Source organism: Nuphar pumila, chromosome 1, assembly GCF_984573655.1.
Source record: "Nuphar pumila chromosome 1, dmNupPumi1.hap1.1, whole genome shotgun sequence".
NCBI lineage: Eukaryota > Viridiplantae > Streptophyta > Magnoliopsida > Nymphaeales > Nymphaeaceae > Nuphar > Nuphar pumila.
The window spans coordinates 172,589,895-172,734,073 of record NC_143249.1 but is presented as its reverse complement, the minus strand read 5'-3'; the positions used below and the strand labels follow the sequence as shown (position 1 = coordinate 172,734,073).

The 144,179-nt window shown below is 37.9% G+C and overlaps 4 protein-coding genes and 1 pseudogene across 7 annotated transcripts; 2 read left to right on the top strand and 3 right to left on the bottom strand.

Annotated features, from left to right (window-relative positions):
• Positions 1 to 642: 642 nt before the first annotated feature.
• LOC149851295 (U4 spliceosomal RNA) lies at positions 643 to 772 on the top strand (annotated as a pseudogene).
• Positions 773 to 27,533: 26,761 nt separating this feature from the next.
• LOC149851294 (protein THALLO-like) lies at positions 27,534 to 51,568 on the top strand. 3 transcript variants are annotated; one of them, XM_089999878.1, is made up of 17 exons: positions 27,534 to 27,787; positions 28,477 to 28,524; positions 28,707 to 28,750; positions 28,927 to 28,987; positions 29,171 to 29,316; positions 29,458 to 29,747; positions 35,431 to 35,518; positions 35,665 to 35,844; positions 35,998 to 36,168; positions 36,246 to 36,317; positions 36,429 to 36,565; positions 36,668 to 36,803; positions 37,370 to 37,572; positions 37,673 to 37,736; positions 38,106 to 38,174; positions 38,262 to 38,405; positions 51,457 to 51,568. In XM_089999878.1, the coding sequence occupies exons 1-16, from the start codon at positions 27,676 to 27,678 to the stop codon at positions 38,391 to 38,393; spliced, it is 1,953 nt and encodes a 650-aa protein (XP_089856004.1). In that variant the 5' UTR covers positions 27,534 to 27,675; the 3' UTR covers positions 38,394 to 38,405; positions 51,457 to 51,568. The 3 variants fall into 3 exon arrangements, with proteins under 3 accessions (XP_089856004.1, XP_089855994.1, XP_089855988.1); XM_089999868.1 differs by lacking the exon at positions 51,457 to 51,568 and having other exon boundaries at positions 38,262 to 38,686; XM_089999862.1 differs by lacking the exons at positions 38,106 to 38,174; positions 38,262 to 38,405; positions 51,457 to 51,568 and having other exon boundaries at positions 37,673 to 38,063.
• On the bottom strand, positions 39,118 to 54,812 carry LOC149851293 (glucose-1-phosphate adenylyltransferase large subunit 3, chloroplastic/amyloplastic-like). The gene is made up of 15 exons (XM_089999891.1): positions 54,443 to 54,812; positions 53,156 to 53,269; positions 52,397 to 52,570; positions 51,656 to 51,748; positions 49,513 to 49,596; positions 49,351 to 49,406; positions 47,845 to 47,938; positions 47,603 to 47,715; positions 45,788 to 45,860; positions 43,262 to 43,342; positions 41,001 to 41,087; positions 40,515 to 40,619; positions 40,181 to 40,287; positions 40,041 to 40,101; positions 39,118 to 39,367 (listed from the first exon to the last, which is right to left on the bottom strand). Exons 1-15 carry the CDS (start codon positions 54,644 to 54,646, stop codon positions 39,266 to 39,268), a joined length of 1,548 nt encoding a protein of 515 aa, XP_089856017.1. The 5' UTR covers positions 54,647 to 54,812; the 3' UTR covers positions 39,118 to 39,265.
• A 2,376-nt stretch (positions 54,813 to 57,188) lies between these two features.
• LOC149851292 (putative GPI-anchored protein At3g06035) lies at positions 57,189 to 77,687 on the bottom strand. The gene is made up of 2 exons (XM_089999854.1): positions 77,414 to 77,687; positions 57,189 to 57,787 (listed from the first exon to the last, which is right to left on the bottom strand). The coding sequence occupies exons 1-2, from the start codon at positions 77,487 to 77,489 to the stop codon at positions 57,273 to 57,275; spliced, it is 591 nt and encodes a 196-aa protein (XP_089855980.1). The 5' UTR covers positions 77,490 to 77,687; the 3' UTR covers positions 57,189 to 57,272.
• Positions 77,688 to 119,272: 41,585 nt separating this feature from the next.
• LOC149851291 (non-structural protein) lies at positions 119,273 to 136,836 on the bottom strand. Of its 2 annotated transcripts, none has more exons than XM_089999837.1 (7): positions 136,635 to 136,836; positions 120,912 to 120,969; positions 120,508 to 120,825; positions 120,366 to 120,414; positions 120,172 to 120,266; positions 119,930 to 120,051; positions 119,273 to 119,598 (listed from the first exon to the last, which is right to left on the bottom strand). In XM_089999837.1, exons 1-7 carry the CDS (start codon positions 136,814 to 136,816, stop codon positions 119,538 to 119,540), a joined length of 885 nt encoding a protein of 294 aa, XP_089855963.1. In that variant the 5' UTR covers positions 136,817 to 136,836; the 3' UTR covers positions 119,273 to 119,537. The 2 variants fall into 2 exon arrangements, 1 of the variants encoding a protein (XP_089855963.1); XR_016430879.1 differs by having other exon boundaries at positions 119,460 to 119,598; positions 120,185 to 120,266.
• Between the last annotated feature and the right edge of the window lie 7,343 nt (positions 136,837 to 144,179).

Here is a 144,179-nt window from a genome sequence, read left to right as displayed (position 1 = left end):
ATTGCATGACATGCTCACACATGCATACTTCTCTTTCATGAAACCCTTTTTTAGGTCTCTCTCTCTCTCTCTTGTCTTTGTTAGCATGTACTAACACCTTTGTTTCCGCATGAGTTCTTTGTGATAGAGGCATGTGGCATGATAAACCATGATGGGGCTCCCTTTTCGCCATCTACATGATTCTTCATTGATCACTTAGGGATGCATAACGGTCCAACAAAAAGGGAGGCACATATGATAGAGAATGTATCATTCACATATGCATTAGATGAAGAGAGTTACCTATAATAATATGAAAATAAATTTTATTTTTCAGCTTTGAAAACGGTTCCCCTCTCATTTAATATTTGGTGTTCAAGAATAATGGAAAGAGACATACCGCGTTTAACTCTTCATTATAACTGTTGGATCTTAAGAGATCCAACGGTTGTGATTAAGGAGTTGGTGCTCTATCAATACTATTTTGTATATTACACACAATATTCTCTGTACTTTGAAACCAAAAGGGAATGTTGGACTTTCTCTACAATCTACATCACCATGAGTTAAAAAAGATAAAAAGGGTAATTTCCTAATATCTACCTTATTTGTTAAAAATATGTGATTACCCTTATTAAAAGACATATCAACCTTCTTAAATGTATCTTTGCAGTTAGGGCAACGATGCAGATAGTGAGGTAAAACCAAGGCGCATCAATTGCTGGTTGAAAACCTTCTTAAATGTTATGAACTTACCTCGACTTACCCTTACATTTTAGTAACTTACAAGTGAATGAAACAGATCAGACTTGGATTCAAAATGGATTTACCCATATTTTAGTTTTGCATAAGATTTGGTCAAATGTGAATCAAATCCATAATAAATATATTTACGGCAACATGACCCAATTCTCACATGAAAATTAATAGGTATAAGTATTCTTTAGTGGGTCCCATTTTAAGATCTGATTTTCTAAATGAATCCAAACCTTCATTTCGAGACTTGATTATAACATAAGCCTAAACTCGAGCCAATATATAAAACTCGAACCCACAACTAGATTTAACCCATATGTGGGTGTGGATCCCCAAAGTTTGAAAATCCAAAAAAGATGGGTTTTATCTAGAAAAAGTGTTTGAATTCAAAAATCGGATCTGAATATGAGAGGAGAGTTTTGGGGTCTGCTCTTCAAGGTACGCACATTTTCTCCTCTGTTGAAAAGGGATCAACTGTATTAAGAGCTCGAAATCTTCAACAATGGGATTTCAGCTTGCGAGTGGTCATACATCATACATGGATCCTAAAAGAAAACAAGTTTGATCGTGTGAGCCACCACCGAGGCTCAAAAAAAAAAAATGAAACACAAACAAATATACGAAAGTTAAAAAAAATCATGCTTTAAAATAATAAAATTAATAAAATAAAACGCTGAGATCAAATATCACCTCGGACTTAAGTATCACTTTCCTATGATGGTGCCGAGCGCAGTGGAACTCGAACACGGCTAGACATGAGCTCCAAAAAAAGTTGAGTGAGATAAAGGATCTGGGTACTATAGGTAAGATAGGTTTAGCTAGGCTAGATTTACTTAAGAAAGGCTAGGGTGCTAGGCTTTAGAAGGCTATGATGAGTAAGAATTTCTTATGGGTAAGTGCAATTCTATATCTCAAGTGCCAAATGTTAAATTGGGGAGATCAAAACTCTATTTATAGATTTTTTGACGGATACCAATAGGGTTCCTACATTTTTGGGATATGGGGATCTAGATCCATCCAAAAGTGAGATGGCAAGATTTGATTCGTTGATGATTAGAGAGTCTCTTTTCATTTGGTTAAAGGTTTCCTAGCCTAGGATTTAGGAAAGAGATAAGTAGATGGCTAATTTGGGATTCTAGGAATGAGAGTTAAGTTTATTGAATCTTATCTCATGAGTTTGTGAGATAGAGATAGAATTTCAGAGGCTCATCTCTAAATGGCATGCATTTTTTCACCCAATGGGCCGCTACCAATACACACTTCTAACGACAATCCACGTGTCATCAGGAAAATGGTGACTAGAATATTGAAGACACTGTCATTAGTAGAATATTGAAGACACATGTCTATTTAGGTTACCTGTTAATGACACTTCAAGGGTCTGTTAATGATAATCCATGTGTCGTTAGGGGCAATTAAATTGTTTTGATGATAACTTTCGTTTTCAATGCTAGATTACCCTAATTTTAGCTTGTTTTAAAAAGCTAAGATCCTCTAATTTAATTCATATTTTGGGAAAAACCTTAAGAATGTCATTTTAAGGCTAAAAATAAAGTTGCAGTTAGTAACTTTAGTACGAGTCAAAAACATTGGATTTTGGTTATACAAAATGTCTCGATCAAAATTGGGGTATCCACATATGCCCTTCTTTGTTGTTGAGTGTGTGAAGCTCAGTTGACAACAAAAAAAGTAGACACACTAGTTTTGAAAAGAGAAAAATATTATCTTTGACATTATATTTTTAAAGAAATCTTGTAAAAAGATGAAGACATTGATGGCTGACATTGTGGGTTGTTGCTAAAGGCATGTACGTAGCTCAACATGAGAGCCTTTTTTTTTATGTCTGTCTATATATGTAAAGAAGTATTATTAAACGATGATGAATTGATGAAAGAGCTGGTACCTTCTTTCACATGAGGCTTTTTCCATGAACTTGGTCAATGTGAGTGAGAAGTCTTTTTTAGTAAGGTCAGACAAAAGATAAAACAAACACCTTGTCGCATAAGATCGCATAAAAGATGACTGACAAGTTGACAAAAGATAAATACTACTTTTAAAAGACAAGCTTTTGGGCAAAAACATTGAGATAAGACAAACATCTGAATTGACATTATTATGTCCAAATACGCTTCTAAAGATCATAAATAATGAAATGGTTTATGCGGTCATTAAAAGGGTTTCAAATTGCTTCATCAATATGTGAGACAACCTATAGACTTAATGCCCATCTATCTACAAGATGACCTTAAGATAGGACTGGGTAGGTTTCCTAATGGATTAGTCAGATTCTTGCAAGAAAGCAGGTTAATAAGATGCAAAAGAGAATGCATGCAATTTTTTTTAATGAATGAATGATTTTGTTTTTAGACACTGACACTAGTTTTTTTTTTTAATTCTTGTGTAGAAGAGGAAGCATGCAAAGTACCACGACAAGCTCAAGTTCACTGTCAAGGATTTGAGATTCACTGAGGAGTTGAGCATCTTGTCAAAGGTATTGTTGGTGTTCCATTAAGAGAATCTAGAGTCACTTAGTTTTCAGATTGGGACAATAAGGGCTCTCTTTATGAGGAAGAACTCCACTACCCATGAGGAGTGGCATTGACCAGCCAGAGATCTCATCTTTAACCAAGGGCACCGAGACTTGAGGACTTGTTGAGCAGACAATGAGTATGGATGGTGAAGATGATTATGCATATAGCGAGTCGAGAGAGAGAGAGAGAGAGAGAGAGAGAGAGAGAGAGAGAGAGAGAGAGAGAGAGAGAGAGAGAGGACCCCTAGTCGTGCCTTCTTCTCCTTCTTCTTCTTTTCTTTGGACTGTACAAAAGATGATACTCTTACGATTTTAATGATAAAGATAATGTACATTTATAACTTTTGATATAAAATGCAATGTTTTTGGGCTATCTCCCTATCTTGTAAATGCATGACAAATGAATGTTTGTGATTGTGAGCATAAGAATACATGAGGAATGGGTGAGCAATACTTTTTTTCTCAGGGAAAGAATGACATTTCTTGTAAACTTGTTTGACTCTGGGATATATAATAATAATAATAATAATAATAATAATTTATATTTAAAACACTTTTTCATAAACTTGTGACTTGTGTGTGCATATTTATGCCCCTAATTGCCTTAATTCAATGAGCTTTCACTCGAATGCGATTTCAAAATTTGACCGCTTCAACCTTCATTTTAGTGTTATCCTAAAATAAGAAGGATTGGCTCGGCATTTATCATCACCTTTCTTATTGATTCTTAATATGGATAAAGAGACAACTAGTCATAGAAACTCAAAATTAAATATATGTAGTACGAGACTGCCATATTTGACTTTGCAGAGATTACTCTATATGCCACCGAATAGGAAAATTACCTTAGAGATTTTTCATGCCCCTGTGAAAGAAAATATTGGAGATAAGTCCAGGTTCACCCTAAATCAGTTCACCATTCAGATCTTTCCCCAACCAATAACCTCCCCATTTTCTCTTTTTAGATAAGCAAAATTTCCACTCTGTCATGTGTAACACTTTCTGGCACTTTCTATTTTTCTTTATGTATGTGATCGCTTTGGCTCTTTTATTTTTTAAAACCATTACCATTTGAACCTATGAGTGTGTGATAACTTTACAAGGATACCAAGCTTAGGGGTATGACAAGTTTTTTTCTCACTTTGAATACACATTTGTTTTATATACTTGGCCAATTTTTAGCTTATTTACCTCTCACTTGGTTTGGCTACTAGCTGAGGTCCACTTAAGGTTGGAGATTGCGATCGCCTGGGACTGACCTAAGAAAATTGAGAGGCAAGGCCAAGCAGAAGATGACTTAAGCCTAATATTAGTCTTATAGAGTTGGTTATTTAAGAAAGTCCTATATGATCTTATATCCAGAACTCAAAATATCTATTTATAAATTTTCACAATTATCTTCTATAAATCCCTAAGATGAAATGATTTGGGCAACTTTGGTTTATCGCCTGTCTTTTATCCTTAGGATAACCTTTCCATCAGGATTTTGGGTTTTCACGATTTTATTTCTAATCCTTCTTCCTAAAAGGCACATTTATATAAGATATGAAGGGATATTTTTGCAAAGTGTTTTAGAGTAGATCCAATCTAGCAATAAAACTTTTTTAAGTATATGGCGTTGATTGGACTAGGCAATTCAACTTCTTTGGAATTATTTAACTGATATGAATTCCCAGATAAGGCTTGTTTAACAACATATGGTCCTTCCTAATTTAGGCACCATTTTCCCAAGGGGTGAGACCCCGTATGATGAATGAACTTCATGACCATATCGTTGATTTGAAATAATCGCTCAATCACGTGCTTTGCATAGTATCACCCAATCCTTCTTTTGTATTCTTCTTTATGCTTAGCTTCTAGAAGCCTTTTCTCATCTAAATGATCCAGCTAAACCATTACAACCTGATAGTCGACCTCTTCTGAACTTTCTTTCTTCCTCACATTAGAGGCTGACTTTTCTAATTTCTAACTAAGAGTTATGTTTAATCCTACCCCTACTCCATTTTGATAATGGTAGCAAGATTTGCCAGTCTATTTGAAAAATGATTATTGTCTTTTCTAATATAAGAGAATTCACAAGAATCAAAATTTTTTATTAACTCCAAAACCAAGTCCACGTAGGAAGCTGATCTTTTTGCTTGGTCTTCCATGCCCTAGTGACTTGCCTAATTACCAATATTGAATCACCTTGGGCATGGACTTTCTTGGCTCTTGCTTCAATTAGAGTTTTTAACCCTTGGATCAAGGTTTTGTACTTCTCTATGTTATTGATATATATATATATATATATATATATATATATATATAAAGTCTAACCTGATAGCACAAGGGATCTTTTCACCTCTGGAAGTGATGATAACAAATATGATTATGGATCGATTAATATCCTTAGAACCATCAAAATACAAATGTCAAATTTCTTCATGCTCATCTTTTGTTGCCAAGATATTTTCATCAGGAAAGTCATCATTAACTTTGGTTTTCTTGTCTATAGGTAGGTCGACTAAATAATCGGCTATAACTTTCCCCTTAATCAAATTTTGGGCGACATATTTCAGATCAAATTCCATAAGTACGACTTTTCATCTTGTAATGCTTCCAGTCAAGAGGAAAAGAAAATCTTGAAGCCATCTTGCCATCGCCCGTGGTGTACCTAATCATCACATGTACCCATAGAATGGGTTAGTTTCACAAAAACTAGTAGGTGCACAAGAGAGACTACAGAAAACTGAATTAAGAGCATTTAATTCAGCATGCTAAGCAGTTTAAAGTAGGTAAGTAGTTCAAAACAAGCATTACATCTGTCAAATGCAACATGATGATTCATTTGATCGTAAGTTGTGAACTACCACACAACTAGCAAGTCTTATGACCCATCAATCAGTGTGAACAAACTTATGTTTCGATATTACTGGCCTACGGATACGTGTAGATAAATAGTAGAAACAACTGAGACTAGTTCGAACGTCTGTTATTCTATGTATTTTCAATAACTCGAATAACTAGTTGAGTCTGCTCCTAAGGGGACAACTTTAGCCGAGAGAGGATTCCCTAAAGGCAAGTACTTGGCAACAAATGCATCCAATTTCTGCAGAAGTCCATGGGATCTGCCACCTAGAATAACGTCTGGTAGTCCCTTCCCTTAACTCCAATGACTGGGGAGGCGAAATCTTTGCCCGTGGGGTGGTTATTAACAACATGTCCATTGAAGTGTGTACCGCTCTATCCTCTCCCTTGACAAACTACAAGAAGCGACTGAGTGTGTAAGAGGTAAATTTACTTACGACTCATTCTATATGCTTTGATTTTTTTACCAAATGAGCATCTTACCTGTGAAGGCGATCCCATTTTTATGTGTTAAAAGCATTGTGCATTTAACACAGTTCGAAGTCGCACGACCGTCTCATTTGATCATCACAGTACTAGCGTGTAGTGCACGACTACAAGTACTCTAGGATGATAGGGGTATAGTTCCTCAATAGGAGCCTCAACAAAAGTGTTTCACAAAGATGTAATGTTTCTCAAACTTTACTTTTGACATTATTTATCTTTTGAAACAGCCAATAGCTTGTGCCAACATTTGGCATGCGATTTTCTAGAATCTCATCTGCTATCGTGGTATCTACATGCCTCACATGACTCGATACTGACCTTGATGAATAAGATACGGGTTTTTCAACATAACCTCTGCTAAGAAGTTCGCTCAAGCTCCAATTCGGGGTTACCCGAGATATGTCAAATGGACGAACAGAACCAGCCAAGCACATCCTTCCAAATACTTTAATTTGGGCAGTCTTTGATGCTTTTGCGCAGATCTCTAAATTCTCAAGTCTACTTTACAGGACTGCTCACTCGAAAAGCCAGGATCCCTACTAGGGATCCCTCTCTTTAGACGAGGATGTATCGTTAAGCTCCCGACTCAACTCTTGTCGCAAGAGAAAGAGTGGTAAATGTCTCTTGAATTCTCCATGAGGATGCCTTTTATAGAACACGCAATGAGCAAAAACTTGAGCGTCATCTGCAATGACAAGGCAATAATGAAACATTTACAAAAGTAGGAGCATGGGCGCAAAGTGCGACAACAAAGTAAAGACATGACAGAAAGTAAAGGACAAGGATCGCGAAACCGCGTCCTTGAGTTAAATGCATATTCGTATAAATATATATATATATATATATATATATATATATATATATATATAATTGTCCTTTTTAGTTAATTGAACTCAATTCAATTGTCCAAGTCCTCTGTGCAATCTTCCCCTACTTTGGGGAGTTGCGAGCTTGTTGGCGTCTGTGGATGTAAGCGATTAACGGGTCGGGTTGCGGGGCACGAGCATGATTCATCGTACGAGCTGCAAAAGCAAACAACGAGGAGGCAGGGGGTTGCACCCCTGCCTGTCGACGGTTCAGACAGAGACAGAGGTTGCACCCCTGCCTTCCGAAAAATTGGACAGAGGCAGGAGCTGCACCCCTGCCTTCCGAAAATGAGAGTAGGCAGGGGTTGTGCCCCTGCCTGACAAGGTGGAAGAGAGGAAGTGGTAAAGCCCCTACCTAAAAAAAACAAGGGAGGCAGGGGGCTTCACCCCTGCCTGCCGAAATTAGCGAAGGCAGGGGTGACGCCCCTGCCTACTAAAAGAGAAGGCGCAGGGAGGGGCCTCAGCCCCTCCCTCGCCAAACTGAGGGTGCAGGGAGGGGCTCAGCCCCTTCCCTGCAAAATGAGTGCACAGGGAGGAGCTTGGCCCCATCTCTGCCAAAGGGTACACAAGCAAGGGGCTCAACCCCTCCCTTGCATACAGAGGGTACAGGGAGGGGGCTCTGCCCCTTCCCTGTCGCTGGAAGGTGCAGAGAGGGTCACAACCCCTCCCCTGAACAACGAGGGTGCATGGAGGGGGCTCTATCCCTCCTCTGCCAGAAAAAGCAAGTAGGGAGGGGCTCGACTCCCCTCTTTTGCCGTAAAAGGGTATAGGTAGGAGGCTGGCCCCCTCCCCTGCAAAAGATGGTGCAGGAAGGGGGTTCGACCCCTCCCTTGGCCGTAGGGAGCACAGGGATGGCTAGGCCCCTCCCCTGCCAAAAGGAGAAGCAAGAAGGGGGCTTGACCCCTCCCCCGCCAAATACGGCACGTAGGGAGGGACTCGACCCCTCCCTTATAAACAGAGTCATCGGGAGGGGTCTGGGCCCCTCTCTCACAAAACAGATCGCAGGAAGGGGGCTCTTTTCTTCCCTTGCGATTGAGGGAGGCAGGGAGATGGCTCAGCCCCTCCCTGCGCAAACGGAGAAGTGAGGGAGAGAGAGGCGAAAGGAAAAAAAGAAGAAGAAGAGAAAAAAAAAGAGGTGGCGCGTACCTGGAGAAAGGGTGGCCTACGCCAATTCCGTCAACAAGAGAAGATGATAGAGGTGAGGCATGGTGACCTGAGGGTTGTCGGATGGGAGGTCGCCGGTGGCGGTGGGTCTCCGACGAGCAGAAATGAGAGAGACAGAGTCAGGGATGAGAGGGTGAGAGAACGAGAGGGGGTCGGGGGGAGAGAGAGAACGAGAGAGCAAAGGGGAAAGGGGGGTTTCTATTTGAAACCCCTACCTCGCTGTCTTTAGAAGGCACGAGGGAGGCAGTGACCTCAGGTTGGGTCCGGGTTCCGAATCCAAGTTTTTTTTTGGGTTTTACATCCTACCCTCTTTAAAATAATTTCGTCCACGAAATTTTTATTGCATTTATTGATCAAAATACAAGTCAGGGTACTTTTCTTTGATATCTGACTCAAGCTCCCATGTATAATCATTTATTCTATGGTGTTGCCAACGTACTTTTATAGGAGAAATCATTTTTTATCTAAGCACTTGGTCTCGATAATCAACGATTGCCACAGGTCTTTTCTCGAACGTCAAGTCTTTTTAGATGTTCACATCATTGTAATGAATAATGTGCGATGGGTCGTGAACGTATCTTCTCAATATAGATACGTGGAAGACGTTGCGGATCTGAGCATACTGAGGAGGCAGCGCAACACGGTAAGCCGCCTCATCGATTCGATCAAAGATCTCAAATGGTCTGACGAATCGGGGAATCAGCTTTCCCTTCTTCTCGAACCGAAAAACACTCTTTGTAGGAGATACCTTAACAAAAACCATATCTCCCGTTGAGAAAATGAGCTCTCAGCACAGACGATCAGCGTAACACTTCTGCCGACTTTGTGTCGAACGCAGATGTTCCCTGATCATCTGCACTTGCTGAGTATAGTGTTGTAACACTATTGGTGAATCCTGTGTCTGTTCCCCAACCTCGTCTCAGTAGACAAGTGATCTGCAAGGTTTCCCGTACAAGGCCTCATACGAGGCCATTCTGATGCTAGCATGATAACTGTTATTGTACGCAAATTCTGTCAAACCGGTATGAGAGTCCCATTCTTCCTTCCAGTCCATCATGCAAGCTTGCAGCATGTCCTTCAAAGTATGAATCGTGCGTTCAGATTGTCCGTCTGTTTGAGGGTAGAAGGCAGTGCTGAATTCAGTTTCATGCCTAAGGCCAACTCAACTGCCCCAAAAACCTGAAGGTGAACCTCGGGTCACGATCGGAGATGATTGACACAAGAACACCGTGCAATCTCACAATCTCTCAAACATAGAGGTCCTCCAAGCTGCCCAGAGACTGACTGAGGTGGATAGGGAGGAAATGTGCCAATTTAGTGAGTCAATCCATAATCACCCAAATCGCATCGTGTTTCCTTTGCGTCCTTGGCAAACCGACGATGAAGTCTATTGTGATGACCTCCAACTTTCATTGTGGAATCTCCATATGCAAGAACAAGTATTTTAGGCTTTTGTGATCTGTAAAAGGCTTTTGTGATCTATAAAAGCCTCGAAACACTCCTCGTACAAATAGTGTCACCATATCTTCAATGCGAAGACCACCGCTGCTAACTTCAAATCATGAGTCAGATAATTCTTCTTATGAATTTTAAATTGGTGTGATGCATAGGCGATCACTCTATCATTCTGTATTAGGACATAACCCAAGCATGTCCCAAAAGCGTCGCTATAGATCATGAAGTCGCCTTGACCCAAAGGTAAGGCCAGAATAGGAGCAATCGTAAGACATTCCATCAACATTTGAAAACTACTTTAACACTTGCCATCCTACATGAACTTAGCTTCTTTCTTTAGGAGCTTTGTCATGGGTAGAGAGATCTTAGAAAAGTCCTGAATAAATCTTCAATAATACCCAGCTAATCTAAGAAAACTCTTGATGTCACGACCATTCCTCGACTGCTGCCAACTGAGTATAGCCTCCACCTTCGCTGGATCCATGGACACACCTTCCTTGGAGATGACATGCCCTAAAAACATGATCTCTTTGAGCCAAAACTCGCACTTGGAGTACTTAACAAACAAGCGCTCCTTTCGCAAGGTTTCGAGAATAACTCTCAAATATTCCCGATGTTGCTCTCAACTATCTGAATACACCAGGATGTCATCGATGAACACAATCATGAAGGTGTTCAAAAAGGGTTTGAACACCCTGTTCATGAGGTCCATAAAGGTTGCAGATGCGTTAGTGAGTCTAAAGGGCATGACCATAAATTCGTAATGCTCGTATCTGGTCTGAAAGGCCGTCTTGGAGATATCTTCTTTAATTCTGAGTTGATGGTACTTAGATCTAAGGTCGATATTTGAAAAGATCTTGGCCCTTTGTAACTGGTCGAACAAGTCCTCGATGCGTGGCAATGGGTACTTATTCTTTATTGTTGCCTGGTTGAGCATCCGATAGTTGATGTACAACTGTAATGATCCATCCTTCTTTTTCACAAACAAGACAGGAGCTCCCAAGGGCGAGATGCTAGGGTGAATGAATCCCTGATCCATCAACTCCTGCAACTGCTTCTTGAGCTCTTTGAGCTCTACTGGCACCATCTGATATGGAGCCTTTGTAATTGGCGCAGTACCCGACAATAACTCGATGTTGAACTGCACCTCACGAGGCAGAGGAAGTCCTGGCAGCTCCTCTGGGAAGACGTCTAGAAAATTTTGAACCACCTCCAAGTCTCTGATCGAGACTCGCATCGGCTCGAACTGAATGACACTGACCAAGAAGGCAGTGCATCCCTTCCTCAGGTAGTTCTACGCCTTTAGTGATAAAATTAACTTGCTCGCCCGAACAGGTTTCATGATCTTGAATTTCACCTTGGGTATTCCTGGTGGAGATAAGACAATCCTGCTATCTTGGCATGATACTTGTGCAGTCAATCCATGCCTAGGATGATGTCAAATTTCGTCATATCTAACAAGATAGCACAAGCCGGTAAATGTCGATCTGCCAAGACTACGTCCAACTCTAGTACATAGGTTGCACAAATTATGTTTTTATCAATTGGGTTATACACTTCAAGGGTATTATGCAAGGGTTTTACAGGTATGTGCAAAAACTCGGCAAAATTTATCAAAATAAAAGAGTGCGTGGCACCACAATCAAAAAGCACAAAGGCCGCTTGATTAGCGACAAAAATAGTACCTTGCACTAGGTCGCCCTTGGTCAACTGCTCGACCTTGGTGGTGTAGACGTACCCTGGCGCCTTTTGCTGACCGCTCGACTGCGATTGCAGCGACGGATGTTGCTGTTGCGGTGGTCGAGGGAGTAGAGGTGCTCTGTTGTTCTGCCTTAGGTCATTAGTCACCTTTTTGCGACATTCACGAAGGTAGTGGCCCATCTTGCCACAATATAGGCATCCGCCTGTCTCGAGCGGGCACGCCTGTGAGATCATCGGCATCTGGGGCATACATTGCCAGCCTGTTGCCTGGCTGGAGGGTTGCCCTGAGGCCGTTGACGCTTCAAAAAAGGAAATTGTTTCTTTCCTCCTTCAATCTTTATGAGAAAGAATGACCATTTGCCTGGGCCATCGGATGGTGTCTTTGGCTCACCACCCACAACAGGTGGCTTCCTGCTCTAAGTACTCTTAGAGTACTCCTAGACTTCACTCAGGCGGGTAGCGGCAACAACTGCCGCAGAGAAGGTCAAGGGCATACTAGTTAGGACTTGATACATGAGCCCCTCCTTCAACTTCCGAATAAACTTTCCTGCCCGCTCGCAATCATCCGCGAATAGGTTGGAGTAGTAGAGTTCTAAACTCTAGAATTTGGTGATGTAATCTGTCAAACTCGAATTGCCTTGGTTGAGCTCCAAGAACTTTACCTTCTTCTTCTCCCTTGCATGAGGAGGGAAGTAGTTATCCAAGAAAGTTTTTCTAAATGCTTCACACGAAATTGGTGAAATTCTCGAAAACTGCACACCCCGGGCCATGTCCCACCAGCTGAGGGCATTGTGCTATATCCTCAAGGACTTGTATAACATTTTCTTGTTGTCGGGGACTGACAAGACCTCAAACACTCGTTCCACCTCCTTTACCCAGTTTTCGGCCATATCTGGTTCAGGCTTACCGGCGAAGGTTGGGGTGTCAAGCTTTAAAAAATTTTCATACGTTACTGTGGTATGCTGACTCGGTTCAGGAAAGGGCGCTTGATCCCTTTGAGAATGAACCTGGTCTCGTATAGCCTCTGTCAGGGTACTTAGGGAATCTATCATGAAACCCCGCTGATCTGACCATTCATTAGCAGAATCATTGTTCGAGTTTCTTACCATCCTTAAAGTAAACAGTGGATACCTAAGATCAAAAATTTTAGAAAGCTTAAGATAGAAGCCAAAAACATATGTACTATTCATGCGTAACATGAGTAGTTTATAAAAACTCAACAATGTTGGTACATAAGCAGAACGTGTCAAGCCACTTAGCTTAACAGTGCAAAATACAACTACAAAGCAAAAGAAATTGTATACTCACAATGTGATATGGATGCTCAATGGTCAAGAATCCTTGCTAACCTTAGCTCTAATACCAATCTATAATGCCCCAAAAATTCAAACTTGTGAACCTTTCAGAAAACAGGCAAGAGACTAGAAAAATCTCTTTCCTTTTAGAGTTTGTTTATGAAATCAACGTAAAACTATTCTTTTGTTAAATTTAGAAAGACAAGCTGACAACTTTGGGCACGTTAGCTAAAAGAACCAAAACTCACTACACATGATACTTGTAAAACACTTGAAAAAGCTACTTTCATTTAAAGAAGTTTCCAAATAATACAAAATTCAGATATCCAAAGAAAAATCTCTGTCAAAACCCAAAAACGTCCAGGATGCAAGCTAAGAGCAGGAAAAGAAAATCTTGAAGCCATCTTGTCATTGCGCCATCACCCGTGGTGTACCTAATCATCACTTGTACCTATAGAATTGGTTAGTTTCGCAAAAAACTAGTAGGTGCACAAGCGAGACTGCAGGAAATTGAATTAAGAGCATTTAATTCAGCATACTAAGCAGTTTAAAGCAGGTAAGCAGTTCAAAACAAATAAGCATTGCAACTGTCAAACGCAACATGATGATTCATTTGATCATAAACTATGAACTACCATGCAACTAGCAAGTCTTATGACCCATCAATCAGTGTGAACAGACTTATGTTTCGATATTACTGGCCTGCGAGTACGTGTTGACAAATCGTAGAAACAACTGAGACTAGTTTGGGTATCTGTCATTCTATGTGTTTTCAATAACCCGAATAGCTAGTTGAGTCTGCTCCAAAGGGGCCGACTTTAGCCGAGAGAGGATTCTCCAAAGGCAGGTACTTGACAACAAATGCATTCAACTTCTACAGAAGTTCATGAGATATACCACCTAGGATAATGTCTGGTAGTCCCTTCCCCTAACTCCAATGACTGGGGAGGCCGGATCCTTGCCCGTGGGGTGGTTATTAACAACCTGTCCATTGGAGTGTGTACCACTCTATCCTCTCCCTTAACAGACTACAAGAAGCGAATGAGTGCATCAGAGGTAAATTTACTAATGACTATTCGATGTCGCACGACCGTCTCATCCGATCATCGCAATACTAGCGTGTAGTGCATGACTACAAGTACTCTAGGATGAAAGGGGTATAGTTCCTCAATAGAAGCCTCAACAAAAGTGTTTTACAAAGATATAATGTTTCTCAAACTTTATTTTTGACATTATTTATCTTTTGAAACAGCCAACAGCTTGTGCCAATATTTGGCATACTATTTTCTAGAACCTCATCCGCTATCATGGTATATGCATGCCTCACATGACTCGATATTGACCTCGATGAATGGGATACGGGTTTCTCAACAGAACCTCTGCTAAGAAGTTCGCTCAAGTCCCAATTCAGGGTTACCCGAGATATGTTGAATAGACGAACAGAACCAGTCAATCAGATCCTTCCAAATACTTCGATTTGGGCAGCCTTTGATGCTTTTGCGCAGCTCCTTAAATTCTCAAGTTTACTTTGCAGGACTACTCTCTCAAAAAGCCAGGATCCCTACTAGGGATCCCTTACCTTAGACGATGATGTATCGTTAAGCTCTTGACTCAACTCTTATCGCAAGAGGAAGAGTGATAAATGCCTCTTGCATCCTCTATGAGGATGTCTTTTATAGAACATGCAATGAGTGAAAACTTGAGTATCATCTGCAATGACAAGGCAATAACGAAACATTTACAAAAGCAGGAGCCTGGGCGCAAAGCGCAATGATAAAGTAAAGACATGACAAAAAGTAAAGGACAAGGATCGTGAAACCGCATCCTTGAGTTAAATGTGTACTCATATATATATATATATATATATATATATATATATATATATATATATATATATATATATATATATATATATATATATATATATATTTAATTGTCCTTTTTAGTTAATTGAACTCAATTCAATTGTCCAAGTCCTTCGTGTAATCTTCCCCTACCTTGGAGAGTTGCGAGCTTGTTGGTGTCTGCAGATATAAGCGATTAACGGGTCAGGTTGCAGGGCGTGAGCGAGATCCGTCATATGAGCTGCAAAAGCAAGACATCAACATGTTATCTCAATTATAAAGGAAGAGACGACAGAGGCGTTGCCGTTGTCTTGAAGTGAAAGAAGCAGAGGCATCGTGCCTCTGAGAGCCTGCTGAACGCGAAAGAAGCAAAGGCAGAGGCCGCGAGCCTCTGCTGTCAGCAAACAACGGGGAGGCAGAGGGTTGCACGTTTTCCTGTCGATGGTTCAGGCAGAGGTAGGGGTTGCGCTTTTGTCTTCCGAAAAATCGAATAGAGGCAGGAGTTGCGCCCCTGCCTTCCAAAAATGAGAGTAGGCAGGGTTTATGCCCCTGCCTGACAAGGTGGAAGAGAGGCAGGGGTAAAGCCTCTGCCCAACAAAAACAAGGAGACAGGGGACTTCACCTCTGCCTGTCGAAGGAGAAAGGAGACAGGGGCGAGGCCCCTGCCTGTCGATAAAAAAAAGGGGGGGGGGGGTAGGGGGCTTCACCCCTGCCTGCCAAAATTAGCGAAAGTAGGGGCAACGCCCTTGCCTACTAGAAGGAGGAGGCTCAGCCCCTCTCTCACCAAACTGAGGGTGCAGGGAGGGGCTCGACCCCTCCTCTGCAAAATGAGTGCACAGGGAGGGGCTTGGCTCCATCCTTACCAAAGGGTACGCAGGGAAGGGGCTCAGTCCCTCCCTTGCATACAGGGAGGGGGCTTCCCCATCGCTGGAAGGTGAAAGGAGGGTCGCAACCCCGCCCCTGAACAACGAGGGTGCAGGGGGGTGGCTCGACCCCTCCCCTACAGGAAAAAAGGGAGCAAGGAGGGGCTCGACCCCCCTCCCTTGCCGTAAAAGGGTGCAGGGAGGAGGTTGGGCCCCTCCCCTGCTAAAGATAGTGCAGGGAGGGGGTTTGATCCCTCCCTTGGTCGTAGGGAGCACAGGGAAAGCTCGACCCCTCCCCTGCCAAAAAGAGACGCAGGGAGGGGGTTCGACCCCTCCCCTGCAAACAGAGGCATAGCGAGGGGGTTGAGCTCCTCCCTCACAAAACACATCGCAGCATCGCAGGGAGGGGGCTCTGCCCCTCCCTTGTGATTGAGGGAGGTAGAGAGGTGGCTCAGCCTCTCTCTGTGCAAACAAAAAAGTGAGGGAGAGAGAGAGAGAGAGACAGAAGGAAAAGGAGAAGAAGAAGAGAAAAAAAAGAGGTGGTGCATACCTGGAAAGGGGGTGGTCTACACCGATTCCGTCAATAAGAGAAGACAGTAGAGGTGAGGGGTGGTGACTTGAGGGCTGCCAGATGGGAGATCACCGGTGGCGGTCGGTTGTCGGGGGGTCTTCAGCGAGCAGAAATGAGAGAGACAGAGTCGGGGATGCGAGGGTGAGAGAGCGAGAGAGAATGGGAGAGCAGAGGGGAAAGGGGGTTTCTATTTGAAACCCCTCCTTTGCCTCACTGTCTTTAGAAGGTGTGAGGGAGGCAGTGGCCTCAGGTTGGGTCCGGGTCCGAATCCAAGTTTTTTTTTTAGTTTTACAAAAACAATTGAATTTGGTTTTTTACTTAACATATGAATTAAAGTAGAGAATTTTAGCTTCTAACAAATCAAAAATTACCTCAAAAGGATATTTAGATAGAAAGTTATAGCCAAAACAAGTTAACTTATTGAGCCTATTTTAGTTAGTTTCTTGACGACAATCAGAGAATGTTGTTAGAAAAATGTTGATGACAATGGGATTGTCATTAGCATTTTTTGTCCTATATAGTTTCATCAGCTCTTGCTACTGATGAGACTCGTTGTTTGGCGTCAACACCATTTGTCAACAATATTGTTTGTCGTAAGCATTTTCTCATCAATTTTAAAAAACATGTCATCGACCTGATCTTATCCCTGTGCTACTTTCAAACTCGGATCAAAGTATTCAGAGTTTCAAACTTTTTAACAAAATTTAACCCTTATATCTAAGGCAACATTCTTTGGATGGATCATAACCTTCCGTTCGAAATACTAGCCAATAGGAGCCCTTCATCTCGATTTTCTGCGGATTCAAAATTACACATCCTCGATATTTAGAAAACGTATTTGAATCTGCCAGAAAAACTACAAATAAGAGACCACCTCCCTATTCTAGTATATGAATATTAAGTTCCTTATCTCACCCTTTTTCCAGAGCCCACGCATAGTCGAAGTGTTGTATGTGTTCCATTGTGCTTATCATCAATGTAGGAAAGGGCTACATAAGCCTGAGGTTAGATTCATTTTCTCTACAAATTTTATTTTATTTATTTTATTATAAAAGTATAGATTTTCTAATAAATATAATATTTGTCATGTTTTGTGCTTTTTCAAGCATTGGTGGTGCTCCACACTATCAACCTCACCTTTTTTTAGGATCTATGTGTGAGATACATCTATTCGCAAGTTGAAGCCCCAAAAATGAAGATTTTAAACTCCTAGTGTGCTTGATCCTTGCTCAATGGAAGAGGAAAGATGCATCACTTTTGCATAACAGACCCCACAACTCTCAAATTCAGATCTGGCTTTTGGACCATTTTTTTTAAAAAATTATGAAATCCCTTCTTTATGTTTTAAAAAATTTGAGATCCACATAATAGGGATCATTCATCTAGACTCTGAAATTGATATTTTCAGAAATCAGCATTGTGAGGTTAGTATTTTATTTATTGTATTTGTTTTTCATATGTTGGATCCACCCCAAATCCAAAAATCATGTTTTTTGTTTTTTGTCATGTTTGACCTTGTCTTGTTGATAGAGTTGTATCTCCCTATCCTTAGGTCATTTTTTCATATTCTAGAGATCGTTGAAAAAAAAACATTCTGATATACCATTCTCATCTTTATCATGAGTTTGGATTCTGAATCTAAGGTCTCCAAAAATGTGTGGAAATAGAGAAAATAGTCTTTTTTCTTATTATTTTTTGCAAAGCGATTTATGTTTCTAGGGTCGTATCTCAATGTTCTGACATCAAATAATTTTTTTTTATAGTCGTTGAAAAGGTGAGATACAAACCTTCAAGTTTCCTATTTTGTGTCAGAACTGGAAACCTCTCTAAGGTCCTCTTTTGTGCATTCCAAAATAAGAACAAAAAACTATATTATAGACTATAACAACCTAGTTGTCTGTCTTTCTATGGTCGTTTCTCTCTGACTGCTCATCAGATTAGGGTGGTCTTCATGGCATTGGAAATTTGATGACTCAATATTGCTCTATTTGTTTTATTGTATTTTCAGATTTTTAATGCATGTGGCCAAAAAATAGTGTAGAATAGACAGAATAGGGGTTGTCGTGCATGTTTTCCCATATTTTAGAACCATTTTCAGGATTGTATTTTAGCACCCGTTTGTCATTTTCTAATGAATCAAGTGTCATTGGAAAGGTCCTTCTGTCTAGTTTCTCACAAGGATGTTATGTCGTATAAGTGTAGTGTATGTGGTAAGATTGACCATAAAAGGTGAAAGCACAAATAACAATATATTTATTTACTTATGCTTTACAAATTATGTATTTGTTAAGAGTTGTTTAATGAATTATTTCTTGGTATTTATCTATTTTTTAAATAAACAGCTCCAATGTCGTATGTAATCTATTTGTTAAGAGTCGTTTAAAATATTGCTACTTTATATTTATCGATTATTTTTTAATGAACTGCTCCAATATCTTATTTGTTAAGTTGTTTGTTTTTTTTATAGGGTGGTTTGGCTTCAATTGTTACACCCATTGGAGGTCCCATTGTACACATAATTGAACTTTATAATATTGTAAAATATTGAATGTAAATTTAAGCAAATTATCAAAGATTGTATGTAAATTTGATAAAATTGTCCAAGTTTATATGTAAACCCTAGTAAAATTGTTCTATAAAGGCACTTTAAATATTCATTTTAATTTTAATGTTATGTATATTTTGTATGTTTAATTTCATATCGCAGAAGATACGTAAGTGTATCATTTTAATGCTAGCATGAACATTCGTAAAAATATGGCATATTCATACATTGTATTCATTCTATTCATTAAAAAATGAATATGCTTGTGCATTGCATTCATTTCATCTCATACAATTGCATTTATTCTATTCATTCGAAAACTAAACTTGCTCATACATTGCATTCATTTTATTTATTAAAAAATTGAACATGTTCATACATTACATTCATTCAAAAATAAATTTGCTCATACAATTATTCATTTATTAAAAAATAAACATTCTCACACATTCATTCATTCAAAACTGAAAGTGCTCATATATTGCATTCATTTAATTTATTTAAGAATAAACATACTTATACAATCATTTATTCATTCAAAACTGAACTTGCTCATACATTGTATTCATTAAAAAAATGAACTTGCTCATACATTGCATTTATTTTATTTTTTCAAAAATAAACTTCCTCGTACAATTGTTTATTTATTCAAAATGAAACTTGCTTATACATTGCATTCATTTCATTCTTTCAAAAAATGAATATGCTTATACAATCATTCATTTATTCAAAATCGAACATGCTCATACATTATATTTATTTCATTCATTAAAAAAAAATCTACTCATTCATTGCATTCATTCCATTCGTTCAAAATTGAATATGCTCATACAATCATTCATTTATTCAAAACTGAACATGCTCATATATTACAATTATTTATTTATTCAAAACTGAACCAACATCTTCTTCAGCAACCAATGACATCTTATTCTACTTTACAAGCAATTAATTATTGCCACTAAATAACATTGATTATACATCATCATCATCTTTCAAAACATCTATTTGTTTGTTTATGTTTAAAGAACACTTATACCAGAGGATCAATAACTCTTTTGTATAACTAGTTTTATGAGACATCAAAGTCATAAATTCATTAAAGCCACTTTTTTTAGACCAATATAAATATCAAATTTGTGTGATAGGTATGGTAGAGTACTTTAACCCTCTCAAAGGCCATCATTAACTATCACAAAAACAAGGCCAAAAAAATTTGGCCATAGAACATGAACGATGTTGTATAATACAAGATACACAACATATAATCACATAAATACTTACACACAAATGATTTAATCAAAGAAAAAAATGGAATAGACTATTGAGCATGCAAAGATAACTCAAAAACCATCCAATTCTTTTACAAAATAACTAATTGATGCCAATGTTTCAAAAAAACAATTGATTCAAGTTGTTAAAAAAAATAACAGGTTTAGACTTTAAAGATGTGGTTACCAAAAAAAATCATCATCGATGATTTTTCTTCAATGAAGTGTTGCAGATAAATCACTACCTATAATTTACCAAAAATAGTCGCCAAAAATTGTTGCCGAGGGAATGCATGTTGGGGACCATAAAATGCCTTAGTTTATGTAAAAATGTCCTTGTGTTGCAACAATTGATCTTTTATACAATAAAGGTCACATTTAATGCTTGTATAAAAATCCGCTAATAAGAAGGAAATTCACATTGTATTTATCTCTAATATTTGAGATGTAGCGAAAAATCTATAAATTACTCAGGAATACACATATGAAGAGCATATTATTTGTGAAGTTAGTACCTAATTTATGTACTTCCTTTATGAGTGTGAACTTCACATAAATTCACAACATGTTATTTTTGTAGATCTCTCATATTTACGAATCTCTTTGAGGATTAGTTACAAAGGTTTTATACAAAGTTTGTACTATATATATAACCATATATGTGAACTTTCTATAGTTGAAACTTCACATATATAGTACTAAGTTCTAATAACTGAATATGTAAACTTCTTTTAACTGAAGCCTATCGTAACTTCACAAATATTGTACAAAATTCACATATATAGAATGAAGTTCACATAATTGATTCTGCAAACTTTTTGTAACTGAAACCTGTCGAAACTTCATAAATATTGCACATGAGATTCATAGATTTATTGAAGACTTAAATGCAAACCTCTCTATATTTTTTGTGAATGTCCCTACTAAAATTAAATGTGATGCTTTAATATTTAAAAAGTGAAGGTTTGCATTTTAGGGTTTTTTTTTTGCCTTTAAAAAGCAACAATAAGCATATCGTTAATGGCTCAAACAACAAGGAAAGAAGGCCATGATTGAGGTAAAAAAGATTTGGGGGGGGGGGGATAAGATGTGGGGATGCTAAAGTGGTGGATGATGTTGATGGTTCTTAGCCAAAGGAGAAGGCCCTGATTGTGAAGAGTACAAAAGAGGATGCTGAGGAGGTGGAAGATGATCCCTTGGTAGAGCAAGTGCATGCTCCGAGTCAGATTGCATAGGATATAGATTTGCCTCAATCATTTGTTTGAAAGAAGAGAGGGTCTGTAGAAAAAAACAATAATCTGACTGACATTAAAAAGCCAAAGATTGAACCTCCTAATATTGAGCATTTCCTTATTTCATCAATTAATGACCTTGTGCGATGTAGTTTATCAAACTCAAGTAAAGCGCTTCAGAATTTAGAATGCACATCTTTCAATTGCACAAAGAGTCCATGCATGAACAAATATATGCCAACTAGTGGGTATGTGCAACATTCCAACCCTTCGCCTCTGTGAACACCAAAACCTGAACCAGTTGATGATGATTTTCATAAAGTTTGTATGAAAATTCCTGTTGCGATGATGCAACCTCCAAGTGCATCATTATATACTATGAATATTTGTAACATGTTCATTTTTTAATGAATTAAATGAATATATGTATGAGTAGTTTTATTTTCAAATGGCTGAAATGAATACATATGTATTTGCAGGTTGTCCAAGTTTTTAATGAATAAATAAAATAAATGATTGTATGAACAAATTTATTTTTTAATGAATGAAATAAATAAATGATTGTAAGAGCATGTTCATTTTTTAATGAATGAAATGAATATATGTATGAGTATATTTATTTGTGAATGAATAGAATAAAGTTATAAGAAAAAGTTATTTTCATGTGAATTTCGTAAGTTTTTAAAGGTTTTAGTTACACAAAGTTCGCAGATTTGGTTGTGCAAGCTTTACACTATGTATGTGAAGTTTCAACTACAAAGGAAATCACATATATGATTATGCAAACTTTGAACTATATATGTGAATTTAGTGAAATATTTGTGAAGTTTTTACAGGTTTCAGTTACTGAAAGTTCACATATATGGTTATGAAAACTTCATACTATGTACGTGAATTTTGTGAAATATTTGTGACATTTTGAGGTTTCAGTTTAACATGAAATTTGCAAATATAGTTACGTGAACTTTGTGAGATTCATAAAAAAAGGCATGTAAATCTATCTTTTAGTGAAAGGGTGCGATAATCGAGGAGTGTAGTGATATATCACACAAACTTCAAAAGATCCACTATGCGAAGGTTAAAATACTCCTTTTGAAGCTATTTGCGATTTTGGACATCAGGCGGATTTAAAAAAAAAAGTAGAGTTTTTTGAAAAACACAACATTTTATGTTGTACAATCATTTTCCATAGAATAAACATACTCGTGCAATGAGTATGGACGAAAATGGGGTTATGCATTCTACACTTTTTGTGATTCCCTGCCCTTCCATGGAGGCTCATGCAAGTTAACGGAGGAGATGTTACGTGGGATTTTAAAAGTTGAAAATGAAAGATAAAAAGGGAAAGGACAAAGGAGATGGGAGAAATAGGGGAAGATTTGATGATTTTTCAAAAAAAAATTGAATGAAAATATGAACTATCACACTGGGAACTAACCTCAGATATGATTGTGGTTAACAACATAATAAATGATGTGTTTGAAATATCAAAATTTTGGGTATAAATCTGAATTATACAAAAAAAACAAGGTATGTTTTCGTCAATAAACTTTTTTTTTTACTTTTATATGTACAAAATTTAGTTTTGGATTATATAATTATCTCTCTTGATTTGAATTGAAGGTCATTTTTTTTTGCCTCGACTGTGAAGATGGCCCGTTGACCTAGTATGAAAAAAAAACATAATTTAATTTTGATTTCTATTTTTATAGTTAGCTTTGTCATTGAGCTACTATCATTATAAGCATTTTCATTCTCAACTAATAAAACATTGCAAGCCAAAAGGGGTTTTACATAGTGGAAGGGGCCTTGGATGCTATTCAGGTGGGTCATGGTTCCAATCCCACTGCCATCAGCCCCTTGCATATAAAAAAGGTCTAGAGCATTCTGCCTTTGGGGGCAAAGGGGTGTGCCACAATTTTACAGAGCGAAGAAAGCGATTTACAATAAGCATAGCCAACGCTACTAGGTTTCTGATCTCATCTTGGAGGTGGTTTTCCCTTTATGAAAAAAAACTAATAAAATATTATAAATACTATATTGATAAGTAACTATAATTATCCCCTTTTTACTCTAAAAAACAGCCTCTTGAGGAGAGATGTGTGAGCCTCTAAAGCATGAATTAAAGGGATGCATCAAGAAAGGACCGAAAGGGTTGCAACGGTAAAGAAGGACCATTGTGCCACACTGGCCTATTGAAGAAATAGGCCTGTGATAAAGGCATATATCCTTTTAACACCTCCAATAACACTTAGATAGAAAAGAGGGGTAGCCAAGTATGTTTATTAAGAAGAAAAAGGCTCTACAGTGATCGAATCCTGCCCCCATTGAAAATGCAGTTGATAAAAAAAAAATTATGTTTATTAAGACTAGCCATGCACAAGATTCAAAAGAAAAGAATTGTAGAGGCTTTGAAGAAAATGAAATCAAGAAGGGCAGTTGGCCCAGATGGTATACCTATCGAGGCTTGAAAATGCTTGGGTGAGAAAGGTTTAGAATGGTTGAAAAATCTTTTTAGCAAGATTTGGCGGACAAATAAGATGCCTAATGAGTGAAGGAAGAGTATTTTGGTGCCTCTATATAAGAATAAGGGTGATATACAAGATTGCACAAACTATCGTGGTATAAAACTCATGAGTCATACTATGAAACTTTGGGAGAGGGTGATTGAGTATAGGTTGAGAAAGGTTGTCATGATATCGAAGAATCAATTTGGTTTTATGCTTGTAAGATCAACTATGGAAACTATACATCTTCTTAGACAACTTATTGAAAGATATAGAGAGAGGAACAAATATTTATATATGGTTTTTATTGATTTGGAGAAGGCATACGATAGAATACCTAGGGATGTTCTCTGGTGGACAATGATGAAGAACAATGTTTCTCTCAAGTACATTAGTATAATTAAAGACATGTACGAAGGAGTAGTAACCAATGTCCGCACTTGTGGAGGGGTGACAACCAATTTTCCTATAACGGTTGGGTTACATCATGGATCTGCATTAAGCCCTTTCCTATTTGCTATAGTGATGGATGAACTTACGAGATCAACTCAAGAAAATGTGTCGTGGTGTATGTTGTTTGTGAATGATATTGTTTTGATTGATGAGTCTAGAGCTGAGGTTAATGCTAAGTTAGAATTATGAAGACAGACATTGGAAGCAAGAGGTTTTAAGTTGAGTAAGAGTAAAACAAAATATATAGAATGTCGGTTTAGTAAACAACGAAGCAGTGATGAGAGTGTAGTGAAGCATGATGAACAATAAATATTGGTGGATGACTGTTTTAAATATTTGGGATCTATCATTCAAAAGTATGGAGAAATTGATAGAGATGTAAATCATAGGATAAAGGTTGGGTGGATGAAACAGAAAAGTGCAATTGGAGTGTTGTGCGATCGTAGAATGCCATTACAGTTGAAGGGAAAGTTTTATAGGATGACAATTAGGCCCGCTTTACTATATGGTACAATATGTTGGTCTGCCAAGAGACATCATATTCAAAAAATGAATGTAGCTGAGATGCGTATGCTTAGATGGATGTATGAAAATACAATAAAAGATAAGATTCAAAACGAGGAGATACGTAAGAAGGTAGGCATTGCATCCATTGAAAATAAGATAAGAGAGAATCGTTTATGGTGGTTTAGACATATTCGGCGAAGGCCTAATGATGCTCCAGTTAAAAGGATGAAGAAATGAGAAAATATATTAGTTAAAAGAGGTCGGGGTAGGCCTAAGAAGACTTGGATGAAGATGATAGGAAAGGATATGAATGCTTTGAATCTCACCGAGGACATGTCATTGGATAGAAATGATTGGAGGAGAAGGATTCATGTGGAAGACCCGGAATGATTTTCTTTTTTGGTTCATATCGCCGACCCCAATTGTTTTGGGATGAAGGCGTAGTTGTTGTTGTAAGACTAGCCATGGTTTAGTAAATTTGTTTGGTTAAAGGAGCTAGGTGTTTGAAACTTATTTTCTTAAACTGGGCACTATTTATAAAGTTTCAAAATTTAAATAGATGTTTGTAATTAGTTGAAGGAAGCTAAAAAAGTTGTTCGAAACGCGAGGGCTAAGGTATATAAGGAGGTTTATGACAAGTTGGATACCAAAGAAGGCGAGAAGGATATTTATAGGCTTGCAAAGATGAGAGATAGGAAATCGAAGGATTTGGGTATGGTTAGATGTATCAAAGATGAAACGCAAAGGGTTTTAGTCAAAGATGAGGAGATTAAGGAGAGATGGAAAGATTATTTTGATAAGCTATTTATTGATAGTCATGCTCAAGATCTTGGAGACTTCTCCATTCCTTTTCATGAGATAAATCATGACTTCATGCGCAAGATTCAAAAGAAAGAAATTGCAGAGGCTTTGAAGAAAATGAAGTCAAGAAGGGCAGTTGGCCCAGATGGTATACCTATCGAGGCTTGGAAATGCTTGGGAGAGAAAGGTTTAGAATGGTTGACAAATCTTTTTAACTTGATTTGGCGAACAAATAAGATGCCTAATGAGTGGAGGAAGAGTACTTTGGTGCCTTTATATAAGAATAAGGGTGATATACAAGATTGCACAAAGTATTGTGGTATAAAACTCATGAGTCATACTATGAAACTTTGGGAGAGGGTGATTGAGTCTAGGTTGAGGAAGGTTGTCATGATATCGGAGAATCAATTTGGTTTTATGCCTGGAAGATCAACTATGGAAGCTATACATCTTCTTAGACAACTTATTGAAAGATATAGAGAGAGGAACAAAGATTTGCATATGGTTTTTATTGATTTAGAGAAGGCATACGATAGAGTACCTAGGGACGTTCTCTGATGGACAATGATGAAGAAAGGTGTTTCTCTCAAGTACATTAGTATAATTAAAGATATGTATGAAGGAGTAGTAACCAATGTCCGCACTTGTGGAGGGGTGACAACCAATTTTCCGATAACGGTTGGGTTACATCAAGGATCTGCTTTAAGCCCTTTCCTATTTGCGATAGTGATGGATGAGCTTACGAGATCAATTCAAGAAAATGTACCGTGGTGTATGTTGTTTGCTGATGATATTGTTTTGATTGATGAGTCTAGAGCTGGGGTTAATGCTAAGTTAGAATTATGGAGACAGACATTGGAAGCTAGAGGTTTTAAGTTGAGTAAGAGTAAGACTAAATATATGGAATGTCGGTTTAGTAAGCAACGAAGTAGTGATGGGAGTGTAGTGAAGCTTGGTGAGCAAGATATACCGGTGAATGATTATTTCAAATATTTGGGATCTATCATTCAAAAGTATGGAGAAATTGATGGAGATGTAAATCATAGGATAAAGGTTGGGTGGATGAAATGGAAAAGTGCTACTGGAGTGCTGTGCGATCGTAGAATGCCATTGCGGTTGAAGGGAAAGTTTTATAGGACGACTATTAGACCCGCTTTACTATATGGTACGGAATGTTGGGCTGCCAAGAGACATCATATTCAAAAAATGAGTGTAGCTGAGATGCGGATGCTTAGATGGATGTGTGAAAATACAATAAAAGATAAGATTCGGAACGAAGAGATACGTAAGAAGGTAGGTGTTGCACCCATTGAGAATAAGATGCGAGAGAATCGTTTACGGTGGTTTGGACATATTCGGCGAAGGCCTAATGATGCTCCAGTTAGAAGGTTGGAGAAATGGGAAAATATATTAGTTAAAAGAGGTAGGGGTAGGCCTAGGAAGACTTGGATGGAGATGATAGGAAAGGATATGAATGCTTTGAACCTCACCGAGGACATGGCGTTGGATAGAAATGATTGGAGGAAAAGGATTCATGTGGAAGACCCAAAATGAATTTCTTTTTTGGTTCATATCGCTGACCCCAATTGTTTTGGGATGAAGGCGTAGTTGTAGTTGTTGTTGTTGTTTGTAATTAGTTGAAAAGTTAGATAAATGTTAAAACTTAGTTGTTTCTTATCGTTTGGCAAAGTTCAACTGTTTTTTTTTGGCAAACTTTCCTTCTCTAAAGCAAGCTCGCGGGACGGTCTAGGATGCAAACGGATGAGACTCGGGTCAAATGCCTCCATACCCTTCAACCCTAAACCGATTCGTATCATAATATAGTCTCTCATGATAGCCTCACTCGGAGCTGTCCATTGTTCGTGCCTCGTCTAGAGTGATTTACCGGCTCCCTGTATTATTGGCATCCCTTGCTTTCATCCATCCTGAATTCGGTTTCTGAAAAATCAGAGTGGTTGCTGTTACTTTTTGTTTTTTGTAGGTAATTATCAGAGAGGGAAGGATGGGTAAGAGAGGGAAGAAGCCGAAGAAGAGCATGGGAAAGAAGGGAGACACCAATCTTAAGAGAGTTGAAAGCTTTGGAGAGGATGATATGGATGATGAAATCGATGCCTGTAGGTTCTCTTTTCTTTCCATATTGAATGTTGGGTGAAGACCTTTTGCTTGCTTACCTGTCTTTACTGCTACCGTTCTTCCCATGGATGTCAACCCATCTAAAATTTTCAGATTGGAGCTTTTTTGGGTTTCTAGCATGTCAAGTATAGATGTTTTTGTACGTACTAACATGACAGCTGAATTCTATATCGCGAACGACTAGCTTGCTTTTTCATATATGAAGTTGTTAAACTATTCTTTTTCTGTTGAGGCTAAATAATTCGATATGCAAATGCCTGTGCTCGATTTTTATAATGTGGGGTTTAGCCAAAACAAGCAATTATTGTTCCTCAACTTGTTTGCTTCATTTGGAAAATAGTGCCCAATAAATCATATCCTCCTTCGTGGTGGCGATTAGTGCATTTTTTTTTAGTTTCTTTGAAAGGCAGAAGTAGGGATTGAGTGTCTGAGCAAAGTTACACAAACTTACCAATGGGGGCTCCGCTTGTTTGGTAGGCGGTGCACATCACCATGTGTTGGGAAGTTGCAAGTTCAAAACCCAATGGTATGTTGTGTAACTGGTGGGGGTCTGCCTAACCCCAGCTTGCCTATCAAAAAAAAAAGTTACACAAACTTGGTGCATGCTTGTGTGCACATTCGCTATGATGTGGTTACGCTAATAGAAAGCTAATTGTGTGTGAATTTACAGTTCATAAGCAGCGTGACATGATTCCTCTCGATGTTGATGGTGATGCTGGTACGTCCACATGTTCAAATTTCTCTTTGTTATTCCGTGGGCTCATTTGTTGTTCATTCAATACTTACCACCAAATTGGTTCAGCCTCCGACCTATTCTTTTTCTTTTTAGAATAAGGACGTATGAGAAACCGATAAATTTTGTAAATTGAGTTTTTTCTGTGAATCTTTTTTTGGTGACAGGTGCTTCGGATGAAGATCTTGAGCAACCAGTCTTTGATGTGGAGGTCAGCACTCAGCAGTCATTTCTTATTCTCTTAGCACAATCTTTTCTTAAGTAAATTTTCTAAAAATTCTTCACTTATCTCACTCAACTCCAGTCAAATGAAGAACCAGCGTCAGAATTCATCAGTTTCTGTCAAATACATTCAATGAGGGAGCTAATTTTTTTTCCTTTGTGCAGGTTGATGATGATGATGAAGAGGAGGACGACGATTCTGAACTCTCTGGCCTTGCAGCCAAAAGTATGGGAAAACATACTCTGCTTTATCCTATGCTTTTGGTGAACAATCTCTACAAATGTTTTATGAACAAGGACTCTACCTTTTTTTTGCCTATTCCTTTTCAGTTACTTGTTAGATTCTTTTCATGTATTTTAATGCCAGGGAAATCTATATTATGCTTATGTCAATTGAATTTTCCTATAGTTGTAAGGCAGAAGAAATATTTACGTGAAAAGATGGGAGGAGTTGAGGATGAGATGGATGATGAAGAAGATGAAGTGGATGAAGAAAAGGATGCTGGGTGGGGTCAAAGTAAGCACATGTACTATAGTGCTGACAATATTCATGAGGTAGTGCATTTCTTTGGTAATTGTGTGATGATACTTGGTCCTTATCTCTAAATTGGTGCTACATTAGATGTAAATTTTGATTATTCCTCAAACTTATGAATCGTGTTTCTGTTTCCTTATTATTGTTTAAACATCTAAAAGAATCAATCAAGCGATGATGAGTCAGCCATGGAAGAAGAAGCAGAGGTGATAAAGTTGCAGAAAGAAAGAGCAAAATCACTTCAGATGGAAGACTTTGGCCTTGATGACGATGAACACGAGATGCATGTGAGCTTTTCTGCTGGTGAACCAAAGACAGCATTGGGTCAAGGAAAAATGTCAAAGGAACTGGTTGGTATGGTTGAAGCTACTGAAGATGGCACTGAGATTTATAAGGTGAAAAAAAATATTAATTCGTTATCAAAAGAGGAGCAGATGGAAGTCGTATATAGGTGAGAGATTTTCTTATGATCAGTGTAGATCCCGCACCAACAGTTAACACTTCTTTTCTTTTTTCAGTCATACTAATTCTTCTACCTTATTATCTTTTCTTTGTTGTTAAGTTCTCTTTATTCACTTCCAGTAAGCTTGAATTGGTGTTCTGTCTTTGGTCTGTTCTCATGCAAATTTGGAATAGGGATTACCGTCCCCAACAAGTCAGGTGTGTGTTTATCTTTCGAGGCATCAAACAAGTAGTCTGTCACTTAGAGTTGAGGAAAGTCCAGAATATATACAACAACAACAACAACAACAACAACAACAACAACAACAACTACGCCTTCATCCCAAAACAATTGGGGTCGGCGATATGAACCAACAAGGAAAATCATTCTGGGTCTTCTACATGAATCCTTCTCCTCCAATCATTTCTATCCAATGCCATGTCCTCGGTGAGGTTCAAAGCCTTCATATCCTTTCCTATCATCTCCATCCAGTCTTCCTAGGCCTACCCCGACCTCTTTTAACTAATATATTTTCCCATTTCTCCATTCTTCTAACTGGGGCATCATTAGGCCTTCGCCGAATATGTCCAAACCACCGTAAACGATTCTCTCTCATCTTATTTTCAATGGGTGCAACGCCTACCTTTTTACATATCTCCTTGTTCTGAATCTTATCTTTTATTGTATTTCCACACATCCATCTAAGCATACGCATCTCAGCTACACTCATTTTTTGAATATGATGTCTCTTGGCAGCCCAACATTCTGTACCATATAGTAAAACAGGCCTAATAGTCGTCCTATAAAACTTTCCCTTCAACCGCAATGACATTCTACGATCGCACAACACCCCAGCTGCACTTTTCCATTTCATCCACCCAACCATTATCCTATGATTTACATCTCCATCAATTTCTCCATACTTTTGAATGATAGATCCCAAATATTTGAAACAATCATCCACCAGTATTTCTTGCTCACCAAGCTTCACTACACTCCCATCACTACTTCGTTGCTTACTAAACCGACATTCCATATATTCTGTCTTACTCATACTCAACTTAAAACCTCTTGCTTCCAATGTCTGTCTCCATAATTCTAGCTTAGCATTAACCCCAACTCTAGACTCATCAATCAAAACAATATCATCATCCAACAACATACACCACGACACATTTTCTTGAATTGATCTCGTAAGCTCATCCATCACTATAACAAATAGGAAAGGGCTTAAAGCAGATCCTAGATGCAACCCAACCGTTATAGGAAAATTGGTTGTCACCCCTCCACAAGTGCGGACATTGGTTACTACTCCTTCATACATATCCTTAATTATACTAATGTACTTGAGAGAAACACCTTTCTTTATCATTGTCCACCAGAGAACGTTCCTAGGTACTCTATCGTATGCCTTTTCCAAATCAATAAAAACCATATGCAAATCTTTGTTCCTCTCTCTATTTCTCTCAATAAGTTGTCTAAGAAGATGTATAGCTTCCATAGTTGATCTTTCAGGCATAAAACCAAATTGATTCTCCGATATCATGACAACCTTCCTCAACCTAGACTCAATCACCCTCTCCCAAAGTTTCATAGTATGACTCTTGAGTTTTATACTACGATAGTTTGTGCAATCTTGTATATCACCCTTATTCTTATATAGAGGCACCAAAATACTTTTCCTTCACTCATTAGGCATCTTATTTGTCCGCCAAATCCTGTTAAAAAGATTTGTCAACCATTCTAAACCTTTCTCTCCCAAACATTTCCAAGCCTCGATAGGTATACATCTGGGCCAACTGCCCTTCTTGATTTCATTTTCTTCAAAGCCTCTGCAATTTCTTTCTTTTGAATCTTGCGCATGAAGTCATGATTCATCTCATGAAAAGAAATGGACAAGTCTCCAAGATCCTGAGCATGACTTCCATTAAATAGCTTATCAAAATAATCTTTCTATCTCTCCTTAATCTCCTCATCTTTGACTAAAACCCTTTGTGTTTAATCTTTGATACATCTAATCATACCCAGATCCCTCGATTTCCTATCTCTCATCTTTGCAAGCCTATAAATATCCTTCTCGCCCTCTTTGGTATCCAACTTGTCATAAACCTCCTTATATACCTTATCCCTCGCGTTTCGAACTACTTTTTTTATCTTCCTTCTTTGCTATCATATACTTCTCCAAATTCTCATTATCACGACTCTTACTTAGATTTCTATAACAGTCTCTTTTAACCTTAATAGCTAATTTGACATCCTCGTTCCACCATGATGTATCCTTACCTAGCGGTGCACCGCCTTTAGACTCACCCAATACCTCCTTAGCCACCTTTCTCATGCCACCCGCTATCTTATTCAACATTGATTCTAAATCCTCCTCGAGACACCAATCAACTTCCTTAACTATCTGCTCTACAAACATTCTTTGTTTAGCTCCTTTTAGTGCCCACTACTTAATTCTAGGATCTATCCTATGTCTATCTCTTTTGCGGCATTGTCTAATTCTAAGATTTAAAATTAAGACTCTATGTTGTGTAGCTACACTTTCTCCCGGTATAACCTTACAATCGATGCAACAACCACTATCTCTCTTTCTAAGTAGGAAAAAATCTATCTGACTCGTATTAACCCCACTTTTAAATGTTACTAGGTGAGACTCCCTCTTCCTAAACCAAGTGTTTGCTAAGATCATATCATAGGACAAACCAAAATCTAAAATCCTTTCTCCACTTTCGTTTCTTTCTCCTATACCATAGCCTCCATGGATACTCTTAAATCCATCCCTACTAATGCCTACATGTCCATTAAGGTCACCGCCGATGAAAAGCTTTTCACCATAAGATATCCCTTGTACTACTTCATCTAAATCTTCCCAAAATTGACGCTTAATGGAATCATCTAAACCTACTTGAGGTGCATAAACACTAATAATATTAATAATATTAATAATATCCATACCTAATACTAATTTAATAAGTAAAATCCTATCACCCTTCCTACGGACCTCAACTACATTATCTATTAACTCACGACTCATAACAATCCCTACTCCATTCCTATTTCTATTTATTCCTGTATACCAAATCTTATATCCCCGAGGTTCTATCACTTTTGCCTTCTCACCTACCCATTTGGTCTCTTGTAGACATAAAATATCAATCTTTCTCCTACACATAACATTTACTAACTCTACCAACTTACCAGTTAAAGACCCTATGTTCCAAATGGCTAACCTAATTTTATGGTCTTGGACAAACTTCTTTACCCCCACCCGTCCAACAAAGTGAGGGAACCCTTGCCTATTTGACACCACACCCGGGCGCCGGTGTGATGCGTTGCTTCCGGGTGATGACCTAGCAACCCTTGCCTATTTATCACTGCCTCCGGGCCTATAGAGTACAGCGCGTCGCTCAGTAGGGAACGCCCCAACGAAATTCTCATATTGGTTCATATACATAGGGTATGACTAAGTTTTTATGCTGGCTGTCACTGGCCTACCGCAACCCTCCTCCAGAATATATATATATATATATATATAATGCGCTCGTTCTGCCCCATTTTCTCATTCTTCCCCGTTAGGCCCCTTCAAAAATTGTAGTTTTGGTATCTTTTCTCACATCTAACACCATAGATGTGATCTATAGGTTTTGTTTAGTGGGGACCGGCTTTTGGATCTTCTGGTGATCCAAAATCAATGGCTATGAAGGCATACATTTTTCCCGGCTCATAAAAATACATTTTTTCATCGAAAAAACATGATCCAAGAGTCAGGTTCTCACTAAATCGAGCATGCTAAACACATCTAACGGTTTAGATCTATCATAAAACACTTCAAACTATGGGGCCTAACGTGGCAGAATGAGAAAAGAGGGCCTAATATGTTCAATTCTCTCTCTCTCTCTCTATATATATATATATATGTATATATATAGGTGGACTATGTGCATTTTTTCCATCTTAGAATACTTTTTATTTTTACTACACATCTTGTTTAAGTGAATGCAAATAATCTAAACATATGAAAAAAATGCTGCTATAATAAATGAGCACTCCACCAATATAATTCCCACGGATACCATGTCACTGGTATTTATACTTATCCTGTAAGCAATGGCGACTCTTATTTCTTACTGTTTCATATGGCCTCAGAACTAAGGGTGATGCTTTATATTGTAAATTTTCAATTGTCTATATGTTTTTTTTTTCTCCTTTTCCCACTAATTTGCATATGCATCCCAAAATTTCCTGGTTTGCCATGGTTGTTCTGTTCTTGAACCAAACTGATAAGGGTAAGGTTTCTCCAGCTGATGTAAGTGTTCTGCTTCATCAATCAATGCTGTTGTAGATACCACAAGCTCAATCAAATCATTGTTGTATTCCTCATTAGCTCAGTCTACGTTAGGCTGCATATCTCTTGGCATCTGCTTCTCTTTTATCCATTTTGGTCAACTCAATCATAAAGTCTCTTTGAATGAGTTTTTGTATAAACCCTGTGCAAGTTATGAGTCAATCTTGATGGCTAAAACTAGCATAGTAGGAAATGGACCATCATAGTTTTACTTATATGTGCACATCATGCACACATTTAATGTTGTTCCAATGATCATATTAAGCTATTCAGTGATTGAATTTATTAACCATCAATATTTGTGGGGTTTGTGGAAGAGAGGGGAGGGAGGGAATGGGGGGGAAGAGGAGAAAAAAGTATCCCTTCTTTTTGTAGTTCTTGCAAATGTGCAAGTTGTGTGAGAGAGAGTCAATGAAGAAAAAGCAGGAAATAAAAAACAAAACCTTTTCTCATCATATCTAGTAAAACCAGTGAGTGCAGAGGGGAACATGTTTTATTGTCAATGGAGAGATTGTACATCTACAACTGAAAGAGAAGGCAGTTAATGTTGCATGTAATTAGTTGTCACATAAATGGGTGCCTTGTATAGAAGCCTTATGTAGGAAGCAATCAGAAATTTTATATGCTTGTAGATCTGCATTCTTTATAAATGAGTGTCATTGTGTAGAAAACCTTACATAGGAAACTATGTTGAATCATTATGTGAGCGACCCCATGGAGCGGAGATAGAACTTTTGATGATGATGATAATGATGCTAAATCATTATGTTAAGAACCTTAGTTGTTCGGAATAATATTCAAAGTGCCTGTGTAGATCAAATTAGTACATACATTCTGGTTTATTTTAAAATTCATTGCATGAAACTTATAACAAATAAAGTACACAATGTTTTGAAATTATTGAAAAACTGTGCTATTAGATTTGAAAGTATGAACTATATATAATATTGTGGTTAAATTCAATTGAGCTTTCTGATTAACTTAGTCAAATGGCTAACCTCCAATCGTTATCACATATTGTTATGCTGGCTTCCTATATCACAAGAATTCTCCCTTCACTTGATTTTGTATGTCATGAGATAGTGAACTGGCAAAATTTTATCATGTGAATTGATAACAGAAAGTCTTCTGAAAAAAAAAAACTAGAAAGAATAGTATTCTGCACTCATTCATGGGGCTCTCTTTCTCCATGTGTGTGCGCGTGTGCGTTGTCTGTGCATGTGCGTGTGTGTGTGTGTGTGTGTGTGTGTGTGTGTGTGTGTGTGTGTGTGTGTGTGCGTGGGTTCTTGTGGATGTGTGTGTGGTTCCCTTTTGAATATTTTGCTTGTCATGCTAATTTTGCAGTGCTGCTCCAGAACTGGTTGGATTGCTTTCAGAATTGAATGATGCCCTTGACCAGCTTGATGGGGACGTGAATCCTCCTTATTTAAAGGTAGCCACTTGTTGCAACTTGAAGGGAAAGCGGATCAGACTACTATTTTGTCATTGGTTTATGAATGTTATGGAACTGTACCTCAAGTACCTGAATTAATGGCCTATCCTGATCATTTCACTTTCCTCTCCTCTTTATTTATAAAGGTGAAAGGAAAATATAGTACAGCTAATGGTGGAATGCATTATTTGGAGGTGAAGCATCTCCTTCTGCTTAATTATTGCCAAGTCATTGTCTTTTATCTTCTTCTAAAGTCCGAAGGGCATCTTGTTAGTGACCATCCAGTCCTTGCTCGGCTTTTGGAGCTTAAAAGCTTGTTAGACAAGGTATGCATCTCTTCTTTTTTCCATTTTTTCCCACAATAAAGACTGTTCTATCCCTCGATCAGATTTTATTTAGGATCCTAGGTCTATTTACTTCCAAAATGTGCACAGTAATGTGGAGACATGAAAACCTGGTCATGTGATATCTGCTTACAGCTGAATGAGATTTGCCCAACGATTCATTGTGATAATGTGGAAATAGTGCGCAATGATGGTGGACTTGATCAGCAAGATAAAACAGATAAAGTTGGCTCCACTTTGGAACTTAAAAACAGAAGAATAAATTATGAGAACAGTGACAGTCTGCCTAAATCATGTGAAACTAAGGTATTTATGTTGCTGTTCACATTTTCTTGTTGATAACGTCAAAAGAGGTAATCTAAACATCAGTAGAAAAACTGTAGGTTCATGAATCAAATGAAGATATTGTATTGGATTTGTCGAAGTCCTCACACATGAATTATGAACACGAAAAGGTCAGTTCAGAATCTTGAATTTCTTGAAAGTATACAAATATGGCACTCTTTTTTGTATAGATACTCAGATGCAGGATACTATGTGAAAATTTGTCTTTTCTTACTTGACAGACTGTTTCATTGGGTCAAGAAAGCATGGAAATGCTCAAAATAAGAGCAAGCCTCGAAGAAAAACTGAAGCAGAAGGGCATATATTACTCAGTGATGCCTGAAAGAAAGCCAAAAAAGGTTCCACAGACATCAAAGGGGTAAAACTTTGATCTGTTTTCATTTGCTGAATCTATATTTTCAGTTTTTATTTCCATTCCTTTTATGTTGGAGCTTTATAACACCTGGTGAAAATTGATCAGAAAAGATGAAATTGTGGATGATTTTGTTGATGAGGATGGAGTAAAGAATGTACCCACTAAACAAACAAGTGACAAACATATGATGAAATTATCTCAACTTGTGACTATGGCAGGGAAGGCAGCTAAGAAGCCCAAGGTACCGTATTACAAAAACTTGCTTGAATGCAACTTATAGTCAGATTACATGTCAAGTTCAGAATTTCTTTCTATCTATCAAATGAACTCCCTGATTCCATCCATTTGTGCAATGACATCTGATACACTGGAAAACTTCAATCTTATGTGGAGTCTCTCTCTCTCTGTGAAATTCAGAAAGGAGTTTCTTTGGTCGAGTATTTTGAAATATTTGAAATTTTCATTTTTTTGTTTTCATTTTAAATAATATGTTCTTTTGTGGGTCTTTAGGTGATGCTGATTTGTTTAGATGGATTTGAACGTTAGAAATGTAATTATGTTTTAATTGCTTAGTTTGTTTATGAATTTATGTGTTTATTTAGCTTTAAATGTTTAGCTTCATAAATTGTGTTGAAAATGTACTTTCTATTGATTTTAAAATTTATTATAAATTTCTTATTTGTTTTTTCTGTTTTTTGGTCTCAACGAGGCTGACTAGTCCTGCCTGGGCTCCGACTAGCACTTTTGACTACTTAGGTGGTCCCTTTATACTTTTCTTCTAGTGCAACTTATGTGGTTTGGTTGTAGTTGATTTCTGGTGATGCTGACTTACCAATGAGGGAAGATATTGGAGAAAGGCGAAGAAAGCATGATCTTCAATCTCTAGGGAAACCCCAATCCAAATTATTAGAAGATGATGGTAATGCATCAGACTTTGAAGATAAATTTTATAAAGAGGTGAAACAGAGTCGAGCTGCGAAGATTGCTGCCAAGGCAGAGATGTACACTCGGTATGTGCTCTTCTTCATGTTATTGACATAATATTAAAGATCCCGTGGTATTGAATGATTTTTTTTTTCATGTGCATTCAAAATGGACATCTTTGTGCAGGAATACCACAATCAAGTCTTCACCAGAGAGGGAAACCAATGGAAAAAGACAGATTACATATCAGGTCATTTATTTGCATAATATTTTTATAGGTTTCCTTTTAGATTTCTATAAGAATACAATCATGGGATCAGGTAACAAACTCGTGAATCAACTCGTGACTTGGCCAAGTTGCCTCATATCAGACCCTAAACGAGTAAAAAAAACCAGTTTGATTTGGTTAGGAGCTAAACTGGGCAGAGTCTTGTGTGAGTTCCGAGAATGCCAACCATGGAAGGGACTTTCATAAGATATCTATAGTTGACCTGCCTTCACTGAAGCCAACTCGATGAGGTTGGTCTCAAGTCAGAGTGGTCATGAGAAGATTGTTTGAGTCTCTTGGGTCTTTATGTTCTGGGTATATAAAAGTGGAATTATCTTGTTCTTGTAATAGATGGAGACAAACAAAGGGTTAACCCGTAAAAGAAAGAAACTTACCAAGATCCCAAGAAAAAAATACAAGGTGAGTATGACCATGCTAGGTTTCTTTTTCCTCTTGCAGTCATAATTGTTAAATTGGCTGCTTGCTCATAAATTTCTGATGGTACAGTTAAAGCACCAAAAAGCGGTTGTGCACCGAAAAGGACAGATCCGTGATCTCAGGCATTCGAGTGGTCCATATGGAGGGGAAGATGCTGGAATAAGTACAAGGATCAGTCACAGCATCAGATTCCGAAATTAGAGCTTTAAGCTGGTAATGCGATTTGATTTGATGGGCAGCTATTTTGGATCTTTTTTCTTGGGAAATATGAGTGCTAAGATGATTCTCAATGCAAAATTAAAGAGAAAGTTCTTATGTGTTCTAATGATGTTTTCTTCTTCTTGATTTAATTTTGCAGTTCTTAGAAAAGAACTCACAGGGCAATTTTGGGTTGTAATCTTAACTTAGTTTTGGAGTAGCTATGATGAGCCATTTTATTGCTACTCTTTGTATGACCATCTAAATGAGCCATTTTATTGTTACTCTTTATATGACCATCTAAGTCTCCGTCGTTTAGCTTGTCCACCCAGCAAAATTCAACTATAATCTCCATTCTTTCTTTTTTTTAAAGGCAAGCGGGGTTAGGCGGACCCCTACCAGAACAACAGCCGCCCCATGTGGCAGAGGGATTCGATCCTGGGTCTTCAGCTTGACACAGGACCCCACTTACCACATGGGATACTACCTCGGTGGTTATAATCTCCATTCTTACTGCGACCTAAGTCTGAGAATTGTCACTTCTGCAGTCCAGTGTAAATTTTTTTCCATTGATGAAATATTGGGAATAAATTGGAGATGGATGTGCGCCAGACGGTGTTAATATTGGACTCAAGTCATTGATGGGATCAACTGATGGTTTAACTGGTCTTCAAGAGATGCACCAATTGTATTGGTGACTTGAATTCACCCCTCAAGATGTTCACACTTTAACTTGAATTGGCTCTTACGCGAATCTCCATAAGTTCGTACAAGAATTTTGCTTTGGCTGAACCTTTACAATCTCCCTTTGACTAGATTCTTATTCTATGACCATTTGACATAACAGGAGGAACAAAGTAAAAAAAAAAAAGAGATCATATTACAGTGCCATCCTTGATTGTTGAATTCTTCAGGATGATTGTAATCCCAGATCTAATATAAAATCCTTCTGAAGATCTATCTGCCTCTTGAATTCCCTTCATCCACACCAAAACAGCAATTGTGGATCAGCACATGAAATTGGAAAGGTTAGACGAGAAAAGAGATCACTTTAAAAAATTTCTATCACATTTTGGTGCCACTCTTTTTTATCTGGCAGTGGTACCAGCAAGGATGAATGTCATACCATAGCTACCAAGAAACAAAATGGATACAAGAGAAAACGGGGAAGCAAGTGTTAAAAAGTAAAAAATATTACTTTTTAATATGAAAACATAAAAAAAATAGGCAGAAGCAAGTGGGAATTGACAAGAAGCGAGTGGGAAATGTTAAGAAAGCAAGGAATTGATTTGGAAAGCATGGGGGAAGTGAGCCTCCCATTAAGGGGAAGCGTGTTTCTCATATTTATTCCCAAAGCTTCCCCTCATTTCAGGAAAGTGAAGTGTTTCCCGTTTCTGTAGCATGCTCCAGGGAAACAAGCTTCCCCTTGTTGCAAGAAGCTTCAGATAGCTATGTGTAATACACATCAGGCCAGAATATTTTTGTGATCTGGGCCATCATAAACTTTGAAAATTAGTTGTTGAGATTTTTAGGTGGACAGTTTAGACAGCTCATTTAGGCCTCATAAATATTCTCTCTCTCTCTCTCTCTCTCACACACACACACACATCTTTTTTTATAGTTTTACAGTACAAAGTTGAGAAAGCAAACCTCAGAGTTTGAAATCGTAACATTCTTCCCAATTCTGGCATTTTTATCGATTATGCAGTTTCTGCAAAAGCATTTGTAAATTAATGTTCTCTTTTTGGATCAATAACATGCTTGAACTCAGGGTTCTCCGAGTCTTCTACCTGATTTTTGTGTTCTCTCCTATTCCAATAGGAACTCTTCCTTCAGCCAACAATGATGTTATTTCAGCATCAGTTTCGTAGTAATCAGCACCGAGCATCACAGTATCCTGCATGTTATTTCCTGTTTTATTGTATTTATGGTTTTTGAAAAAACGAGTCCTACTACTGAATAAATAAAATCTGATGGAGGACCTATTGTAGGCACTTGTGCTTAGCCGATGCATAAAAGTCACAAGCGACCAACTTGTGCTCTCTGACAAACCGACTTGCTAGAGAATCAAAAAATGCATGGGGAACTCAGAGCTTTCAAGCTGAACAGTAATTATGAATGAACCTTCAAATGCACGTCGTGATTTATCCGGGATCGTATGCCAATGACTGAGTGTTCTACAAGGCAGTGATCTAGGAAACTCCCATGGGATACAATTGAATCAACAATCTGCAACAGGTTCACAGATTCAGCATGAATAACAAACGCAGAACATGTAACGTTCTTAAGGAACAAATAAGAAATAATAAATTGGTGAAATTTCCTGTAGAATGAATATTTCAACTTAGTCCTGATAAAGGAGAACTGATCAAGATTCATGTCAAGCTGAATATTGCAAATTTGTGTGATAAATAAGAAAATGAAAAGGCCTAGAATATGAGTTGCTGTGGCAGGTTTACAAGTAAATAAATATGATTGCATCATCTACAAGGATTAACTGCTGCAATTCAAAAAGAACTTAAAAGAATTGTTCATACTGATCTACATGGAAAATGTGGTAGGTCACTTTGCTTCCTATTGAAGTATGTAGAATGGAAAAATAAAACTGACCTTGCAATTATCAACTTTCGTTGGTGGTAAGTTTCTAGGCGAGGTGTACATTGGCTTCTGTGCATCGTAGAAACTGAAAGCTGGGGGCTGTAAGGAACATAGAAAAATGAGTTGTGACGAGACATAATTACCAAAAAATATACTGCAAAAGATGGGATCAGTGTATTTCTCCGTGTGCCTAATTGGGTTTTAGTTGAAAATTAGGAGGGAAGAGGGGCTGGGTAGTTTGGTGAATGGTGACCATTCATGGGAAGAGCTGCTATGGTACTTCAAAATTTGTTAGGGGCAAAGAAACATTGTGAATTCATTAACATGCAATGCTTATAGTCAATGTTAACAACTTCACCACCTTTTTTTGCTTTGGATAATCCAAAATTAAAACCCCCCATCACTGACCGCACATTGGCTGGCCTCCAGCTGGTAAAACCCTTGAGGTCTCCCCTTCCCACCGGGAAGTACACCCAGCTTCAACCTTGCGGCAAGTGTTGCCACCCATGGGTTTTGAACTTGTGACATCCTGTCAAGTTAGTGGCATTCACAAGTCGCCCCCACCAGATGAGTGGAGCCCTTGTGGGCAAGTTCACCACTTTTTTCCCCTAGAAGCTATGTCACAGGGGTGCGGGTGCAGGGGTGTGGCACTTTCAAAAAACTTGGGTGCGGGGGTGCGGCAATATATATATATATATATATATATATATATATATATATATATATATATATATATATATATATATATATATATATATATATATACAAAAGTTGGACATAAATGACCCTGAGTGCGGTCAACGCACCCAGGGTCAGGTTGACCGCACCGGGTGCCGCACCCGCATGCGCACCCGCATCGTGTCGACGCAGGTGAGGCACCCAGTTGGCCAAGTCCCTATGACATAGCCTAGAAGTATTAAACTCCGTGTGTGTGTGCATGTGTGTGTGTGTGTGTGTGTGTGTGTGTTTTGCCCCCATTAAAGGTAGGGATGGGCAACGTGCCAGGATTTTTAACTCTTCCAGCCTGAATTGGGATACAACCAGGCTCATTTAATAAATAGGCCAACACAGGCTGGACTATCGGCTGATGCAGGCAAGCCTGGCACACACACACACACACACACACACACACACACACACACACACACACACACACACATATATATATATATATATATATATATATATATATAAGGATCCATTTTAAGTTAGTTGGGTTGAAGTCAGAATACTAGACCACAATGGTTACTTTTTTGAGCTCAAAGGATGGAGGGGGTAGCTACTTATAAGCATGGGGTGGGCTTCTCCTTTCCTCACTTTTAGATATGAGACTAAACTTTTGTTGTGTAAACTCTTCTTCACATGTGAGAGAAGAGAAAGATTAGCATTAATGCACTACATATGAGAGAAAAAATCTACACATAAAAAGGAGAGGGAGATAGCATCGATCCATTAAATGTGAATGAAACATAGCCCTCAGCCTCTCAAAATAGTTTCACAATGTCCATTTCAAGAGGGAGAAAGGCCTTGCATTAGTGGCATAGGGGCCTTTGTTGTTGCAGCTTGATGAATATTGATATTCCTTTGATTTACTCCTATTATTTCCAGTTTTTTAGATAATTCAATATATAGTTTTATTAGATTATATGTATTTGTTTTATGACGAAGTTCCCTGCTGAAGCAGGTAAACTCTGGGTGAGGTCACCAACACCCAAGCCCTTACGAAGCCCACCAGTGAAAGGCACCTGCACACCTGCTGGTAGATCTTTCTTGCATATTCTTTCTTGGATTTGCACCAGGATGCCTCCATCTCTAAAATGGAGGGCTCTACAAATGAATTGGGTCTGTGCTCAACCCATTACCTAGCTGACCCAATACCAGGCCCAAGTCCAATGGAACCATTGCCGCCTTGCCCAATAAGCCCCACGGGCCAACAGGGGGACGTAGGTGGAGCTTTTGGCAATGGGCCGACCCCGAACTGGGCTTGTCCAGGCCCGGCCCGTTGCCCACCCCTAATTATCAAACCAAGAATTGCCCCCTCTTAATGCTTATTCATATAGCATCCTGATTTGTCAAACAAAGAATTTAGGTTTAGACATTCATAGCAATGCCTCATGTCCCATAAGAAGTGAATGCAATTATTATGAACTCCACTGAAATGGTTTACCTCTCCAGTTATGTGATGTGCAACATTACCAAAAATAAGATAGTGGAAGCCTCGGCATGAATGCAGAAAAATGGATTGAGTTCACTTGAGAGGATGCACTACTTACATGTGCAGTAAGTGCAAGATTTGCCTCAAAGAAGGACTTGATTGTTCCAATGTCTTCCCAATAATCATTAAATAGATAAGCCTGAAAAATCATAATGAATAATGTATCATTACTAGGCATGTGAAATATACTTGGTAACACCACTTTATTTCCTTCAGGTTTGTCAAGGTGAACATATAGTCTTCACCACAATAGTTTGCAGCTGATAAATCTCATGTACAAGTCATCAAATATAATGAATTTTTTTAATGTCTTCCAATTTCATTTGGTTTAAAATTAAGCATGCAATCAAAATTTATGCACATCAACAATCTGAATGTAACGTAAAACAAGAACTCCATTTCTAAATGTTGGATGGTACCAGGGATGTGGATTTGGGGTCACAGGTTGCCACATGGGTAAAGGCCTCTTGCTTGGGCTGGATCATTTAAAATTTTAAACTAAAGAGATCCCACTCTGCTAGGGTACACTGGGTAATGGGTCATCTGTGAAACCCCGTGCAGAGAGTGCAGTAAATATTATTGAATATAATTTTTTAAAACTGGTCCATTGCTTTAAAGAAGTAAATCTTACTCATGAAAGTAAACAGTTGCTTCTATTCTGAACCAATCTTCAATTTCAGTGGATGTTATGAAATCAAACCAACAAATATTATGCATGCATGAGTTCTCCTGGACAAACTTTATTATTTGTCTAATATTTTCTACTATTAGTGTGCATTATTTATTTTGGTCCATTCTTGATGCTTTGCAACATATTTGTTTTGAATGTCTGCTTTTCTGGATGAAGGTGAAATTCTGAGGGTAGACATTCAAAGGAAACAATATAACTTGTATTAGAAGATTAAATGTGCTTTAAATGGCAACATGTTGATCTGACTATGTTGGATGGCATCATTTGATCTAATCAAGTGTATTGACTTGTGTTCTAACTCATAATCAATTCAATGATTAGATCTGATCATGGTATATGGTCAGAGATATATTGTAAGCTGATTGCATGATTGCATCTGATGTCACAAACAGCTGAGAATTTATCCAAAAGTGATTCCACTGAGGATAGTCTTCTTCATCCTTCAAGAGAATCTTTCAAAGCAGCAATCCAACTTCACTTATTGGACAAATCTCCAATAGGTCAACCATCTGGATGGAATGAGATCATCTTACATAAAAGATCCTCCAAGCAGAAAAAAGTCTTGCTCAGAATTCCTGAACGAGACAATACTAATCACCCCATTGCTGGTTTGCCATGAACAGAATAATACCTGCACATGAGATTCCCTTGGTGGCAGCCAGAGATCTTAAATAGGAGCTCCTCAATTCCACAAGGATAAAGCAAAAGCTTCATCCGGTTGCCACTAAACCTTCTTAAACATCTCACAGAAAGCATGCCAAACATATTTTTAATTCTAGGCAGGCTATACCTGTCACCATTATGAACTATTTTATTCCTATGATACCACAACTTCTAAATTACTATGAAAACACATGTTCCAGCAACACTCAAGCCACAGCAACCGATGCTTAGAAGCGACCACTTCAGAAATCATATTTGCTAACTAGAGATCTTTTCTTATCAAATTTCTTGGCTTAAATTGCCATAATTCTCTGCACAATTCACCCTTTGACAAAGAGATCCTAAATAACTTTTATATCTAACTATATCCCGACGTTTTTGGTAAAATGATCCTGGAAATCCATCTAGTCCAAGGCCCTTATCTCCATTTGCTTGAAGCACAGCAGCAACCTTCTATCACTCTTCTTCTCCAACTCTTAAAAGCATCAGTAATTCATTCATTGTGTATCCACTTGAAAGCCTTGATCAAACTCCAAGTAATATAATCCCAAACTGTTCTGAAATTTCACGAATGTGTTAAAAATTTAAAATCCACTTCAGAAGGAATCAATCCATTTCAAATGGAGAAGGGCATACATAATTCCTTCTTTTGTTTTTATTGCATTAATCTGAACTGCCAAACATCCTTCTTAATACTAAGAGAACAGTTTTTGGTACAAAATATGCTTAAGGATGATGACATATTCAAATAAATTGACAGGATGGTTAGAAAGAAAATGTCAACAAATTTATTTTGATATTCTATAGGAGTTATTTTACAAAACAATGATAATGCATATCTGAAATTTCTATCCTGATTCCTGCATCAGGGATTGTGTTTCTTATTTGGATAGAAGGAAGAAGAAAGTAACCAGTAATTTTGCATGAGAAAAGTGAACAAACCATCAAAAATTAAGTCTATAAATCATAGTTTCATGCATTAAGTGTATAATCAGATCAGGATTTAAGTATGCGGAATCATGTTTTGTTATTAAAAAAATCAAAAAATCAAAAAATCAAGGGGATTCTGTTTCTTCTATATGGTGTTGCAGAACCCTTGCAAAAATAGTTATAGTTCAATTTGTCTCCAGATTAGTTAAAGAAATTGTGAAAGGGGAAAATTTGTTAATGATAACCAAGCAGGGATACTAAAGCATTGCATCAATGTCTTTTCTACATGATAATACAAACCTTAATGTAAAACTCTCTTGCCGATGCAGGTATTATTTCTGATCCAAAGTCGTTTGCAGTGGGAAAACGCCATCTGAGCCCAACAATGATGTATACTTAATCCTCCTGTTTTAACATTGATAGCTAGATTTTGTTCCGAAGGAATACAAGCAGATCTTTATGACTTTGAGAAACCAAAAATTGGATTGTGCACACTGTTGAGTGAAAATTGCAAATGAAAGAACTTTCTACATGTAAAAGAAATCCATCTTAAAGAAGAAAATGGCAAATGAGTCAGTGAGCAAAAGCGATGTGCTTGTCTGCAAAAATAACAAAACATATTCAGTGCCAAAATTGGAACTTAGAGAGAGAGAGAGATCCCTAGTAACCAAAATGAGGAACTTAGCACACTAGGAAATGAAAATAACCTTAATAGCTTGACTCCTTGATGTAAACAAGGAGTTATTATTAGTAAAATATTTGGCATGCTGACCTTCAAAGACTTTGGGTTACGTTGGTAGTATCCATGGCATAAGCCACAAGCAATGGTGGAGACAAAGTGTTTTGATAGGTTATAGATAAGGAAAGCTCTATCTGTATGCGTGAACAGTATATATCTGTAGATAGAAAGTTTGGATTCGTGCAGGATAATCTTGCAATAGAGAAAAAGATGTATAATTGTATATTCCTTGTCAATTTGAGCTTATGTATTTGGATGCAGATGCAGATCAGGCATAGAAATAGCATTTGGTTGTAGCTGGTGATGAAAATTTCCAATTTAAGTGGTATTTATGGGATAGAGGTTAGTTCTAGATACATGCTTAACTTGCAGTCTACATGTCTAGTGGACAATCATGTTGATGAACAGTGACAACTGTTCTTCTCTATAGGAAGATGAGGAAATTTCAGATTCCTGTTGTTCATCAAGTGAAGAATTGAGAACCCTAGAGGGGTTTTCCAGGATGATAGTTTAATTGCAGAATCTGACATCTATGAAAAGCTTGACTTTTGAAGTTGATCATTTAGAGGCAAAGGATTCCTTTAAATTGAGTTTTTATGCCATGAAAAACTGGAGGGCACATGTACACTACTGAATGTCACGTTTACCTTGTATCAAGAACTGTTTTCAAAATCAGACCATTATGTATTTTTCAATTTCCATTCACATAATGGAGGAAATTTTACAGATGTGGGGTATGGCTTAATAAGGTACTTCATCTCTTCTTCAACATAGATCTTCAACTGAGGGAAGCAATTTGCTTAGCAATCATTGTACAAAAAATGATCTTTTTACTTCTGGATGAGGGAACGGTGAGCCATATCAAAAGTAAAGCTTCCCTAGTTTTAAAGATGTAAGGAGTAACATACATTTCTAGATTTCATCTAAATGAAGTTATCAAACTTTTACAATTTTCAATGTGAGAAGCTCATGACACTGGTTTCAAAGTAGAGATCATGATCTGGATGAAGACCATTATACTTTCAAAATAAGAATTAATTGTTGATTTACTCCATCCAGTATAACCTTCAGCAAGGTTCAGCCACATGCTGATACTTCCTACTTACCAATATGCTCATCCCATTATAAGATGGACTAGTTGAAAGTTGGATGTCTGTTTCCTTAGTAATACCACATAGTATCAATAAAATTACTCTGGCAAGAAGCATTATGGGCACAAAACATTTCATGCTTTCTATCCACTCAGCTATTATGATATTGGAGATCACATCTTAGCCTAAAGATTTAAGAATTATATACATAATCTAAGAGGTAAATCATTCTGTCCATTGTTTGCATTGAGCTGCTTGCACAAACCAATCTTACCACAATCTTACCTCAAAAGATTTAGAAGTATCTCTTTTTTAAAGACATAGATTCCCATGGAAGCAATGTAAGTTTTCTTCCTGGCCTCTTCTCGTGGCAAACCCAAAACTGTAGTATCCACCTCCTGAAAATCATGGGATTGATATTGGAGTGTAGCCAATTTTCCATGTAATACTTTATGTATAAGGTCTGAATCCAGCCCAGTTCAACACAGATGTCTGGTGTAGAAGGATTTATTAGATTTGATGATTACCATTGCCTTCAAATCGTCTCCTTTAGGCTTTTCACTGAATGCGACTACTCTTCCTTTGTTATCAATCTTCATTAAGCCAAAATCAGATGCACGACTGCAAACATAAACAGTTTGTTTCTGGTGAATAAATTGAAAGATAGATTGTTCTAGTATGTGGAATACGAAAAGAAGACAATTTTTATGCAAATACGGATAAATGCATGAAACTTTCATACACACATATGACAGGATTAAGGAAACATGACACACATAGAGAATGTTATGCATTTTCCCATTCAGGATGGCCAAACTCACTATTGACTAGTTGACTTACAGTTTTGCACTGCAGAAAGTAACTGATCCATTTTGAAGTTAACTGCTACTCAATCTCTTCTTTATGCATGTGGGCAGAGAGATGTAAGGTTCCTTGCTTATTCAGTTATTCTTATATCATTTTGTAAAGTTAAGACCTGAATCAAACCGTTGAAAGCTCATTATATAGTTGAAAATCTTGTATAGATGATACTTTTGTCTAGTGTATCAAAATGTAGTATCCTATAGATGGCTACTTGTAAGATAGTCATGTTGTCTATAGATTGATACACGTGGATCAAGTCACAAAGCCAAGTTAATTGTGCATTTTTCTTTAGTGATGTGTGCTCAGACACATGAATATGATACCCTAGTCTGGCGAATCAATATACCATGGGATACTAATTTGCCAAAAAGTTGATCTATGCGGATCAAGTCTAAAGAAAAATATTGTTTTTCCATCTAAGGGAATGGATGTTTGAACCAGAGTTACCAGAAGCTTCTTAGATAGGTGGGAAGCCCGCTTTCCGGAAACTTGCTTTGGAAGCGCGATACTCCTCTCGCTTCCAAAACTTGATGAGAATTTCGATTCTCCCACACTTTTTCTATGCTTTCCACACACTTCATCTATTCTTCTTATATGTTCTCTCACTCTACTTTTCATGTTTTTTATGTGTTTCCTCTCATGCTTTTCACTCACTTCCATATGCTTTGTAAATTGGCAGTCATCATTTTTAGATTTTGCTAAAAATTTAATTATTACACTAAAAAATCATGAAATTTAAGAATAGTCGCTTTTATTTTAGTTTTTATTTGTGTTCAATTTTGATTCCAATTAAATTCTTATATTGTTTCTTTTATTCCTCGCTTCCCGCTTCCTATACATTTTAAAATGCATCGCTTCTCGCTTCCGCTTCCCATATCGTTTCCCGCTTCCGGTTCCTAGTCTGACAACCTTGGTTTGAACATTTATTTATATGCTTGTTTATCTGATCCCTGCATGGTGGACGCATTTATATCGCATAACCAGAGTTTCTAGAATGTACATAATGTAAATTTAATCAGGCACCAAATAACTAGTGTCCATATAAAAAAGAATAAATACAAATAATCTGAAAGATCCAAACCTCTGGTAAGCATTAACCTATCTCAAGGATATCTCATGGCTATGAAGTTTTTTTTTTTGCTGGGGAATTTATAAAGTTTGTAATCTACCTGTCATCCATAGGTAGACATGAAATTGTAATATCAGCACCACTCTGCCGATGTTTCTGTGGATAAAGTGAAAACTTACAAGAATTATACTTCTATTTTGCAAGTTATCAAATATCATTTTTATGCAGGTATCCATTAAACTCTTTTCATGCTTCATCTTACCTGAACAAATTCCATATAATCCATGCGGTAAAGATGATCTCCAGAGAGAATGAGTACATCCTCAATTTCCTTACCTTTAGCATCCTACAGAAAGAATAGCAACATAAATTGAAGCTGCTTGGCAAAGAATGTTCAAAATGTTGCAGGGAAATAAATATGAACTTTAGGGAAATTTTTCTTCAGCTAGATCATTCACCAGAGGAGAGAAGCTGCAGGAGTGAATGTGTACATGATGAAAAGCAGATGACAAACATATCTCAGATCAAATAGACAGGACTGTATACAACATACACTGCCATTCGTTAACAAATTAGTCATTACTAACAATGAGTGCACTTGTGAGCTTACATCTCTTAATGAAATAGCATGGAGACTGAGACACAGAAAAAGAATTAAATAAAAAATATTTTTATCGAATATGCATTAGAAAATGTGCTACAAACAATGGGGCTTTTGCCCCTTGTATGTAGGCACATCAAACTAGCCCTTAGGGAGAGCTCCCTAAAAGCTAGCTAGTTCTAAACTTCTAATGGCTAGCTGCACTAGCCTAATTACAAAATGCCCTTAGAAATGCAAAATAAATACACAAAAAAAATACAAATACAAAAATAAAAATAAATAAACTATGCTATGTACAATGAAACTAGCCTAAGTATGTACAAGGTGTGTACAACAAAATATATATTCACCAGACTCTCAAACCCTACTTATGTACATTCTATTATAAGAACATCCTGACAATGTATATCTTCTTCTAACATTGATACCTTAAACTAGTAAGGGCCTCAATTAAGCAGGAAATCAAACTCCATGAAATTAGTAGCCTTCTATCTTGCAGGTTAAGACAAATGTTAGGAATATCCAGAATGTTTTACTGTTATCTACACTTTAAAGTTCTTGAAATTCTCCAAAATCTAACAGATGATTGGATTTTCAAGTTCTTGTTACATTATAATTACTTTTAGTTGATCAACAATCATGGCCTTTTTCTTTCAACCTCCAGGTTAACACTAGGATCCAGAAAATAATTGTGCTCATCCATTGTCTACATAAGGCAATTATCACAACACCACATCAGGTGCTGGACTGCAATAACATTGCACATCATTGTTCTCTTGCATCTGGCTTTTGTTTTACTTTCTTTTTTTTCCCAGATGCCCCTGCAGGAAAAATAACTTATGAGCTTTCTGGTACACTGATTGCCACTTTACATTGAAGAGGTTTATATAGCATGCCACAGGGATTGGCTGATGCAATTTGTAGCATTCCTTGATCAAAGTAACCAACTAAAACTTGGTTCCTACAGAAACACTTTGAGCGTGATGGTTAAGAACTTGAAAATCCCTCTGAGGTCGATTATCATTATCATGCATCTAGTGCTATTAAATATGCAATCTAGTCACACAGTTTTAAGATGTATTTGATTGTTGTATATAATAAAAAGAATGTGAGCAATATTCCATTCCATCCAAAAGAAAACTGATTATTCCTTTACATTCTATCTGTTCATTCAGTTAGTATTGAGCTGTTTTCATTTTCAGGGATTATTATTATGCGTCAGCATAGCATATTGTTGCAAGAAAATGGTGGATTTTTTCATTGAAAGAATGCAAGCTTTTCTTTTAGCCTATATTGTTCATGATGTGTGAAGATATCGGGTTTTGGTCAATAAATCCATGCACCTCAAATTAGTATTAGATGGATTAGCTTCTCATCTTCTTCCTATTGGCTCTTCTTCTTGTTTGTATCCTTGAAGGTTTTCAGATTCTTTTTCCTGATTTTCTTTTAAAGTGTTTTCAGTTTGTTTTACTAACCCAGTTAACTCAATGTGTGTGGTTTATGCTCAATCTAGGTTCTTTATATTATACTTTTCTTTTCGTATTCAATATCCTCCATTTTACATAGTATCCTCATTACATGTATTTCTTTTGTGTTGCCTTACAGTTCAATCATGACAAGATGAGGATATGAGCATTGCGTGCAGTCTCTCTTTCTCTCTCTCTCTCTCTCTCTCCGTCTCTTTTCTTTTAGCATTAACATCTTAATACTGATCAATTTGCTGGACTAGTAAGAAAAGATACAAAATTACAGGTGCTAGTTTCATATTTATTGTGAAGGGTAATTCAAATACGAGACTTTATACCTCAAAAAGCCAGTGAAACTGGCGTACAGCATCTGCGGTCCCCTGAAACCACTTCATGCCTGCCTCTCCAGGGGTTTGAGTAGCTGCCAATACCTTGTAGCATGAAACAAACTCTTTTGTTAGTGAATTTCGGGTGGAATAAGATATCTGGACTATAAGAATCACCTTATCCTAACCAAGGAATCTCCAGTTTGGATCCCAGAAGTGGCTATTACCCCAAGCTTGGGTACCAACCAGCAAAAAGAAAAGGCTTGCTTGTCTACAAGGTAAGGTTAAAGCAAAATTGCTGCAATTTTATCTTGCTAACTGTCAAGTTGTGTACTTTGTATAGTGCCTGTCCCCTTGACCATGCACACAAGGTTGAACCAAAATGTTTTCAGAATCAGTTTACTCTCTGAATCTGAATTGGTGATTACATCTTCATGTTTGTGAATAGGCACCCTAGAACTGCACATGATTACACTCAGGAGATTGATCTGTTCTCTGTCCTAGCTGCACTTGTTATTAATTGTCAGTATGAAGGTGTTTGCAAATGACAATTGAAGTGGAGCTATTAATAAGCGGTCAGGCAGATAATTGAGGACCCTATAAGTAGTCACTTGGAGGGATTTCATGATTAAGAGAATGGAAAACATGAACTTTGCTTGGTAACCAAATTAATGAGGCGTCAGCCGAGGGATGCGGGAATATTAGTTGGAGAAAAAATGGTAGGTAAGAAAGAAAAAATGTTGAACAATTTACCTCGACAAATCCATCTCCAAAATTGACACCATTGCCAAAGTTGTAAGCGCGGCCGAGATGCCTATTGAGTGAAGCAGAGTTGAATTGCGTGAGAATGTAAACCTTGTTGATTCCACTGTTTATGCAGTTGCTCATTGGCACATCGATAAGCCTGTAGGCACCTCCTATAGGAACCTGCAGCCAGCATTGTCATAACATAATATATCCCATTTTATCCATCATACTCAATTCTATATTCCCCTCTCAAAAAAGAAAAAAATATATATTCCATATCTTCATACAATGGATAGTACCACAGAAAGGTTTAACATAATTTTTTCCACCATACTCTCATCTGTTGGGTGCATATACTGCTGAATCAATCCAGTCTGCCAATTTTATTTAAGATTTAAAATTTTAGACCCTTTGAAATTCATTTTAAAAAATAACAAAAATAAAATAAGAACTTATAATTCATTAACATTGGTTATTTTGATTGTTTTTCGTAGACAAGTAAAAACAATAGTGAAAACTAGAATGAACAGCCAGCCAAGTAGCAACATTAAGAAGTACATTTTCTTCCCTAATCTCATAATTGAATTTTATTTTGGTTTGCAAGAAATCTGGATTCAATCCCATAGAGATGATAAATCCTTATCCAAAATTTTGAAATCCAATCAGAGATCAGTATGAAACAACTAATGTCTAACTTCTTAAGTTGGCAAACAGGCCGAGATAATTTTTTATTTGGAGAGAGAGAGGGGGGGGGGGGGGGATTACAGCAGGCTTTGCTCTTCTATTGGTGAGTGGAAAGAGTCGAGTTCCAGCTCCTCCTCCAAGAATGACAGCCACCACTGTGCGTGGATTCCTCTTTTTCATGTCCAAGTCCCTCAGCTGCAACAAGCACACACGCACACATGCACAACAAGCCTGTCAGCCGTCTGGTGACGCTCGCCTCACCATGCAAATGCTGTTGCCAGCCGCATAATTAGCAGGAAACAAAATGGACAGTATAAGCGGGGAAGCGAGTGTTAAAAAGTATACGAAGGGAAAGCAAGCTATCATGCAAAAACAAAAACAAAAACAAAAATATACATAAAAAGCAATAGGAAGCACGAATAAAATTAAATAATAAATACAAGCATAAAATGATATAAAATCAACATGCAAAGCTTATTATAAAAAAATAATATGAAAATAATAGAAAGTGATGAGAAAACAAATGGAAAGTGATAAGAAGGGAAACCAACGAGGGCACCGCGTGGTTGATAAGAGCTGTCATTGCACGTCTCCCTGTGGTGGGACATTGCAGGTTCAAAACCCCAATGGTAAGTTGAATAATAACTGGTGGGGCGTCTACCTAAACCTAACCCCTTGCCTTTGAAAAAGCAAGTGATAAGTAAAAAGGGAATCGAGTTTCTCATATTTCCAAGCCAGGTTTCTCATATTTTGGAAACGAAAACTTTCCCTCATTTCAGAGAAAGGAAGAGTTTTTCACTTCCAAAACAAGCTTCTCCATGTAGCAAGAAGCTTCGGGCAAATATGGCCAACCATTTCATTTACACATTAATCACGACTGGTAGCATGGCGTTTTACCAACGAAACCAGTCGAGCTTGAAGATTGAACTAGGTGGGTCTGGCACCAGGTTTTGAGTTCCTCGGGTCGGGGTTGGATTGAGCTAAGCACTTTTGTTTTTCAACCACGCTGCCCAGCACCAGCAGCATTCTTCTCCAGCTAAAGCGGGCAAAGGCCTTCTTAATTTCTATATGTACCCTGTCATTAGTAGGATCTAACTAAACCTGGTTCACGTCCATAGCTCTTGGATCCAATGGGATACCAATCCACAGATAGCATTGGTAGTCATGTGGTTGACTTTTGTGTCCTTTGTGAGGAGTGAGTCAACTCTAAAAGCACTATTATTACGAGAAACATGTACATGAGATCCGATCTACTCTCATCCCTACCTGTGTGCTTAGCATTGAGAATTGTCCTACAGGAAGAGGTCACTGCACGTACACGCACACATGAGACGGGCGCGCGCCCGTACCGGCGCAGAGTGGGCTTACCTGAGTGTCGGCCGTAATAGTTGGAGTGTTGAGGGAGGTGCAGAGCACGGTCAATTGCCGCGGCCGGTGGATGGGTTTAGCCTTAGGAGGCATGCACAGGCTCACTGATTTAGCCATCAAATCGCAGTCCCGGCCTGCCAAACCGGAGCCTTTATCGGCAGCAAAGGGACTACTGACATGGCCATACACCCAGGAGGAGGCCATCTCTGCTTCGGTTTGCTGTGCAGGAGGAGGAAAACCAGCAGGTAAGGCAACAGAAAAGAATTAGATGCACGATGGCATCGCTGCTCCAGCAGCACTTTCAGTATAGAGAGAGAGAGAGAGTTTCAGTAGAGAGAGAGAGAGAGAGAGAGAGAGAGACTCAACTTTAAATTCCTGCCTCTAATATGCATTCTCCTTCTATGTGCGTTATCCTCACTCTCTCATGCCAGCCACAATTTTCTTTTTTTCTTGTTTTTTCCATGCAAAGCTTTCATCTTTGTTTGTTTTCTCTGTGGGAGTCGGGGCCATTTTAACAAGTAGCTGATGGGTACCAGAACAAGTAACTATTAAGCTGTCGATCCTGCTGGGGGGCCTACAAGTTCCTTAGGAAGATTCCCGAGGTACACTCCAACCAATCGCTACACTAGGGACATTGCCGACTCGGACTTGCATGACACGTCAGCACATGATTACCGTTGCTCCTAAACCAGCAAGAATTCCTTCAAAACGAACCGTGTTTATATTAAGAATATAAACGGTTAGGATTCAGGTCATATATCGGACCAAATCTGAATCCATTTGGTCCGCCAAAGTTGAATCTGATTAGTAGCTGAAACATGATCCCATTATTGAGTTTTACACATGAATCAGAGCTTGAGTCCAAATAAATTTTGAATCCAACTATGATCTAAATCCAAAAATATGTAAATGTTGAATTTTAATGTAAATTGGGTCCAGATTTGTTTTTAGATTATGCCCATCCGACTCATGATGTGATTATGATAGATCCCATTAGGTCGTCAGGTCCCTTATTAGGCCCCTTCAAAAATCATAGCCAGCTGTTTTTTCTTTTATCTGAAGAGGTAAGAGGTAGAAGTGTTTATCTTGCTTATTTACTAAAAAACATGGTTTGAGTGAAATTTGACTTGATGAATATGTTTATCAACAAGTTTCACTACGATATATAATGTGTTAGATAAGTGTTTATAGGAGAGAGAGAGAGAGAGAGAGAGAGAGAGAGAGAGAGAGTCATTGGGTAGGTTTCACCACTTGAGACAGCATTTTCTGACAACTTGACTCCGTAGCTAAGGGTGTCGATTTGGTTCGGACTCAGGTGGAATCAGACCTAGCCCCGATTTTCAGGTGTGGTATCAGGTCCGGACTTGAGTTTAATCGGACTCACCATAAGAGAAACCATAACCGGACTCAATAACTACATGAACTGGACACGGGTCATACCTGGTAAAGCAATATTTTTTTATCATTTTTACATTGAAAAATTGCCGGCCTTAATAGGAACTCGGGTCGGGCCCGGGTCTGCTATAAAATTTCACAAACTATACCCGGGTCAGATTTTTGGGTCCAGACCTGGGTCTTAATCGGGTCTTCTTATTTATCACCGTACCCAGACCCTATAGGGTTTGGTACGGGTCAGGTCTGGGTAAACCCGACCCGTTTACACCCCTATCCCGTTGTCAAGCAAAAGGTCATACATTCTATTATTAGAAACCAAAGCATATTCTTAATCTTGGGACGTTGCTCCCAAAGCTGTACAGCCATTCATTTGCCAGCAATTATTTGAAGCTACGAATATCGCATTCAACCACAGAAAACCCTCATATATGTTGTGTGGTCCAAACAACTTGTAATTTTGAGCTAATTCACATAAAATGTCTGTCTTTTGAACTTATTACATGGTATAATAGGTAAAGTGACTTTTAATATTGTGCTAATCCCTTCAACTAAGGTATGGATGGGAGCATCAGTCCGAGCTAATACTGGGGCTGGTTTTTTGAATCTCAACCTTGCCTGTTGGTGGGCACAAGCGAGTCCACCAGGCTCATGGTCCATCAACTAGGTGGTAAGCTCAGTTGAAAGGGCAAAAAAAAGAAAAGAAAAGAAAAGTAGACAGAGGCCCGAAACATGTCAGGACAGCTACTTTAATTACAGCAGGCAGAGCCAGCATGACTTAGTCTCTGATCTTAGGGGTGGTTTCTATGTGTAAATATCAAGGCCATCCAGGCACTCTTGATTCTTTTACTATGCTTAATCAAAACAGACTTTTTTAAAGGGCTAAATTTTATGGAAACGTGGTCCGTTGATGAGCAGGTTGACTTGTTGATTTTATGGGCTGCACAAGCTAGGATGCCATGTTACACCCGCCCCGGTCGCCTGAGTGGTAAAGGCCCTGCGGCGAAGTTGCTGACCCCTTCATCCCTGTTTCGACTCCCACCGGGTGTGTGGGCACCTTTGCTTGGTAGGCGCCGTAAGGGCTTGGGGTGCCGGTGACCCCACCCTGAGATTACCCGCTCCAGCGGGTTACTTTGTCATTATAAACAAAACAAATTAGGTTGCTCCTAGATGATGAACATACACATGATCTCTCTCATGCGTGCAGACACACATGCATGCAAATAACACACCACACACACACACACACACACACACACCTTATGCTACTAATTAGGCAAATGTAGCATCTCATTTGCATAAGCTATTGCAAATTTGTTTGTGCACCAATCAATACTTTCAAATGATACCAATGTTTCATGCCAGATCAACTATAATCAGATAAAGCAACAGGCTAAACGAGAAGTTCCAGCTACCAAATGGAAGACATCAACTCACTTCAGCTCAGTGTGATGAACAGAAATCCTAACAACATCGTGAGAAAATGGTAAAAAAGAATTGGTCCATGAAGCATGGTAGCCGAGTTATATGTCTCAAAACTTCCTGTAGGTGCATTGATGCTTAGCACCACAACTACCCAGTCATTCTCCGAAGCAATTCCAACCCCAACATACTTGGTATCATTCAGATATACAGAGTACTGCGACTTTGTAAAATTTGAAAGGACAACAGCGGGAACCAGGCCTGGAACACAAGCTGGCATTACAACTCCATCTCGAGTATTGGATATGTTAAGATGACAGTTGGCTAGAAGATCAGGGTAGTTGGAGAACTGCTGTTCTGCTCCAGGAACAGTGTCCAATCCAGTGCTGTTGGAGCATACTTGGTTCTTGATTTGCTTGGCAAATTGGTCAGCAAAACATGCTGCATTTGCATTCTTTGAAAGAGCAGTCAGGTTCAAGGTTTTCCTATAATCATTAATACCTTGAAGAAGATTGTCATCTCCAGCAGCATCTGCAATCAGTAGATGGTCCTTAGAATTGAAATGACCGTAAATATTATTGAGTGCCAACCATGAATGATTATTTGAATGAGCAGCATTTATAAACACTACTAGGGTTATCTAACAAATTATCACCTTAAATTGCAGAACTACATTGCATGTAACGTAAGTTTCCTGCTGCAAACTAGGAAAATGAGAGGTTCTGTGGCTCTACGAAACTGAAGCTAAGAGAGAATTGCTTGGCCCCACAGGTCAGGGCAGGACGGCCCAGCTGATTGGACATATGACTTGCTTAATTCTCTAAACATTCAATTTGCCAACCTTTCAGCAGGAAATAACAAAAACTCCATTTAATATATTAATGCAACGCTATTTGAATGATGATGCAGCTGTACAAGCTTATGCTTTGCACACAAGAATCTCAAGCACCCATAGAAACTAAGAGGAGAGAGCACAAAGATACACGTACCAAACGAAACCAGCAGCTCAAAAAGGGAGTTCAAATGAATATATGGAAAAATCTAATAAGAAAAAAGGACAGAATTATAGGTTCCGTAATGGAAAATGGGACAGACGAGGCGTTTTGAATTTGCCCTTTCCCAAGAGGTAAATGATAGAAAATATTGGGCAAAACTCCAACTACACTTGTATTTTTTGGCCAAACCTAAGAGATTGCAAGAAGATTGAAGATGAGAAGAGAACTAGGAAACCTCAAACAATGCAAAACAGGACATCATGATCTCAACAATGAGAGAGAAAAAATGGACTGGCAAAGCTTCCAAGGTAAAAATTTCTAAGAACTTGACAGCTCCATATCTTAATGTTTGGCTTTATACGGAAACACCAACAACATTATCATCAATGCATAAGAGGTTCACACATTTCACCAAAACATAATCTGGCAAAGATTATTGATACAGCTCTGATAGCACATAGGATACTTCAGCAACAATTGACATGTGAATTATGTACTGTTGTGTGGATATTCATAGGTCTCTACAAAGATGTGCATACCCAGTTTTGTGAATTGATAGGGCAACCAATCCCATCAAGCATTAAAAAAAATTGAACCAAATCGCTGGGATGAAGATGGCAGTCGGCATCATTTAGAATAAGGTCTCACCTAATATGAGATACTTTTTGTCTTGGGGTTAGAGGGATCATACCACAAGTATTCAGTAATCTCTAATGTTTGTCCATCAAAGCAGCCTAACATTTTTACCCTTCTGTTTTTCTTTATTTTTCTGACAGGACAAAGTGCACTACTTACATAGTGCTGCCCTATATTGTCAGATGGAGGTTTTAGTATATCAGATTTTTGAGAAATATCCTGTCTAAACAAAAGAACATAATCTTTTATGAAAAAAAAAACAAACAGATGAAGAGTAGTAGGCCGTAGATGAACCTCACTTTCCAGCAATAGTTAAGATTTATTACATCACTTGACCTATGTCACAGGGACTCGGCAAAACGGGTGCCGCACCCGCGTCAACGCGACGCGATGCGGGTGCTCGTGCGACACCCGGTGCGGTCAACCCGACTCTCGGTGCGGTCAACGCACCTAGGGTCATTTGTGTCTTTTTTTAACTTAAAAAAAAATTGCCCGATAAATGTGCTGCTGAGGGGAGGATTAGGGCAAATTTTTGCCCTAATCCTCCCTTCCTCTCTTTCCGCCGCCGCCGCCGACCGCTCCGCCGAACCCCGCCACCGTCGACCGCTCTGTCGGACCCCCCCCCCCCCCCCCCCCGCCGACCGCTCCTCTTCAGGTACACTCTCTCCCCTCCGACTCCCTTTGCTCTCCTCTTCGACCCCTCCCCTGCACAAAGAAGATGCAGAGAGGGGGATCGGCCCCTCCCCTGCCAACAGATAGTGCAAGGAGGGGGCTCGACCCCTCCCCTACACAAAGAGGGCGCAGAGAGGGGGCTCGGCCCCTCCCCTACCAACAAAGAGTGCAGGGAGGGGGCTCGATCCCTCCCCTGCACAAAGAGGGCATAGGGAGGGGGCTCGGCCCCTCCCCTGCCAACAAAGAGCGTAGGAAGGGGGCTCGGCCCCTCCCCTGCCAACAGAGAGCGCAGGGAAGGGGCTCAGACCCTCCCCTTGCCGCTATGTGGGCTTTCGGATGTTTGGTATGTGTTGTCTCAGGTGGGGAGTTGAAACAACTCTCCTTCCTGCACTGATATTTTCAATGTCGGAATCGACGGATGACGCTTCGCAGTTGTGCGGCCTTCGGGCCAGTGCTGCGACGTTTACAAGGGATGCTACCTGGTTGATCCTGCCAGTAGTCATATGCTTGTCTCAAAGATTAAGCCATGCATGTGTAAGTATGAACTAATTCAGACTCTGAAACTGCGAATGGCTCATTAAATCAATTATAGTTTGTTTGATGGTACCTGCTACTCGGATAACCGTAGTAAAGCTAGAGCTAATAGTCTTGTAGAATAGAATTATAGATTGTTAATTTGATTTATTGCATGCATGAAGGATTGATTTGATGATATTGTGATAATTGTTTTTTATTTCATTAGTGTTAATGTTGCTAACTGATAAAACTTAAAAATTATAATATATATTGCTGCACCCCTGCACCCAAGGTTTTTGAAAGTGCCGCACCCCCGCACCCACACCCATGTGACATAGTCCTTGACCTTTTCACAAGGAGATGGAAAGACAGCACTTCGTCTCATGTTTGAATCCCGCAGAGGACTATCCCTCAGCCATCCAAAACAAATTATCAGAGGAAGAAACTGGTTCAAGCAGTGACATGTGGAGCATGATGAAATGTTTGGATGTGTGAAGTATGAAGATTTCAAGAAGAATAAACAGAAATGAGCAGAAAACAACTATGGAGGCAAGTAGGAAACAACATAAAAATAAAACTGTAACCTACATTTTTGTTTAAATTGAATTTTAATCCTTTTTGTCAAAATATTTAATATATATGTAGATTTTATACGTGAATGTTAAAAAATTAAAACTCTTAATACTGAAAAGATTGTTTGAATATTAAGGAAGTTCATTTCCATACAGGGTGAAGGAAAGGTTCCATTTTTTGGAAGAAAAAACTTCTCACAAATCTTCAGAAGTGTGACTACTTTTAAGAAGCTTCTAGCAACCTTGATTCAGGACATAATGAGAGCAAGATGAGACCTAACTTTACCATCCTTTAGCCCTATTGGTGTTATTTTCCAGATTGGACACAAAAGAAAATGAACTAAACAAAAAATATAAGAAATCTCGTCCACATTTTTGGGGGAATGCAATATAGGAATCCTCCACCGCATAAACTTTATCTCAGGAATAAACTGTAAGAAAATGAGGATCTTACACAAAAGCACAAATGCTTGTAATAGGTGTTTATTGAAGACACTACACAATCATAACTCACAAAAGGGCATAAATGAAAGAACACAAAAGACAAAATAATAAACTTTATTTCATTCATATGAAATGCATAAAAGCATTGTTACAATGGAAAGGGGGATCACCCCTTGTTTATACACAAAATGAGAGGGAGAGAGAGGAGCTCTAAAGAGCTCCGTGGAGTCACTGGAGCTAGTTCAACGACTCTAATCGTAGCCGTTGGACTACAGCTACCTTGACTAGTCAAGATCTAGTTGGATCTTAACTAGTTTAAGGTCTAGTTCAATTTGAACTAGACAAAAATAAAAATAAAGGAAGAAAGAAAAAGAAAATAAATAAAAATAAAAATAAAAATATAATAAATAAATATAGAATATTATATATTATATTATATATTATATTATATAGATGAGGACACTTTTTAACACTCCCACTCAAACTTACAGTATAATGAGCGAAAGTTTGTTAGCGAGAGGTTTGGTGAATAAATTTGTTAATTGGTATTCTAATGTAACATATGACAGATCAATGGTTACATGTAGATCATCCTTTCTGACATAGTGACAATCAATTTCAATATATTTGGTGCGTTCATGAAATGTTCGGTTGCTGGCAATATAAATCGCACTCTTGTTGTCACATTTCTAAGCCAAATTATCTCCATTATTGTGGTGGTCATAGCTCGGTATTTAGCTTTGATGGATTAAAGAGAGACCTGTTTCTTTTTACACTGCTACGAAATCAAGGATTCGCTTAAGAAAACACAAAAACCAGTGGTTGAGTGCCTGTTATTGGGATCACCTCCCCCGTCAGCATCAGGATAAGCAATTAAATTTAATAAGGATGAAGCAAACAAGAAGAGGACTCGTGAAAGTGAAAACTTGATGTATCTAACAATACTCAAAACTGCTCTCATGTGAACAAAAGTGGGAACATGTTGAAACTAATATCAGGTCTAGTAATAGAGAGATAGGAAAGTGCTTAAATAAACTGTCTGTAACGGATGGGATCATCAAGAGGTTATCCATTATCGATGTTGCCAACTTCTAGAGTATCCACTCTCTTATCATCTGTAATTCCAGACCTAGAAACAATATCAATCATGCACGGATAAAACTATAAAAAAAAGGGTTGTTACAACAGAAACAATTGTTCTTGATAAAGAATATTGAGATTCTGTATGTTTAGCATTATTGATTACAAAACCCATATATAAGATGATTAAATTTTGTGATCAGGAAGGCCCTATAATTGGTGAAGTGTATGAAGGCATAGACAATATGTTGGAGGAAATCAGAGACAATCTAAAAGGACAACCATATTTGTATGAAAAGATTCATAAGATTGTCTCAAATAGATGGGATAGAATGAGTGTGCCTCTCCATAGTCTAGCCCACATGCTTACTTCAAAATATTATGAGTCAGAGTATCTCAAGATCCCAACAGCAGGAGGGGTCAAACGAGTTTCTCCTGGTAAAAATTTTATTCTATCTATTTAATAAAGTTTAAAGTTTAATGATTTAATAATTTTATTATTTCATTTGCATTTTCTTGTTATAGTTATTAAACATTGTTTTTGCAGAAAAGGATAATGATATTTTATATGGTGCAATACTCGCGCTTGAAGTCATATATGCTGGAAATGAAGAGTTCTCTACACTTTATAGGTCACAACTTGTAGCTTTTGCATCAAAAAGTGGAAGATTTAGCCGAAATGTAACAAGAATAGATGCATTGAATCCTACAATGTCGGTGCTTAATTTGTGGCATTTTTATAGTGGTGATACACTTGAGTTGAGAGCATTATCCATTAAGGTTTTATCTCAACTTATTAGCATATCTTTTGCAGAAAGAGTGTGGAGCACCTATAGTTATATTCACAATGTTAAAAGAAATAGGCTAAATGTAAAGTTCACTAAAAAAAATTTTGTGTCAGACACGTGCCATTGTCGGTCCAATTGCGTTGGAATCAGATCCGAGCCCGAGCTAGATCCGAGCCTGACTCAAACCCCGTTTCTCAAAAGATCTAGAAGCTTGCACCTTTTTAAAGATGCAGGCCTTCTGGCGAAGGGCAAAAGCCCTCGCCCCTTTCTCTCTCCTCACTGCATCCCGGCGCCTCCCATTTTTCAAGCAGACGTCGACGACCGAAGCCGTCGGCCACCCCCTTTGAGCACCACCATCTTCTCCCTCTTCTCTGCTGCGACAGACGACCACCGACGGCCTCCCATCTCCTTCCTCTTCCATGCTGCCGCCGGCCCCCTCCGATCGCCGTCATCTCCCCCTTTTTCCTCTACGACCCCCGACGATGCTCTGCCTGCTCCTGCTGTACCGGCGAGCTCACGTTTCCACTATCAACTCAGGTAACCTTCTCTCTCACTCCCTTCCTTTTTTCGTCATTCAAGCCGTTGTCTCTTGTCGACTGGGGGCTCCGCCCCCCTACTGCTGGTTCTTGTCGGTAAGGGGCTCCACTCCCCTGTCGCTGGCTCTCTTCGGCAGGGGGTTCCGCCCCCTCGCCTTTCTTTTTGCTCGGTCGGCAGGGGGCTTTGTCCCCTTGCCGTTGCTTCTTCTCGACAGGGGGCTTTGTCCCCTTGCCGTTGCTTCTTCTTGGCAAAGGGCAGAGCCCCTGCCTTTGTTTACGATCAACCGACAGGGGGAGCCCCCTGCTGCAGTTTCTTTGTGGCATGAGGGTTGGACCCCTGCCCTTGTTTCCTCCGGCCGGCAAGGGGCTCCATCCCCCCCCCCCCCCCCGCCGCTATCTCTTCTCGTCAGGCAGGGAGGGCGAAGCTTCTGCCTGTGTTTTTCTCCAGTCGGCAAGGGGCTCCGCCCCCTGTCATGGTTCTTTTTCGTCAGGCAGGGCAGAGCTCCCTGCCTGTGTCCTTTTTCTTTGGCCAACAGGGGGCTTCGCACCCTACCACTGTGTTTTCTTTTGACCGACAGGGGTCGGGTTTCACCCCCCCGCCTGTCTCTATCGTTTCGCCCTAGTGGGCGCAGTGGGAGGGCTGGGACCCTCCCTGTTGCCCTATCCTTGCGAGGGAAGGGCTAAGCCTTCCCTGTTTCCCCTTGTCGCAGAGAAGGGAGGGTCGAGCCCCTCCCTGTTTTCTGCCCAGGTGGAAGAGGGATCAGGCCCCTCTTCCCTTTCTTTCTTTCCTGCTTTCGGTTTTGCCTGGCAGACAGAGGTCGAGCCCCTGTCTCTGCTCTCCTTGCAGAAGGAGGCAGAGTCGCCGCCTTTGTGCCATCTGCAGAGTTGGTAGGTGAGGGCTGAGCCCTTAGCCCTCTCTGCCGTTTGGGTTGGGAGGCAGCAGGGCTCTTTGCCTTCGCCTTGGCTCGCAGTCTGTTGTCAACAAGGCCTTGGCTGGGGGCCTTTGTTGTTCCAGCAGACAGGGAACCCCCGAGCTCCTTACCTTGCTGCCTCTGCTGATTTTCTGCAAGGAGCTGAGATCCTTGCCTACCCTCGCATCGGGGTCCGGTACCACTGCAGGTTTTACCGGACCCGTCCCCTATTTTGATCTGGCATACTAATATCTTTGCGCTTTTAGGTTGCAAAACAGAGCCTTCTCGCGCCCCGTGGCCCGAGCACGTTCGTACCTATGCTCGCAAGCATACAGGAATTCACAACCCCTCAAGATAGGGTAAAGTTGCATGAAAAGGACCATGAATGAACAGAACTAAGATAAAGAAATGATAACTAAAGTAAAAGATAATTATATACATATGTCTTTTAACTCAATGATGCAGTTGTTAAGACATATGTAATAATACATCTATATATATATATATAGATGTATTCACCATAATACCCGATAGGGGTATTATGGTCTTTTCACAAGTACCCAATAGGGGTACTTGTTTTATTTCTTTTATTTTTCTGTTTTTTTATTTTCTAAAATGTTTATTGGGATACCAAAGGGCTCCCAACGACTCTATTGGGAGCCCCCTTTGGTCTCCCTTTGCTTATAAATAGGGGGAACCCCCTTGTATCTTGTATTGCTTTTAGAGAGCTCCTCTCCAATAAAAGGGATATTCTTTTTATGTGTGTAGCCTTGTTATAAGGCCTTTCGTATATCCCTTGGTGGATTTCCTCTCTTATGCTTGTTTCGTTTGTCCGTGTTGGACATAGTGAATGCATTGGCATTCTTGGATTCTTCCGCATACTTCATTACATGGTATCAGAGCCATACGATCTTCTAAGGTAAAATCGTGTCTCTCTCTACTTCCTTTTTTTTTCACATCTTCATTTTGTAGCAATGGAAGTCAAGATCGATCTATCATTCAAGCTCAATGGAAAAAATTACATGATGTGGGCATCCGCAATGGAGAATAATCTCAAAGGCAAGAAGCTTTGGGGTTATGTAATGGGAACCGTTCTGGAACCCCAACTTAAGCTCACAAAGATGGAAGAAGATCAAGAGAAAGCACTTGAAGGTGATGCTCGTCTCAAGGCCATTGAAGATTATCATCACCAAATGGAAGATTGGGAGAGCAACCATGCAAAAATCCTAGCATGGTTTATGAATAATGTCGAACTTAAGGTATGTGCAAATATTGCAAAATTCCGTCGGGCAAATGAAGTTTGGTTTTTTATGAAGGGCATGTATACCCAAAAGGATCTTGCAAGAGCTTATTTTTTGCAAGAAAAAGTGAGAACCACAAAACAAGGCGACATGAGCATACAAGACTATTATAGTGCTCTAAATCCTTTGTGGGATGAATTGGCTCTTTTAGAGCCTAAATGGGTGGCTACGGAGGATGTAAAACTAAGACAAAAACAAATGGAACAAGATAGATTGTTTCAATTTTTATTTGGGCTTCGTCCCGAATTTGAACAAGTTAGATCCTCACTTCTCCATAGATCTACGTTTCCTCCTTTAGAAGAGGTTATTGCCGAAATTACTCAAGAAGAGACGAGGCATAGCATGGGTAAAAGCATAGATGAAGTTCTTGTCGTATCTAAACCCAGCAATCATGTTAAAACATACAAGCCACCTCATTTTGGTAAGCAAGGGAGTGGTGGAAGAAAAATGATTATATGTCATCATTGTTATGAGCCAGGACATATTAAACCCGTTTGCCCAAAGCTAAATGGGGCATTCAAGCCAAAGGTGGCTTCCGTTGAGGAATCCTCCACCAAAGAAGATGAAGGCAAGAACGGGGATCTCAAAGATACTCTTGGTCAAATTTCCTTTGCTCTCCAACAAATTCTAAAGGCTACTTCTTCCACCTCCGGTGCCGCCATTGCCTCATCATCACCTCCCGATACGTACTCTTGGATTTTAGATTCCGGAGCCTCTTTTCACATGACTCCTCATGAAAATGCATTAACCAACGTGCACACCAATTCAAAAATATCTTGTGTCTCTACGGCCGATGGAACTTTTCTCAAAATAAATGGTATTTGAACTCTCGATTCTAAATATGTTCAAAATTTTCTTGTTCCAAAAGTTAGAATAGTTCCTAAATTAAATCTTAGCCTCTTTTCCGTTTCCCAAATTGCCGACCATGGATGTGAAATATCTTTCTCATCCCAATGGTGCTTTGTGCAGGATCTCCGATCCGGGAAGCAGATTGGGCAAGGCCATAGGAAGGGAGATCTTTATTTTATGGATAACTTAATGCTTTCAAATACCTCATTTTGTATTTGTGTCCAAGACAAAAATATTGAAACTTGGCATAAAAGGCTTGGACACCCAAGTTACTCTAAAATGTATCTTTTTCCTTTTGGAAACAAGTTTTGTAAAGAAAAAGATATCAATTGCAAAGATTGCATTTTTGGAAAAATGAAGTCTATTCCTTTTCCTGTTAGAACCTTTGTGACAACAAGACCTTTTGAATTGGTGCATTCCGATGTATGGGGACCATCTCCGGTTCTATCCAAAGGTGGTTATTCATATTATGTTACCTTTATTGATGATTATACTAGATATGTATGGATTTATTTTCTTAACCTTAAATCGGAAGTTTTTAACTTCAAAGAATTTCATGCAAAAGTTCAAAATCAATTTCAAAGTCACATATCCATTCTTAGATCCGATTCGGGTGGAGAATACTTATCAAATGAGTTTCAATCATATTTAAAACAACATGGCATTTGTCAAAAAAAATCTTGTCCAAGAACTCCTCAACAAAACGGCCTAGCGAAAAGAAAACATAGACATATTTTAGAAACCACTAGATCATTACTCATTTCTAAAAATATTCCTAAAAGTTTTTGGGCCGAAGCCGTGTTAACCTTCACCTATTTAATCAATAGAATGCCATCTTCAAAATTGAACAATATCTCTCCTTATGAAAAGCTTTTCAATATGACAGCCGATTACAATCGTCTTTGTATTTTTGGGTGTAAATGCTTTGTTCTTTTACATAAAAGAGATAAATTGTCACCTAAAGCAATGGAATGCGTATTTTTAGGATATGGTGAAAATCAAAAGGGCTATAGATGCTTTGACTATAAAAACAATAAGTTATTTGTCTCCGAAGATGTGACCTTTTTAGAAGATGAAAATGGATTTGAAATATTGGAAAAACCAAATGAAATTGATTATATGTTTATCAATGATCTTTTAGAAGATTCAAATGATGACTCTTTGAGTCATCCAGAATTTTTAGAAAATACTCATAATAATGATTCTCATGATAATGATATATCACCAACTAATGGTGACAATCTCCAAGTATACACTCAGCGTGAGGAAGCACAACCTATTAGTGCTTTAGAAAAATTCTTGCGGCTTAATGAACCCCTAGAAGAAACCTCCCTTAGGCGATCTTCTAGAGAATCAATTCCACCTAATAGGTTTGTCTCATATGAAACTCTCTCACCTAACTATAGAGCTTGTCTAATAGCCTTGCATTCTTACTATGAACCTTCCCATTATAATCAAGCAAAAAATATTCCTCATTGGGTTGAAGCAATGAAAGTTGAACTAGATGCTTTAAATAAGGCTAAAACTTGGGAAATAGTTCAACTTCTTCCAAATAAAAAAGCTATAGGATGTTGGTGGGTCTACAAAGTCAAAACAAAAAGTGATGGTTCCCTAGAACGTTATAAAGCTAGATTAGTTGCTAAGGGATATTCACAAGAATATGGCATCGATTATAAGGAGACTTTTGCCCCCGTGGCTCGCATGACAAGCGTTAGAACTCTAATTGTTATAGCATCATCTAAGAAATGGCTTATATTTCAATTAGATGTTAAAAATGTCTTTCTTAATGGTCAGTTGAATGAAGAAGTATATATGGACCCTCCACCGGGAATTAGTGTTAACCAAGGTCAAACTTTTCGATTATTAAAAGTTTTATATGGCCTTAAACAAGCCCCTAAGGCTTGGTATGATAGATTTAGTGCTATCATGTTACAATTGGGATTTCGTTCATGTTATACTGACACTGCTCTTTTTGTTAAACGTGCAGGTAATAGTATCATCATCCTTCTGCTTTATGTTGATGATATGATCATCACTGGCAATGATGAAAGTGGTATTCTTAATGTTAAAAATATGTTAAAACATAATTTGATATGTCTAATTTGGGTTTTCTCAGGTACTTTCTTGGTATAGAAGTAGCATACTCTCCTCGAGGGTATATTTTGTTACAGATGAAGCTTGTTGTAGACATATGTTCCAAATCTGGGATTTCAGATGACAAAAAGGTGGAGACTCCCGAGGTTATCAATGCTAAACTACGACTGGAGGATGGAGTTCTGCTGGATGATCCTACGCCCTACAGGCAACTCATTGACTCCCTCACCTATCTGACTATCACTAGGCCTGATATTGCTCATGCTGTGCACTCTGCAAGCCAATTTCAGCATGCCCCTACATCTGTGCATATGAGTGTTGTACTTCGGATCATTCGCTACATCAAAAATACTTTGACTAAAGGGTTATTCTTATCCTCACTCTCTTCCTTAGATTTACTCGCTTATACTGATGCTGACTGGGGAGGAAACCCAAATGATAGAGTCTCAACTACTGGCTTTTGTGTTTTCTTAGGAGATTTGCTAATTGCTTGGAGATGCAAGAAACAACAGAAAGTCTCATTGTCTTCTACTGAAGCAGAATACAGGGTTATGGCAACTACTACAATGGAGCTTGTGTGGCTTCGAAGTCTTCTTCAAGATATGAGAGTCGAAATTACTGATGCTTCGAAGCTTTGTTGCGACAACAAAAGTGCAATCTATATTGCCAGCAACCACACCTTTCATGAGAGGACTAAACATATTAAAATGGACTGTCACTATGTACGTGATGAATCTTCGCTTCTTGTTCCTTCTTGGCAAACTTTCGGTCATCTCCCCGTAAAGTTTGAGGGGGGGTGTTAAGACATATGTAATAATACATCTATATATATAAATATAGATGTATTCACCATAATACCCGATAGGGGTATTATGGTCTTTTCACAAGTACCCAATAGGGGTACTTGTTTTATTTCTTTTATTTTTCTGTTATTTATTTATTTATTTATTTTTTCTAAAATGTTTATTGGGATACCAAAGGGCTCCCAACGACTCTATTGGGAGCCCCCTTTGGTCTCCCTTTGCTTATAAATAGGGGGAACCCCCTTGTATCTTGTATTGCTTTTAGAGAGCTCCTCTCCAATAAAAGGGATATTCTTTTTATGTGTGTAGCCTTGTTATAAGGCCCTTCGTATATCCCTTGGTGGATTTCCTCTCTTATGCTTGTTTCGTTTCTCCGTGTTGGACATAGTGAATGCATTAGCATTCTTGGATTCTTCTGCATACTTCATTACAGCAGTTTCACGATCCTTGTCCTCTTTATATTTCTGCACTTTCCTTTTGTTGTTGTCGCGCTTTATGTGCCCACACTTTTAATTCCTGTCTTTTCCTTTGATGTTTTTCAACTCAAGGACGCAGTTTCGCGATCCTTGTCTTCTTTATAGTTCTGCACTTTCCTTTCTATTGTCGACACGCTTTATGTGCTTAGGCTTTTAATTCTTGTCTTTTCATTTGATGTCTTTCAACTCAAGAACGCGGTTTCGCGATCCTTGTCCTCTTTACATTTCTGCATTTTCTTTTATGTTGCCCCACGCTTTATGCTCCTTGGTTGGTTACTTTCTGCTTTTAATTTCAACACTTTCTTGTTGTTGCCCTACGCTTTATGAGCTTAGGCTTTGTTGTTGTTTTAGTTGCTTGCATTTATGCTCATGCTTTTGATTTACTGTTGTACCGCTTGCTTCTGTTGTATATTGCTATTTCTATCTTTGTGTTGGCTACTTTTGAGCTTTGGCCACACAGGAAGCGAGGATTTTGCCTCTTATGATTGCTTTCAGGTTAAACCTCGCAAGAGGCGAGTGCATGCGTACCAAGGTTCGCTCCTTTTCAGGAGATGCGAAATTGGGTACCAACGCCTTGGTCTCGAGAAAACATGCCTTACAGGGACTCTATTTTCTCTCGAAAATGCTTGCATGATTGGACTTGTTTCGGGTGCCTTTGAGTGACCCTTGCCTACTATCGTAATCATGTCCTTTGGCAGTGACGTTATGTGTAGTATGAGAGGTTGTTAAACCTCATGGTGTGCAATATGGTATAATTGTTGGAATTCTCAAAAAAAGGTAACTAAGCGCCTTCACAGGCAAGATGCTTAAGTGGGTCTAATGGACCGAAACATGTAGAACAGGACGACGGTTAAAAAAACCTCTGTCATACTCGTTCAAGATGGTTCATCAAGAGAGGCAATGGATGATACAAAAACTCCGATGGACAGGCCATTCATGGCTATTACGGGCAAATGACTCAGCTTCCCAGTTATCGGAGTTAGGGAATAGGGGCTACCATAATTATCCTAAGTGATAGTCGCTTGGCACTTCTGCAGAAGTTGGATGCATCCATAGGCCTTGTATGCCTTTGAAGACTTACTCTCTTGGTCACTGGCCGTCCCCTTAGGAGCGAACACAGTCAGTCATTCGGAGTATCATAAAATACATTGCATAATGGACCCTCGAATCGATCTCAGTTGTTTCTACGTTTCGTGACTTGTGCGTACCCACAATGACCAGTTAATAATACGAACAGAAATATGATTGGCTCACACAATTGTTAGACTTGCACTTTGGTAGAGTTATGATAGTTATTTGCTTTTGAGCTTGGTTACTTGTTGATATGCAAGGTTGGTTCTATGGTAACTGTACGATTAACTTGGTTATAACTGCTTATAATTAATTCTGTTATAACTGCTTGTAGCTAGTGCTTGATCTCTGCCTATGGAATCAATTTTATTATTGATTCATATGATTGCACAATTATGAGTATGCTTTATATTAGTTATTGTTCTTTATGTTCTTTTGCGTACCTACCAATTTTTTGCGACACCCATCTATTTTATGGGTGCAAGTGACGAGTAGGCTCTCACCTAGGTGCTGCTTAGGCCGTTACCAACTAGACTTAAGGACAATTTTTTCCTTTTTTTTTACTTTGTCAAGGGGAAGGGCTTAGTCCTCTCTCTCTCACCCTTCCCCCTTTTGTTCTCTACATCTCTCGGTTGTTGCAGTGAGAAGAAGACTAGAACATGTATGCTCCCTCTCTTTCTCGGTTTCTCTCTCTCTCTGTTTGCTCTCTCCATCCCTCTTTAGGTTTTCTTCTTCTTCTCTTCCTTCTCCCACTTTTTTTTTCTTCTTCTTCCAGTTTTTCCCTTTTTTTCTTCTTCCTATTTTTCCTTTTTTGTTTTTTAGTTATATATTATATACATTTTGTGTTTGTGTGTTTCATATATATATATATATATATATATATATGTGAGTGTGTGTGTAATTCATATATAATTTGTTTGACTGTTTCTATGTTATATTTCTGATTGATTGTTTCTGAGTTTTATATTTATATATTTGTGTGTGTAATTCACACACATATATATTGTGTATGCATATTTGACTATTTGTTCTCTTTATCTTTTCTCACACACGCACACAAATGTTGATGCACACATATATCTATTTTTTATGTGTAAATATATATATATATATATATATATATATATATATATATATTTTGTATAGTTTTTGTGTATTGTTTCCAAGGTTACCAAACTAGGAAGCGGGAAACAATACGAAAAGAGGAAGCGAAAAGCAATTCGTTTTAGAATATATAAGCGGGAAGCGAGGAATAAAAAACCAATATAAGAATTGAATGGGAATCAAAATGAAACTCAAACAAAAAATTAAAATAAAAGTGACTATTCTTGAATTTCATGGTTTTTTAGTGTAAGAATCAATTTTTTAACAAAATCTAAAAATGTTAACAGCTAATTTAGAGAAAGCACATGGAATTGAGTGAGAAGAATGAGAGGAAAAATAAATAAAATGAAAAGTAGAGTGAGAGAACACATAAGAAGAATAGATAAAGCATGTGAAACGCATATGAGAAGCGTGGGAGAATCAAGATTCTCATAAAATTTCGAAAGTGAGGAGTATCACGCTTCCAAAACAAGTTTCCAGGAAGTGGGCTTCTCACCTATCTAAGAAGCTTCCGGTAACTCTGATTGTTTCTGCTTTATATTTCTATTTGTTTCAATTATTATATGTTTTCTTATCTTTTTCACACTTCACACACATATATCATGTATGTATATCTGCTCTTTGTATCTTTTCTCTCTCTCTCTCTCTCTCTCTCTCACACACACACACACACACACATATATATATATATATATTGCAACAATGAAGATTTTATGTCCTAATTTTTGGCATATATAATATAGTTTTAGGATCTTTATAGTTTATAGATGAAGATTAGCATATGAGACGTTGGTTAAATGTGATGTTTTTAATTATCATCAATTGTCAATAGTTCAGTTATGACTTATGACATTTTAGTATGACTTGGATGTTAATTTAATATTGTTAAGGCTTTAATTGTGATTAAGTTACATGGTTTGTTTAATTAATTGTTTATTTCTTCTTATTTGTCTATTGCTTATTTTATGTCTATTGTTGTTAATTTTTTTGTATACATGATTTTATTTTTTGTATATTGTTTATTCACATTGTATAGTTATACACTGTTGGTCCCAAGCCCGGATAAAGGAGGAGGGTTGCGGTAGGCCTGTGACAGCCAGCATAAAAACTTTGTCATACCCTATGAATATGAACGAATATGAGAATTTCGTTGGGGCGTTCCCTACTGAGCGGCGCGCTGTACTCTATAGGCCCGGAGGCAGTGATAAATGGGCAAGGGTTGCTAGGTCGTCGCCCAAAAGCGACGCGTCACACCGGCGTCCGAGTGTGGTGTCAAATAGGCAAGGGTTCCCTCACTTTGTTGGACGGGTGGGAGTAAAGAAGTTAGTCCAAGACCATAAAATTAGGTTAGCCACTTGGAACATAGGGTCTTTAACTGGTAAGTTGGTAGAGTTAGTAGATGTTATGTGTAGGAGAAAGATTGATATTTTATGTCTACAAGAGACCAAATGGGTAGGTGAGAAAGCAAAAGTGATAGAACCTTGGGGATATAAGATTTGGTATACAGGAATAAATAGGAATAGGAATGGAGTAGGGATTGTTATGAGTCGTGAGTTTATAGATAATGTAGTTGAGGTCCGTAGGAAGGGTGATAGGATTTTACTTATTAAATTAGTATTAGGTACGGATATTATTAATATTATTAGTGTTTATGCACCTCAAGTAGGTTTAGATGATTCCACTAAGCGTCAATTTTGGGAAGATTTAGATGGAGTAGTACAAGGGATATCTTATGGAGAAAGGCTTTTCATCGGCGGTGACCTTAATGGGCATGTAGGCATTAGTAGGGATGGATTTGAGAGTATCCATGGAGGCTATGGTATAGGCGAAAGAAACGATAGTGGAGAAAGGATTTTAGATTTTGGTTTGTCCTATGATATGATCTTAGCAAACACTTGGTTTAGGAAGAGGGAGTCTCACCTAGTGACATTTAAAAGTGGGGCTAATACGAGTCAGATAGATTTTTTCCTACTTAGAAAAAGAGATAGGGGTTGTTGCATCGATTGTAAGGTTATACCGGGAGAAAGTGTAGCAACACAACATAGAGTCTTAATTTTAGATCTTAGAATTAGACAATGCCGCAAAAGGGATAGACATAGGATAGATCCTAGAATTAAGTGGTGGGCACTAAAAGGAGCTAAACAAGGAATGTTTATAGAGAGGGTAGTTAAGGAAGTTGATTGGTGTCTCGAGGAGGATTCAGAATCTATGTGGAATAAGAAATTAGCTATTAAGGTTAAAAGAGAGTGTTATAGAAATCTAAGTAAAAGTCGTGATAATGAGAATTTGGAGAAGCATATGATAGCAAAGAAGGAAGCTAAAAAAGTAGTTCGGAACGCGATGGATAAGGAATATAAGGAGGTTTATGACAAGTTGGATACCAAAGAGGGTGAGAAGGATATTTATAGGATTGCAAAAATGAGAGATAGGAAATCGAGGGATCTGGGTATGGTTAGATGTATCAAAGATGAAACGCAAAGGGTTTTAGTCAAAGATGAGGAGATTAAGGAGAGATGGAAAGATTATTTTGATAAGCTATTTAATGAAAGTCATGCTCAGGATCTTGGAGACTTTTCCATTCCTTTTCATGAGATGAATCGTGACTTCATGCGCAAGATTCAAAAGAAAGAAATTGTAGAGGTTTTGAAGAAAATGAAATCAAGAAGGGCAGTTGGCCCAGATGGTATACCTATCGAGGCTTGGAAATGCTTGGGAGATAAAGGTTTAGAATGGTTGACAAATCTTTTTAACAAGATTTGGCGGACAAATAAGATGCCTAATGAGTGGAGGAAGAGTACTTTGGTGCCTCTATATAAGAATAAGGGTGATATACAAGATTGCACAAACTATCGTGGTATAAAACTCATGAGTCATACTATGAAACTTTGGGAGAGGGTGATTGAGTCTAGGTTGAGGAAGGTTGTCATGATATCGGAGAATCAATTTGGTTTTATGCCTGAAAGATCTACTATGGAAGCTATATATCTTCTTAGACAACTTATTGAGAGAAATAGAGAGAGGAACAAAGATTTGCATATGGTTTTTATTGATTTGGAGAAGGCTTACGATAGAGTACCTAGGGACGTTCTCTGGTGGACAATGATGAAGAAAGGTGTTTCTCTCAAGTACATTAGTATAATTAAAGATATGTATGAAGGAGTAGTAACCAATGTCCGCACTTGTGGAGGGGTGACAACCAATTTTCCTATAACGGTTGGGTTACATCAAGGATCTGCTTTAAGCCCTTTCCTATTTGCTATAGTGATGAATGAGCTTACGAGATCAATTCAAGAAAATGTGTCGTGGTGTATGTTGTTTGCTGATGATATTGTTTTGATTGATGAGTCTAGAGCTGGGGTTAATGCTAAGTTAGAATTATGGAGACAGACATTGGAAGCAAGAGGTTTTAAGTTGAGTAAGAGTAAGACATAATACATGGAATGTCGATTTAGTAAGCAACGAAATAGAGAGGGGAGTCTAGTGAAGCTTGGTGAGCAAGAAATACCGGTGGATGATTCTTTCAAATATTTGGTATCTATCATTCAAAAGTATGGAGAAATTGATGGAGATGTAAATCATAGGATAAAGCTTGGGTGGATGAAATGGAAGAGTGCAACTGGAGTGTTGTGCGATCGTAGAATGCCATTGCGGTTGAAGGGAAAGTTTTATAGGACGACTATTAGGCCTGCTTTACTATATGGTACGGAATGTTGGGCTGCCAAGAGACATCATATTCAAAAAATGAGTGTAGCTGAGATGCGTATGCTGAGATGGATGTGTGGAAATACAATAAAAGATAAGATTCGGAACGAGGAGATACGTAAGAAGGTAGGCGTTGCACCCATTGAAAATAAGATGAGAGAGAATCGTTTATGGTGGTTTGGACATATTCGACGAAGGCCTAATGATGCTCCAGTTAGAAGGATGGAGAAATGAAAAAATATATTAGTTAAAAGAGGTCGGGGTAGGCCTAGGAAGACATGGATGGAGGTGATAGGAAAGGATATGAATGCTTTGAACCTCACCGAGGACATGACATTGGATAGAAATGAATGGAGGAGAAGGATTCATGTGGAAGACCCAGAATGATTTTCTTTGTTGGTTCATATCGCCGACCCCAATTGTTTTGGGATGAAGGCGTAGTTGTTGTTGTTGTTGTTGTTTATTCACATTGTTAGTTGTATGGTTTGTTAATTGAATTGTTCATTTATTATTAATTTTTTTCAGCAGCTTATTTAATATAATTGCTTTAGAGTGTCCAACAACATGTGTTTTGTCTATTGCTTATTGTTTATTGATTTTATGTTGTACACATGTTTGTTATTAATTTTAGTAATTTGTTTACATATTTTGTATATTTTTAAAAAAAAATTAATTGGGGTACCGACTAGTTTGTCTAGTCCCGCCTAGTTCCCGACTAGTTACCGCCTTTGACAACTAAGCATGTAAGGATGTTAGAAGAGGGCAAAACGTCATCTCGAGACATGACTGTGGTTAATGAATGATCAAGACAGCAACATTTGACCATGAGGCTCTAGTCATGATCCTGCGTATTATAATACAGCCAAACCAGTCCGAATCCTACCCTATTAGTGACTCCTAAAATCCAATGCCCCAACTGTTTTTCACTACGACCCTTGTTTGGAATCCAATACCAACTCATTGAAATGTCAAATCCACGACAAAATCAAGCAGAGCTCCCAAAAAACTTATGGAGTTCGCAACTCCATAAAACTTCAACACTGTGTTTTGGCAACATAAGGCTCTGTTTGGGATCCTTGGATCGGAGTTGTGTTGTGGTTTCCCCAGTGCTCGCGTGTTCTCTTACTATTTGGGAGCAGTAGTATTGCCACAACATTGCATTCGACCCAACACCACATTTCATCACCATTCACAAGAGGATGTTCTGGCAACTCCGTCCTCAAAACCGCATTTTGGCCAAACCATATTTTGGAAACACATGGAAAATGGTGTTTCCAACCCAATGAAAGGTTCCCAAACAGAGGCATCGAAACGTCGCTAAGGTACCAACTACGGGCTCTCAAACAGAGCCCAAAAAGTACTTCTCAGAAACACCCACATGCATCTCAAATAGAAACATTAAATAGTGAAGATTGTGAAAAAGATCTTTCAAGGATACATCACTAAGATTTCATAAACAGCATAGGCAATAGTCTTCCAGCAAATGCAAGATCAAACATAGAAGAAACATGAAGTAAACAAGAAACAAAAGACATAAGCACGCATGAAACTGGTAACATCTAAAGAAGAAATGAGAAGAGAGAAGATGGGTTGTAAGCACATGTTACCATCAGCTACAGCCGATACGGATAGGAGCAGGAGGACATGAAACGCCGCAAGGGTCGGCACAAAAATGGATCCCATCGTCGTCGTCGTGTAAAATCGAAAGGAAGAGGATGAGGGGAGGAGGCAGGATCAGGTACAATCGCGTTGCACAAAATAAGTGTGCAGCTGCACCTGACCGGAGGCGGTGGGAACCGAAATTTCTCGTGCAGACACCCCCACCCCCACCCCCACCAACCTTTTTCTTTTTCTTTTCTGATTTTTCTCATTATTTATTTAGTGGAGCAGAGAGAGGAGCTTTCCCTTGTGTTTGAAGCTGCCAGTTGCCAGATACCCACTACTTTTTTTTGTCTTTTTTCCACTTTTTCTTTGAAGGTGTTCTGGTTTGGCTGGGGGAGGGGTTACTCTTTTTGGTTCTCGAGTAAAAACAATAAATAATATCTTTATTGACAGTGGTTTACGAAGAGGTCAAATGCAGTGGCAAGCTCGCAAGGCTTTTAAGCAGCCCTCGGAACAAGCAACAGATCTCACCTCCCTGGATAGACGTGTTCCCCATAAAGAAAGAAATGAGAATGGATCAACAGTGTCAAATTTTACGCTTCCAGTGTTGCTATAATCACACTGGATAACGACACTCATCCTGTAGAATTACGTCTTGACGTGTGTAAGAAGGTTTACACCCCAAATAAAGCAACGAACAGCTCCACTCATTTGACAGGGGCCAACCTACGGTCGTTCGAAAAGGTTATCCAGATTATCAACCACCAACTGGGGAATACTTTGCTTGGTAGGAGCTGTTACTCATGTTGTTGGGACGTTGCAAGTTCAACGACTAAGGACTAACTGGTGGCTTAACCTCAACATCATTTATACTTATTTTAAATAACAAGATTTAACATACAATAGAAATGGAGTGTTAGAAACTCTACCATAAGGAAGCAAAGCAGGTTATATGTTCCCCCCCCCGAACAGGGCAGTTAGCTACATCTCATGCTCGGGGGTCCCAAAGAGTCCTCATGTTTGTCAGCATTAATTAGCGTTGGAGTTTGATGCGATTGCAAAGACATAAGTACCCTCTCCTCCATTAGTGCCAAAAAAAATGACGATTCTTGAAAAAGAGTGGTTGTAAAGACTTAAGTGCCTCGAAGATGATTATTTAAGACTCAGTCTCTGCACTGCAGGATTATCTGAGAAAGAAATCTCCCCTGGAAGAGGCCATGAACATCAACCCTCTCACACTCTCTCTCTCTTCTATTTCTGCTTCTATGCACATCCAACAGAAGATCTTACATTGCTCCATCAAGCACCGACTGACCTACACATTGACTGTTGTGGAGCCTGGTTCAGAGTTTTTACCATTATAGGAGAAGGGTTTGGGGGTACATCCCAGCGTGGGTAGCATCATTCAACTAAATGAGTTGTAGATCCTGATTCAGAGTTTTTACCCTTATAGGAGAGGGGTCTGGGGGCTCCTCCCAACGTGGGTAGCATCGTTCAACTTGATGAGTTGTGGAGCCTGATTTAGAGTTTTTGCCATTACAAGAGGGGGGTTTGGGGGCTCCTCCCAGCGTGGGTAGCATCATTCAACTTGAAGAGTTGTGGAGTCTAATTCAAAGTTTTTACCCATTCATATTTTAAGGCATTAGATCTCATTTTTGAACATTCACGCATGTGCAGTTTGCTTTCATCATGTTCAGTTGCTTTCTAGATTATACTTTGAATTCTGGTGCATTTTAGATCTATCGATTTGTATGTAACCAGAGTTCATTTTAATCTGAATTTTTTACTGCAACTTCATGCATATGTATAAATGTTCTCCACAAAAAATCAGATCATTTTGAGTTTGTTTGACCCACTTTAAAAATCGAGATTAAAAACCTCTTATTTTGCACCGTCAGGATTTTAGCAGAATCAGGACCAACTTGCAGGAGTGATTTCTCCCTAACCAAAGATGATCTTTCCAATCCGTAAAAAGGGTTGTTTTTTAAATTGAATCTAGTTTGTTCATACCAAATTTCAGCGATTTTTATGGTGTTTTCATACTAGTTTCGGGTCAAAAACCATAATCTTGTCACCCTGTGTCATTTTAACGGCTCAGATTTTGATCCATTTTATTTGAATTTTATTTTCCTAATGAGAGATCATTTTTCAATTCTGTAAAACGAGTTCTCTTTGTTTATGTGTCTAGTTCATCCCTGTAAATTTTCAGAATTTTTCATGGTCAATTATTATTTTATTTTGATTAAATACCAGAACCTTGTATCCAGATTTTATAAATGTTCTGATTTTGGCCCCCATATCATGACTGTTGTAGCACTTCTTCAACAAATCGTTATTTGATTGGCAATATTCTTCAGCAAATTGTTGTTATGATTTTTTTGATTCTCTAATGAGTCCCTACTATGATTTATAGTATTTTTGGGTCTCCAATGAGCCTCACAATGATTTATAGTGTTGTCCGGACTTTTAACTATGATTTATAGTGCTTTAGAGTCTCCAACGAGCCCCACAACGATTTGTAGTATTTTTCAGTCTTTTAACTATGATTTATAGTGTTTTCGAGTCTCGTTACCCACAACGATTTATAGTGTTGCTGGACCTCGCTATAGCGATTTGTAGTGTTTCTCGCTAAACACTACAGCGATTTGTGATACAAATCGCTATCCGAATCACGACCAACTTGTCAAGGCCATATCTCCCTAACCAGAGATCGGATTTCAAATCCGTAAAAAGTGGTGTCTTTGTTATGAAGTCTAGTTTATTTCTATAATTTTTTAGCAATTTCTATGGTCATTTGTTACCCCATTTAGATCTAAAACCAGACCTTTATCAGTCTACCTCATTTGAGTGACATAGGTTTTTATTTCATTTTGTAAGAGTCATATCTCCCCAACGAAAGATCATTTTTCAAATCCGTAAAAAAAGTTTTCTTTCTCTATGTGTCTAGTTTATATCTGAAAAGTTTTATAACTTTTTATGCTCATTTGATATTTCAAACCTGTTAAAAACCGAGACATGTTATAAAACGTTATAAAACTTAAAAAGTTTGAAACTTCCTCTATGTGTCTCGATTTTTAACAGGTTTGAAATATCAAATAAGCATAAAAAGTTATAAAACTTTCTAGATATAAACTAGACATATAGAGGAAGAAAACCTTTTTTACGGATTTGGAAAATGATCTTCTGTTGGGGAGATATGACTCTTACAAAATGAAATAAAAACCTATGTCACTCAAATAAGGTAGACTGATAGGGGTCTGGTTTTAGATCCAAATGGGGTATCAAATGACCATAGAAATCGCTGAAAATTTATAGAAATAAACTAGATTTCATAACGAAGACACCACTTTTTACGGATTTGAAATCTGATCTCTGGTTAGGGAGATATGGCCCTGACAAGTTGATCTTGATTCAGATAGTGATTTGTATCACAAATCGCTGTAGTGTTTAGCGAGAAACACTACAAATAGCTATAGCGAGGTCCAGCAACACTATAAATCATTGTGGGTCTCGTTAGAGACCCTAAAACACTATAAATCATAGTTAAAAGACCGAAAAACACTACAAATCGCTGTGGGGCTCGTTGTAGACCCCAAAGCACTATAAATCATAGTTAAAAGACCAGACAACACTATAAATCATTGTGAGGCTCGTTGGAGACCAAAAAATACTACAAATCATAGTAGGGACTCATTAGAGACTCAAAAAATCATAACAATAATTTGCTGAAGAATATTGCCAATCAAATAACGATTTGTTGAAGAAGTGCTACAACAGTCATGATATGGGGGCCAAAATCAGAACATTTATAAAATCTGGATACAAGGTTCTGGTATTTAATCAAAATAAAATAGTAATTGACCATGAAAAATTCTGAAAATTTACAGGGATGAACTAGACACATAAACGAAGAGAACCCGTTTTACATAATTGAAAAATGATCTCCCATTAGGAAAATAAAATTCAAACAAAATGGATAAAAATCTGAGTCGTTAAAATGACACAGGGTGACAGGGTTATGGTTTTTGACCCAAAACTGGTATGAAAACACCATAGAAATCGCTGAAACTTGGTATGAACAAACTAGATTCAATTTAAAAACAACTTTTTTTACGGATTGGAAAGATCATCTCTGGTTAGGGAGAAATCACTCCCGCAAGTTGGTCCTGATTCTACTAAAATCCTGACGGTGCAAAATAAGAGGTTTTGAATCTCAATTTTTAAAGTGGGACAAACAAACTCAAAATGATCTGATTTTTGGTGGAGAACATTTAGACATATGCATGAAGTTGCAGTAAAAAATTCAGATTAAAATGAACTCTGGTTACATACAAATCGATAGATCTAAAATGCACCAGAATTCAAAGTATAATCTAGAAAGCAACTGAACATGATGAAAGCAAACTGCACATGCGTGGATGTTCAAAAATGAGATCTAATGCCTTAAAATATGAATGGGTAAAAACTTTGAATCAGACTCCACAACTCTTCAAGTTGAATGATGCTACCCACGCTGGGAGGAGCCCCCAAACCCCCCTCCTGTAAGGGCAAAAACTCTAAATCAGGCTCCACAACTCATTAAGTTGAACGATGCTACAGTTAGTGTGCAGGTCAGTCGATGTTTGATGGAGAAATGTTGGATCGTTTGTTGGATGTGCACAGATGTAGAGAGAGAAGGGAGAGAGTGTGAGATGAGGTTTTACCCCTCTCTTGTAAGGGTAAAAACTCTGAATCAGGATCTACAACTCATTTAGTTGAATGATGATACCCACGCTGGGAGGAGCCCCCAAACCCTTCTCCTATAATGGTAAAAACTCCAAATCAGGCTCCACAAGAGTCAATGTACAGGTCAGTCGGTGCTTGATGGAGCAATGTAGGATCTTCTGCTGGATGTGCACAGAAGCAGAAATAGAAAAGAGAGAGAGAGTGAGAGGGTTGATGTTCATGGCCTCCTCCAGGGGAGATTTCTTTTTCGGATAATCCTGCAGTGCAAAGACTGGGTCTTAAATAATCATCTTTGGGGCACTTAAGTCTTTTAAAGAATCCTCCATTGATTTTTTCTCTAGAGAGAGAGAGAGGGTTTTACAGTGTTTTACGTAGAAAGAAGAAAAAGACTTTGAAGAGTCAACATCATCCTCGACTTTCTGGATAGAGGACATGTTTGTCCTTTTTTTGAACTATTTGTTTTTTCTTTTTTGAATGAAAGGCATTTTTGTCATTTTCTCAAACCATCACTTTATGAGAAGAATAGCAAGAAAGGGTACTTAAGTCTTTGCAACAACACCAGAGTCCGATGCAAAGTTATGTCAACATACACGGGAATACGAGTCCCATGTGCTTGTATATGTGGTGCTCATTCAAAGCCCCGAACACAGACGTGGGATTCAGTGAATCATCGGGGGGGGGGGGGGGGGGGGGAACATACACCACCCTCTCATAAGGAAGGGGTGCTTTTATAAATCCGGTTTTAGAAAAGATTGACACAGGTAAAAGCGGAGAATGAAAAAAAACAATCTCAATCTTCTTAGGCTTTGTGCATAGAGTCAGCAGCGGGACAAAGAAACAATATTGGTTCCTCTTAGTAGGTTGCTAATGAAAAAGACACTTAAGAGGAGAGGAAGAAAAGGTAATCCCTTTAGTAATATGTCACAAAAAACAACCTTTTATTTTCATTTATAATTAATCAAAAATAATAACACTTATTTATTTATAGAGTTTACCAAAGAATTATAAAAAAAATAAAAGATAAAAAATAAGAATCCAAATAAAAAAGTGTGTTCCTTTGGTACCTGTCAGACCAAGTCTCTTGGGTGGATCCAGAACGGCTTCTTGGGGTCGGATCTAAGACGGTATGTAACAATCCACCCCTTTTAAACTTGTCTTCTCCTCAAGGCAAAAGCTCTCTGAAATCTATTGTCGCAACTGATCCTTTATCACCTCCAAAGTCAAACACTAAGCGTGTAGTTTTCCAGCATGCCTTGATGGGCATGCCTTGATGGGACATGGGACATGGGACATGTAAAGTTTGGGTCTGATCTTGGTTTGGATATGAACTAGGTGGGGCTAATTTTGAATTATGGATTGAGTTGAAGCCTAGATAGGTATGAAAATGATTTTGGATAAGATCTTATTGGACTTGGTAAGTATATAGATGTGTATATGTGGGATCCATTTGGATTAAATAAAGTTTTGGGTTACATGGGTCATTGCGGGTCAGATTTAGACTTCAAAGAAGGGTCTGGGGTTGGGGTTGGGATTGAGTTGGGAACAGATTCTGGCTAGAAGAACCAATTTTTAAGCGTAAGTCATGGTAGATTAGAAGTGGTAGAGGTGCACCAGATGATGAGAACTGATTCTGTTTTTAATCGGTTCCTACCCACCCATCGTGAGTGGGTCTCTCACGATGGGGAAGGAGGCAGGTAGGGTGAAGTTAGGGTTAAGAAATCCTTCACTCGCCTCCTATGGTGGGGCCCCGTCGGGTGTAGTAGCCGATGATCATGGTTGTCGTCAGCTAGTGAGGGTCAATGGTGGCTTGTTGGCCATTCCCTAGTTGATGGTCCCAAAAGAGGGAGAGGATTGGTGGTTCTTTCCCTCGCCAATATGTTGTAAGCGTTGGGTGCTCCCATCAGCAGGTAAGGGTCACGCTCGCCAGCCATTTCCCAGTCAGCAACGTGAGGCGCAACTCGAGAAGGAGACATGCATGCGAAGGAGATGCACAATAGAAGAGGAGGAGAGCATGTGTTGCCCTCGCATGAAAGGATTGGGGGTGTTGCCTCTTGCGGTTAAGGAAGATGGAGAGATCGATGACTATCGGTGCGTGAGCACTGCAGATCCATTGATACCGAGAAGGTTCCTATCCACTAAGAAGGTCGTGGTCAGCCAGCGAAGTCATAATGAGAGAGAGAGATGTCACGTGGATGTTTGTGTTGCCCTTGCCCTCACCATGAACGAATATGATTAAGAAAGCGGGACAGCAATGGCCTCCTCATATCTGATAGAGAGAGAGGGAGCGGGAGCACCATCCTCACCGACTATCATCGACCTATGTGAGAGAGGGCCCATCAAAAAGAGATCAGTTACGAGCGTGGCTCTTCTCTGTCGTGATCAAGACGTTCGGACGATGTTGCTGATCAAAGATGATGAGGTCGATCAATGAAAGGTTGTTGTTGGTGATAGGACGACCGACTCTGATACCAATCTTAGAAACTTTACCATAAGGGAGAGAGAATTTCTATAAATCCAGCCTCTTGAAAACTCTGGCATGAGAAAAAACTGAGAAAGAGATAAATGTGTTATCAATCTAGATAACCTCTACACCAAATGGAACCATCAGCAGGGTAGAGGGAAAATATTGATCCTTCTAAGTGGGTTGCTGTTGAGAAAGACGTAGAAGAGAAGAGGGAGAAAATGTGTTCTTTCTAAAGATATGACATAAGAACATATGAAGAATAAAAAAGAATCAATCTACTATTTCATTCATAATTAATAAAGAATAATGACACTTATTTGTAGAGTCTACCAAAAAGTCCTAAAAAAATAAAAGACTAAAAAATAAGAATCCAAATATAAATGGGCATCCTCCAGATTGGGTCTCTTTGGCGGATTTGGATCCAAAATGACTTCTCGAAGTCGGATCTACGGTGGTTGATAACATGGAGCAATGAATGACTCTGCTCTTTTAATGGGGATGAGTTGTGAGCATTACCCAGTTGACGAGTTTGAAACTCAATGTTTGTTACCACAAGATCAAAGTTATTGTACTTTTCTAATGCACCTTCGAACCCGAAGATGCAAATCTCTAGGTCTCCCTATGTAACAAGTATTATAGAAAAATAAAACCCTAATCTTACTTTCAAATCTTGGATAAATTCAATATTCAAATACAAAGATTGACAAAATCTAAAATCTAAAATAGATCCTTATGAACTCGGGTCTTCTTCTATGCTCTTGCATCCTTCTCTCTGGGTTAGAAAATACTTTCCTTAAGTAGGTCTAAGGTTGGATCTTTGGGACCTAAGATGGGTTCAAGTAGATCCACTAAAATAGGTTTGGATCTATCAAGAGATTTTAGATCCAAATCATCCTTAATTGGATATGAGACTTCAAATATGTCTTGAATAGATTTAAACGAAGACTCATTTGGGGTTGGCTCTAACAAGGTATTATCTAACTATGTTTCATGTTTTTGGGGTCAAAGGCATAAATTGAATATTCAACTTGGCAAGTGACTTCTTCAATTTGATTCAGGTTGGCATTCCTTCTAGTACTTTGCATCTACGACTGAACTCTACGTCCATCCAGCATAACTGTACTACATCCCGATATGTGATAGTTGCTAAGAGGATTTTTTTGTGTTCTCGAATCTGGTTATGTTCAGAGGTGCATTCCACTGCATAAATCCAATCCAAGAATGCACTTGAACCGTCTTGGCCTATGAACTTAAGAGCATCCAACTCATCACCATATTGAGCATGAAATTGATACTCGACCCATTGATCTATCGTTCTTGATGAATGTTTGGATCTTGGGTCCTATACCTATTTTGGGTGCTTGGTTAAGGTCTGAGTATGGCCTTGATCCAATGAATTTTGGGTGATATTCGGTTTTAATGAAATTGGGTTTGGGTGGGTGAAATTTAGATTTGGGTTCATTAGAAGGGTTTGGGTAAGATTTTGGGTATTGGACTGAAACATGGTCCATTAAAAGATATAAAGATTGGAACCGGTTTTGGAATCCTAAACTGATTTCAGATAGTGAATTAAAAAATGTGGAGGGAAAGCAATCAGACATAACTGAACCAGTTCAGCTCCCATGACTCCACTCCGTGATAGAGAGAAGGAAAGAGGAGGAAGAGGATGGTGGGGCTAGGGTTTTGAGACCCACTCCCACCTCTTTGGCCAAGCTACTTGTGAGGCCACCGACCGAAAACTATGGATCCCATCAGTCTAGAATGGCTGGTGGCCACCATCCGTCGAGATCCTCGATGTGGTCGAACGTATAGAGATAGGAAGAAGGGACGGTGGAGGGTAACTCAGTAGGTCAACTACAACCGGCCTGGATTGTTACCAGTCATGGGTGGCTGGAATGCTCTTCATTGCAGACAAGTGAATGGTGGTGGCCAATGGAAGAAAAAGAAAATGAAGAGAAAGAAGGGAAAGAAGGAAGAAGATGGGGGCACACGCAATGGATCATCAAGGGTCGTGACCAATCTGTGGTGGCCGACGACTAGTTGGTGGTGGCGGTGGGTGTGGGAGAGTACGAGAATGGAGGTGGTGGTGGTGATGAGAAGTATGAGGGTGGTGCTTGCAGTGATGCAAAATAGGGAGAAAGGGAAGATGATCATGGTACTTGGGTCATTGTTGATCGCGACGAGTCAGACGCCTACATGGTATATTCAGTTGTGGTGGCCATCATGGGTAAGTACTGACTATGCAGCCAAGCAACTTTGTTTGTTAGAAGCCATGTAATCGTAAGCCATGATCAATCAATGTTGCTCTTTGAATTGAATACCTAGTGATTCTCCAATTTCGACAAGATCCTTACTTCAAAAAAATGGAGAAATTGATCCCTCACTCTGATACCAAATTGATTAACCTTTGAACCAAAGATGCAAAAAATATCTCTGCTACACTACTCATGCACAAAAATCCGAAGAAAGCAGGAAAAATACTAAAAGTTTTGCATAAAAGTCAGAGAAATTAATAAGTTTAATCATACATCTCCCTAATTCCCTCACATAACAAGTATTTATAGAAAAATAAAACACTAATCCTACTTTTGAATCTTGAATAAATCCAATATTCAAATATAAAGCTAAAATTTAAAATAGATCTAAATGGATCTGGGTCTTCTACTATGCTCTTGCATCATTTTCGATGGGTAAAACATACCTTTGAAGTTCTTATCAATTGGAGGCCTGCCAATGTGCGACACTGGGTTTTCTCTTTGTCCAAATGACAAAATAAAATAAAATAACAGACTAGGCAGCCTCTAATAACAACTAACAAGTAGTGCGGCAATTGCATCTCACTCTCTCATATTTGGATACATGAGCGACTCAACCCCTTCAAGTAAAAGTAAAAATAGTTCTACACTCAACACCAAGAGTGTCGCATCCATCTCTTCATGTATTTAGGGGTGTTACAAAAATTTGTTAGTGTTTTATTTTTTAACAATATTATTCTTTGTAAAAATTGGTTTTTAATTTCTTAATTCAATATTTCACTGATATTTTGAAAAAAAAAAAAGTGGAAAAAAGTTGTCTCTATGGCTACGTCATTAGGTCTTATTACAATCAATATACATTTGATCAGACAAACAGTTGAGCCCCCAAATTCTTTATTTTTGATAGTTAGATAGAGAATCTGCCTCCAAGAACAGATACCTAGTCGCGCTGTCATAGCAGCGCAGCGTAAAACTCAGTGGTGCTTACCCCTCACCCCTAAAGAGTCGCCATGTTTCAGCTTGCACAAGGAGTGACACTCATGATATTGAACCTAAAATGCCTGCCTAGCGGTCTATGCCCCACGCCATTACTACAAACCATATCGCGAGAATTACGAAAATCTTGCGATAATATAGCGAGAAATTGCCTGAAAGTTTAAAACGGCAATTTCTCATGAGATTTTCAAAATATCATGAGATTTATGAAAAAAAACATAAATACCGTGATTTAAACATGATATTTACGTTTTAAACTGCTATTTATCACAAAAAATCATGTTTTTTTATTTTAAAATAATTTTTATTAATATTTTCTTATAAAAACAATTTTTAAATTTTTAAATTTATTTTTTTTATTGCCAAAAAATGCAAGATTTATGGATTTTTTTTCAATTTCTCGCGAGTTTTTGAAAAATGAGAAATTGCCTATAAAAACGTTTGTCACTATGCTGCAAACCCCTTTGGGCCCCCTAAATTCTTGAACATCAGACAGCACAACAAAGCCCAAAGGGGATTAGAAATTGAATGTAGGCAAATCGCTCTTTTTGTTTCATAAATTGTCATTTGGCCACTACAGAGCAGGACCAATTAAGCTCGGTCCAGGTGGGTTCCTTTCACATAAGATACATCTTAGGTATACTTATACAATCTACATGATTCGTTTAATACAAGTTTTGGATCATGTACTTGCAACATGTAAACCAGTTATTCAAGGCATTCAAAGACCAACGATGTGCCAAAAATTTGACAACTCAAAAAAGGTTCTTACATCATAAAAAAAAGATCTGATGTATGATCCTTAGCAACGAAGCCCATGCTAAAAAATCTATGAGGTAGATTTGAGTCTATGATTTCTGCCTCAATAGCTTCTTACCTTTGTTAGTATCAAACATTTGCCTATACTTTGTATCACAGTGTATTTATAAAAAAAAAAGTTGAAAAGTTGGGCTTAAGCAACAGGTTGAATACATCTAGAGTTTCAAATTTAATCACTTTTGCAAATGAGCCAGCTTGAGCTCCAACTCTATTTTTCAAATCATATTACTGACAGCTGATATATATAATATGAGAACTGAAATACCAGTACTAGAAATATGGGTATTTCCAACACTTTTTTTGCAAATCCAACCACGTGGATGTGCTTGGCATGGTGAATTTGCTAGGAATCAACCGTTGGATCGTGTATTTTCGATGAAAAAAATATGATTTTTGAATGCTTGAATATTTATGAACATTATGAGCCATTGATTTTAAAGCCTTAAAAAAATCTCGTTTATGCATCAAAATTGGACGATTTAAGAGCGGGTTCTTATGAAACCAAGCATGCATATCACATCTGTACGGTTAGATTCAAGAGAAAATAACAAAAAATCCATCAAAATTATGGTCCACATGCTAATTCTCATATTTTCAGTTCTCATATTCTAGTGATTCTCTCTCTCTCTCTCTCTCTCTCTCTCTCTCTCTATATATATATATATATATATATATATATATATATATATATATATATATATATATATATATATATATTCACCTTCTAACCTTAAAAAAATCATATTTAGACACATTTTTGGGGTAAATCTGACCATATGGATGTGATCTCCATAGTAAAAACCTATAGATAGGATTTTGCAAGGACATAAAAATCAACTGTTTAAAATTTTTTTTTTTACATTATAAAATCTTAACTACACACCAAAAAAATTTGTTCAAAGAGTCTTTTTGTAAGTTTTTTACCATGGAGATCACATTTGTATGCTTAGATCTGCTGAAAAGTATCTCTAAATACAATTTTTTAAAGATGAGATCAGGTGGTTGAACCATTTTAGTGGGACCATCCCCTTTATATATATATATATATATATATATATATATATATATATATATATATATATATATATATATATATATATATATATATATATATATATAAATTTTTGATGCCCCATTTTTAGTTAGGTTTAAGACCCTCCAAAAATCACAGTTTAGGTGTTTTATGCTAGTTCTGAACCGTCGTTGCTTATTTATTACGAATTAAGCTTTGTTTCAAACTGATGTGATGCAAAAATATAAATATTTTATCATAAAATTTTAATACAATAGGGATGCACAACAAAACGAACCCGGCTCGGCTGGTTTAAGCTTGACTCAAGGCTATGAACTAAGTATTCAATGGTTCAGATGAAGCTTATATAAGGGGCTTTAGGGTTTCTTTTTATTTTACACTTGTGCCTCTGGCAATCTGCGTTGGTTGCAAGGTGGGTTCCACCTTAGCCCTCACCTCCACCTCTACATCATAAGCATCCAGTGTTTCAACGAGTCAGCGATACCAACCAACTGAGGCCTCCTCCACTGCTATTTGGGTTCCTCATCAGCCCTCACCTCACCTTCTCCTCCTCTGAGGTTCTGCGAGTGAGATGTTGCGACACCGGCACTTGGCATTTTAGTGAGGTGAGGTTTCTTGTGAACAGCTGGTTACACTTGCATGTTTCATTAATATCTTATCTTATTGCTTATTTATTTGCTTGGGAATTGGGGAATTTCATTTTCAAGATTATGAAGCAGATAGTATTGTCCTTGTAAAATGACGGGATTTTAAAAATGACACAATTTTTTGAAATCCTCCCCATGTCCAAAATTTTTAACTCTCTATTTTTTAGAACATTTTTACCCTTCTTACAAATGAACTTATTGATGTTCGTGCAATAGATACGTACATTGTCCGAAGGTCGCAACATCTCAATGAAAAAGCGATTCACATGAACATTTTGCAGACTTGATGAAATTCATACAAAGTATTTGTGAATATGGCTAACTTGAATCCCAATGATCATGCATAATTTGTTCATCATTTTATATATCTTGTATGCAAGATATACCACAAAATTAGCTTTTAAAAAAACCTATGTTTAACTGATATTTGTGCATTGTCTCGTAGGATAGCTTTTGTTATCAATTACAAAAAAAATAAACAAGTTTGGACTCATTTGAGTTTTTTAAAAAAGTTTAGTTTTATTAACAAGTTTTCAAAAAATAATTTTTGAAAAAAGTGGTTTTGAGAAATTATTAAAAATTAGGAAACTTGTTTGGAAAAGTTTTTTAAACCCCCCTAACCTAACTTAACATTATAAATAATAATGTTAAGAGAGGGGGTGTCCTCCCTTTCTGAAAAATACACCCTTCCTCTCTCTTCTAATATATATCTCTCTCTCCCTCTCTTTCTTCTTTCTCTTTCCCTTTTCTTCTTCTTTTCTTCTCCCTTTTCCTCGCCGATTTGAGTTTCTTTTTATCGAAGGTGCTGCATGATGGACGATCATCTTGGGAAGGCCGCTTTGATCTCCCCAATCCGTCAGAGGTTACCTCAAGTACTCCTCTTCTCCCCCTTCTCTTTACATTCCTGTATGTAGGATAGGTTTCTGAATTTATGAATGCATGTAGTTTTTAGATATTGCATATAGAATGATATTGATTTTCTGTATATAGGTTAGTGTTCTATTTGATTTAATTTTTTTATTTTCCTAAAGAAAATACAAAAAAAAAATCTTTGATATAAAATTAGATCTGCCATCATCGACATACCTGATCTGTTAGTCTGGAGCAAGTTCAACCCAAATCCAATCTGCCAGCGCAGATCCGATCAGCAGACTAGATCAGTCTAATCCGATTTGTCGAACCTTAATATTGTCAAATCAGACCAGATCAGTTTGGTTTTATATATTTTTTTAAATATGATCTTTGGGCAGCCAACAACTCATCTGATCTACCCAAACCCGATCTGCAGCCTGCTGATCTAGATCTGACTAGTTGCAGGCCAGAAAATTTGTTGCTAGACCTGATCCAGATGCGTAAAAAAAATAGCAGACTGAGTGTTGGCTGTCACGCAGACTGACTTAGCTTGATCTAGCAGATCTGCGTGGATGATGACACATCAACTGCAGATTTGTCAGATATCGATAGCAACTCAATAAATCCGATCTGATCTTGTTGTTACTAATCAGATTTAGTCAATCTGATCTGGCAGACTTGGCTAGATGGGCTAGATGGTGATAAGATCTGATCTGGCCTACTCAGTAATCTAGGTTGATTTGTCAGCCTAGATCTGTTGCACAGATCAACAACCGAGTAGATCTAACCAGACCTAGCCTAGACAGATGTATTGTATGTCAAGTCAAACCTGATCAACTTGTGAGCAGATCTGGTTAAATAGACTGAGCAGACTGATCTGCCAGCCCGATTACCCTCTTTGTTTTGCCGATCAGACTTAAAAGTGGGCTTGGTTGAATTTGATTCACGGGCTTTAACTGCTTTACTTTGGTCAGTTTGCTATTAGGTTAGGAGGTTATTGATTTTTTTAGTTTAGATTTTTTTCTTTTCTTCAGAATTAGATATACATAGATTTTTCTTTGGTTTTTTTAGATTTAATCTTTATTTTCTGTAACTAACATTAACTAAATTAGGTGGCCTAGTTGTGTTATTTGTTTTATGGTTTTGTGTTTTGCACATAGGTACAAGATTGTTGATTAAAATGCGACAGCGAGGGCCGTGCATGTGCGGACAACAAAAGCTAAAACACGATCGAACAGAGCCCTGCAAATTTTTGCTTTTCTTTATTTTTAGTTTTTTATGGCCTTGGGCTATTTAATTTATTGGGTTGTAATAATTTTATTTTTGCTCAAACCTCTGTAATAGGGCAGTCAATTTTATTTACATTTCATTTAAGACAATAAAGATTGTTCTGTGTGGAGTACAAAATTATAAACTCGTTCCCTAAGTTTGACCTGGACTTCACTACTAGTGTGAACCTGTTAATTTAAGATTTGATGCACAATTTGCACCGACAAGTTTTTATTAAAAATCTCTTTTAAAAATACCTTAAAGAAAAGTTGTATCAAATTTTTGGCGTCGTTGTTGGGGAACGACGATTTATGACTAAGTACTCACTTTATTACCTTTATTTCACGTATATTTAGGATTGATAGTTTGCTTTCGCATTTTTTTAGTATTGCCTACTTTAATTTCTGTTGATATCTAGGATTGTTTAGTTTGCTTTGGTTCATTAATTAGGATTGTTAGAACCACGTTGAGTGCAAACCATAGAGCCAACTTAAATTTTCTATACGGCCCACCTACGAGGGTACCATTTTAGGTGACCGAGCATGTAGTTTGCTTTCAAGCTCTATACTTGCATTTGAGTGGTGATTGTTTATTTTTTGTATTTTCTTGCTTTCTTCATAGTGTGGTTGATCGAGATTGCATGCTAGTGTAGGTAGAAAACCAATTTTTAGGATGTTTGCTATACCAGGTCTAATTGCGGTATATGCAATGGTGACGCTCCTAGAACCTCCAGCTCCAAATTGTGCTTCCCAATCCAAAACAGTTGTTTAGGAGCTGCTCGCCACAAGCTAGAGCAATGGGTGAGGATGTCCCAACACGCCCACTTAGGGAGTACTTTGTTCCTAATGAATACACCCCGTCCTCTTGCATCACAAGACCAGATGTAGGGGCAAACACCTTTGAGATCAATGCCAGCATTATTCAAATGCTTCGATCTTTGTATAAACTTAGCAATGAGGATCCTTATTGCCACCTTGATGAATTCTTAGAAATTTGCTCAACTATGCGAATTCACAACTTCAACGATGATGCCTTAAGGCTTCCGCTCTTTCCTTTCTTTTAGAAAGATAAGGCGAAACATTGATTGAAGTCCATTGACTCAATTAGAATTACCACATGGGAAAAACTTCAAAAATAATTTTTAAAGAAATGCTTTCTCAATGGTAAAACGAACCAGTATAGGAAAGCAATCACTAGCTTCCTGCAGTTGGAAGGAGTGCAATTCCATGAAACATGGGAAAGACACAATGACCTCTTGAGAAGATGTCTTCACCACCAAGTACCTAAATGGAAGTTGGTACATTATTTTTATGACGGTCTTATTGAGAAGAACCATCAAATGGTGGATGTTGATTGTGAGGGCACATTCATGCTAAAAAATAAAAATGAAGCATAGTCGCTTTTTGAAACATTGAGCGATAACTCCATGTACCATGCCTCATCTTCGAGGTTTGATAGGACCACATCCGATCCGAGTGGTCCTAAAAAGGGAGAAATTTTAGAAGTTGGGTTTAACCAAGAGTTGCAAATCAAAGTGGACCAGTTGGCTAGAAAAGTGAACCAACTGTTAGCCAACCAAACTACAATAAACCAAGTGAGTCAAGTGTGTGAGTGATGTGCTAGCCCTACACACTATATAACAGATTGTCCGGCAACACCTCATTATCTTGAGTTTGTTAAGGAACAAATGAATGTTGCTCAAGGTTTTGTCAGACCTGTGCATGATCCATATGCACCTACTTATAATCCAGGTTTACGAAACCACCTCAACTTTGCGTGGAGAAATCCACAGCAGCAACCCCCATATCCTTCTCAGTCCTAGGTTAGGTCAGGTAGCTATCAACCAAACTACTAGAGACCCAACTTCCCTCAAGTTCAGCATATGTTTAGCCAACCTTAGTCTCAAGAGTCTACCTCTAGCCAAACCTTTGAAGATAAAATGCTTCAGGCTTTTGCTGACATAAAGGCAAATTTGAATTCCCACACACAGTTAATAGCAAAACTAGAGATTCAGATGGAACAACTTGCCGAGGCATTAAGCATGCATAGCGAGGGGATGTTACCTAGCCAACCTATGATCAATCCTAGGGGAAAAGAACCTATCCATGGCATGCATATGACTGACTCACACCAAGAGCAGGCTAAGACTATCACTGCCCTTAGGAGTGAGAATGAATTTCATGGTACCAAGAAGACGACTAAAGAGTTTTAGAGACAAAAGAGTGATTAATCAGTCCCCTTAAATTTACCTCAGGAAAGTGGGAGGGCTTCACAACCTAAGCCTTTCAGATCGTATATACCCAAAGCCTTCTTTCCTGAAGCACTTGAGATGCCGAAGTCCTTTGGCAAGCAAGGAGTAAAAATGCAAGAGATGCTTGAGATATTCAAGCATGTACAAATAAACCTCCCCATGTTAGATGTCATTCAACAGGTGACTACTTATACAAAGTTTCTTAAATAACTTTATACACAGAAAAGAAAATTCAGATCTCTACCCAAGATCTTCTTGACTGAGAAAGTGAGCTCAGTGCTTCAGTACCAGGCTTCACCTAAACTCAAGGATCCTAGGACACCGATCATCTCTTGTATTATAGAGAACATAACCATAAAGCATGCTTTGATCGATCTTAGGGCCAATGTAAATATATTATCAGGTTTTCTGTATGATACTTTCGAGATTGAGGACATAAAACCCACATCGATCACCCTACAATTGGTCGACAGGTCTACCAAGTTTTCTCATGGAATATTGGTGGATGTGCTGGTCAAGGTCGAACATTTTTATTTTTCTGTTGATTTTATTATTCTAGATATGGAAGGCACTAATGTCAGTCGCCAGATCCACATCATTCTGGGCAGACCATTCTTGGCCACTGCCAATGCTTATATTAATTATCATACTGGGGCGATGGATGTCTCATTTGGCAACAAGAAAATGTGATTAAACATCTTTAATAATGTCATGAGACCGATAGAAAATGATGAATGTTTCCATGTGGATGACACTAATCCTCAATGGGAGCAACCTAATCCACCACAGTTGGAAATTTACATGAATGACTTTTTGGTTTATGGCTCATTAGTTGAGGATTGTCTCTATAAGTTTCAAAAAGTTCTTAAAAAATGCATAGAGACTAATCTCATTCATAGCTGGGAAAAGAGTCATTTCATAGACTAGCAGGGTATAGTGGACATGGCAAAGGATGAAACCATATATCTCAGACCTCTTGATTGAGCATGACCTTGAGTCCATTGATCTCATGGACGATGAAAGGTAAATTGAGATCCGTTTGGCTGAAAACGTAAAACTTAGCTCTTTTTGGGAGGCAACCCATATGATTTTTGAGAAACTCGAAAACTAATGATGTTGTAAAAGAGGGTGCATTTTTTTAGTAACCTAGTAGTTTTTGTTGCATAATTCTTTCTTTTTATGCTAGGAACATGAATGATAGATCATATATACATTTCACTTCTTTGATAGTGTTTACGAGTTATAGGTGACAAGACAACTTGGAGCCCCTTAAGGAGAAACTATAGAGCCAATTCGATAGAAAATCATGCATCTACGTGTACGTGATGGTGTGTACTGATGAGGCAAAAATCAATGCATGCGGGGTTCCATCGCATACATTAGGTAGTATCTATCCTTTCTCTCATATTTATTTTATTCCCTAGTTTGCATTCATTCTGTTGCATATAAGCATGGGGGAGTGCCACTGAGGACAACATCATTCAAGCATGGAGGAGGGTATAGTATGCACACCAATTTTTGTTTTTTATGTCCATGTATCTATTCTGATGAAAACTCATAAGATTAGGCATTGAGAAACAAGTTTTTAAGCGCATATGAATGTTTTATATAATCTGACATGTTAGAGAATTTTTAAGCCTCATGTGAAAAACTTTTTCTAAAACTAATCTAGAAAGAGTGGTTATTTATGGAGATTTTAAAGAAAAGATGGTAGATGAATGCCAAAGTTTTTTTTGAATCACAAATATGAATATGCACAACTTTATTTTTAAAAAACTAAGCAAATAAAAACATAAAAAAATAAGAGCGTCAAAAGAAAAAGAGCATACATTTAGTTGTTTTATGTCTTGGTTATTCCCTAGTAGCTAGGTTCAGATACAAGTTGAAGTGTTTGCTTTCCATGTTGAAAAGGACAACGAAGGAGATTACTTCTTTGTTTAATCGACATATGTGACTTGTTTGGTTCGAGCAAGTAAAGCCTGAAGAGTGTTTACACCTGGTGCCCTAAAGCCATTTGGTTTGAGAGCCACCATCCCGAAAGCCCGTTACATGGACTTAATAGAGCCTAAGAGATACAAACATTGCACAGGACATGAAGAAGACTATACGTAACTATGAAAATCTAAGGTTTAGTGACTCAAGAAATTAAGTCTGAGGGATACTCTGCATCTGGTGCCCTAAAGTCATCTGGCCTGGAAGTCACTGACCCAAAGCTCGTTATATGGGTCACAAAAATATGAAAATTGACATAGTACTCAATTAAAAAAAATGTGAAAAATTGAAAAAGAAAAAAGAAGAAGAAAAAAATAATCACAAGAGCTTATTGAAAATTTATTACTTAGAAATAGTTATGAAAAGCTGTGCAGTAAACATACAAGTGATGATAAATGAACAATAACATGATTATATTTGATTTTTCTGAGAAAAAAATATAGATAATTGTAATTTTTAGAAAAGTGAAAGAAAAGTTTTTCTTCTGTGGTGGCATGTTAAAACTCTAAATACGTTGTGAAAATGTAATTGCAAGAAATATTTGTTTAGACAAATTTCTTGACTGCCTAATGCTTTTTGAAAGAAATCCTTATGTATATATAACATAGATGTTTGTTGGTAGCATCACTGTAAACCCTTACGAGACCTTACTCGTCCACTGGGGTAACCCATGAGCTTGTTGCATATGCTAAATGCAATCATGATTCCTACGAAAGCGAGTTAAGTTTTTGTTTTGCTTTGCTTTTGTTAAGGGTAAGTTTGCTCAAGTACTAGCAAACAATGCACATGGGAGAATTTGATCATGCATAATTTATTCATCATTTTATACATCTTGTATGCATGATATACTGCGAAATTAGCATTAAAAAACCCATGTTTAACTGATATTTGTGTATTGTCCTGCAGGGTAGTTTTTTTTCTCAATTACAGAAAAAAAATAAGTTTCGACTCATTTGAGTTTTTTAGAAAATTTAAGTTTTACTAACAAGTTTTTAGAAAGTAATTTTTGAAAGAGGTGGTTTTAAGAAATTATTGAAAATTAAAGAACTTGTTTAAAAAAGTTTCTTAAACCCCCCTAACCTAACTTAACATTATAAATAATAATGTTAAGAGAAAGGGAGGTGTCCTCCCTTTCTTAAAAACATGCCCCTCCTCTCTCTTTTAATCTCTCTCTACTCTCTTTCTTCTTTCTCTTTCCCCTTTCTTCTTCTTTTCTTCTCCCTTTTCATCATCGGTTTGAGTTTCTTTTTATCGGAGGTGTTGCGTGATAGGCGATTATCTTGGGAAGGCCACTTTGATCTCCCCAATCTATCAGAGGTGACCCTAGGTATGCCTCTTCTCCCCCTTCTCTTTACATTCCCGCATATAGAATAGGTTTCTGAATTTCTGAATGCGTATAGTTTTTAGATATTGCATATAGACTGATATTGGTTTTCTGCATATAGGTTAGTGTTCTATTTGATTTAGTTTTTTTTATTTCTCTAAAGAAAATACAAAAAAAAATCTATGATATAAAATCAGATTTGCCATCATCGACAGGCCTGATCTGTTAGTCCAAAGCAAGTTCAACCCAGATACAATCTGCTGACCAGATCTGCCAGTGCAGATTTGATAAGCAAACTAGGTCAGCCCAATCTAATTTCCCAAACCTTGATCCTGTCAAATCATACCAAATCAATTTGGTTTTATATATATATTTTTTAAATCTAATCTATGGGCAGCTAGCAGCACCTGATCGAGATGCAACTGATCAGGCCAGATCAGATCTGTCTTCAGATCTTATCGGCATCCAACCCATCCAACCGAGTTTGCCAGATCAAATTTACTGAATCTGATTAGTCACAATAAGACCAAATCAGATTTATTGAGTTGCTATCGATATCTGACAAATCTGCAGTTGATCTGTCATCATCCACGTAGATCTGATAGATAAGACCAAGGTAGTCTACGTGACAGCCAGAACTCAGTCTGCTATTTTTTTTACACAAATTTAGGCTGATTTGTCAGAATAGATCTGTTGCACAGATAAGCAACCAAGCAGATCTAATCAGGCCTAGCCTAGTCAACTCTGTTGTATGCCAAGTCAAACATGATTAGGTTAGCTGATCAACTTGTGAGTAGATCTGGTTAAACAGACTGAGCAGGCTGATCTGTTAGCCTGATTACCCTCTTTGTTTTGCCGATCAGACTTAAAAGTAGACTTGGCTGAATTTGATTCATCGGCTTTAACTGCTTTACTTTGGTCAGTTTGTTATTAGGTTAGGAGGTTATTTATTTTTTTTAGTCTAGATTTTTTTCTTTTCTTTAGAATTAGATATACATAGATTTTTCTTTGGTTTTTTTAGATTTAATCTTTATTTCTTGTAACTAACATTAACTAGATTAGGTGGCCTAGTTGTGTCATTTGTTTTATGGTTTTGTATTTTGTAGGTGGGTACAAGATTGTTGATTAAAATGTGACAACAAGGGTCGTGCATGTGCGAACAATGGAAGCTAGAATGCAAGCGAACAGAGCCCTGCAAATTTTTGCTTTTCTTTATTTTTAGTTTTTTAGGGCCTTAGGCCATTTAATTTATTGGGTTGTAATAGAGAGTCTATTTTATTTACATTTTATTCAAGGCAATAAAGATTGTTCTGTATGGAGTATAAAGTTCGACCTAGACTTCACCACTAGTGTGATCTGATTAATTTAAGATTTGATGGACAGTTTGCGCTGATAAGTTTTTATTAAAAATTTCTTTTAAAAATACCTTTAAGAAAAGTCGCATCATCCAGAACAGGAGATCCATATATGAAATGTGAGGATCTTTTAAAATTCGCAAGCTTGATGCGAACATTCTAAAATTTAAAAGTTTAAGCTTGACATGTTCTCTCCATATATTTGCAGTAGTCATGATATTCCTGTAGATGTCATGCAAACCTTTTTTAACTAAAAACTCGCTTAAAATCAGAGCGTACATCCACAAATATATGTTCGACCCTCACAAATGTTTGTTGAAAATGTCCCTAATTTTACATGTCTTCATATTCAAGCATGGCAAGTTTGCGTCACACACTTGCAAACATTACGACCTTCACGCAGATACCATGCAAACCTCCTTTAACTAAAAAATCACATAATCTGCAAATGTGTGTATGCAATCCCAAATATGTATTGCAAATGTCCTTATTTTTGCATGTTTTCTAATTCGAGCTTAGCAGGTTAACGTCAGACATTTGCGGATGTCACAACCTTAGTGCAAATACCATACAAACCTCCTTTAATTTAAAACTTGTATAAAGTATGGACGTACATCCATAAATATGTGTTGTGAATGTCCTTACCTCTCTATATATTTTTATTTAAGCTCATAGATTTGCATAATATATTTGCGGATGTCCTGGCCTTTGGGTAAATAACATGTGAACCTCCTTTAACTAAAATTGCATAAAGTTAGAATGTTCACAAATGTATGGTGTGAACTTTGCAAATATGATATGCGAACTTTTTGCTAATATAATGTCAATCTATTTTAACATGTGAATGTCCTTACCTTCACATGCTTGTTGATTCACATATAAAGTCATAGACAATTCATTTATTATTATTATTATTATTATTTTTAAACCCTTACCCTTATTTCTCTTTCCTTACGGTGATTCCTAGGCATTTTATTTTGCATTGATAAGGTTATGATAACTTTTTGGCTAACCTTCCCCATTGTTCGACTTTTGACACAAAAAGTGAGTTTTATATGTTTTCTTATTGGATTAATGCTTTTTTATAGATATATATTTGTTGACCTTGTAGTATTTGACCTTAATTGGATCAATAACCTCCCCTATTTGTTTACTTGTATTTTATTTAATATAGATAAAAAGTGTATTTTGTGTGGATTGCAGGTGTTATTCACAAACACCTACATGATAACTCAAAGATGACTCTAAGACAAATCATCAAAGACATAAATTATAAGCAATCATGGTATGGATGGGAACACATGAATAAAGTGTTATATAGTATATATAAAGAGTCCCTCAAGATGCTTTTTGTATATTTGGATCATTTGATGAATATAAAACCAAGAACATTAGGGGTCATTGAGACTGATGAGAAAAATCAATTTAAGTATATTTTCTTATCATTTTATCCATGCATCAATGGATTTTTTAAAAGAGTACCCTATAGTTTTTATGGTAGATGACATATTCTTAAAAGAAATATATATAAGTATATTATTATCGGTGCATAGTATTGATCATTCTGGTGATATGTTTCCTGTAATATTTATAGTTATATATAAGGAGTCTAAGAACTCATGAGCAAGATTTTTGGAGTATCTGAAACAAGAACTCATACACTATGATGAGTTTAAAGAGAGAAAACAATTGACAATTATCTCAGATAGGCACCTAGGGCTCTTGCATGTTATCCCCAACATATGACATAATTGTTATATTAGATATTCCATAAAACACTTAACATAAAACTTTGCTAAAAAATTTGGTGCAGCACTCAGTGTAGCTTAAGCAACCACACAACAACAATACACATATTTTCTTGAAAAAATCTAAGAGCAAAATCAAGTTTTATATTATTATATTGTCATCGACGCGCAATCAAATTCTTTGGTTACATATCACTTTTTAAAAAAAAGATATGGGTGTTTAACATTTAATATAATAGAGAGTTTAATTTTTTCGATTCTCCCCATATGATACAAGCCCCTAGTGCTTCTTTTTGAGAAACTTCATATCATGTTGATGACACTATTTAAAAAAATAAAGAATATTGAGAAGAAAATGTCAAGCATTGTTGTGTTTGAGATAAAAGAAAAGGTAGAAGCACAAAAAAAGGCATAACAACTAGGTTTAGTTATCATGCATTACCATCAACGTAGGTATGGAGCCTATGATCAATGTCACGATTGCAACATTTATCTTGAGAAGGAGAAATGCTTTTGTAAATGGCGGCATGTGAGTAGGATTCTATGTGAACATGCAATTTCATGCATTTAGTATGAGGGCAAGTTACTAGAAGATTACTGTAGCAAATACTTCAAAGTTGATTCATATATAGCTGCATATCATACATCCTTCTTTCTTTTAATGATAGATAATGTCTTATACAACCCTTCATTAACTCTTATTTTAGTCTATTCACTAAAAGTGACATGTAAACCAAGGCAACCAAAGGTGAAGAGATAAAAAATAACACCAAATGATATTGTACCATACAAGTGCAGTATACATGGTGAGATTGGTCACAACAAGCAGAAGCACATATAATAATATGTTTAAGTACTCCTTGTTGCAAAATGTATGTATGTTTGCATATGTATATTTGTTAAGGATTGTTTAATAAACTACTTTGATGTATTTAAAGGACGTTGAATGTACAAGACATGTATAAATCACCAAATGAAAAATGCGATAGAAGAAAGGTTGCAATTAAATAACTATTTGCAGACACATAACCAATTTTGCTAAGATGTATAAAGAAACAAGTTATGTGTTTATATATTTATTTAAAATTTTCTATGAAAACAAGTGAACGAGGACCAATCGGCACAATAATAGAAAGAATCAGAGCAAGAGTATTCATTTGACATGAAGACATTGTTAACTAGTGATATAAGTGTTAGGTCTGCATGTTTATTTGTTTGTTATATACATTCATTTAAATCTAACATGAATGCATCACTAATGTTGTTTATGTAGCATCTAGAAAGGTTCATAACCAGAATTAAAAACATTCATGAGCAATAGCGGGCAACAGAAAAGGAGTTACCAATGACCATTTACCTTAACCTATGGTTCTCGGTGAATCTCAAAAGAGATAGTCCTATTTTTTCTCCTGACTCACATAAACTAATTGTTTAACATTATTATTCACATCAAATGATTAGTAACCAGATGGGCAATTTGATCCTTGTGATTTCTTGGAGAGGGGCCTTGTGATTTCTTGGAGAGCTATAATTTACAGTGTATTTTTACGAAAAGTAACAAGGTATCTATCATAGTTTTTTGTGTATCTATTATAGTGCATACTTACATTTATATTTACATTACATACATTATGCACCTATGTCTTCAACCCAATTTATGTTATAGATCTTAATTTTTGTCGATTGGGACAATCAACATTGGGTTCTTTAAGAGATGAAATGCAAAGAAGTTCAAGCTGCACAATTCCACTAGGACCACAATGAATGCAGTTAAAGATACCATAGATCTAGTAAGAACTGTTAACTTATGTTATGGTCATAAATCTAGAGAATACATTAGAACCATTACTCCAAGATCCAGATGCCACTTTATCAAGTCAAGGGGTCTTCCCAACTCCAAGAGAGGCCCAAAGAGGTGATATGGCTACTAACATGACTCCTCTCCTAGAAGAAAAGTCAATAAACACTTTCCGCATCAGCATGAAGAATAACAAGCTAGTGGGGCTCACAGGGGGTGCCGATTTAGAAGAGGAAGACAGCTGATAGAGACATCCCCTACTTTCTTATAATTGCATAGAGTTCATCCAAAACATGTTATCTTAATTGCTTTTTATAATTTTAGGAAACTAGGCTTAGTAAAGAGTCCTATCAGGAAAGGACTCTAGACTCTCTTTTTTAGTTAAATTCTTGTTACCAAGTAAGATACCCTTTTTGGAAACTAGAGGATGTTTAGGTTTATTGGGTTAGCTTTATTTTATAGATTTGAATTAGACTATACCCTAGACCCCAAAGCTATAAATAGAGGACTGAGATCCCCTAAAGAATGAATGAAATTGAAACCTTCTCTCACTAGTCGTCCCTCTCTCATCTTTTCTCCCACACATCTAGAATGTCTCACTCTCTCTCTCTCCTCCCTCTTCTTTTCTCTCTATTCCCTTCTTGAATCACGTGAAGACCAAGCCCTCATGTTCATTTGTCATCCGTTCTAAAAAGCCCAAGCTCTTAATGCATAGGCAAGTGCGATTTTGCCTTTCTTGGTGAGTCAGCCGGTGTTTCTATATTACAAACTATGAGTCAATACTCCATAATGTGAGGGACTCTTCCTTAACCTACTACATACCTGTAAGCGACCCCTAAGCTTAAGCAATAGCCTTAGCCTAGCCTCTACCAATTTTACCAGACCAAAAGCCCAAACCACCTACCAAGCCCAAATTGCACCTAGCTGATTAGCTATTTGACCCTATTTTCCTACTGTATTTCCACTCTCGCAACAGCGAGGAACCTATAACCACTTCCCTACTATGTCAACAAGGGTGTTGAGCCCTAAACATGTAATCCACATGCCCCATGACCTGAGATCCACAGGTTTGATCCACTTGAGTCTGTCAAACCCCAATTGACATACCTGTCTATTACAAACTCAGATATCCCAATTGGTCCCAACTTTAATCTGTCCACTTCAAAGAATCTGAAGGGTGCAACAACTTGGTATCCAAGCAAACATATTACAATAGAGGGATCTCAACCCTTCCATGTTGACAAGAGCGAAGAAGTTCACTGACATGATTTCCAAGCTCAAGCGATCATCAAGCAAACACAAGCAAAACTTTTTTGGCAAAGGCAAGAGAGCGCAGAGCAAGGCAACCACTTTGAGCACATCGAGAGGGCTCTATCAGCCCTAATTGATCACATTGAAGCCCTCCCTCTCAACACGCTGAGGTGCACTGCCAATTGAAACTTCATCTTCATCGATGGCCACATGGAGGACTCAAACAACTCAATCCTCAGAGAGTCTCCACACGAATACGCACAAAGTATGGGCAAAAATCCTCGTTTTGATATTTTCTTTTTTTGGTGAGAATATACACGAGTGGGTGTTAAAACTCAATCACTTTTTTACCTGCCAAAACATGCCACAAGAGACACAAGTTGCCGAAGTGGTCGCCCGCCTAGAGGGTGGCGCTATTCGATGGTATGAGTGGTTGGACATCGTACACAGAAAGCCCTCATGGGCTAATTTCATAGAGCGTATCATAGAAAGATTCGGGCCCATGATGTTTGTTAATCACCACGTAGAGCTTAAGAATCTTAAGCAATGGTGCATCTTGGAGGAGTACCAAGCAGAGTTCAAAAATCTTTATATGCTTTTTGCCCCTAGTAGACATTCTTGCAGTAGCAGCAAGGAGTCTCTAACAGACCTACAAGATATCCATAATAAATGATGTCTTCAAAACTATGCTTTGAAAGTTTGTACTTGTTTTCTTCGACGACACGACGATATATAGTCATTCGTGGGATACACATTTGCAGCATGTATGAGTTGTGTTGAGGACCGTATAGGAGCACCACTTGAGTGCTAAGATATCCAAGTGCCTATTTGGATAAACCCAAGTGAGTTATCTTGGCCATATTGTCACTTTCCAAGGAGTTCGAGTTGATCCAAACAAAATTAATGCTATGCGAGTGTGGCCCAAGTCATACACTGTGAGGGCACTTAGGAGATTCTTGGGGCTAACCAGATATTATCAGAGATTTATAAAAGACTATGGTCACATTTCCCATCCTCTTACCTCCCTCTTGAAAAATAATAGTTTTGTGTGGACCGAGAGGTTGAAGGAAGCGATGTGCCAAGCTCCCATTCTTGCCTTACTGATTTTTTTAAGGTCTTCATGGTGGAGACAAATGTGTGTGATAGTGGGGTAGGTGCTATCATTTCTTAAGAGGAATACTCCATTGTGTTTATGAGAAAGGCCTTGTCCAATCAGAATTATGCTTTTTCTACCTAGGACAAGAAAATACGTACAATGATTCATCATGCAAACCAAGCATCAAGGCCTTAAATACCTGTTGGGGTAGCAGATCACTACCATCAACCGACAAAGGTGAGTTGTGAAGCTCATGAGATATGACTTCCAGATCTAATACAATAAAGGCTTAGAGAACAAATTGAGTGTTACCTTTTCTTTGCGATTTCAAGACACACCAAATTTGCGGACACTTACCATAATTGAATGTAATGTTTGAAGTAAGCCTAAATGAGCAATAATGAAATAAAAAAAGTGGTGTGTGAGTTGGGTAAGAACTCAGAAAGTCACTCTAACCACATGGTTAGAGGTGGGGTCTTGTTCTACAAAGCACGAATCTACTTGCAGTTGGAGAGCGAAGTGATCTGGGATCTCTTGTATGAGGTGCATGACACCCCTAGTGGAGGACATAGAGGTGTATCCAAGACTTATCAGAGGCTGAAAGCCCTCTTTTATTGGTCAGGATTACTTGTATGAGGTGCATGACACCTCGAGTGGAGGACATAGAGGTGCATCCAAGACTTATCAGAGACTGAAAGCCCTCTTTTATTGGCCGAGTATGACGAGTTATGTTCATAAATATGTACGACACTGTGTGGTTTGTTAGGCCAACAAGTATGAGGAGATGAAATCGCCTAGGTTATTCTAGCCTTTATTGATTCTTGAGCAGGCGTAGCAAGACATATCTATGGACTTCATGAAAGATAGGCCATCATGTGAGCGTAAAGAGGTCATTATGACAGTGGTGGATAGGTTTTTCAAGTACTCTCACTTTGTCAGATTACCATGGGAGTATTCCGACTAGTTGGTAGCGAAGCAATTTATGAGTAACATGGTAAAACTCCACGGGATGCTGAGGAGCATAGTGAGTGATCAGGACTCAATCTTCTTGGGTCAATTTTGGACCACCTACTTTATGTTGAGTGGGACAAAGCTGAATTACATCACTTCCCACCACCCTCAAATAGATGAGTAGACAAAGATCGTAAACAAGGTGGTAGAGACCTCCATTGTTTCGCAGGAGACTGCCCAAACACGTGACACCACTTTTTGCTATGGGTGGAGTATGCCTACAATACAAGTCATCAATCTTCTATAGAGATTACTCAGTTCGAGACATTATATGAGTTTCCTCCCACGTAAGTGGCTATAAATGAGCACAAGAGTGTTGCATCTCCTGAAGTAGTCTGTGATCTAAAAACCCGAGATCAAATTCTTGCCACATTGTGGCAGAACATCGCAAAGGCTCAACAACACATGAAGTAGATCTATGACAAGGGTCATTTTGATCGAGAATTCAAGATAAGAGATTGGGTATGGTTGAAGTAGAGGCCTAGAGGTCAAAAGACTCTCTTGGGCCGAAACTATCATAAGCTCATGTTAAAGTACTATGGATAGTACCAGGTTGAAGAGCAGGTAGAAAAACTAGCTTACTGTCTGGCACTGCCCAAAGAGGTAAAAATTCATCATGTCTTTCATGTATCTTGCCTAAAACCATTACATGGTGAGCCTCCAACCGTTGTGAATATGCTCCATGATGAAGACCGTGTGTCCTAACCCACTACCATCCTGAAGACTAAGAGGTTGCAAAAGTATGATCGAATGATGCGAAAGCATCTAATAGAGTTTGATCAATGCATAAAAGATTTGACAATGTGAGAATGAGAATTCAACCTAAAAATGAGGTTCCCAAACTTTGGACCTTGAGGGCAAGGTGTATCGAAGTGTGGAAGAACATTTATGGTCTTAGATTCAGAGAAGACATCAGAACCATTGCTCAAGGATCCAGATGCCACCTTATCAAGTCAAAGGGTCTTCCCAATTTCAAACAAGGCCCAAGAAAGTGATGTGGTTGCTGACATGACTCCTTTTCTAGAAGAAAAGTCAATGGATACATGTCCATAGCAGTATGATGGAGAGCAAGCTAGTGGGGCCCATAGAGGGTACCAATTTGGAAGAGAAAGAAGGTTGGTAGTGATGTCCCTTACTTTCCTATAATTGTGTAGAGTCCAGCCAAGGCATGTTATCTTAATTACTTTTTATAATTTTAGGAAACTAGGCTTAGTAAAGAGTCCTAGTAGGAAAGGACTCAACTCTATTTTCTAGTTTAGTTATTTTTGCCAAGTAGGACTCTTTTTTTAACAACTAGAGAGTATTTGGGTTTATTGGGTTAGTTATATTTTATGGATTTAAATTGGACTCTACCCCAGTCCCCAAAGCTGTAAATAGAGACCTGGGATCACATAAGCAATAAATAAAATTGGAACCTTCTCTCTCTCTTTGTTATCTTCTTAAACCATGTGAAGACTAGACCCTTAGGTTGGACAGTCATCCCTTCAGAAAATCCCAAGCTCTTAATGCATAGGCAAGTACAATTTTGCCTTTCCCAACGAGTCGACTGATGTTTTTACATTATAGACCGTGTGTCAGTACTCTAGAATGTGGGAGACTGCAACAGACTTGTAAGTGACCCCTAAGCTCAAGACAAAACCTTAGCCTAGCCTCTACCTACATTACTGGACCGAAAACTTGAACACCTACCCAACTAGCTGTTTGACCCCATTTTCCTACCGTATATTCTTTATCGCAACAACGAGGAACCTACAACCACTTTTCCAATGTATCAACAAGGGTGTTGCACCCTAAACACATAACCCATAGGCCCCACGACCTAAGACCCATAGGTTTGATCTGCTTGAGTTCGCCAGACTCTAAGTAATGTACCCATCTATTATAAACCCAAATCTCCCAAGCGGTCCCAACTCCGACCCGTCCACTTCAGAGAATCCAAAGGACACAACAACTTATTCCATAACATCTTTAGTTTGTTATCATATTAGGCATGATTAATATCGCATTTTAAATATATTAGTTTGTAGAGTAGTTTGGAATCAATGTTTATATTGAATAGAAAATTTGTCCCATGCAAGGGATTCCTGAACAAGATAACAACTACTTTCGTATATAATGTTAACTCAATATATACATGTACATATTTTTAACAATGTAATTGTTACATGTATGATTGTGATATATTTGTGCTAATGTACATGAAGTACTTAGGCATGAGGATACAACTTAGTTTTATACGGGTAGACTGTCATGTATAGTTTTGTTAGGTGTTTGGAATGTAAGCTAATTAGTTTTTTTCTAATAACCTTTTCAAGAGAACATAAAATACATAAGGATATCGATGGCCAAATACTATAATGATATAGAGAAGAAGAAGGTGAATAAAAAATAGACAAAAATGATGAGACAACTATAATAGTAATAGAGACAACTAGTAAGGTAGAGTCAGAGGCTAATAATAAACAAGCTGCTTTTGAAGAAATATAAAATGATTTAAAATGAATTATTGTGTACTATAATTTATAAAGAAACATGAAAAGTTTTATAATTAACATATATTTTGTATTGTGATTGATATGTATAAATGTGTTGCCAATTACTTATAAATACCTTTTATAATGTAGTTCTTTATAATTTTTTATAGAAACATATGTTATATAAATAATAGGATTTTTATATTATATTTGAATGCATGAATGTACTAGCAAGTTTTAAATGAATGAATATATTGGTAGAACTTAAAAGAATGAATGTATTAACAAGATTTTAATGTATTTTTACAGAAACATGAGGTGTTATGTAAATAACAAATTTTGTATATTGTGTTTGAATCCATAAATGTATTGACATGATTTGAATGGATGAATGTATTGGCAGCATTTGAATGTATGAATGTATTGATAGAGTTTTAATGTATTTTTATAGAAATATGAGATGTTATAGATTTTTGCAGGATATTCGTGAAGTAATTTAACCTCTCAATTCGATGATATTCACATATCAGAGTGTGCAAATATCAATATATTTAAATTTAGTCATGTTCACATATCATAGTGTGTAAATATTAGAACATTCACGCAACTCCTTAACCTTCAAATTCGACGATGTTTGCATATCAGAGTATGCAAACATGAAGACATTTATGCAGTAATTTAACCTCCTAAATTGATTATGTTTAATATCAGAGTATGCCAACATAAGGACGTTCACACAATTACTTAACATTCTAATTCGATGATGTTCACATATCAGAGTGTACAAATATCAAGATATTCAGAGTTACTTAACCTCCCAATTCAATGATGTTCACATATCAAAGTGTGTGAACATCGAAACATTCATGCAGTTAACCTCTCAATTCAATGATGTTCACATATTAGAGTGTGCAAAAATTTAGGACATTCATGCAATTACATAACCTTCGAAATGATGATGTTCGCATATCAGAATGTGTGAACATTAGGACATTCACACAATAACTTAACCTCCCAAATGATGATGTTTGTGAATGCCCCGATGTCTATAGAGTATGATATACAAAAATCATCATTTAGGTCTCTGTAAAGTAATTGCATGAATGTCCTAATGTCCGTACACTTTGATGTGCAAACATTATCGAATTGATATGGAGCTCTTGTGACATGAGTGCATGCTATGAATGTTGTGGATCTAAAACCATTCTATGTAGAAAGAATGCATGAAAGTTAAAGATACAAAAGATACCCGGATAATGTGGTAATTTTTTTTCTTTAGTTGCTCTCTAAGAAGGTGAGATTCTTAGATGGATGTCGTGGGGGACAGGATGGTATTGAACACTCTGGTGTTGGTTTTTCCTAAGAGTACAAAAATTGGGGCTCGTGTCCTCAACCATGGTAGTAGAGTACTTTTTTCACCATTGAGACCTGTCAATGGTGTGGTTTGGGATTCAACTGTTAGGTATTATTGGTATATCAAGAAGTTGTCGCCTAGGGTGATGATGCCTGATGTCTCCCCAAGTGACAGGTGCAGACTCAGTTAATAAAATATAATTGTGTGTGAGAATAAAATATACCCTGAGATTGCCTTGGACTTCAGTTTTTGCCTGTGAACAATACCCACAGTGGGGTCAGGAGGAAACTTAAATTGTTTGCAAATAACATGCTCATGTATTCAAAGGTGAGTGTCAATAAGAAAGATAAAAGTTACCTCATGCATTATGCATTGGTTTATGTATCTTATGTGATTGAAAGCATATCTGAATTGTTTTACATACCTTAATATTGTTTAAGGTTGATGTTTATTAGATTTATACTTTATGCTATATTGTTGGATTATATAAGGTTTTGTATGAGAACTGTGGTTCTCACTCGTTGTTTCATATTTTATAGGTAGTGAGACTCAGACATGTCTGAGTGACGTGATGGCAGCACTAGTACTAGAGAGAACAAATTCTATGGATTATGGGGTGTTTTTTCTGAGCAGATAGGTTGAATGAAAAAATATGAATTTAATTTAAAGTTTATTAAATTTTTATTAAGAATTTGAACTATTTTTTTTTATCAATGGTTTGAAATGAATTGTTGATTTGTTGGTGGAATGTGGGTTTCGAATAGGTAATGTGCCCCAGATCCTTGGGATATAGTTTCGTTTTTATAAAAAGACTTCTAAAAAAATCAAGATATTCAGGATGATTTTTGGGGCCGTTACAATAACATATCCTTTTTATACTATTATTGATATATATGAATGTATTAGCAATTACTTATAACATATATTTTATAATATAATTCTTTATGATTTTTTACATTAACATGAAATGTTATGTAAATAACATACTTTTTATACTATGTTTTAATGTATGGATGTATTGGCAAGATTTGAATGAATGAATGTATTGACAGTGTTTGAATGTATGAATGTATTGATAGGATTTGAAAGAATGAATGTATTGATAGGATTTTAATGTATTTTTATATAAACATGAGATGTTATGTAAATAACATGTTTTTTTATGTTGTGTTTAAATGTATGGATGTATTGAAAATGTTTAAATGAATAAATATATTGGCAAAGTTTGAATATATGAATATATGAATATATTGAAAGTATTTGAATGAATAAATATATTGGCAGGGTTTTAATGTATTTTTACAAAAACATGAGATGTTATGTAAACAATAAATTTTTTATACTATGTTTGAATGTAGTTTTACATAAACATCAGGACATTTGTGTAGTTACTTAACCTCTCAATTCGATGATGTTCACATATCAAAGTGTGCGAACATCAGGATATTTAAAGAGTAACTTAACCTCTCAATTTGATAATATTCACATATCAGAGTATGCGAACATAAGGATATTCATGCAAAAATTGACTTCTCAATTTAATTATGTTCACATATGAGAGTGTGTGAATATCAGGATATTCACGCAATAACTTAATCTCTCAATTCGATGACATTCACATATCAGTGTGTGAATATCAAGATATTCACACAGTTACTTAACTGCCCAATTCATTGGCATTCGCATACCAGGGTATGCAAACATCAGGACATTAGCAGAGTTACTTATATTCCCCTTTAGTCTCCTCACTTTTTTGGTATCATATGTCCTCCTCAACCATGACAACTTAAACCTATCAATTTCAAATGCATCGTTGATTGCTATCAATAAAACTTGACATTTATACTTGAAGTTTTTAAACCTTGGTGCATTTACTCGTTCCTTGTGACACTCTAAACCTGTGATGCGTGTCACACCTTCCAAGGTGATGGTGAGCTCAAATCTAAAGAATTGGAAAGTGTTAGTAGTGGTATTCTAAATTTGCATCATGGAATCTATAATACTATGAGCAATAGCCTATGGTGCAACCTCCGTGAATTATTGAAAGTGCATTTGAACAATCAGTCATTTTGGTCCTCCGATAGCGTTACAAACCACTCATGTGCTTAGAACCAATAGAACTGATGTTTCAGTGATTGTTGATCCTCTACTATTTGTGAATGAAGATCTTGCAATGATAATAAAATTTGCATGAAATTAGTCACATATTCTAATTTAATCATTAAATCAATAATTAAAATTAATTCATTGTAGTATACTAGTTGCAACTACACACATCAACAAAAATTTGATTTACTATTGCATATACATTAATCATTGAATACATGATCATGAATTACAATATATAATTGGTTCTCTTACAAATATGCTTCATAAATACTCATATATCATAATTTAATTATTGAAATTAGTTATAACTACACACATCAACAAAAATTGATCCACTACTGCATACACATCAATTATTAAATATATGATTATGAATTGCAATATATATTAGTTATAACTACATACACCAACAAAAAATTGATCCACTATTGCATACACATTAATAACTGAATACATGATCATGAATTGCAATATATAACTGATTTTCTTACAAACATGTTTCATACACATACATATCATAATTTAAAAATTGAACCAACATTAAAATTAATTCATTATAATATACTAGTTCAACTGCATACATCAACAAAAAATTGATGCACTATTGCATACACATCAATAATTGAATACATGATCATGAATTGCAATATATAACTAGTTCTCTTACAAATATGCTTTATACATACTTACATTCCATAATTTAATCATTGAATGAACAATAAAATTGATTTATTGTAGTATACTAGTTACAACTACACACATAGACAAAAAACTAATCCACTATTGCATAAACATCAATAATTAAATAGATGATCATGAATTACAATATATAATTGATTCTCTTACAAATATGTTTCATACACACTCACATATCATAATTTAATATAACATTAAAATTAATGCATTATAGTATACGAGTTACAACTACACACATCAACAAATAACTGATCAACTATTGTATATACAAACATATTTAAAAAGTAACTATCCACGAGCACTGGACCTTATGACCTGATGTGACCTCTTCATGGGAGCATGCATTTTCTCCTCCATTAGATGATCTTCCCCCTTTCCCTTATTACCCTCTTATCATTGTCATCCTTTACCTCAATTGAGTCATCCTCCTTCTTTAACCTCTCCTGCACCTCAACCTCCTCCCTTTGATGAGGATTCTTCTCTGCCCTCTTACTACCTATACTCTCACTTTGCCTGCTCTCTTTGCTGAGGTTCCTTTTTTGCTCTCTCACCACTCACACTCTGACTCTCCATATCAACATTGACCTCTTTATTTGCTTGAAACAAATATTCTCCACTCTCTCCACCTCAGCCTTAGCCTACTCCCTTTGTCGAGGTTCCTCCTCTGCCATCTCCACCCTCATGGTGTCTACTCACTCCCTCTCCATCTCTATCGCATCATTTTTATTGTAAGTGGCTATGTCTCCTGCATTCTCTAACCAGACTTGTAGGTTAGTAATGATCAATGAATCAAATGTCATGAGCTCCTTACACTTCTTACCCACAAACTGCTCACTAACATCTCCCTCTTTAAATGCTTCCTGTACATGAGAGATGATACTAGACACCAACTCAACAACCTATTTTTTTGCAATAAATTTTCTTACAAAAACCTTATATTTCAGTGCTATCTGAGGCTTCTTATTTGATCACAGCAATCTCAACCTTATCTTACTAATGTTGTGTTTTTTGTAAATTACATTAGAAACCCATACTCTTGGCCATAAAGTATGTTCTTTGTCTATTCATATACCAATCTTCATCCATACAACAATGTATGAACCATCAACTATTGGCTATTTTTTCTAAAAAAGTCAGTATTCAAGAGAGCAATTTTAGTATATTACACAAAGTTTATGATAAAGAGCAATTTCAATCGGCCTATTTGTAGCATGTACATATCCTACATGATCCCCTAATTGAGCAATAGGTATTGGTGCCTCCATGATACTTTCTTTACTTATCATCTTTATAAGGAAAAATAAATAATTTTTATACTATTAAATTCAAGGATAAAGGCAAACATGCAGGCAAAGGGGACTCACATGAAATTAAATTACAAAAAAATAGAATAGGCTATTGAAAAGGCAAAAATAACTTTAGAATCATGTCATTGTTCCCTCATTATCTTTATAATACAAGATAAACAAAAGATAAATAACCAAATTAACAAAAAAAAAGTTGGTAAAGGAGACTCACATGAAATTGAATTAAATAAAAAAATATAATAGACTACTGAATATATAGAAACAACTTGAGAATCATGTCATTGTTTCATAAAATAACTGATTTATGCCATCATTTTACAAAATAACTTATTCAACTGTTATAAAGAAGCAAAATTTATGCTTACCAAAAAATCTCGTTGTTGGTGATGTGTTGGTTGCTAGAAAACTCGATGACGTGCCACTACATGGCAGAGATCAGGCAAGAACAATGGTACCACACCAAAAAAACTTGCTAGGGAAAACAGGTTTGGGAACACAAAACCCTCACAAAGAAACCTCAAAGTTATGCGAAAAGGGTCCTAAAATGTGAAACATTGCTTTTATACATACGAAGTGTTAGAACCCGAACTCCCATGAAGGACGATTCTACGAATTCCGGCAAGCTGGATGTGAAGCGTGACTCCAAAGAGAGGTCCACACCACAAACAGGAGCAGCATGCAATGTTGGAGAAGAGAGAGTCATGTCTCCTAGTCGGCTACACAAGAAAGCATGAGGTGGATAGGGATTGACGACAAGGGAGGAAGAAAAGTCATTCCCTCTGAGTCCATGACGAGCGTGGAAGAAGAGACGAGAGAGAAATACATTTCCTCAATAAATCAAGAAGCAAACCAAGAACAAAGCTTAGAGAAATCTTTGAATAAACTTGATTAAAAAAATACTTAAGCTAGGTACATCTCTTTATAGATTTATAAGAAGGAAAAAATGTAAAAGTACAAGCACAATCTCACCTTGGATGGGAGACTAGGGGACGTCCCACCAGAGTCCCATCCAGGGTAGGACTCTAGGTTGGGCTGGTTTCTCTAGAAGTACTGAGATAAAGTAAAACTTCTTCTACACAATCACAGTTGGGCAGGACTCCAGCTGGGCGGGTCCTGCTGGAGCAGATCTGGTTGGTTGGACCTGAAGTAGGAAATGGTCCGTAACAAACTACCCCTCTCAATCTCGCCTTGCCCTCAAGTCTAGATTTTTGGATACTGAGCCACTACCTGGTATTCCTCTTCCTCCCAAGTATCTCTATAATCAACCTCCCCTCCTGGATTAAACACCAAGGTAGGATATTCCTCCTTCATTATAAGCCAACTATTTAAGTGACAACCCAGATGGCGATCAAGTAATTGCCAGTCAATTGTACCAAACATCACCTTGAACACATCGCATGCATCAGGTTGTTGCAGCATCACCAATGACGTGCTGCAGTGATGACCCACTGACAGTAGGGTGAGAATTGGTGACATGGGACACATGAGCAAAGGGCATAACGCCAATGCAGGGACATGCATGTCGTAGAACATTACAATAATGAAGGAGTACGTGAGCACAATATGCTACCATAACGCGGGGAGGGGGGGGTATTGGTTGTGTGGCTGCTCTATGAAAACAGTAAGATGTGATTGTCACAACCTCTTATAATTGGCAGTACAAATAAACAATAATAGGGATGGGATTTGCGAGTTAGACGTTGAATGGGTGATGCCCTTCACTAACTGGTTTTGATGTTTGGTAGAAGCAATAGTCAACAAGGTCCAATCTTTGAACCTTGTCAGAACCCAAAAAACTAATTGAACCTATAATACCCTTACCCATCCCAGAAATAAATTAGTCTTGACCATTTAAAAACCTTAAAAAATCTGCAAAAAAACCAGTTTTACATACCTGAGACCTCTGACCAGAAGACCTTGAACTCCCACGGAGGACAATTCTACGGATTCTGGCAAGCTGGACATGAGACACGACTCTAGAGAGAGGCGCACATCATGAGCAGAAGGGGCGTGTAACATTTGGGGGGGGGGGAGAGAGAGAGAGAGAGAGAGAGAGAGAGAGAGAGAGAGAGAGAGAGAGAGAGAGAGAGAGAGAGAGAGAGTTGTCTCTCTTGGTCAACTACACAAACGGTAAGGGAGGAAGAAAAGGCATTCCCTCCAAGTCGATGATGAGCATGGAAGAAGAGGCAAGGGAAAAATATGTTCCCTTAGTGAATAAAGAAGCGAACCAAGAACAAAGGTTAGAGAAATCTCTGAATAAACTTTATTAAAAAATAGTTAAGCTAAGTACATCTATTTATAGATTTATAAAAGGGCAAGAACATAAAAGTACAAACATAGTCCCACCCTAGATGGGATTCTAGGGGGGTCCCACCAAAGTCCCAGTCTGGGTAGGACTCTAGGCTGGACTAGTTTCTCTAGGTGTCCTGGAATAAAGGAAAACTCCTTCTGCACAATCCCAACTGGGTGGGACTCCAGCTAGGCGGGTCCTAGCTGGGCAAATCTGGTTAGTCAGACCCAAAGTAGGAAAGGGTCCATAACACGAAGAGCCACATTTAATGCACATAAGGAGGTTCACAAACATTACGCACAAGGGTCAGGAGATTTGAGTAAAGGTCATGAGAATATTTGTGATCCTTACAACTTTGCGTACTAAATATGCAAATGTTCGGTAGGTATGCAACTAGTGTCAAAAGTTTTGCATATACGAAAGAGGTTTGCAAGTCATCTGTGCAAACGTCAAGATGACATCCACAAATGTATGGTACGGACATGCTAAACTAGAACCAGAAAACATGCAAAGTTAAGGACATTCACAAAATAACCTTAAGACATTCCTATGTTTAATAAATTCTCTTTGTATTAATAGGAGTTTCACATATAATGTTTGTGAATGTGAGACATTTGCGAATGTCAAAATTTCTCATATAATATTAATAGAAAGTTTGCTCCATACATTTGTTGATGTACGTCTAGACTTTATGTGAGTTTTTAGTTAAAGGAGGTTCGTATGGCATCTACACAAAGGTCGTGACATTAGCAAATATGTGATGCGAACCTGCCAAGCTCGAATTAGAGAACATGCAAAGTTAGGGATATTCATAACAAACATTTGCGAAGGTCGAACATACATTTGTGAAGGTATGTTTTGACTTGAAGCAAATTTTTAGTTAAAGGAAGTTCACATGACATTTGTGCAAATGTCACGACTGCAATAATTGTATGAAGTGAACCTACCAAGCTCGAATTTTTAAAAATTAGAAGGTTCGCATCAAACTTGCAAATCTTAGAAGACCCACAAATTTCAGAAGAGAATCTCCTATGTTGGAATTCAAGTTAGCCATGTTTGCAAATACTTTATGTGAATTTCATAAGGTCCTCAAAATGTTCATGCGAATCTCCTTTTTATTGAGATATGACCTTCGAACGACATACATATCTATCGCACAAACATCATAGGGTTCGCTTGTGCGAAGGTTAAAAATGACCTAAAAAAGTCAAGAATTGAAAATTTTGGACATGAAGATCTTAGAAAATTGAGGCATTTTTTAAATCATGCTATGTTATAAGGACAATACAATCATTTTTTGAATATGTAATAGGGGCTAGTTTTGGACACTTTGGTATTGCAACTAAGGATGTAAGATTATACTTTTAAAACTCGATTTTCATTCCAATGACATGGTTTTCTTCTTTCTATAAAACGATGTTTCTCCCATAAAATAGGTGTTAAATTCAATTATCTCAAGCTCGAACCAGACTCACCAGACTCATGCTTGGCTTGTTATGCACTATCGAGCCAAGCTTGGTACTCAAGACAAGTCGAGTTCGAGCAGGACTAGCTCAGGCCCAAGTAGAGATTGAGCCAAGTCAGAGCCCTACGTTTTTGGACAAACCAAGTTTGAACAAACTCGGTTTGTGTGCATCACTAAGCAATAATAAACACATCCAACAATTTAGATCTAACACAAAACAACTAAAACTATGATTTTTGGAGGGTCCTAACAATGACCTAATGAAAAAGGGCAGCACAATCTCTCTCTCTCTCTCTCTCTCTCTCTCTCACACACACACACACACACACATATGGAGTAATGGGTTTGTGCTAATTGAAATATGCCAAATGAGTTTTTCAGGTTTTTTGTTTTATTTTTAAATTCTAACCATATAGATGTGTTTTATGTACTTGATTTTATAGGGCTGAACTCTTGAAGTATTTGATTCCACATGGATGAGTTTTTATAACATTCTAAAAATCAATGGTCCAAAATCTTTGTAAAATTTTTAGGCTCCAAATATCATTTTTTCATCGAAAACACATGATCAAGGTGTGGATTCCTCATAAATTGAACATACCCAACACATTTATGGGGTCAGGAACTGCAAAAAAAACACTGAAAGAGCAGAAAAACCCATTTAACATGTTTCATTTTAGCACATTTCAGTTAACATTTCATTTAGCACAAACCCATTTCTCTCTCTATATATATGGGCCAGTTGAGGCTCATCATGAGTTCAAACTCAGCTTGGCTCTGTACATAAATGAACCGAGCTTGTTAAACACAGCTCCTTCAATCCATTTACCAGCCTACTTGTGGCCAGTTTGTGAGCTTTGGCACAACCAGCCGGCAGCATAAGATTGCAGAAAACTTTTTCTGAACAAGCAGCATTAAGTTTTGTTAAACCGTCTTTACTACATGGTTGTAAGCCATCAATTTACTTTCTTGGAATATGTGAAGTTAAAGGGCAGAGATAGGGCTCACAAGGCTTTGCAAACCTAGCTAGGTGGGTAGGCTTAAAGCTTTCAAGTTGCAGGAGGTTGAAAGTTCGATACTTGGGGTATGCATCCTTTGCTGTAAGGCCAAGAGCAATGGTAAAGTATCCCCAAGGGGGGAACTACTCATGGAGTTCTACACTGGATGCCGACAGGTCCACAATCAACGTGACACCTCAGCACATAACAGGACGTTTGAACAATAGTGGTGGTTTCTTCCTGTTAATTGAGAGAGAGAGAGAGTTTAATGCAGTCTATACCAACTTGAAAATCCAAAAGCCAGCACTTAAGATATTGGATAAATTTCAATGTTCTACGCTTTCTAACATTCATGAGATTACTGCTAAAGCAAGTGTATACTGCTCACAGATGAATGATGTGGCTGCACTTTCAAAAGCATCCAGTTACCCTGATGTTTTCATATTGACAGATATGGCAGCCTTTCTTTTAAACTGTAGAAGCACAAAACAACAGCTTAGCCTCGGTTGGCAGCACAATTTTTGCAGCTAGCATTTTGCATGTATTCCTTTTACGCATCGATCATTGGCGACCTGCATGCCATGCCCTTCACGCTATGTTTGCATTGAAACCTGGTAGAGCAGAGTACATGCATCGTCATTTTACATGGTTACCCAACAGGCACGGATGCATGCTCTTTATTACATCACACAAGACTTTGCAAGCATCCTACTCAAATAATAAAGCCAATACACGTATTTCAGTAAATTATTCCTGCATTTTGACAAGAATGAATTGATCCTTCTTTTCCTCCTACATCGCATTGGACTCCATTTGCTTTCATGGCAAGAAATGGAATACACATTTCCACACAAATTGTTTCCTAATTGAAGCAAAGGTGGCATGTGATCTGCATCAATTATAAGCAGCAGCACATGTACCAAAGATATTAGGTGCACATACCAGATCATGTCAGTCAGGCCATCCAACATATCAACTGAGCTGGCGGTTTGAGATAACTGCTCTGAGGCATCCATGAACTGACATTGTGCCCTGAACTTGATATTTAATCTGAAAGGAAATATCTGCAAGAAAGAATTAAAAATTGAGTACATCATGTTACTTATATACTCATGGATAGTACTATTATGAAACTCATCCAGAAATCATTACTCAGATGAAATTACAGTGCAGGTAGGAATCACCTTTTTGCTATACCTGAAGTCACGTCTTGGAAGGAAATGGAGAGGCATATTGATAGAAACTGGGGCTTTGACAAGAACAAAAAGTTTTATTGGACCTATAGCAATGAAAAAACGTATTACAATGGAGGAAATATACCTAGATGAATCAGTCATTTGTAGTCCAAATTCCAAAAAAAAACTTAGATGAAAACCACCTGAATAAGAAACGCCACCTGCACCAATTGTCACGAGTGCCCGAATTGCCTAAATATGTAAAGTAGCAGAGTATACTCTGAGAGTATGGACCACATGATTACATAAGGTAAAATAGCTTATTAGACACATCAACAAAGATACCTTTTTAGAAAGAACTTCTGCAAATCGACTTCTCTTGACATTTGTGAAGTCTGTACCTCCTTCGGAAACAAGTCTTCCATGCAGAAAGCACAATTCATAGACATGCAAAGGCCTAACAGGACTTGCTCCCAAAATAAATACCACTTCATGTATTTCAGGAATTTCACTAAGCAAGAGTTGAAGTGCAGACAGTAGGCTGTTTACAGTATTCATCAACTTCTCCATCTTCCTGATTCCGTGTTTCACCTCCCTTATTTTCCCATAATGTTTTCTACTTGAAGATGCCCCTGTTTCACTCTTCATGGATACTGAATCCTCCTAGAAATGAAGTTTCATTAATAAACAAAAACTACAAGCATAAAAGCTGATCTACTTAAGCCATCTTCTATATAAAATATGCACACCAGGCATTTGTGTTCAGTTCTTAATTTCTCGAACTCCATTTCCATATGCTGCAAGATCCTGAAAAAGACATTGTAAGAATAAGATCCTGTAAGAATGATCTAGCTGCAAAACCAATGTGTGTTCTCATCATTCTTCTTGTGCAGCATATTGCCATCCTTCACAACCACAATATCTGTAGAATGGAGCATCTTTCTGGTAAGACCTACTACAATTGAATATTGAATGAGAAAGTCCCGTTTGATCTGTGCCATTGCAGAAGTGTATACATTCAAAACTAACTTTCACAGTTGATGGCCTTCATGACCAAGGAGACAAGCAAAAGATCCTTAAGATCAATGATACATTACACATTATTGGAACCAGGAGAATACATATTGCTCCTTTGAACCATAGCAAATAAGCAAAAATTAAAAAGTTGGCATGCTAGTTAATACTTTTTTCCAAGGTTGTAAGTAGTAACACCGTATCGTATCGTAAACATATCGTAAATTTTTAATATTTTTTAAAAAAATCCAAAAAATCAAGAAAAATAAAAAAATAGTAAAAATTCTAAAAAATCATATCACATCAAATAATGATGAATTGCACAAAATACAACCATAAAATCACATATAAAGCATTTATTTTTATATGAGCTGCATAAGAAAACATCAAACATCAACTATCACAAGAACAATGCAAAATATTAAAAAACTTGCAATTAAGAAAATGCCACAAAACTCATACTTTCATACTCCATAAACAAAAATATTATGACAATAGTTGCACTCGATTTTCAGAAACAATCCCAGAAACCCGGGGCCTTTACAGTTAAGCACAACCACCACCACAAGGGATCTTATACTCATCTTTCATACCAAACCAATCCAAACTTTATTTATTCAAATGCATATAGTTTGAAACATAAGTAATTAAAAGTAAAGGAAGCAAAAAGAAAGAGTCACGCTGTCCCAAGAATCTGTCATGCAGTCGTGTAGTCCCCTCGTGACTCTTTTCAAAAGCAAGTCCTTCCCACTAGGCATATAAGGCTGCGAAAAACACAAAAAGTAGAACTCCGCCTGTGTAGTTATACACTGCCGGTCCCAAGCCCGGATAAAGGAGGAGGGTTGCGGTAGGCCTGTGACAGCCAGCATAAAAACTTTGTCATATCCTATGAAAATGAACCAATATGAGAATTTCGTTGGGGCGTTCCCTACTGAGCGACGCGCTGTACTCTCTAGGCCCGGAGGCAGTGATAAATGTGCAAGGGTTGCTAGGTCGTCGCCCAGAAGCGACGCGTCACACCGGCGCCCGGGTGTGGTGTCAAATAGGCAAGGGTTCCCTCACTTTGTTGGACGGGTGGGGGTAAAGAAGTTAGTCCAAGACCATAAAATTAGGTTAGCCACTTGGAACATAGGGTCTTTAAATGGTAAGTTGGTAGAGTTAGTAGATGTTATGTGTAGGAGAAAGATTGATATTTTATGTCTTCAAGAGACCAAATGAGTAGGTGAGAAAGCTAAAGTGATAGAACCTTGGGGATATAAGATTTGGTATACAGGAATAAATAGGAATATGAATGGAGTAGGGATTGTTATGAGTCGTCAGTTTATAGATAATGTAGTTGAGGTCCGTAGGAAGGGTGATAGAATTTTACTTATTAAATTAGTATTAGGTACGGATATTATTAATATTATTAGTGTTTATGCACCTCAAGTAGGTTTAGATGATTCCATTAAGCATCAATTTTGGGAAGATTTAGATGGAGTAGTACAAGAGACATCTTATGGAGAAAAGCTTTTCATCGGCGGTGACCTTAATGGACATGTAGGCATTAGTAGGGATGGATTTGAGAATATCCATGGAGGCTATGGTATAGGAGAAAGAAATGAAAGTGGAGAAAGGATTTTAGATTTTTGTTTGTCCTATGATATGATCTTAGCAAACACCTGGTTTAGGAAGAGGGAGTCTCACCTAGTAACATTTAAAAGTGGGGTTAATACGAGTCAGATAGATTTTTTCCTACTTAGAAAGAGAGATAGGGGTTGTTGCATCGATTGTAAGGTTATACCAGGAGAAAGTGTAGCTACACAACATAGAGTCTTAATTTTAGATCTTAGAATTAGACAATGCCGCAAAAGGGATAGACATAGGATAGATCCTAGAATTAAGTGGTGGGCACTGAAAGGAGCTAAACAAGGAATGTTTGTAGAGCAGGTAGTTAAGGAAGTTGATTGGTGTCTCGAGGAGGATTCAGAATCAATGTGGAATAAGATAGCGGGTGGTATGAGAAAAGTAGCTAAGGAGGTAATGGGTGAGTCTAAAGGCGGTGCACCACTAGGTAAGGATACATCATGGTGGAATGAGGATGTCAAATTAGCTATTAAGGTTAAAAGAGAGTGTTATAGAAATCTAAGTAAGAGTCGTGATAATGAGAATTTGGAGAAGTATATGATAGCAAAGAAGGAAGCTAAAAAAGTTGTTCGAAACGCGAGGGCTAAGGTATATAAGGAGGTTTATGACAAGTTGGATACCAAAGAAGGCGAGAAGGATATTTATAGGCTTGCAAAGATGAGAGATAGGAAATTGAAGGATTTGGGTATGGTTAGATGTATCAAAGATGAAACGCAAAGGGTTTTAGTCAAAGATGAGGAGATTAAGGAGAGATGGAAAGATTATTTTGATAAGCTATTTAATGATAGTCATGCTCAAGATCTTGGAGACTTCTCCATTCCTTTTCATGAGATAAATCGTGACTTCATGCGCAAGATTCAAAAGAAAGAAATTGCAGAGGCTTTGAAGAAAATGAAATCAAGAAGGGCAGTTGGCCCAGATGGTATACCTATCGAGGCTTGGAAATGCTTGGGAGAGAAAGGTTTAGAATGGTTGACAAATCTTTTTAACTTGATTTGGCGAACAAATAAGATGCCTAATGAGTGGAGGAAGAGTACTTTGGTGCCTTTATATAAGAATAAGGGTGATATACAAGTTTGCACAAACTATCGTGGTATAAAACTCATGAGTCATACTATGAAACTTTGGGAGAGGGTGATTGAGTCTAGGTTGAGGAAGGTTGTCATGATATCGGAGAATCAATTTGGTTTTATGCCTGGAAGATCAACTATGGAAGCTATACATCTTCTTAGACAACTTATTGAAAGATATAGAGAGAGGAACACAGATTTGCATATGGTTTTTATTGATTTAGAGAAGGCATACGATAGAGTACCTAGGGACGTTCTCTGGTGGACAATGATGAAGAAAGGTGTTTCTCTCAAGTACATTAGTATAATTAAAGATATGTATGAAGGAGTAGTAACCAATGTCCGCACTTGTGGAGGGGTGTCAACCAATTTTCCGATAACGGTTGGGTTACATCAAGGATCTGCTTTAAGCCCTTTCCTATTTGCGATAGTGATGGATGAGCTTACGAGATCAATTCAAGAAAATGTACTGTGGTGTATGTTGTTTGCTGATGATATTGTTTTGATTGATGAGTCTAGAGCTGGGGTTAATGCTAAGTTAGAATTATGGAGACAGACATTGGAAGCTAGAGGTTTTAAGTTGAGTAAGAGTAAGACTGAATATATGGAATGTCGGTTTAGTAAGCAACGAAGTAGTGATGGGAGTGTAGTGAAGCTTGGTGAGCAAGATATACCGGTGAATAATTATTTCAAATATTTGGGATCCATCATTCAAAAGTATGGAGAAATTGATGGAGATGTAAATCATAGGATAAAGGTTGGGTGGATGAAATGGAAAAGTGCTACTGGAGTGCTGTGCGATCGTAGAATGCCATTGCGGTTGAAGGGAAAGTTTTATAGGACGACTATTAGACCCGCTTTACTATATGGTACGGAATGTTGGGCTGCCAAGAGACATCATATTCAAAAAATGAGTGTAGCTGAGATGCGGATGCTTAGATGGATGTGTGGAAATACAATAAAAGATAAGATTCGGAACGAAGAGATACGTAAGAAGGTAGGTGTTGCACCCATTGAGAATAAGATGCGAGAGAATCGTTTACGGTGGTTTGGACATATTCGGCGAAGGCCTAATGATGCTCCAGTTAGAAGGTTGGAGAAATGGGAAAATATATTAGTTAAAAGAGGTAGGGGTAGGCCTAGGAAGACTTGGATGGAGATGATAGGAAAGGATATGAATGCTTTGAACCTCACCGAGGACATGGCGTTGGATAGAAATGATTGGAGGAAAAGGATTCATGTGGAAGACCCAAAATGAATTTCTTTTTTGGTTCATATCGCTGACCCCAATTGTTTTGGGATGAAGGCGTAGTTGTAGTTGTTGTTGTTGTTGTAAAGAATCCTGCGTACGAATCTCTCTAGTGAACAAACAAATAAAAAGAACATAAGTAAAATTCATACAATATTTTAGAAGGACACAATTATCACAAATTCATAATTCAATTAATCATTTATACAATAAAAAATAATTATTAAGCGTGAGGGAACATTTAATAACAACAAGGATCACAATTTAAGCATTAAAAACATTTAACATGCATCAGAAAATAAACATCATGCATTCACCGTTATATCACAATTAAGGGAACAAGTAAATATGCATGATCTAATACATAGCAGGAATATGCATTATTTCAGTGCAATGCATGAATAAATTATTATTATCTTTTATCAGAGTTTTCTTTCATATGCATGTCTTTATTAAATACACACAATTTAAGTTTCTCTTTTTAATTATCATTGCCCGCGGATACTCCAAACGGGTAAAAGTTCTCGAAGTCAAGTAGGGTTCCCAGGGTAAGTTAGCACACAAGTTATATTTTATTACTGGGTTTCAAACTTAGTCCTCGACCGATATTAGGAATCAACATCATCCATCGGAACATTGAAAATCAACAACCAATGTCGGAACACTATAGAAATCAATAACCACAATGTCACTTTTCTTGGTATACCAAAACAATAGTGGTGTTTACATACCACCCCGAGGCAAAGTGGCGGACTCTCCCTAAAACCGTGGCCAGAAGAAAAACCTCAATATCGGGTTCAGGAGCAACAACAACGCATACAAAGTTTTAGTATCCTCACGGCTCCCCAAAACTGCAATATCCAAGATTTCTCACACTAAAGAAGGGACATCTAGGAAACATAAATTACACTGTTCTTTAATTTCTTTTATCTTGTTATTAATTCATTTTCTTTAATTTGCAATTCAACATGCAAAATTAATAACGTAAGCTTACAAATCGACATGCCAAGCTCTTCACGGGACCACAGCCCGTGGCAACATTAAACAGTGCAATAAGAACAATAATATCACATTTGATTTTTGTAATGCATTTAACTAAAACAAAGAGCAACACATGCTCAAGGCTCACACAGCCCAGGATGATCCATTTGATCATCAATGCATTCATATGCAAAAAACATGAATAACATGCTGGTATGCATTCTTTTCACATGCTTTTCAATGCACATTCATCTATACAAATTTAAAAATGTGCATGAAATAATCATAATACTCATGCATGTGCGTGCGTTCACATAGTCATGTTAATTTCATGTTTTCATTCAATTCGCATGCTCATGTCAAATGCATATTCAAATTCACCTATCCATGTCATATGTAATGCTTCCGCACAACACGCACTTTAATCACACCTTTGAGCATTCAAGTAATAGTGAACGTGCTAAAGGCATCACTTTAGTATATATGCATAAACATATAAACATAAGGTGCAGCCTTGAAATGTTACATTGAGTAAGCATGATATATCATATGCAAGATGGTAAAACTGATTGTTCTTTTACATGCATACAGTCAAGCTCATCACCTAACTGACTATGTCCACGTTAGGCATGTACTCGAAACCAAGGCTTAAAATGACATATTGTTTGTGCACATGTTACCTAGTTAAAGCATGTGAAAATCCCATTCTTAACCGGCATTAAAATACACACACTTAATAAAATATGGGAATTTAGAAAACACACAACACACACACACACACACACACACACACACACACATATATATATATATATATAGAGAGAGAGAGAGAGAGCATGTGACCCAGCCGACCCAGTCGGTTGGGTCTGGCACGCAACCAAACCCACCTAGCCGACTCAGTCGGCTGGGTGGGTCAATATTCCCCAGCCCTCGGTTGGGGGCTGATTGCCCACAGCTCAGCCGACTGCAGGTCGGCCCAGTCGGCTGGGCCCAACTGTTTAAAAACTCTTTTTTTTAGCAAAATACAGCCCAGCACCCAGTCGGTTGGGTCAGCCCGGGCCCGCTGTATCAAAGTAATTAAGTTTTTTTTTGTGTAGTGCAACAATCGACTGCACCCAGTCCTAGCCCAGCCGACTCGGCCGGATTGGGCCAACTGCCCCGCGACATCAAAACATATGTATATATTTTTTTTCTTTTACATACATAGATGCTCTTTATTTAAATTTTGTTTATGCATGCCTATGTTAACACATATACAAACTGCAGGGACAAACGATTTTCACCCTTCAAGTGACATGGCTATGTTAGATTTGCAGGCAAGGCACGTACAACCCACCCACTTCATACATTTAAATGCTTATTAAAAACCAAGACTACATGCCTAATCAAATTTTCATAGTATCATGGATCAATAGACCACCAATACATAGACTTTTAATGCAAAATACATGAGTATAAAGCAGAGTTACCAGTCGAGGAAGCGGGAGCGGGAAGCGAGGCACTTTCAAAAATTTAGGAAGCGGGGAAGCGTGGGACCACTTAGAAGAAAATTCTGAACTGTCTCGGAAGCGAACCAGAAGCGAGGGGGAAGCGAAAAAATGAAAAAATGGGGAAGCGTGGGGGAAACGTGGGGGAAGCGTGCTTCCCATTTATGAGAAGCGCGTTTCCCATAAAAGAGGGACGCGCTTCCCATAAAAGAGAAGCACGCTTCCCAAAAAAGGGGGACGCTTCCCCTCACGCTTTGGAAGAGCGACGTTTCGCGCTTCCGAAGCGCGCTTCCCCTTTTGCCTAGGCGCTTCCGATAACTCTGGTATAAAGTATTCTAGCCCATGCTTATATGCATCTAACGATCCATGACATGGATCACCCATGGAAATCGATAATACCATAATATAGACACTTAACAAGCCATTTGTATCATCAAATAAATTCATTTTTAACATAAAAATAAACGTGTACAAAAATTTTTCTTTTAAAAAGGATAACAAGAATCAAGAATACGTCCATGGAAGAGGATCCATGAATCCTCCTCCATGTACTTTAGAGTAAACATCCATATTCACTCTTTTTCCATGGATTTTCTCAAAAACATTGCATGGGAATCAAATCCATGCTCTTTTTCTCGTTTGAAACAAGAGAGGAACCCATACCATGTGAAGAAAAATGATGGTAGATATTGAAAAACGTGGATGGATGGAGAAGATCGAATCCCCTTCCCTTCTTCTTCTTCCCCTCTTTTCCCTCTTTCTCTTTTTTTCTCTCTCTTTTCTTTCTTCCCTTTCTTTTTCTCTCTCTTCTCTTTTTTTTTTGACTATTTATAGACTAATAAGGGGGACGTGCCCCCCTTCTCCAGCCCACTCTAGATGGGCTGGAGAAAAGAGAGTTTGCTCCTCTAAGAACTCTTTCTTCGAAGGGTTTTTTCCGAAAATTTCGGAACTCCTAAGTTGACTTTTCAAAATTTTATTTAAAAAGGACTCTGAGTCTCAAATCTTCTTAGATGTTTCTAGCTAAGTCTGGGAACTCTACTAAGAGTCCTAAACAAACATCAAAATAAATTTTTGAAATTAAATTAATTAATTAATTAATTGATTATTTAATATTAAATAAATTTCCAGAAGCTTCCAAAAATTACCAAATCAGCTTAGGAGGCTTCTTAACCTTTATAAACCCTAATTTAAAAGTCTTTGACGAATTTAAAGTTGGAAAAATCATTGGCCATGAATTTGGATCTGAATCCAAGATCCAAATCCATCTAAAGAATCCAAATGGGTCTTGAGCTGGATCAAATCCAGATTAATATAGTTCTTGGATGGAGTCCAAATCCATATTAATTTGGATCAAATCCATCAGATCCAGTCCGATCCAAGTTCGGATCTGAACCGACAAACCACTTAATTTTTGAAAAAATACGATTTTCGGGTCAACCGTAGCCTGAATCGAAGAAAATAAAATACAGTTACGCTCAAAATTTTGAGACGCATCTAACGATGTATAACTCAAATTTCGCTTCTGAAATTCGCCCGAAAATAACCCGAATTTCACTTGAATTTAAAGGTAAAAAATAAAACTTTTTCTCGCATTTTGATTGGCTTGTTTTGACCTAGTTGATGAGACTTGGGTCAGGCCCAGACTCAAAAGCATCGGTCTAATATTGAGGTTCAAACAATTTTTCTCTCGGACTTAACCAAATTTTCGAGAATCTCAAATTTATCTAAGTGTGAAAAATACGCGACATTACAATATAAACCTCTTCATGTAAATCTCCACTTAATAAAGCATTTTTAACAATCATTTGATATATATTTTATTTTTTAATAGATGCAATTGTAATTAAGTATATAACAGTAACCATTCACGCAACTGGGGTAAAAGTTTCATCGTAATCTATACCATATTCTTGACTATAGCCCTTGGCAATTAAACGGACTTTATATCTTTCAAGAGACCCGTCATTCTTAGTTTTAACTTTGAAAACCCATCTATATCCTATTATTTTCTTTCCTTTAGGCAAATTTTAAAATTCCCAAGTTTTAGCTTTCCTAAGGGCTTTAAGTTCATTATCCATTACATCCCTTCACTCTATCATTTTCTTGGCTTTTTCAAAACTTTTAGGTTTCACATATGAATGAATGGCATTGTTCTATGTTTAGGTGAGAAGGATTCATAGGATATAAATCTAGAAGGGTTTTTTCTAGTTCTCTCGGTTCTACGAGGATTATTTATTGAGGAAGATTCATTATATTTTTTTATTGCACTTCTAAACTTGTTTCTATATGTGTATAGGTGATAGGGTCACTAGATGTTCTTTCTTCTATAGGGTGACCAATAAATTGATAGGAAAAATTGTTATTTTCATCTATATTTTCATTATCACTAAGATAATTATATACGAGTTCATCATCGTTAGAAATATCATCATTTCTAAATAGCAATTCAAACAAGAAAGAGTAATCCACATTCTCTTTATGAGGTTCACATTCTTCAAAACCACTAATATTTTCTAAGAAAGTTACATTCCTAAAGACATATAGTTTATCATTCTTAACATCATAGCATCTAACACCTTTTTGAATTTCAAAATATCCAAGAAATGCACAAGGAATAGCTTTTGGTGAAAGTTTATCATTTTTATTGGTAAGAACCAGAGTTACCGGAAGCGCCCCTATAGAAGGGGAAGCGCGAAACGTCGTGCTTCCGAAACACGTGGGGAAGCGCACATTTCAAATGGGAAGCGTGTACCCCTTTAATGGGGTGCGCGTACCCCATTAAAGGGGTGTGCATACCCCATTAAAGGGGTACGAAGGGGCGAATTTACATATTTGTCTTTTTTTAACTTTTTTTCCAAAAAAATTTAAAAGAACGAGTTTTTTAAAAAGGGCAAAAAAGAGATTTTGAAAAACCCGTGAAAACAAAACCCGAAAGGGCTTTAGGGTTTTTTCACGCAGCTCAATCCGAGTCTCCTCCCTTCTTCTCTCCTCTCTCTGGCAACCGATCGGCGGAACCCAGAATCCGGCGACCTTCACCGACATCTGGCGACCTCCACGATGATGAATCCATTCAGGTACGTACTCTCCTCGCTCCATCTCTTCCCTCTGTATCTCCCACGACCTCTCTCTTTCCATCTCTTCCCTCCATCTCTGTTCTCCCTTTCGTTTCCAGGGAACAAGCAATCCTTCTCCAGTCATACAATATGACATTTAGGTTATGAATAACATGACGAAATGGGAATATGTTTTACACTCTTTGTCGGTTCTGCAGAATTGCTTATTCATGTGCATACTGTTGGAAACAAATTATTCTATCTATGTTTATCATTATTTATTGGGTTGCTTATAGCTTACCGTTGCCTTGTAACCGTAACCTTGATCTTCTGAAAACGGAAAGCTTATCAGTTTTATTTTCTGAAAGTTTTGGTCCTTGGAGATCCGATTCTCTACCTAGGGTTTGGGACATCATTGTCTAACTTAATTTTATTTTGGTGCACATTCTGGAAATCTGAGATTCGTGTGGCTACTCAGAGGGCGTTAAGGTGGGGAAATAAGGTCAGTCAATGAGTTTAGACTTTAGACCTGTTTCGACCCATCCAAATTGTTTCCCCCAAATGGTGGGCCTGTATTTCACGTTGATGAAGTGTTTTCAAGTGATATAGGGCTGGTGTCTGACCTGTGTGAGGTTCAACTCGTGAGTAGAGGTTTGTGTTGTAGGTTTGATCCCTTCATTCTCTCTAGAAGGTACATTTAGGGAATAGGGGATTGTTAGAGACTATTTGTTTCATTTTCCTGTTGCAATAACATGGTGGTCTTTATCTTTTGTGTTATCAATACGATGGTGATTTATATTCTTATGTGAGTCCCATGAAAGAAAAGAACAATATATTGGTTGAGAAGCATTTCACATTTTGTGTTTTAACTGAGTTTATTTGGTCATCTTTCTTATTTCATATGGAAGCTGCACGAAATCTAATGGTATAGTTGTATGACTGGTAGAGATCTGAGTCCTCACGCAGTGGTACTTTGAAGTTCAAAAAATTTCCTGTTTTAATATTTGGGTTTATTACATGGTATAAGTAGTCCCACGCTTCCCGCTTCCTAAAATTTTGAAAGTTCCTCGCTTCCCGCTCCCGCTTCCCGTATCGCTTCCTGCTCCCGCTTCCTCGGCTGGTAACTTTGGTAAGAACAAAACATTTGCATCCAAAGATTCTCAATTTATTGCAATCGGGTTCCTTTTGGTATAGAATTTCAAAAGGTAAAATTTTATTTAGATTTTTTGAAAGAAGGTGATTTATGAGATAAATGGATGTAAGGGCCGCCTTGGCCCAAAATCTTTTATGAATGTTTTAAGAAAAAAAATAAAGTTTTAGTTGTTTCAATAATATGCCTATGTTTCCTTTCGGCTAGACCATTTTGTTGAGGTGTTTTGGAACAAGATTTTTGATGAACAATTCCATGATTTTCAATATAATTTTTAAAATCATTTGAAAGATACTCTCCTCCGGAATCGGTCCTAAGAATCTTTAGGCTACCATTAAATTGATTTTTAATCATCATGTGAAATGTCTTAAACGATGCAAATACCTAATGTTTATGATTAAGGAAATGTATTCAAAAAAATCTAGAATAATCATCAACAAAAATAACATAATAAGCAAATCCTCCTTTAGATATAACGAGTGTCGGTCCCCATATATCTGAATGCACAAGCTCAAAGGGTTTGTTTGTAAACATAGATCTTTGTTCAAAAGGCAAACTTCTTATTTTTTCAAGAATGGAATCATTACAAGTGAAGTTACTTTTACAAAGATCCTTAACAAAATGCAAATAAAAAAGCTTGATGACATTAAGATGTCCAAGTCTTTTATGCCAAACATTTATATTTTTATGTTAGGCAATATTACAAAAAGAATGTTTTATAGAGCCTTCTCCAATCAACTTCCCGGACTGGCGATCCTGTACCCAACATTTATTTGATGAGAATTTAATATCACATCCATGGTCCGAGATTTGAGAAACTAAAAGCAAGTTTAAATTTAATTTTGATATAAATCTAACTTTGGGAATAAAAAATCTTGTTTTTCAAGGTTTTCAACTCCTTTGATTTCAAGAGAAGCGTCATTTGTGGTTGAAACAAATGATGGTAAAACATTTTTTATATATTCGAAAAGTGCAAAAATATTGGGAGTCATATGAAAGGAGGCACCCGAATCTAAGAGCCAAGAGATTTTATCAGGAGGAGATGATATAGCGGCACCGGAAATAGATCCTTTGAGGAAGGGTTGAAGAGCTTCCATGAGTTGACTTAAAGACGATGCCCCACTGTTGGAAGTAGATGAATTCTCCTCTTTGTGTGGTTGAAACGTGGTAGACATAGCCACCTTCTTCTTCCACTTAGGACAAACCGGCTTAATATGTCCCGGTTCTTTACAAAAGTGAAATAATTTTCCATACTCCCTTCCATGATTCCATCTTCTATTTTGGCCTCCTTCCCTTACTCCTTGATTTTGATTTTGATCCTTATTAAAATGAGAAGGCTTATATGATTTTATATTGTTTTCGGGCCTAGAGACGGCATAAGCACCTTCATTATCATCTTTGTTTGAAGGCATAGTAAGAACACTTGGATTTGATTTACTCATTCTCAAATGAGTCTCTTCACAACTTAATTTGGTAAGAACATCTTCAAGAGGTGGAGAAGTAAAAGAAGATAGAAGAGAATATCTTATTTGTTCAAATTTGGGTCTAAGCCTATTCAAAAAGTTAAAGAACCGATGTTCTTCCAATTGTTTGTATTCAAAGCTCAATGGCTTCTCCACTCTATTTTGGTTCAAGCATAGCAAGCTCATCCCAAATATATGACAATTCGGTGAAATATTCTCTAATAGTCAATTCGCCTTGTTGGAAGGTCAACGCCATTTTTTGGAGGTAATACTTATGGGATAAATCCCTTGAGGTATACATCCTCTCAAGATATTCCCATACTTGAGATGCTCTTTTAAAATTTAAAATATTTGCATTGATTCTAGTCTTAACCGAAGAAAAAATCCATGATAGGATTTTATAAATTTTCATCTCCCATTCTTTATGCTTTTTGTTATATTCTTCAAATGCTTTTGCTCTCTCTTCTCCATCAAGAATTTCTATTTCCTCCTTTTCAACAATAGTAATCTTTGGCTTCGGTTTCGGTGTTAACCTTGGATGTACCCCCAAAGTCCCTTACCCTTGATGTGAGCCTCCATATTGCCTGCCCAAACCTGCTAGTTTTACCCATTGAATTTGAAACCAAGGGAAAAGTGAGAACTTTTTTTCACCATTTGAGAAACTTGAATGAGAGACAAAGAGAGACTTCAAGAATAGAAGTACTTACCACAACGAGTCTTTAAAGCTTACTTGATGTAGTGAGCCTCACTAGAAATGGATTGCAAGAGCTTTCCACGCCAAAATGCAAGAATGAGGTATGAGCACGATTTTTGAAGCGACCACCAGGATGAGGCAATACACAAGCTATTCTTTTGATGACCAAGCTTTGATACTATGTAAAAATGTCTTAAAAAAGGATATGTACACAAAAGCACTGAGTTCTTAACGTGTGATGTGTGCACAAAGGTACAAAAAGAACACTTGAAATAAATGTGCACAATGGCACAATACATACAAATGCCAAAGGCATAAAAATAAAATGAAAATCTTTATTGAGGTGAGAGAGCTTTTGCTAAAAAGCTTAAATCTTTACAAAGGGGGATAACCCCTATTTATACATTATGAGAAGCCTTGGAAGGGGCCCAACGTCTATGGTGTGGGCCCCCCTTTGGCTTAAAAGAAAGAAAATTAAAAAAGATAAAAATAAAAAAAAGGGAAAAATAAATTACATACATATTCAAAAAAGGAGAATATGCGTAAAATAAAGAAAAAGACAGATTTACCCTTATCGGGTATTACAACAAATACACATCTCTCTCTCTCTATAAATATATATAGGTTATATTTTAACATCAGCTTATGCAAGAGAATAAGACAATTCAAGCCTTTTTCTGAAATGCAACAAATTGTGGGATGATATTGTAATATAAGATTATATAGTTATGCACCAGGTGCAATAAGTGCAGGGAATGTCAAGTGGCAAGAATAAAAAAGGCTAACAAAGTGAGTGATTGAACTCTTAATGGGTGTTGAGACATGATTTTTGATAACATGAGGAATGATATACTTCATAAGTTAGAGGTTCCCACATTGACTCAAGTTTTGAGTGAACTCATTCCAAAGAGGACTAAGATTAAGTCCCTAAGAGCCCCCTCTTAGAACCATATGACGACAACATGGAGGTACTATGAAGATTTGGGACATATAAGGCACAATTGTTCCATCATGAAAAAGAAAAAAAATAGGGATCTCAGCAGCTTCATCTTCTAGTAGAGGCAATGTTGTATTTAAGAGGACATCATCCGTTGAGCATGCATTATCTACTCCTATGACAGCCACTTCCTCTGACATTAAAGCCACTTCGTCTCTACAGTTTTTAGATTAGTTTCAGTAGTTCCTCTCTCAATCCATGCTATCTACCTCACACTCTTTTTCCCATTGTGCTGCTCCAGCAATATACTTTCTTTCAAGTAAATTGGTTGATTGACTCAGGTGCATCATGTCATACTACTGCCACTACGTCTATAATAACCAACTGCAAACCTTATACTTCTTTTCATATAACCAATGGAGATACTATGTCCAAGTCCAAAGTTGGGACCATTACTCCAGAATCTGACCCTAAGAGTCGCCTCAATGCTCCACAAGTAAATTGTGCTCATTCCTTAGCCATGAATTTACTTTCTGTAGGTCAATTAACTTTAATGTTGCATTTTCTCTTGATGGTTGTGTTATGCAAGATCAACAGCCAAGGAAGAGGATTGGCACTAGGACTAGAAAAGAAAATCTCTAGTACCTTGGCTATTTGGACCTTGTCCTCAGAGGTCCTGTACCATAGCGGCTACACTACTTGACTACTCTCACCAACCATGGCATTAGTGATCATTCCAAGAATAGTGGATAGAAAGTAAGATACCTATTAAAGAACAAAAGAATCAAGAGAACCCACTTTGATGAAATTCAAGATTATTAGACTCAGTGAACACAATTACAACAAATAATACTCTTTTCTATGCTAGGAAGATGAAGATGATGCTAACAACCATAACATTATAGAATTTACTGCCCATGACTACATTTTGAAGGAGAATGGCAGGGAACATACAGAAACCGCACCCCGTGGGAAAGGTGTATGTAAGTGTGGTGGAATTGATAGGGAACCAACCTTAATGGAGCGGATCAAACTATAAAGGACCCAAGTGGATTTGGATTTTCAGTTGGATATTGAGACCACAATAGAAAATTAGGACTCATTTTTGTGTAATTGGGGGTTAAACCAGAGTTTCGTACACTTTACACACCATGTAAAACATATCCAAGAGTGTTGGACACGTTGAAGCTTGGAAATGGCTGCGTCAAAGCCGTGCCAAGAAGTGTCTGTACCAAACATGGCCGGAGGTGGATGTATTGGAACTCTAAGAGTGTTCAGCTAATATAACATGAAAAAAAGAATTGCAAGATATTCTTTCCTATTTCCAGCCGAAACTGGCATCATTTTATTCCACACAAGAAGCTAAGAAATCAATGCCAACAAAGTTTCAGACCAGACAACTCGTTTTGATGGAGGAACAAGTATAAACCCATGAGAATTTTTGAACTAATCAATAGATACTGCTTGCTTCTCCCTTCAAAAGCAAAGATGAAAGGAAAGATGCAGGCATAGGCCCATTTTTACAATTCGATCCGACGAGCAGAAGCCACATCTCGTGATTCTATTAACAGAAGATGCGCGTTTACCCCATCCAATAAATTCAGGCGAAAAATATATCTGTGTTCATTTTCTTTCCGTAAGAAAAGGGGGGAACTGATTGGCGTTTGCACAAGATTCACCCAATAAAACGCATTCGATCCTGAAATATAAAAGAAATGAGAGAGAGGTCGGGGGGTAGGAGGGCTTACGAGGGGATTTGGTGATGGATGTAAAGGATGAAGCCGACGACCTCTTTCAAGAGGTTGAAAACGGCAGATTTCTCCAAGAGATCTCCGGGCACTTCCATCTCTACAACCCGACCTCCTTCTCCTGCTGCTCCTTTTCCTTTGCCCTCACCACCATTACCAACGCTCGAGGTCGATGGCCTCATCTTTCTCTCTCTCTCTCTCTCTGTTTGAAAAGCACAAGCGGCGCGGGGCTTGCATTGCGTTAAATACCCAATAAACGCCCATCTCTTTTTTTTAAAGGCAAGCTGGAGCTAGGCAGACCCAGCCATCAGTTACTATTCAACGTTCCACTGAGTTTTGAACCTGCAACGTCCCACAACAAAGAGAGACGTGCACTGAGAGCTCCTACCTAGGGATGGCAGTGGGGCGGGGCGGGGCTGGGGACAAGGTCTCCACCCCCGCCTCAAAATTTTATCCTCCACCCCCGCCCCGCCTCCCTGGCAGGGATGGATTTTATCCTCCACCCCCGCCTTCATCCCCGTTTCATGTCCTCCATCCCCGGTCCAAACGGGGATGAGGCGGGCGGGGCGGGGATAATGCGGGAAAAAATGGTCGGGGCGGGGATGAGGCGGGGATCGTGGTGGGGACGGGGTGGGGCGGGGAAAAGTGCACGTCCATCCCCGCCTCCACCCCCGGATGGGGATGGATTTTAACCTTCGTCCCCGCCTCCATCCCCGTTTCATAACCTTCATCCCCGGTCCAAACAGGGCGAGGCGGGGCGGGGCCCCGCTTTACCCCGGTCCACTGCCATCCCTACTCCTACCAACCACGTGGAACCCCGTTAGTAACAAACAACCATCTTTTTTTTTTTTAAGCAAACTGGGGTTAGGCAGACCCTACCATATACAACTGGGGTTTGAACCTGCAACTTCCGAACACAAGGTAGCCTAGCACCCATCTTTACTAATATGGAGTTTGAGGGAGGATCAGATGCAATGTGATTTTGCACACTTTTATTGTGGTGCTGCACATGATTACAACCCATCTTGAGTAGAGATGCAAATGGATAGGATTTGGATAGCTAAATATATTGTATAGTTGGGTTTGGATCGGGTCAAAATAGCCACAAATTAAAAACCTCCATCCCAGGTCCGATCAGTCTGCATCCTTAATCTTTGAGATACAGCCTTCAGTGCGGCAGCACACTTAAAGTGTACAATCACATTGCACATGGAGTTTTCGGGTTCCTAGAGAGTGAGGACCAGAACTTGCACCCAGTTCTTACCCTCAACTTGACCCTTAGCCTCTTACCCTAGACTGACCAGGTCAGCGGGAGCTCTGACGATCAAACCGTTAGTGCTCCCTTGGATGTTGTTGATCTCAAGATGAATGGCATCCAAACCATTATGAGCGATATGCCCATCACTTGAGCTTTTTTATATATAAAAAAAAAAGATATGGTCATCACTTGGATGGCCCCATCCTTTTCCCTGATATTGTTCATGCTCTAGAAAGACAATATTGGAATGGTATAAAAATGAATGGTTTACAAAGAACCGCCAAGGTGGGAGAGGGTGTTATGTATTCTTCCCCGAAGACAAATTCGTGTGTTCCGATGTGTACAGAATAATATTTTGGGACTAACGATAATTCATATGCCAATGTTACCCATGATGATTTTCTAATAAAATAACATATAAAAAAGGTAGATATATGTTTGACGAAAATGTTTGCCGCCTTCTCGCTCCTGCCTTGTGTTACAAAACATTTTTCGGGTTTGTTCCTACATTGTAAAAGCAATTTATCATGTAGCTCATCGGCTCCTTTAAGGGGACAGTGCTTGAGCTGAAGTTTGTGAAGCATATTATCAGAAGTGCATCATTGCTAAAGTATATAAGAATCAGCTTCAGTCTAAGAAAAATGGTGTAGTGGGTTGCCATTACAAATGAGCTTGTTTGCTTGGAGATGATATATCCTCAGCTGCGCATAGAATTGCTTTGCAGCAAGAAATGAACTCGACGATGAACAATATGGATGTTTTTGTGATCTCTTCTGTAAAAATGAAAGTCTCTAAAAGATAGATATGCGTTTGACGGAAATGTCCTCTTATAAATAGCTTTCCACATTCTCGTGAGTCTACGTTCTAGATCACCCTTTGACAATGCACCATCTACCATAATAGGAGCTCCTTTTGATGATGCATCCTTTGCCATCGTCTGCTATTGTCGGAGCACTCTTTACCATCATCTGCTGTCGCTGGAACACCCTTTGTCGCTGTCTATTATCATCGGAGCACAATTTGTCATCGTTTGCTCATGAAAAATAGTTGAACTATTAGAGGAATCAATATTTTGTCTATTGTTCATCATGATACTAGGGTGAAAATATCGAACTGAGTAGACAGAGTAATTTACAACAGAGATAATGCTAGCATCGTCAAACTGAGTAGACAAATAGCAGTGATTTACAACAGAGATCAGATCAAAGAATAGTGATTTACAATAAAAATCAGATAAGAGAGTAACGATTTACAACAGAGATCATATCTGATTTCTATTATAAATCGTTACTCTCTGATCTGATTTCTACTGTAAATCGCTACTCTCTGATATGATCTTTACTGTAAATCGCTACTCTCTACTCTATGATCTGATTTTTGTTGTAAATCGCTACTCTATGATCTGATCTCTACTGTAAATCGCTACTATCTGATTTGATCTCTGTTGTAAATCGCTACTCTCTGATCTAATCTTTATTATAAATCACTACTCTCTGATCTGATCTCTACTATAAATCGCTACTCTCTGATCTAATCTCTGTTGTAAATTACTACTCTTTATCTACTCAGTTCGATACTGCCACCATTATCTCTTTTGTAAATCGTTATTTTCTGTCTACTCAGTTCGATGCTTGCAGCCTAGTATTATGATGAACAATAGACAAAATGTCGATTCCTCTGGTAGTTCAACTATTTCTCATGAGTAGACAATGACAAAGGGTGTTTCGACGATAATAGACTATGACAAAGGGTACTTCAGCGATAATAGATGATGGCAAAAGGTGCTCCGATGGCAACAAACGATGACAAATGGTATGTCATTAAAAGAAGCTCCTGTTACAGCAGATGATGCATCATCAAAGGGTGATCTAGAATGTTTAGGGAAAAATATTACGATGAGTTCTTGTTACAAAAGTGGACTTTACTACTTAGGATGAAAATAGAACGCTTGGACTTTAAAGAGTTAAGATCATGCTCCCTAGTCTAGATGAACATTTTTGTCCTTTTCTAGAATCATCATTTTATGACAGGAATGACGTGAAAGGGTACTTAAGTCTTTGCAACCGCACCAGACTCTGATGCTAACTGATGTCGATACACACGGGGATACAAGCCCCATGTGCTTACATACGTGGCACTCATTCAAACCCTCGAAGACGCACCTGCATGTTGGGGGGGGGGGGACATATAACCTACTTCGCCGAGGTAGGGTCATGTGCCAAGCTATAGGCCCAGGTTCGAACCCTCTGCCACATGGGCTTAAGAGATATCTGGTAGGGGTATGCCTAACTCCAGCTTGCCTTTAAAAAAAACTAAATAGCTTACAAAGAGACCTCTACACTGTTTGATGCGTGTCACTAATTTTTAAGATGGAACAACCAAGGTGCCTCTAATCCGCTCTCCTCTAATTCATTCTACTGAACATGAATTGTATTTAGGTCACAACATGAATAGTATCTTAAAAGAAGTTTTACTTGGAAAACCATCCACTATGTCCTTTAGGGTATGTTTGATGGCTCATCTTGTGAAAAAAAAGATGTTGAGAACATGATTTTTAACAAACATTAGACACGACGAATGACGTTTCGTGAGTCTGCTGCATTCATTAATGTGTGTAATTTTCGATCTACCTCCCTCTGTTACAAAAAGAATAAGAACAAAGAAATTAATTAAAAAAAAAAGCATCGACGAGTGCACAACGCTCGTTGTTGCATCTCTCTCCACCTCGGCATCAAGAACGTCATCCCTAACTTTACCTCAAGAGAATGAAGGGCATGTCCAGTGGAGACACCGAATGCAACGACAGTGGTGTGGCCCCCAGCCCGATCTCCGCCTGCTACCTCTCTCTTCCTCAGTTTCCCTCCACCACCCCATCTTCTCCACCTTCCTCCTTTCCCAAAAATTAGGCAGCACCAAGCACCATCATTGGCCATTACATGGCCAATGATTGGACACCGACCAAGGACAACTGGTGAGACCCCTTGATCGCTGCCCCACTCCTCTCCTTCCCTCCTTTCTTCTTCCACTGCCTCCCCTCAACCAGTCTTCTCCGACGAGGTTCAAACCAGATGGTGGCCGCCGGCCACCAATGACCAGCAGCAAGCCAAGCCATTAGCCGACAGCTCCACCTATTGATTTCCAAGAATGGTGGAAGAGGCTGAGTTGCCAAACCCTAATTGCCTTCCTATCACTTGACCACTTTTCAATTTCGTCATGAGAGATGGATGGGATAGAGGGGACCCATACAGTTTCGAACCAGTTAAACTCAAATCCACCTCAAGAATCTCCATCACAAAACCAGTTCACCCATAGAGGGGTGGATGCAACAACTATTGGATGACTTTAATTTTTGTTCTTCCAGCGATTATGTTATTCATAATCGTTCATTTTGTTTTTGATTGCTAATATACAAATGTATTAATTAAAATCATTGCTAATATGCAAGCGTCTGATAAGAAATGCAACTTCACTTGATGGTTATTCTATTATTCAAATTCAAATCCATATTCACGGCAAAAATTCACGATTTTATACATAATTTTATAATTGGATCCATATCCAGGCAAACAACCATAATAAACTTGTTAAAACATGTAAAATGGTAGACAAATCGGATCATACGACCCAAAATAAAGTAATTCGACCATTATCTATAATTGTCGAAGTTGTCGGCACATTGTTATCAAATAACAGACATTTGGAACATAGCGTCTAAGTACTGTCCAAACAAACGTTGATCTTGGAACGGTTGTCTGTCTTTTTTATTCATTTCATACAATCCTAGACAAGCCATCAAACATACCCTTAAGGAACGTTTGATTGTGCGAACAAAACTGTTTAGAACAGTCCTACCTAGACACTACTGGCCGATCGGGTACAGAGGTGCCCTGGACAAACCAAGTTTGTGTCCCAAATGTTCTACCCTTTTTTTTTGGCTTTTTATCTCAGGTATCCCAAATACCTCTGCTCTAGGGGGAGGGGTGAAAACACCCCCATTGAACATGAGATGCCATGTTAGCATCCCGCGCATCCGCGAATGCTGCTGTCCATGCAATTAGATGTTTGATACATGGGGCCTGGTCTGCGGGATGCATTGTGTTCCAGACCTGCGTGGCCTCACTATGTGAACCAAATAGAGGACAAACATGTCCCACCAAAAGATGATTCATGTGTGACTTGCATCCCATTTTGGTGGGACAAAAGAGCCTTTTGTTTAGGACACACTCGCCCATCTGTCTCCCACGCATCAACCCTGGCCCATTAGAATAACTGATCATGGATTCTTTTGAAAGAAATAACTGATCATGGATTCACATTAAATTAAACAGTCTCTGTGGTGATGCCAATGACAATATGTACTCTGCTCTACCTTTACAATGCAGCCTCGCTGGTTACACAGTGTCGCTGCATGCATGGTGGGCATGCAGCAACCTGCCTGACAACCATCCATCTTGGCATTTCTCAAGATGGGTGCATTGTCCATCTCAAGAAACGTTGAGACATATGGTCAGTAGTGGAGCTGCATGCTAAGCATGCAGTGCCGCTGCATAAAAATGGCCTCTTGAGGTTGTGTTTTGCTAAACAGATTCTAGCACCTCCCTTTGTGTAATGGAAAAGGGAGCTTCGATGGCTATAACATGCTCCATACAGCACTACATGTCAGGCCTTGCTATATTGTATGGTTCAACTTTCAACTACACGCTACATGCGTACTTCTCATTTTTAACAAGGAACATGGAAATAGACAACGACAAAGATGGGCCCATCTACGTATCAAATAGCGAAATACTTGGTTTATGGTCCAAATAGACAGGTCTATATATTCAAATACTTTAAGCTCTTTTTTTTGTTTTTAAATGATAAGGAACCCTCATCAAGAACTGGGTTACTTAATGGGTCTGCCCTCCTAGAGGTAAACCCCAGGTAGAGTCACAACATCCAAGACCTTACACGGCCCACCAGTTAAAGGCACCTGCACACCCAATAGGAATCATACCTGGCACAAAAGGGTCAACACCTTCTCTCTAGGCCCGCGGACACTCCGGCTATTGGGGAAGGTATTTTCTAGGCATATGAGTGTTCCATCATCCTTAAAACCAAATTCTGCACACCTTCAAACCCCAACTGTTGGAATCCATCAGCATCTGCTAGGGATGCCTCAACCCCAATGTTGGGATCCAGCCAATCACATAAAATTTTGAGTGAGGCCAGATTTCTGTTACTGTGGGAATCATGAAATGCTGTCATGTGATTGGTTAGTGTTACATATAAGGGATCACTCAAGTGATCCCTGTATCCCTAGCTACTAAACTGCATGTGTTGGATAGGTCAAGCTGTGGCCTGAGTTTGTACCCTCTATTGAATACAACATTGCCTGTTTGCTGGTTGTGCATGCAAAATGGCAACTACTCTATCACACACTTTTACTATTCTTTTATCTTAGCCGGGGCTAGCACCATTTCTGAAGTGCTATTTGGGGCTCTTTTTTATAAATGTTACTCTCTAGCGGTGACATAAGTATCACCATTAGAGCTAAATCTTGCTATTATTGATTTATAACGGAGAGCTTCTTTGACCGTTAGATATTGCCTTTAAAGAACAATAATTACAATACATTTTGTCTCAAACACGCTTCTCTTTATAATGGTGGCATAATTGTCATCATTATAGAGTAAAACCCCCTAATGACAAGATGTGTGTAGGAGCAACGCATCCCAGGGGATATTGGACTGGCCATTATTGATGAAGCTAATAGCAATGAGATTCATGATCATAGCAAAGTAATAGTTGCAAAATTAATGGCTCGTTTTTATTGATCAAGCTAATACCAAAGACAAAAAATCTGGCCGATGTTGCTTTATCTTTTTTTTTGCTGATAAAGAGTCGCCCGTTGTGGGATGGTAAGACCTTCGAGTTCTGCTTTGACCTGCGGGCCAATCCCTCTCCATCTTATTCCTTCCCCAAGCAACCCAATACGTCATGTATCCCAAACTACACAGTACTGGAAGTTTTGGAGGATGCCAAGCTTCCTAGGTGCTACATTGGTACATACAAGCCTCGACTGAAGTGCATAGGTTGGTGGCAGCTCAGATTCATAGGCCACATTAATCTAATAAGGTTCATCTTTATTCTCCTTGTGCTGTGTGGGAGCTAATTCGCGGGAGAGGCCAACCTGACAATGTTTTGAATTATATTTGGAAGAACAAGTTTTGTTCACACGCAACAATTACTTTATATTTTGTTGTACAAAACATATTACCAACTCATGATCATCTTAAAGGCATGGG

Bases quoted from the DNA above. Each gene is read 5' to 3' on its own strand.
- LOC149851292 (XM_089999854.1), bottom strand. From the start codon at position 77,489: ATGGGATCCATTTTTGTGCCGACCCTTGCGGCGTTTCATGTCCTCCTG. The intron at 57,788-77,413 runs GTAACATGTGCT...TACTGATTGCAG, and splicing joins CGTATCGGCTGTAGCTGATG to ATGCTGCTGGAGATGACAAT.
- LOC149851293 (XM_089999891.1), bottom strand. From the start codon at position 54,646: ATGGCCTCCTCCTGGGTGTATGGCCATGTCAGTAGTCCCTTTGCTGCC. The intron at 52,571-53,155 runs GTAATCCCCCCC...TGCTGGCTGCAG, and splicing joins ATAGAAGAGCAAAGCCTGCT to GTTCCTATAGGAGGTGCCTA. The intron at 41,088-43,261 runs GTAAGTAGTGCA...TGTTCCTTACAG, and splicing joins ATCTTGCACTTACTGCACAT to CCCCCAGCTTTCAGTTTCTA.
- LOC149851294 (XM_089999862.1), top strand. From the start codon at position 27,676: ATGGGTAAGAGAGGGAAGAAGCCGAAGAAGAGCATGGGAAAGAAGGGA. The intron at 28,751-28,926 runs GTCAGCACTCAG...TCCTTTGTGCAG, and splicing joins AACCAGTCTTTGATGTGGAG to GTTGATGATGATGATGAAGA. The intron at 28,988-29,170 runs GTATGGGAAAAC...ATTTTCCTATAG, and splicing joins CTCTGGCCTTGCAGCCAAAA to TTGTAAGGCAGAAGAAATAT.
- LOC149851291 (XM_089999837.1), bottom strand. From the start codon at position 136,816: ATGAGGCCATCGACCTCGAGCGTTGGTAATGGTGGTGAGGGCAAAGGA. The intron at 120,415-120,507 runs GTATCTTTGTTG...TTACATATTTAG, and splicing joins CAGAAGTTCTTTCTAAAAAG to GCAATTCGGGCACTCGTGAC. The intron at 120,052-120,171 runs GTGATTCCTACC...TCTTTCTTGCAG, and splicing joins ACTTCAGGTATAGCAAAAAG to ATATTTCCTTTCAGATTAAA.